The 140,587-nt window shown below is 35.9% G+C and overlaps 14 protein-coding genes across 21 annotated transcripts; 6 read left to right on the top strand and 8 right to left on the bottom strand.

The window, feature by feature from the left end:
• Positions 1 to 844: 844 nt before the first annotated feature.
• Positions 845 to 7,571, bottom strand: LOC135684958 (TLC domain-containing protein 5). 2 transcript variants are annotated; one of them, XM_065200675.2, is made up of 3 exons: positions 7,492 to 7,571; positions 6,266 to 6,344; positions 845 to 2,604 (listed from the first exon to the last, which is right to left on the bottom strand). In XM_065200675.2, the coding sequence occupies exon 3, from the start codon at positions 2,572 to 2,574 to the stop codon at positions 1,900 to 1,902; it is 675 nt and encodes a 224-aa protein (XP_065056747.2). In that variant the 5' UTR covers positions 2,575 to 2,604; positions 6,266 to 6,344; positions 7,492 to 7,571; the 3' UTR covers positions 845 to 1,899. The 2 variants fall into 2 exon arrangements, with proteins under 2 accessions (XP_065056747.2, XP_065056745.2); XM_065200673.2 differs by lacking the exon at positions 7,492 to 7,571 and adding an exon at positions 6,919 to 7,485.
• A 1,015-nt stretch (positions 7,572 to 8,586) lies between these two features.
• LOC148957281 (uncharacterized) lies at positions 8,587 to 17,475 on the bottom strand. Of its 2 annotated transcripts, none has more exons than XM_089115517.1 (6): positions 14,488 to 14,907; positions 13,304 to 13,927; positions 12,192 to 12,326; positions 11,570 to 11,701; positions 10,225 to 10,356; positions 8,587 to 9,453 (listed from the first exon to the last, which is right to left on the bottom strand). In XM_089115517.1, the coding sequence occupies exons 1-6, from the start codon at positions 14,537 to 14,539 to the stop codon at positions 9,224 to 9,226; spliced, it is 1,305 nt and encodes a 434-aa protein (XP_088971643.1). In that variant the 5' UTR covers positions 14,540 to 14,907; the 3' UTR covers positions 8,587 to 9,223. The 2 variants fall into 2 exon arrangements, with proteins under 2 accessions (XP_088971643.1, XP_088971642.1); XM_089115516.1 differs by lacking the exon at positions 14,488 to 14,907 and adding an exon at positions 17,168 to 17,475 and having other exon boundaries at positions 8,588 to 9,453.
• Positions 17,476 to 17,532: 57 nt separating this feature from the next.
• On the top strand, positions 17,533 to 19,831 carry LOC148957280 (platelet-activating factor acetylhydrolase IB subunit alpha2-like). Its single transcript, XM_089115518.1, has 5 exons — positions 17,533 to 17,692; positions 17,823 to 17,912; positions 18,384 to 18,500; positions 19,072 to 19,194; positions 19,505 to 19,831. Exons 1-5 carry the CDS (start codon positions 17,627 to 17,629, stop codon positions 19,754 to 19,756), a joined length of 648 nt encoding a protein of 215 aa, XP_088971644.1. The 5' UTR covers positions 17,533 to 17,626; the 3' UTR covers positions 19,757 to 19,831.
• LOC148957279 (DNA (cytosine-5)-methyltransferase 3B-like) lies at positions 19,505 to 42,461 on the bottom strand. Its single transcript, XM_089115515.1, has 23 exons — positions 42,320 to 42,461; positions 41,526 to 41,591; positions 35,837 to 35,869; positions 35,579 to 35,661; positions 34,407 to 34,749; positions 33,681 to 33,836; positions 33,280 to 33,381; positions 32,446 to 32,590; positions 31,592 to 31,756; positions 31,249 to 31,290; positions 30,432 to 30,511; positions 30,148 to 30,195; positions 29,780 to 29,844; positions 29,395 to 29,449; positions 28,825 to 28,950; positions 27,738 to 27,822; positions 27,131 to 27,207; positions 25,219 to 25,287; positions 23,632 to 23,722; positions 23,279 to 23,513; positions 22,187 to 22,262; positions 21,808 to 21,941; positions 19,505 to 21,217 (listed from the first exon to the last, which is right to left on the bottom strand). Exons 1-23 carry the CDS (start codon positions 42,335 to 42,337, stop codon positions 21,064 to 21,066), a joined length of 2,448 nt encoding a protein of 815 aa, XP_088971641.1. The 5' UTR covers positions 42,338 to 42,461; the 3' UTR covers positions 19,505 to 21,063.
• A 6,703-nt stretch (positions 42,462 to 49,164) lies between these two features.
• LOC148957278 (cytoplasmic protein NCK2-like) lies at positions 49,165 to 58,449 on the top strand. 3 transcript variants are annotated; one of them, XM_089115600.1, is made up of 4 exons: positions 49,165 to 49,372; positions 51,517 to 51,621; positions 54,535 to 55,471; positions 57,079 to 58,449. In XM_089115600.1, the coding sequence occupies exons 3-4, from the start codon at positions 54,551 to 54,553 to the stop codon at positions 57,307 to 57,309; spliced, it is 1,152 nt and encodes a 383-aa protein (XP_088971726.1). In that variant the 5' UTR covers positions 49,165 to 49,372; positions 51,517 to 51,621; positions 54,535 to 54,550; the 3' UTR covers positions 57,310 to 58,449. The 3 variants fall into 3 exon arrangements, with proteins under 3 accessions (XP_088971726.1, XP_088971727.1, XP_088971725.1); XM_089115601.1 differs by lacking the exon at positions 51,517 to 51,621; XM_089115599.1 differs by lacking the exons at positions 49,165 to 49,372; positions 51,517 to 51,621 and having other exon boundaries at positions 54,455 to 55,471.
• A 5,920-nt stretch (positions 58,450 to 64,369) lies between these two features.
• LOC148957277 (SH2/SH3 adapter protein Nck1-like) lies at positions 64,370 to 66,876 on the top strand. Its single transcript, XM_089115602.1, has 2 exons — positions 64,370 to 65,059; positions 65,934 to 66,876. Exons 1-2 carry the CDS (start codon positions 64,370 to 64,372, stop codon positions 66,138 to 66,140), a joined length of 897 nt encoding a protein of 298 aa, XP_088971728.1. The 3' UTR covers positions 66,141 to 66,876.
• Positions 66,877 to 69,074: 2,198 nt separating this feature from the next.
• Positions 69,075 to 81,217, bottom strand: LOC148957276 (sialin-like). Its single transcript, XM_089115592.1, has 11 exons — positions 79,550 to 81,217; positions 78,176 to 78,740; positions 77,560 to 77,596; positions 76,964 to 77,163; positions 76,173 to 76,260; positions 75,612 to 75,698; positions 73,093 to 73,226; positions 72,268 to 72,417; positions 70,920 to 71,052; positions 69,963 to 70,201; positions 69,075 to 69,279 (listed from the first exon to the last, which is right to left on the bottom strand). The coding sequence occupies exons 2-11, from the start codon at positions 78,719 to 78,721 to the stop codon at positions 69,121 to 69,123; spliced, it is 1,773 nt and encodes a 590-aa protein (XP_088971718.1). The 5' UTR covers positions 78,722 to 78,740; positions 79,550 to 81,217; the 3' UTR covers positions 69,075 to 69,120.
• Positions 81,218 to 81,362: 145 nt separating this feature from the next.
• LOC135684251 (ATP synthase F(0) complex subunit g, mitochondrial) lies at positions 81,363 to 85,224 on the bottom strand. Its single transcript, XM_065199722.2, has 2 exons — positions 85,071 to 85,224; positions 81,363 to 81,752 (listed from the first exon to the last, which is right to left on the bottom strand). Exons 1-2 carry the CDS (start codon positions 85,150 to 85,152, stop codon positions 81,493 to 81,495), a joined length of 342 nt encoding a protein of 113 aa, XP_065055794.1. The 5' UTR covers positions 85,153 to 85,224; the 3' UTR covers positions 81,363 to 81,492.
• A 4-nt stretch (positions 85,225 to 85,228) lies between these two features.
• Positions 85,229 to 89,696, top strand: LOC135684775 (rRNA 2'-O-methyltransferase fibrillarin). The gene is made up of 9 exons (XM_065200430.2): positions 85,229 to 85,373; positions 85,681 to 85,767; positions 86,149 to 86,238; positions 86,655 to 86,702; positions 87,050 to 87,318; positions 87,778 to 87,910; positions 88,363 to 88,475; positions 88,635 to 88,780; positions 89,128 to 89,696. Exons 1-9 carry the CDS (start codon positions 85,361 to 85,363, stop codon positions 89,150 to 89,152), a joined length of 924 nt encoding a protein of 307 aa, XP_065056502.2. The 5' UTR covers positions 85,229 to 85,360; the 3' UTR covers positions 89,153 to 89,696.
• A 1,506-nt stretch (positions 89,697 to 91,202) lies between these two features.
• LOC148957275 (importin-5-like) lies at positions 91,203 to 108,838 on the bottom strand. Its single transcript, XM_089115591.1, has 26 exons — positions 108,695 to 108,838; positions 107,130 to 107,207; positions 104,676 to 104,865; positions 104,127 to 104,229; positions 103,644 to 103,737; positions 103,070 to 103,171; positions 102,496 to 102,621; positions 102,183 to 102,258; positions 101,463 to 101,510; positions 101,206 to 101,293; positions 100,915 to 101,021; positions 100,323 to 100,447; positions 99,434 to 99,919; positions 98,657 to 99,049; positions 98,319 to 98,364; positions 97,880 to 97,939; positions 97,222 to 97,334; positions 96,500 to 96,611; positions 96,159 to 96,214; positions 95,890 to 96,012; positions 94,651 to 94,725; positions 94,468 to 94,545; positions 93,970 to 94,036; positions 92,944 to 93,172; positions 92,534 to 92,675; positions 91,203 to 92,101 (listed from the first exon to the last, which is right to left on the bottom strand). The coding sequence occupies exons 1-26, from the start codon at positions 108,833 to 108,835 to the stop codon at positions 92,012 to 92,014; spliced, it is 3,348 nt and encodes a 1,115-aa protein (XP_088971717.1). The 5' UTR covers positions 108,836 to 108,838; the 3' UTR covers positions 91,203 to 92,011.
• Positions 108,839 to 110,715: 1,877 nt separating this feature from the next.
• Positions 110,716 to 121,136, bottom strand: LOC148957274 (WD repeat and FYVE domain-containing protein 2-like). The gene is made up of 12 exons (XM_089115598.1): positions 120,952 to 121,136; positions 119,406 to 119,473; positions 117,336 to 117,409; positions 116,791 to 116,845; positions 116,369 to 116,519; positions 115,682 to 115,800; positions 115,049 to 115,175; positions 114,617 to 114,722; positions 113,785 to 113,886; positions 113,045 to 113,175; positions 112,481 to 112,589; positions 110,716 to 111,858 (listed from the first exon to the last, which is right to left on the bottom strand). Exons 1-12 carry the CDS (start codon positions 121,122 to 121,124, stop codon positions 111,820 to 111,822), a joined length of 1,254 nt encoding a protein of 417 aa, XP_088971724.1. The 5' UTR covers positions 121,125 to 121,136; the 3' UTR covers positions 110,716 to 111,819.
• A 130-nt stretch (positions 121,137 to 121,266) lies between these two features.
• On the bottom strand, positions 121,267 to 126,643 carry LOC148957273 (GDP-fucose protein O-fucosyltransferase 4-like). 4 transcript variants are annotated; one of them, XM_089115595.1, is made up of 6 exons: positions 126,504 to 126,643; positions 126,112 to 126,167; positions 124,896 to 124,973; positions 124,349 to 124,676; positions 123,437 to 123,559; positions 121,267 to 122,419 (listed from the first exon to the last, which is right to left on the bottom strand). In XM_089115595.1, the coding sequence occupies exons 2-6, from the start codon at positions 126,161 to 126,163 to the stop codon at positions 121,570 to 121,572; spliced, it is 1,431 nt and encodes a 476-aa protein (XP_088971721.1). In that variant the 5' UTR covers positions 126,164 to 126,167; positions 126,504 to 126,643; the 3' UTR covers positions 121,267 to 121,569. The 4 variants fall into 4 exon arrangements, with proteins under 4 accessions (XP_088971721.1, XP_088971720.1, XP_088971722.1 ...); XM_089115594.1 differs by lacking the exon at positions 126,504 to 126,643 and adding an exon at positions 126,414 to 126,456; XM_089115596.1 differs by lacking the exon at positions 126,504 to 126,643 and adding an exon at positions 126,354 to 126,417.
• A 49-nt stretch (positions 126,644 to 126,692) lies between these two features.
• LOC148957272 (adenosine deaminase 2-like) lies at positions 126,693 to 134,516 on the top strand. Its single transcript, XM_089115593.1, has 5 exons — positions 126,693 to 127,207; positions 129,930 to 130,263; positions 131,279 to 131,867; positions 132,551 to 132,753; positions 133,597 to 134,516. The coding sequence occupies exons 1-5, from the start codon at positions 126,832 to 126,834 to the stop codon at positions 133,703 to 133,705; spliced, it is 1,611 nt and encodes a 536-aa protein (XP_088971719.1). The 5' UTR covers positions 126,693 to 126,831; the 3' UTR covers positions 133,706 to 134,516.
• Positions 134,517 to 136,879: 2,363 nt separating this feature from the next.
• LOC135684769 (uncharacterized) lies at positions 136,880 to 139,297 on the top strand. The gene has a single exon (XM_065200422.2). The coding sequence runs from the start codon at positions 137,100 to 137,102 to the stop codon at positions 139,260 to 139,262; it is 2,163 nt and encodes a 720-aa protein (XP_065056494.2). The 5' UTR covers positions 136,880 to 137,099; the 3' UTR covers positions 139,263 to 139,297.
• Positions 139,298 to 140,587: the final 1,290 nt, after the last annotated feature.

Genomic DNA, 140,587 nt, shown 5'->3' with positions numbered 1-140,587 from the left:
AGGGATCGCTCATTAATTAAAGAGTGGCTGGTAGCGAAGAAAAATGAGTTGGGTAAAATAATTTTTCCGACAGAAAATGGATGGGTGGATGTTTTCCTACCACCTTTTGAGTTGAGTAAGAAGATTTACCGGACAAGAAATCATTTTCCTTGAAGTACCAACCTCTTTCTAAATAATGAACGGTCCCAAATATTGTTTCGCATAGTTTGGAGCGATGTTTGACAAGTCAGGCAGTTTCTTCGTTAGAGGTTGCAATGTACTTTCGAAGCCAAAACGTACATTGTCTTTACATGTATTTATTTCATTGCATGAACTTGGAAGGTCGATTGGCCTCCTTCAACACTCTCGGCAGACTTAATAAATGTATAACCCCTGAAAGCGACTCAAAGTGCAGTGTTCGTTAACAGCTGTACAGAAACATATCCTGCTGCAAGAAAGTAGCAACAGTTATCACTTCTCGTTCTTGATCAAAGGTGTATTAATTTAGAATTCAATTAATGTTGGACGACTAGCTCTGGATACTCGCAAATTTTTACCGTTTTCGTGTCTACTTAATGAATATTGGTGAATGGAGCAACATATTCATGTTTCGAAAAGGAATCATACAAAAAGAATCAAAGAAAAGGAAAATAAAAACTGCACATGTTTTTATAAACATTTACCTAATCCGTAATTCAGTTCAAACGGTATACACTTAATAACTGGAAATTTAATGAATGAATGAATGAATGAATTAATGAGTGATTGAATGAAAGAATGAATGAAAGTTGTTATTGACATTTTCATTGCAACAAATTAATTGCGCAAACAGGTTGCCAAAAAAACAGACGAGCAAGAAGATGAGGGAGAGTATTTTGTGAAGGAGAAACTTTCAATTTGGAGATCGACAGCTACACGGCCAATCTATGACGAGGAGGAAGAGGTGGAAATGGAGCAAAAGCCCAGCTCTTCGTCGCGAAATATGAAAAATTCCGTCTAGAAGTTGTCAACAGAGAGGGAACAAGAAGCTGTCATACAGAATGCAACATAAGTCATTTGTTACACTGTGCTTCTAAGAAATATGTCAAAACGTTTAAAGAATTTCAGATTTAAGCAAAAGTTCCTGGTAAAGGTTGCTGTTGGATTCATACTCTATAGATAAATAATTATGACTCAAACTTCTGGAAGTCAAATTTCCTTATAGTAATCGTCCATCACCTTGAAGATTAATTCGCTAAAAAACCAATCAGGCCCAGCTTGGTTCAAGCGTTAAATTAATAATTTTTTCAACATGAAACTGCATACATTATACAACAAGATAGCATCAAATTTACGTAGCAAAATTTCTGCTCTTCATGTAACTTAGATAGTGAGATGATTTAAAAAAAGATTTGAATTTTCCAAGGCATGGGGATTGCTTTAAAGCAACTAGAAAGAAAATAAAATCTCGAATTCCTCTGTGGTAGAAAGTTCTATGGTAGTTCAATAAGGTTGTCATTGTTACTTGCAAATTATTCGTTTGTCCTGTATAAAGATTATGCATGTCTCTTTAAAAGTCAAACTTTTCAGACGGAGAGCTGCTAGGAATGGTAAAAGACAAAGAAAAATTTAATTTCATTGTTGCATTTCGAAAATCAAACACTAACATAAACATTTCTGTGCAACTGAATTTTCTTTCTTGATTAAAAAATCATTTCTAATAATACCTAATACAGTGCATGCATAGTAAGGCTCGTTTTTTATTAAAACCGACTGCATCTCTAATATTACACTCTTGATATAGTTCTAATTACTATAAGTTTTTTGAAAATTGTATAAAGAATTGTAAATATATATGAGAAATGACGTACACGCTGTGATAATCTACTCTATCTCTATACGAAAAACATTTGTCTTTAATTTCAAAGACAAAAGCGGGCCTCAATATTTTGTTGTTGAGAAAAAGCGCTTCTTTGCAAAGCAAAGAATTTGCCACATCCAAATAAGCCCAATCAAATAGAAGGCGGTGCCCCCTATTTTGATCCACCAGACTGTCGTTGCTGACTGCAATACCAAGAAATCAACGTATGCACCAATTCCTACTCGTACAAATGCGAACAAAATGATGAAAATCGCATCATTAACTTTGCTAAGCTTCGTATCATATGCTTTGGCCTCCCTTAGAAACCATCGTATTTGTAAAAACGGATTGGTGAGTTCGGATCCCCATACAACCGCAACAACTTCAGACGCAGATTTGCCATGCAACAGCACCCCAATAAGCGAAACAGCACTAATCACGTGATGCGTCATCATGGTATATCCCTCAGTTTGCATCACAGTGCACCAGATAATATCAAAGATGAAATACCCGGCGCTAATTATGAGTGTTATATTTTGTAATGATGTATTTGGGTGGGCAAGAGTGGTGAAAGGCCAAGGCCCGGTGATGAGTGCCATGACTTCGACGAGTTTTGTAACTAGCAGCGAGTGTATCATTGCAATAATGCGACAGTTCCATTCAGAAGTGTGCATATGATTTACGTTACATAACGCTAAATACGCCAATGCCCATATTAAGGAGCTGCCACAAACAAACCACAAACAGGCAACCATACTCTCGTTCTTTCATCCAAGAAGGCGAATCTAAAAGCAAAATAACAAACATCTTTTTTAGAATAAATGTTGGGTTTTACTTAGCACAAGAAAGATTGAACCGAACTTTTGAAGAAAGAGACGAATTTCGCCAAGATTATTCGATGCTTATTAAACTTTCGATGCTGATGATCCATCCATCCATCTACCCATCCATCAATCCATCCATCCATCCATCCAAACACTCATTCATTCATTCATTCATTTATTCATTCATTCATTTATCAACTAATTCATTCATTCATCAACTGATTCACGCACTCATTCATTTATTCATTGACCTATTCGTCCACTTATTCATCAACTGACTGGTTCGTCCACACCTAAAGGGCAGATGACTGAATAAGGAGGATACAAATTTAAAATTAAACCAGTTTTGTTGCTACAACTGCACGACCTACATATAGTCAACAAAATTTAACTGAATCAGGTGTTAATGCATTAAACTTGCCTAGCTTCAGAATTGGAAAGAACAACTTACATTTAAAAGGCAAACGACTGTCTGGGGATACGGCAACCACGGTGGTTTCCTTCTTCTCCCATACATTTGAAATCAAACAGTGAAATTTCGAATAAAGAGGTACAAGGTGGTTTGAAAGGATAAAAGCGAAAATTTCAAAACTTTTTTGAAATTCATAACTTCTATTGGGTTCGGTACTGATATGATCTCTACCTTTTCCCTGAAAAAAGGCATTGAAAGTCTGGCCCCTTCCCTTGTATAAACAGCTGGTATCTGTCGGTCTTGAAAACTGGAACTTCCAGCTTTCAAGATAGACAAATACCGACTGCACCGGTTTTTCTATCTTCAAACAAGGGTCCACTGATGACAAGTCAAATTATAGAAAGATTGTTTCCAATTATGAAATGTATTCCTATTTTAACGAAAACAAACTGATATTATCAGGTCAGTCAGGTTCTCAAATACTCTGCTCATGTGCACGAATGATTGATACCTTAATACCGATAAGTGCATCTTTATGGCAGCAATTTCTATTGATCTCAAAAAGGCTTTGACAAAGTTGATTATAATATTATGTTGGGTAAACTCAAATACTATGATGTTAATGGCAAGGAATTTAGATTATTCTTACCTTGCCGAATAACTAGTTTCAAGACTATAAACTGCGGAGTTGCTCAGGGATCCTGCCTTGGCTCCTCTTATTGTTCTTCATTGTTAATATTTACCAACATGCTTAAAGCATTCCCATGTATCTATGTATACCAATGATACTACAGTAATCCCTGTGAAACTCGAACTTTCTGGTGAATTGTAAAAATGTTCGAATTACAAAATGATTAATTAAAAATCTAGAATTTTGCCACTACTATCGCTCAATCCAAGTTTTATAGCCTTTACACGTATGAAGTCGCTAGTACGCATTCTATTGATGGCACGACACGGGGAAGGCCCGAACTTAGTCTTCTTTTTTCCGGAACAAATTTGATAATGAACACATGACAGGCAAAAATTACAATAACCTCGATTTCAAGAGAGTTTATTGAACAAAAGTGTATATACATATAGCCAGCTTTTATCATAAGCTACACAAAGGGTTTGAACAAGAAATATCATTTTTTTCTCATGGGACTGACAAAATTGTTCGAATTATAGGGATTCGGATTACAGTGGTTTTGTAAGGGTTTACTAGCAGATTTTTCAAGGGACCTGAGAATTTTGTTCGAATTAGTAAAAGTTCGAATTGGACGAGTTCGAATAATACAGACTTGATTTCAGTATCTATTTTGCACCTAATTCTGTTTCTAAGATAAATGGCGCAATTAATGCTGATTAATATGAATTGAAATGGTGATTGCAAGGAAACAAACTATCATTAAATGTTGCAAAAACTGGGGAGTATGATTATCGGAAGTCAAGGTAACTTCAAAAAATTAGCTTCACCTGACTCAGTTAAACCACAGTTCAAAACTAAGAACATTTATATAAAAACGACTGTGAGTATTAGGTACCAAGAAGTTCAAGTAAATCAGCATTTAAATGGTATTCCTGATTGGCTTCATTGACAAGTAAGACTTCCAGAGGTATGGCATATTAAAGTACTCTTAAAGGTATATGCCTGCATCTACTGTTAGACAAATGCACAAGTCTCATGGAACTTAAATTGAGATATTGCTGCCCTGTTTGGGGTCATGCTGGTGAGAGATCTCTTAATAAACTTAGAAAGCTAAAAACCATGTTGATATAATAGTTACTGAAAATTTATATCATCAGTCAGCCATGCAGTTCATTTGTATTCTTGGATGGCCTGCATTGAGGGGTTTACTTTATCTTGACACGCTTAAAATGATTTTCAAATCCCTTAGCTGTTAAGTGCATCTTAAATGAGCGACATGTTTACTAGTGTTAGGAAACAACCTCTCGCATACTGCTAAATTCTAGCATAATCTTTTATTATGATTATATTGTGATGCAGGCAAATTCGGATACCTTTAACAACCTATGTCGAAATCACCTCAGTAAATTTTAAAATTTTAATGTTGTAGTTGACTGGGCAGACATTTGTTTGACCCAAAGGGTTGTTAAATGTAAATGTAATGATGATGAAAAGTCCATTGTTTTAATTCAGCTGGTCAAAGATGGTTTTAATTCAGAGGAGGAATAAAATAAAGAGAGCACCTACACCAACGCAATTCCAAGAAGGGCAAATATAATCCCCTTGCGAATAAATTCAGTAACTTTTACATAAACTCTAGTTTGATAGATGATACATCTCAGAATGATTTCTGATAAAGTAGATTCGGTAAAAAATAAGAAAAGCAGTTGGAAAGCAATGCCTTTGAACATCCATATAGCAAATTTAACACTTCATCCTTAAAGTTTTTAAATATAACATAAACAAAACTGGCTGCATACTTAAACAGAGAATTATTGATTCTGAAAAATGGAAAACAAGGTTTTATGATACAATAATGACAATTGACTGAAAAAATACAGCATGAACCAACTTCACATTAGACTCAATCATTGACAGTAGCAGATCTCTCTTTTGCCTTACTGAAATATTTATAGTTAATAAATTTAACTATCTGCCACATCCAAATAAGGCTGATGCCATAGAACAGAAAACCAAACATTTTAATAACAAGTATAGTCTTATCAGCAAAATAAAACAAGTAGGCAAGTCCAGAGCCAAGACAGACTCTTGAAAATCCAAAAATCCCAACAAATATAAAGTCATTTATCATTCCACATCTAGTATTGTATTGCTTCAATTCTTTCAAGAACCATCTGATTTGGAGAAACGGATTTGTAAGCTCTGAACCCCAAAGGGTAACCGCAATTTCTGCTCCAGAATGATTCAAGTATAGCCCACCAATCAGAGACAAGATACTAATCACATGGTGGATAAGCATCAAGATTCCTTCTGTTCTCATAACAATGCACCATATCAGATCAAAAACAAAATAGCCTGCACTAGAAATAAGAGCAGCATTTTGGAATCTTGTGTTCCTCTCTCCTAGGTGTTTGAATGGATTGTCATCTAGAATTATTGCTATATTGACAATCCCTACAGCTGTCAGTGAGTGTGCAAGTGCCACCAATCTGCAATTCCACATCAAAGACCTAGTTTTATTTGTCTTCAGTACAACAAAATAAAATACACTCCAAGCAGATACAGACAGGAGTACATACCAAAAGCTTGCTAAGTAACTATATGTGTCAACCATCTTTTGCTTCCTCTATGCCCACCAAATGAGCAATTTTGAGCTTCCTGTAAAAAGGTATCAATGAACAATTTTCAGGGATTCAAAATGAGAGACTTTGGCTTCATTATGGCCCATCCCAATATATCTACTACAGGACAGCACATTCAAATAAATATTCAAGGGGTGTTCTAAAAATTTCGGACTACTGTAGGAATCTGGACCATTTAAAAATTAGAAGATTAGTCTATATAATAAATCTTGGCTAAAATACAGTGTTTGATAGAAAGTTTATTAAAGTTTGTATGACTGTTTTTGTCTGCAGCCTCTAATCGGATAAATGAATTTATCATTGGCTAACCATTACAGTGGATGGATGTATATGGTAAAAGAGCAAAGATCAATGACCCATTGCCAAGAAACTTTAGTAATGCTCTTTACAATGTTTGAAAAGCACCTTTTCAAAGAAACATAGAACTAAATTATCTTCTTTGGGGTCATAACATTAAAGTAATTGTTGATGTGTTAAAATTCTGAGCTTTCGAGCCTGCAGCATTTTAGGAAACACTGCAATTTCCGTTTTGCAAAATTTGCTTTGCTAAAGAAGAGAATGGGACAAATTTTTATATTTCAAAGAAGTACCTTGTTGAAGTGAATTGGTCACCTAAAGCAATAGCCTGCACCAGAACCATCCAGTAGCCACAAGTTGAAACAAATTTGCCATCAAAATTTCATTTTAGCTTTCGTTTTGGATCTACTCCATAAAACATATTCCGTAGACCAAACTATCTTAAAATGACCTGGCTGAGTAGAAGGTGCAACACCCCTTTAACGCACACACAAATACCCTAGCATTTTGTCTGCCCCTACCTATCTTTATAGATCAGAGTGAAAAACGTTCAATATAAATGTATTCATGCCTACCCTGAACTAGTTAACACAATGTGAAAATTTGTTAAAAATCAGTACGCCCTTTTTTCATGACCAGCTTTCAAAAAATACATATCGTTTTTTATTTACTTTTATCACTCTCCGATTATTCGATTTGTGATTCGATTTATTTAAGAATTAGGCCGCATCCATCACATTACATTACATAGTGTACAGGCCAACTGTGTTGGCCACCTGCTGTAAGCTCACAACACATAAACAAACATAAAGTTATCAAAAAACGTCTAATGGAAGTTGAAAACTTTTTGCAAGCATCGTTCTTACTCTAAAGGTCACTTGGAGGCTCTGGAACAAACAAGTTTTGTCTTTTCCCCTTCACTTCCTCCACCAAATTTGGCGCGTTTCTTCTCGCTATCGGAATTTCATCGGACAACCTCATTTTGTTATACGAAAGCGAGGCTGCAAAGCTCAGAATATCAAGACCACATCAAGTTCAGATTATTCGTTTCGAAAAAGTAAAATGACATAAAACCCTGGTTGTGGTTGGTTGTTGAGACCATAAAAGAGGGGGTCAGTTCAATTGAAAGTAGAATAAAACAATAGAGCTTATTTGCAGTTTTTTGTTATGGGTCTTTAATTTGCCTTTGGGTCCCTAACTCTCAAGTTTGCGTTAGAGCCAGAGTTGTTGTGCAGGGGCTGAGCCCCCCTTTCTAATGCCAAAATCTAGCAAATTTCTACTTTTGCTATTTTTTTTTGCAACATTCTGTGCAAAAGCCCCCCTTGTTATTCATTAACACCACACCACTGGTGGGAGAATTTGGAATGGTTATCTTAGTGAAACAATACAATCAATTATATATGGTTTCTTTCAAATCGTCAGGGCGAAAATCATAGCAAATTTATATATATCATTAAGCAGGCGATATCAGCATGAAATGTGAAAATCTGGATGTGGTATGCGATTGACACGGTCTATTATTGGCATCTGCGTCATGCAAAACGTATGACGAGGTAGGGTCGCACGTTCTATCGCTACATTTTTTTCAAACAACAATGGTAAAGACATTTGCTGCTAGATGGAGCTGCCATCCCACATTTATAGATAAAATCTGAAAAACTTTACGGTAAATGCCGGGGAAAATACCAAGTTCGCCCCGGCATACTGGGTATTTTCATTATCAAATCACTTTTTAAGTCAGTTAATCACAAGATTTTCTTGGCTTGGTGGATGGCCTATTTTGCGTCTCTTTTGCACGCATTAAAGCGCTCCTGTTTTTATCGACTTTGACAAACAACTCTAGACAGAAAATACAGCAAAATCTTCACTCTTAAAAAGATGTCCAATTCATGTGCATTTCATTGCTTGACATATGACTAGTAAGTGATTTTGAATGGAGTAAGATAGAAAAACAAATTATTTTCTAACGTGTCATATTAACAATGAATTTACAACTTTAAAAATAATTATAACATCAAATTAATTCATGTTTCAAGCAAAAAACACGTACTAATCGTTTTGTAATTGAGGAGACTGAATATTTTAAAAGCCAAAGCGAGGTTGCGAAGTATACACACTTAATACAAACTCCAAAACAAGAAAACATTTTCCTTATAAAGTCATGTAATTTATCTCAAATACAGTAATAACAGTTCATTAAGTAACAGACCATCCTTGTTTTGACTAACTTTAAACATATTTACCAATGGGAGCTTTCAATTTATATTGCAGACTTACTTCATTATAAGAAAACACGTCTTGCCATAGCTGCAAGATTGAATCTAACATCTCCCTCTTTGAACTGGCAGCAATCTAAATTCCACAGGGAAACGGCTCCATTAGAAAAGAAAAAATTTTGCTTTCATTCTTTAACTGGGAGCATCCTAAAAGATTCGCAGCCTTACCGTGTTGCATTAGGTAAAAATAAAATGCTACTGCTTATTAGTACTTAATGTTGACCCCAAGTATGCTGTTGGACCTAAATTCACTTCAGACAGCAATGACAACATATCATATGGTTCTTTACAGGAGATATGTACATTAACATGCTACAATGTCCTATGCTTCAGCTTCACCATCTTCTTCTTGAATATTGTCATTTGTATCCTTGGTAACAGACTCGTCTTTTTCAGAGAGTTTTGGAAGTGAGTCTGATTTTAGACTCGCTCTTGTTTTGTAACCTCGGTAAGAGGCCTGAATTTTAACTGCAGCCTTTTCTTGATCAACATCGTCATTTTCCTCTATCTTTTCACCTGTCGCTTCTGAGTCATCTTTGGTAGGTTCATCATCTGCAACAAAAGCCACAATTTTGAGAAAAAATAAGCAAATATGATCGTATTTCTTAAATTCTAAAATTCTAAAATGTTAACCTTTGAAATAATATTACAATATAACTTCTACTGTATACTGTGATAACTTCTACTGTGATAAAGACCTTCCTGACGAGATGAATAAAAATATTCTTGAATTGACCCTAAATTTCATCCACAAAACTGGTCGGTTTAATTCAGCCCATTCTAAACTGCTGGAAAGATAGAAATATGGCCGAGCTCGCTCTGTCAAAAATCTGACACAAGTCATCATTATAGTTTTTGGCACAACTCTGGCTCCCTAGTAAATGCCGCAATATGGCAGAATCACACATTTTCATCTTTTTATCGTGAAGCATAAATAAACGCTTATATAAATCTTCTAACCCTTATATAACCCTTAACCCTCGAAGTTCTAACCCTTATATAAATCAGTCTTAGATAAAGGATCAGCTGATATTGTGAATTGTTGGTCATAATCAAAGGTCATGTCTTGTCAAAAACATGAACAGGTGAGTAAAATGCGAAATCGTGAATAAGAAAAGTCCAATTGTACTACGATTTAAGCACAAAATAAAGGTTTTCGCAGGCTTTTACTTCGTCGATTAAGCTTCGACGATTAAGCTATTGGGGCTGTTTGAAACTATTTAAAGACTTGCACTGTCTAAAGACAATCATTGTTTGAAACTTCCAAGTACAAAAGTTATAATGCCCAGAGTTTAAAATGCAGTTATAATAGCATAAATTGACCTGTCTTTTCAGCAGACGCTTCTTGACTTTTCGAGGCCTTGATCGCCTCGACTTCTTTTCTTGCAACGAATCCACGGTATCCTGCTTGAATCTTTACTGCTGCATCTTCACTCCTTTTGACTTCCATATCATCTACAAACAGACAAAGGAACGTGGTATTGGTATTTAAGCCGGAATTGGAAAATATCAATGCTGGGAACAACAAAACCATTTTGCTTCCAACACAGTGTGATATTGACCCCATCATTAGGGGGTGTTGTGCAATGAAAAGAACTGGGGTTTATCACTGAATACATCGCAAAAAATAGAAAGTTATTTTGGCATTGAGAAAGAAGCATGGACCCCACTAGTATTTAAGCATGACATCACACCTGTCCAGAAAATTATCAATTTCCAAAAAAAGGGATAGTACCCTCTTTTAATTTCAATCACCAAACGGAAGCCTACCAGATTTCCAAAACCTTACGATGTTTATCCTACAAGACTTAAGCGAATGTTATTCAACACGTGAAATTTTCATGATCAATATAACATCTCAAAGATGAAAAACGGGTTTCATTAATTCATTCTAGTGTCCAAAAACTTTTGGGAAAGGTCTTTATCTCTCGAAAAAAAATTTTTTCGATAAAGCTGAAAAGTTTTGCGTAATACTATCACGTGACAGGTTTTCAACTTGTTATCAAATTCTACCATAAAACAGTACTCGGAATAAGATACCCTGGGTAGCAGAGGCTCATGAATCCGGGGATAATGTATTGTAGGACCCCTGCGGTGGCAAACTCACTCAAAACAATATTTCTGTGACCAGTTTCGAACTATATTTCTGAGACTAAATAATGGAGACCCTGGCATCCAGGGTAGAACTGGAAGTACTCAGCTAAATTCAAATTAGTTAGGAAAACTGAACACAGAATCTTTCTAGTTGAACTGGACGATATTAGCCTTCACACTTTATTACACGGATCAAAGTTATATCGTGCATTCTCCCACGTTGCTGACAAAGTGGATGAGTAGGGTTATTAAACGCTTGAAAAGACATAACTAGCATTTTATTAAAGCTACTTAGAGGCTCATCTTCTATCGTTTACTCAATCTCCGCTCATTTAACGATTAAAGCACTTTTATGAGTTAAGTATCTTTGTAGTTGCTTAAGAATTATAGTTGAATTCACGACAATAGAAAAGCATTGCTCCAAAAGTTGATCCTATAAATTATTATATGCTGTTAAATGAGCACTTCTCTAAGTTATCAATAAAAATTGTATCGTACAAGACTTAAAACATGAAGAAAAAAAGTAAATAAAGAATCTACTGAACTCATTAGCAACTAAATATGGTTCACATACTTTCAATATCTTCGGAGTCTTCTTGGGTTTTGGGATCTTTCATTGCCTCAACTTCTTTCCTTGCGACATACCCACGATAGCCTGCTTGAATTTTCACCGCCGCCTCCTCGCTTTTCTTGGCTTCCATGTCCACTAAATGACAATTAAAAATATTGATTACATGGCGATTTCTTTTTCTGCAGCTTTGGATGTTGTGCAATTCAAATAAATGAAAAACATATTGTAAGATTAAAGTGTGATAGCTATGTTATAAAGCATAAATCTTAATCTGAACTTGATGCAAAACGGTATTAAATCTGTAAAGACAAAGTACTCGCGCTGAAAATTGCAACAGTTCTGTTAAAAATTGTCTATCAAAATAGAAGCAGAAAAAACATCTGCTAGCAATGAGCCAAATTTCAGGAACATTTAGCAAAGTGCTGTTGGAGCTTGATTAGCAATTTTGAAAAAGAGAGACAGCTGGTTTTCTGACCTAAAGCAACAATAAAGCATGGCCGATACCCTAGAAACATTTTCATTAAACCAAAAAACATTGCAATGGGAAAATAACAATAGCCATTCTCCATCTGAATCCCTGTTCTTCAAGATGTACATGAGTATTATGATATAAAATGCATGGTACCATCGTCTTGTATATGATCTTCAGAGGTCTTTGATGCTTTCAAGGCCTCAACTTGTTTCCTTGCTACGAATCCCCGATAGCCAGCCTGTATCTTGGTCGCTGCCTCTTCGCTTGCATTTACATCAAGATCATCATCTAATCATAAATCAATGGCAATTTACAACAGAATATCAAGGATCAGGCTCATCTACATTGATATCAAGATCATTGAATCATAGATTATTATCAATATGCTACAGAAGATTAAGGATCGGACTCATCTACTTCAAGGATCAGGTTTATCTTAATTGGTATCAAGAATATCGAATCATAAATCATTAGCAACATGCTACAGAAGATTAAGGATTGGACTCACCTACTTCAATACCGAGATTATCGAATCATAAATCATTAGCAATAGGGTACGTACAAAAGATGATGGATCAGGCTTATCTTCCTTGGTATCAAGATTATCGAATCATAAATCATTAGCAATATGCTACAGTAGATTAAGGATTGGACTCACCTACTTCAATACCGAGATTATCGAATCATAAATCATTAGCAATAGGGTACGTACAAAAGATGATGGATCAGGCTTATCTTCCTTGGTATCAAGATCATCGAATCATAAATCATTAGCAATAGGGTACGTACAAAAGATGATGGATCAGGCTTATCTTCCTTGGTATCAAGATTATCGAATCATAAATCATTAGCAATATGCTACAGAAGATCAATGATCAGGCTTATCTTCCTTGGTATCAAGATTATCGAATCATAAATCATTAGCAATATGCTACAGAAGATTTAGGATTGGACTCATCTACTTCAATACCGAGATCATCGAATCATAAATCATTAGCAATATGCTACAGAAGATTAAGGATTGGACTCATCTACTTCAATACCAAGATCATCGAATCATAAATCATTAGCAATAGGGTACGTACAAAAGATCAAGGATCAGGCTCATCTATATTGGAATCAAGATCATCTTATTGCAAATCAATACCCATATTCCATTGTGTTTAAAAAACAGCTAATTCTGTAATAAGCCTTAATCTCTGCAGATAGTAAAATAAGAAAAACCTTCAGAAGTGAAACATTGACTATGCAACTTTCTAAGTTACCTTGCAAACTATCGGCTTCTTTTGCTACACTTTCATCGCTTTGCGTTGCCTTCATCGTTTCAACTTCCTTCCTTGCTTTATGTCCTCTAAAACTTGCTTGAATCTTAACAGCTGCAGCCTCCTCCTCTTTCGCTGCTCCACTTTCCTCTCCATCAACTTGCTCCGCAGGCTCTTCTGTCAATTTGTCTTTGGACAATCTTCCCTTCAGTTCCTCTCTTGTTTTAAAGCCTCTGAAGCCTGCCTGTATTTTAGTGGCTGCCTCCCCGTACTTAGGATCCTCAAAATCCTTCGTTTCTTCAGCTGTTTCGTTTTCAGTAACTTTCTCTACAAATTCCTCTGAATCTTCGACCGTAGCCTGCTTCTCTTCTCCTTCCTCACCAGATTGGAGATCCTTCATGCTTTTCCTCACCTGGTGCCCCCTGAATCCCGCTTGTATTTTCACCGCTGCCTCGTCCTCTTTTTGCTTTTGCTTTTCCACTTGCCTTGATTTATGCCCTCTAAAAACAGCTTGAATCTTCAGTGCTGCATCCGCTGTCGAAGGGTCATCCAAATCAATATCAACTTCTTCTCCTTGTGCAAGCGTTTCCATGTCAGCTCCTTTCTTCGCATCGTCTCTTCCAGTTTCTGTTAAACATGAATTATGCTCAAAATGCATAGAAAATAACCTCAACATCAATAATGGATATGAAAACTGCGTTATTTGAAATCTCTTGAACTGCGGTGAGGCATTTGGGACGTTCCAGTGCAGCTCAGGTGTTTTACATGACGAAAATTTCAATTTGCGTGTTTAGTCTTAACAACGCCTGGATAAATGCGGTGGAAACAGCGATACAAAATCTAACAAAAAGGTATGAATAACATTTAACATTAAAGACAGCATCTAAGCTGTAAAACGATGATTTCATTCACGCAGTCAAACGAATGGGCAACTTCGAAGAGAGCTAAACCCAATTAGCATTGCTATTACCAATTATAATTAACAAATGTTGAAATTTAAGAGAAATTCTTCAAGTCAACGAATTGGTCTTAAAAGTATTAGTTTGGTAGGCAAGATGGAAAATCTCTATAAAGTTCAAGAATCAGAATACCTTATAGCAAGATAATCTAGTATCACCAAACTTTAAATAAAATTAAATTGGCTTGAATCTGTTTACAATTGCAAAATTTTAGCAGAGATGGTTTACCACTTTTCTCAATTGGTTCAGCCAATGCTTGATTTGATAACAGTCCTCCCATTTCAATAATTTTGCAGTGTAGCAGTTGTTCAGGTGCAAATTTCTTTAATTTACAAAGCAATTATGTAGTCATGATATCAAGCACAACAAACTATATGCTGAAAATCCCACAGAAAATAAATTAATCTGATTGTGGCAAGATTATTAGTTAATCTTTTGCATAACAAAATGACTTTTACTAATCCCTAGAGACCAAAGAATATTGCAAATCCAGATTTAGAGTACTTATTCCATACAATAAAAAACAAAAGACTTCTACGTATTAAATCAAAAATACAGTCTTTTCTTTTCTTGCCCCAGCGCTCAAGGAAATGGCCCTAGCATTTGAGGTAATTAATTGTAACTTTCTGTCAAAAGGCTGCTAAAATTCATATAGAGTGAAAGTTGTTGTGAAATTTTACATACAAAGTGGAACTGAATTGCCATTATCATTGTATCATTGTGATTACCAGAGTTTCAATACTTCAAAAAATTTTTAGGCACTAAATTGGTAAAAATAAATCTTGCCAGAACCATTTCCATAGCTGGAAGGGACCTGTAAGAAAGGGCACTATGCCACTGAAAAAAGCAACTTTTCTGAAAGTCTGAAAAGAAAAACTCTAGGAAAAGGGGCATTTTCCTAAAAGTAACAGATGCATTTGCCCCTGGTGCCCCCCATTGAATCTCCCTGGGTTATAAGCAATATGGGTTAGAAGATAATACAATATAAAAAATATAACATAAGATACCTTATTCTTTGTTGATTTTGGCAAAGTTTTTTGTCTGACTTTGTCAATTCCAGGGTTTTTAAATTTTATCTTTTAAGGGGGCAATGTCTTTTCAAGCTTCTATGAAATGTGTGCTTTAGATTAAATCTTATTTGTCTGTCCCCTCTTTCAGAAGAACACAGACTTCAATTCAAGGTGTAGCTCTACTAGATTTTTAAGTTGATATTAATTAGGGGTTCCAAAGAGGAATTCTAAGGAAAAGATTCACAAAGAGAAGACAAAATTTATCTACAATTTAAAGAAAAACCCTCTGAGCTGCCTGACTCTGGTAGTATTTGAACAAGCACACTCCATATTCTGTATGCAGTGGTCATACCACAGGACTAAAGAACAGACACTTCAATGATGAGTAACTTAGCTAGTTGCTTAGCAGGGGTGAAGCAGTGTCAATTTCCATTTCATTGGTTGCAACAAACAATTGCATAGGTCAACTCTTATTCCTATTGGTTGGTTGTACTGCTGCAGAGGTAAGCTCAGCCTCTGATTTGATAAATCAAATATCACCTATGCTGCGAGCACTGCAGAGGTGAAGTATACTCTGATTGGTTTACAAGACGTTTGCATAAGTCAAACAAGTGGTGATTGGCTCTCAAGAGACAAACAAGTTTTGGAATACAGAAAATATGGACCAGATAAATACCTAGAATCACCACTTGACTATTATGTACAGAGGCCTAGAGAAAGTCAGCAAAATAATGTCCTGTCCTCTGCATGTTGTTTGTATCAACAGGGGCAGACCTAGGAGGCATGTTGATAAAGAATTTGCCAAAGATACTATTGATTGAAAATTTTGATGGTTTCTATTTTATATTGTTGTTGTAAAAATCTGACTTATGCTTTTTCATAGGTTGCTGTAGTCTGGATCCGATTCTGTAAACAGGGAGGTTTTGATAAAAGGATCTAAATGTTCTCATTTTATGTATTTTATCAAAATACATTGCCAGTGGTGGTACATAACATGGGAAATTTCCTGATAGAATTCTTTCCAATGATATCATTATATGGAAAAGAAGGTAACCTAAAAGTATGTGAAGTTGTATGCTTAAAACAATATTTTATAAACATGCATGCAATGTACATCCTCTTAGTTTATGAGAAATATGAGTCTTGTGTAGAGCTTTAGCACAGAATTTCACTTCATAGACCAAGAAGCATAATAATTTTTAATAAAGCTTTATGCATGAAAATATTATGTATGGATCAGAATGTATACTTTTGCACTGAAAAAATCAAACTATTATATTTTCATTCTTGTGCTAAATTTATTTGCTAAATGTATTATCGTTATTCTGGATGAAGTACCACACGCAACATACATATATAACAAAACGAATATCTAAAGAAACTGTAAAGTAGTGCACGCTACATAGAGGGCCAAACCTTGGGATTTTTGGGTATTTCTCCTTTTTTTAAATTCATTCTTGCCCCTATTTAAAAATGTATGGCTTATGATGAACTTATTTATACATGCAGGTTAAAAACTTCTGGTGACACAGTCAATCTTAACAGCTTTATATCTTGTATCTTCAATCACATAATATGCTCCTCGGTTGGGCTATAAAATTTAAATGCAGTTAGAAGTATATCTCGTGCGCGCTCCCAGGAGACCCCCTACCCCCCTCCACACATACACACACACGCGCTAATGTAATGGCTAAAATTCACCTGCACCAAGTACACAGCAATTAATGAAAATCGAGCATGAGCTAATGCAACAAAAAAGTTTGCCGAACGGTTTATGCTGAAAATGCTTGTAAATTTTTATGAGATGATCGGAATAGTATCTTTATCTGATACCTCTATAATTATCAAAATCAAAAACTAAATGCGCTATTAGAAAGACCAAATCTGAAAATACATACCGCCTCGAATTGCAACTTGACTTCTGAAATAATTTGCAGCGAATTCTATTATGTTTTCAGGCTGTTCTCTTAGCACCTCTCTTGCCAATCCTTCAAGCAAATTTTGGAAGCCTGGAGGAACTTTCAACTTCGTCGGAGCGTATTGCACTGCCATTTTCTTTTAAAATCGCTAGTTCACAGCGTTACCTTGAATAAAACCTTTGCAATAGAATCATGCGACCGATTGATAAATGAATCTGTAAAAAAGAAGCGATTTCTGTAATTTGAAGTGAACTAAACAACTAGCAGAGACCTCTCTAGTTCATGAACGGTTTTCGAATGCAGCAACAGCAAAATTTACGTTGTCAATGGAAACACTGCTAGCCTTTTTCTGAGAAGTGGGAACGAGGCTTTTGTATTGATTTCTTTTTCGTTTCATTTTCGTATTTAAAAAATTTAATTTAACATTTAAAAGCAAAAATGATCTCTTCAATTGTTGGAAAGGCAGTGGAAGATGCTCAAGGAGATGGGCGCTGGATGAGCATGGTAAAGTGTTTGTTTTTAATTCCATTAGATCATACTTACTCCTGCCCTGCACTGCATAAGCCTATTAAAATTAGAATGACCTGATGACGTGTATCAAGACAAAATACTAACTTCCATTTATTGTTTCCAGCACAACAGGTTTATATCTGAAGGGAGAATGCTAAATCCAAAAGTTGTATTTCTTGGAGATTCCATTGTTTTTCAAATGCAGGATAATGAGGTAATGTACACACATACACATTCTTTTTCATTCATGTTACCAGTTAGTGATAATTATAATTATTAATATCAACAAAAAGCTAGATAATGATTTGACCCTATTTAAATTTAAAAACTAGTTCCAGTGCCTAAAAGTATACAAAGGTTTCAAGTTTTCATTATTTTGGAACCATGTAATAATGTGTCAAGTATATTTGGTCTTTTAAGGTGTTATTTAAGAATATCTAACACCTTTGTATACATTATCATGATTTATTCTCATTAAAAAATTTGTTTGGTAGATATCATGATGAACATGAAATCAAAGCGCCTGAAGACAAATTACTAATGAGTTGTAGAGCATGAAGTAAATAACAAACCTGCCGAAAAGAAGCACTGCAAAGAAAATATATGTTTATGTGTTAAAAAAATACACAAAGAGACTTTCTTATCAAAATCACTCTCACTAATCACTCTCTTATCAAATCTATAGGCATGGGATCAATACTTTAAACCAATGAATTCACTAAACTTTGGAATTGGAGGCGATACAGTTGAAAATGTACTTTGGAGATTAGAGCATGGTGAACTTGATTGTGTAAATCCTCAGGTAAGCATGAAACTGACAAGTAATTAGTAATTAAGCTACAAAGTCATAAGTAATCTGGATTTTTGTACAGAGGCACACATTCAAGTTGAGCTTTAACCAAGTGCATAAAAATTGTGGGTCAACTCAAGCCTCAAGAGTATTTAGACATAACAAAAATACTATCTATCTATTTATCACAAGGACCAATTGTATATCACATTGATATGGTTTTGATCACTTCAAGCAAAGAAGATTTAAAAAAGGGCTTAGCAAGAAGTTTTAAGGACTGCTTGAACAAGATATTGACAAAAACCTAGTCATCATCAAGACTGGAAAACAGTTTCTTAACAGCTAGACAGTTATCCTATCAAGAAAATGATAAACTATAGGCTTAACAAACATGGAGTTAGGGAAGATTTAAAAACTAAAAAATAAAGTTATTAAATTCTTACTGAAAAATTTACTATTTGCTATAAAAACAATTATGGCAAGAATGTACAAAACTCTATTTTCATTATCTTTCAGTTTAAAGAGTAACTGCTTACTTATTCCTTCAAACTTGACAAAATGTTTTTGCAATTCAACATTTTAGCTTTTTATCATACTTGTTGGTACAAACAATCACCATAGCACAGTCGAAGAGATTGTTGAGGGGCTTGAGTTAATTGCCTGGACAATCCAAGAAAAAAAACCAGAAAGTAAAATTCTTTTTCTTGTAAGTATATCAAATTTGATATTATTTTCCCTTTTAATAGAATTGATAGAGGGCTCAATCTGAGGTGGCCTACCTTTCTGTTTTCAAATTTGACACAATTTGTTCTTACTTCAGGGGGTTCAGTATTTCTTGGGATCAGGCAACTCTCCAGCATATAAAAGGAATCAGTATTTGATAAGTCAAGTTTACCACAACATCATTAGAAAACTTGATTGATTTTTAGTACTACCAAATTGGAATAATTGCTTGAGTTAGAGAAATCTGGAAAATATCATCCATTATTTTGCCAAGTATATTTTTTCAATTTCAGGGTCTTTTACCTCGAGGAGAAAAGCCAAACAAGCTTAGAGATAAAAACATGGAGGTTAATACTGCGCTTGAAAGAATGGTTCCAAATGTGCCAAATACTACCTTTCTGAATGCAGATCCAGGGTTTGTAACCTCAAGTGGCCAGATAAAACCAAGTGATATGCGTGACTATTTGCATCTTACAAGACATGCAAATGGTAAAGTTTGTAACATTATCCACAAACACATTACTAAAACCTTTGGCATTGTATAATGGGAATTCAAAATCACAAAATTGTAGCAAAAGCAAATACATAGTAGTTAGTTGATACCATAACCTTAAAAGAGACTTAAAGAGGTGGTTTCTTAACAGGTTAAATTGTCTCTTATAAGAGATATTGCAAGAAATATAAAAAGCAAAGGAAATTTTATATTGATTTGATTTTAAAATGAAAGCATAAACTGAATCAACACACCTCATCACATGACAAGGTAAATTAGCTAATGCAGTCAAACAGTCACCTTTTTGAAATAGTACTAAAATTCTACCACTTGTAGATATATTCCCATTATTATTTTCTCAAAGGAGAAAGTAGTTAAAGATGAAAGCCTAATAAATGTACCTATCAGGATCCAATGTTCTTATGACCAACTGCGAATGAACCCTTTCCATTTTGAATTCCCTCTATGATTGAATACTTTCACAAATATTACACTTTATATCGAAGGTTGCATATTGAAAAAATGTTCTCCAAATAATTTTGAACAAAGAGACTAGGGATTTTTAGGTTTATGTAGAAATTTATTGTATCAGTAGATTAATAATTTTATAAATATATTTTAGTCAATTAATGTATTTTTCTTTTTGTCTTTGAATGTACAACTTAAATTTACATTTTAAATGCAGTTGTATCGTGACAGCTCTATTCCTATCATTTGTAGATTTATTACAGATATGAATAGAAATAATAGATAAATTTATTCATATAGGGCTTTTGAATTTGCAAGAGAAAAACACACAAAAAGTCAGCTTTATAAATCTTTGTAAAATACTTTTCATAAAAAATATAAATATCGAAAATTATTTAAAAGGTTTCTAAAAACAATCTTAGAAAAAGTCTCTTTATTTGAACAGTTTGTTTAAAAAGTTTTACAATTTATTCTCAGTTTAAAAAACAATGACCTCAGTGATCAACATAATTAGCAAAAGCTGATAAAAATAGTTTATTTCAATCTTTTAAAATCAGAATAAAAACTAAAAAGAACCTAAAACTTTCTCTAAATTGCTTAGATGAAACCTGTTGTTGGATGAAACCTGCAAACCAACACCTACATCTATATGCCAATTGATGCTTTATAAATGGCACTTTGCTCAGATCTAAAACTGGATGTACTAAACTATAAATCTTTTAGAGAAATATGGTGTCTAAAAACAGTGATTATCAATTTTTCTTGTCTAGGAATTCTACCAAAAACCTTCAATTAATAGATAGTTTGAAATGGTCATACCTAAGATTGATTAAAACCAATAAAACACTGTAGTTAAAGTCTATTTGGTTTAAAAGATTCACCTATAATAATCTACTTCTGCATCCTGGAACATTTGAAATAATCTTTCAAGGGTGCAAAGATGTGACGGAGAACAGGAATGCTCCAAGCACTGCCCAGAAGTTTTTGCCTGTGGCATCTGCCCATATTTGCAACATCGGTGTAATGTTCTGGGAAACCAAACAGCCTTTAAAAGAAGCAGAAAATATGAATAGCCCCAGTTGGAAGTAACAATGTTACTACAGTCTAGTCTGATAATTAGACTGCTAAATTGAAACAAAATTATTTTCTACGGGTCATAACTATTTATTTATGGGCCAAATTTTGATGACTTTGAACAACTTTCACTTTCTCTTGAGGATTTGAATTGTTGAATGTTCAATGGGAATTGAATGCATATTTTTATTCATCATCTTCCACAAACCATCATCCAGACAAATTCATCTTGTCTAGTATCTACACCCTCCCAATAATGAAACAAAAACAACCATTGAGACCATCAAATAGTAATGACATAAGGGTAAACTTTTACACCTAAATTCCTTTTCTGTATGGAAAGTTGTGCAGAATTTACAATAAGTACCTCCTCACAATGAAGGTAAAATTGATGTCCGTTATGTGCAGAATCAATGGTGACAACAATTATTGAGAACATTAAAGGACAATGATCATGCACAATCATTCCTGTCAAACTTTTGCTAGGTTTAGGAATCACAAACAAGGTTAAGTAAAAGCTGTAACAATCCAATGATAGCTCTTTTCCATTATCTAAATCACCTTTCAACTTCAGTGCACCAGAGGACATCTTCCTTTGAGCTTCCATCATCCTTCATTTCCTCCACAGGCATAACTGCTTCTTTTGTTTGTTTAAGACTGTTTGACTTTGTAGTTATTGTGCGAACTTTGTTAAACTGTAAGAAAAATATAACACATCTTTGTTGTGCAAAAGCTGTGACATTGCTCAAGGCTGCAGAAAAGTTTGGTTTCAGGCAATCAAAGACAGTTATTGATGGATGCAAAACAAAAGGCAGGTCAGCACTAGGGAATGAGATTTTAAGTGTTGTGTAATCTGAATCATGGTAAAATCTGAAAGCTAATATAAGTCAAATATAGAGAGCACCATAACTGTAGGATTTCATGATAAAAATAAACCTACCCTTGCTTGGCGACCACTGTTTGGCTCCAAGCATTCTTGAAGTTCAAGCTTATCACCAGGAAGTGGGTATGCAGGCCTGAAATGTTTTAAAAATGGAAAAGATAGACAAAATAGTCTTGCTAAATCCAGGGCTGTAGGCATGAAAAAACAACTTGGGGTGCATGTATGAAACTCAGAGAAACCAGAAAGAGGACCAAAGTTTCAATTTCCTAAAAATTCCGTTGGCATTGCTCTTTTGTCAATACACACAAGTTTTATACAAAATTGTGACTGTAGTGCCATTTTCCTATTATTTTTAACAGCCGAAAATCCCAAAAACATTTAAAATATGTTCATACAGCAGGTCTAAATAAAAATAACAGTTACACAACAACTAGTAGAAGCTGGGAATCATTCATTAAAAATCTCTTTTCTTCAAGCCAACCCTCTTGTCATAAGGTCTTGCCAATGACAATGATGAAGCCTTTTGAACCCATTGTAGAAAAAACAGCATAGGCTAAAATCAGCCAGCATTGCAAACTTGTTTTAGCAAATTATGGGGGGGGGCAGCCAGCATTGCAAACTTGTTTTAGCAAATTATGGGGGGCTACAGCTCCCCTACCATCCCCCGCTGTCTATACTGACTTGGCTACATCATAGAATTGAAATCAATGGATGAAAAAACATAATTATCATCCATTAACAACTATGATCTTCAACACTAATCATCATCATAGAGTTCTTAAGCGATGATGTCATAAAAATATATTTTAAGAATTTTCAGATTTGGATCATCGAGCTTAAAGGGCATCATGAAACACCCGTAAATGTGCAAAATCAGCTAGATAAGATGCAAATCAGCAAAGATTGGTTAAATTAGCACCAAATCTCTTTTATTTGGTCTATGTTCTAGACTTTATGAAGCAAGCTAAAATAACAGTAATTCATCAGGAAAACTTCACATCTTTGAATGGCTATAACTTACGGAATTTTTTACATATTCAGATGATTTTTCACTTTCATAATTATCAAATGCTGTTTCTTCATAATGGGGTCAAATGTTGAAATTTCTGTGCATTAGAGAACATCTCAATATAGAACTCTATTGGATACCTTTTCATGCCAGGTATATTGCCCCAATAATACCTTGCCCTGTGTTGGGCAGACACATCCTTGGCATCAATCATGACTGGGTTGCACTGCAAAAATCTTGAAATGACCTTTCTGTCTTCATGACGCATGCCAACCACGTTTTCAAACAACCAGAAGAATGGCCTTTTAGAGCCTGCTGGGGGTCTACAGTACATGAGGATGCGAAAGAACTCAAAGAACAAGCGGCCAGTACCCTCTGAAAATGGAAAGGAAAATTTAACATATGCATGCCTGAAAGTTTAAAAGTCAAGAAAATATTACATCCAAACGAAATATTTAAAAAAAGCATAACTACCAGAGTCTATCACACATACCATAAATTCCTTTTCTTGCTGGATTGGCAATAGAAAGATCATTGCAAGGACTACCACCCAGAACAAGATCAAATGGGCCTATATCCTCTATCTGTTGATAAAAGATGATAAGGAACATGTGATAAAAGCTAAATAATTTACAATAATTTGGCCATAAACAACCGATAACTGTAGAAATGTGAATAAATTTCTGGCCTTTAAAAGATCTGATTTTTATTTCAAAAGTGCAAACTATTTTGATGCACTTGGCAGAATGACTTTGACTTTGCCACAATATTTTTAAGAGCATGCTAGTGTGTTCTGAACAATTCGGATGACATATTTCCCTGTGTTTTCAAACAAGTGTTTTTTATCAAGCAAGTGCTTTTTCAGTAGATAGATCACCTTACCAAAACATATTTCAGTGCTAGCTTGATTGCTTTGATTAAAGAAGAGTAGTGCAATATTGTCTCCACATTAAAGACTAACGATTACTTGTAATTTACCCACTTATCATTCATGTCAATTTGTAACCCTCTGGTAGCAAGTTTGATACAGGGATGCCAGAGCACCAGGCACATGCAGGCAGGTCACCCTTTACCCTCAAAATGTAAAATTTATTTACTTCACCCCATACCCTACAACTCTTTATGGCATCTCTGGTTTGGAAATCAGTCTAGGGACTCTTGGTCTACAGCTTATGAAACTACAAGAAACCATCCTTAGAAAAGGCAAGCTATTGCACATCTTAACCTTCCTAACTGGGGAGTTGAAGGGTCACAAAACGAAAAATATAATAATGCAGACATGAATAATATTTGACCTATGGCCAGTAGACTTTAACACCCAGTAAATGTATTTGGAAAATTGGAAAGCTGCATTGAAACATCTGGAAGAGAATTTACCTTCTTATCTTACATATGATATAGACATGAACACAAACTTTCATATCTTCCACCATTTTTACCGGTTAGACCAGTAAGGTAATGATGAAATGTATCCGATTTGTTTTCTTATTGAACACAGAGATTGTGTAGGTAAACCTCTTGGGAAATCGGCTGGGACAGATTTCTGTGGCAGATTTGTGCAAACGTAAGAGCTGTTTAAGACAAACTGCCTTGTATTCATAAGACAGGTTTGAATGGCGTTAGTTGTTCTTGCAGCCACAAAATCTGTGTTAAACTTTATCAAAGGCTTAATAACTCATTATATACCTCTCTTGTCATCAAATTAGCAAATATAATTGGTTATTAAAGGTTTCCGCATTTTCCATGTTTTCCGCGTTTTCGATATTCACCCTTGTTCAAAATCGAAAACGCGGAAAATGCGGAATTCGCATTCCTTTAAAAATAAGGTCTTATGACCTATATTGCTTTGTTTATCTATTCCATTCCAGAAGCTTAAAGCAAAATTTCACTTTTCCACATGTTCTGTGTTTTCGAAATGGCCGAAAGCAAACCTTGTTACTCTGCACTTGCTAAGCAAGGGCAGGTGGTATTGTCACATATTCCTCAATGGTACATATGTCCAGATAGAATTCAAGTGTTATAGAATTAATACAGCAAATAAGTCTTTAAACCTATGAAAGGAGAAAAAAACAGAACTTACTGTTTTCTCAGTTATAAGTTTAACATCTCCTAGCTGCTTTATGTCTCCGCAATGCTTTACTTTGGTTACCTAAAATGAAAAAAAATTCAAATAAGCTTTCAGTAAACACATACACAAGCTTAAACTCATTGTCAAAGCGGGCCTTGTCAGCAACAAATTAACAACACTTAAGTTTTATAGCTGTAGAGTACGCACAAGCTTACGTTTTTTAATTGAATGGATTCTAAAAATATTAACGCAGTGGTAACATTTAATAATCACTAAACTCAAATTCACATCAGCTTAAATTCATATAAGCTCAAATCAGGATGGAGCAAAGCAAGCGAGCAAAATTCAACTCAGCACACTTCTCCGCATGCACTTTAGCTATGAAACGTTTACCCTATTTACTTGAAAAACACCTCATAATCATATATTTCATAATCAAAAACTTTTAGCTGGCGAATTGTTCTTCATTACAAAGAACTAAGTTGAAAAGGTCTATTTAGGGTCTGTTGTTTATTTGAGTAAACACGGTACATCAATTTTTGAAAAATTGTTGGCATCTTGTTGTTGGACCCTGTAGAACCCAAACAGTAGTAGAAAACATTGCTGCTACAGTTGGAAGTTATCAAAACGATGATTCCTCGAAAAACCAAGGAATACACATTTAAAGCCTTAAGGCTATTAAAGAATGTAAGGCATCAAAATGGCTAAATTCCTAAAATGCTAGTTCTAAATTCCTATTAAGACAACGTCAATTTAATAAGCACCCCATTGACTATGATTATGAATTTGTCAGTTATAAATAGGGGTGTTCCAAGATTACCGAGTACTTAATAAAATGAGATTACCGAGTACTTAAATAAATGAAATTCTGTACTGTATTAAAAGTTGCATAGGGTCGCATCAAGAAGTTGCTTATAATGTTCCACAAGAATCGTGTCTAGTTCCAATTCTATTTATACCTTATTCAAACGATTTGAAAAATTCCCACAATAATCTAAAACTGCTTTTATGCTCATGACAAAAATGTAATGGAAATGGTAGACTTGCATTACTTGGAAAAGAGAAGCTGAATAGAGTCTCTGAGTGGATGTGGCGTAAGAAATCAAGTCGAAATACACAAAAACCGAAAATATGATAATTGACCATGCACATTAAATGAAGGGGAATTAACTATAGATGAACGTCTAAAATAACGAGATTATAGAAGGCTGAAAAGCATTCTTCATCGGTCTCAGCTGGTTACCGTTTTCAGAAAGTTGAAGGTTGAATCTAGGAACCCATTATAGAAACAGAGTCATATTCATCATTAGAACAGCTAAGCATAAAGATCGTTGGCCAAACAAAACCTTAAATACTAGTGTCGTTTGACTGGCGTTATCAGAAAACCTTTGGAATAAATTCAGTTTCAATCCTAATTTTCTGGCTATAGGACATAATTTTACAAAATATAAAGATTCCTTGGTAAATCTTAGAACACTCAAGGAAAAATCCACATATTTTGCTATCTTGTTGGAATAGAATCCCTGTGAATAACAAGAAACTTTCTACTATAAGCTAATTCAAAGAACTGAAAAAAACATTATGTTGAGATGAAAAGATAAAACATGATATCCTGGATAGAAGTTGACATAAATTTTCATTATCCTTAAAAATTCTTTCTTCAATTGATTTGTATTATTCAAACTATCTATACATGTTAAATTAATTCATCGTCTTTATTTAAAGCATATAAGTTAATAGTGTAAAAAAATGAATATGAAATATGGTCTGGCATTGACCTTCCCCGAAATCATATTCAGCAAGGACAGAGAATTTTCTGGCAAAATGGGTAACTACTGACCTCTCCAGTCCCAAAGCTCGTGCCCTTGCATCTTACAGGTATAGACGCGGGTATGTTAATTATAAAATTGCCATGGACTCCTACCGTATTGGCGTTGTAGTCGATTTCTGAAGCATAGTAGATTTCAATTTCCAGATCAAGATGGTTCATTGCTACCAATCCTTTGATGGAACAAACAATAAAACGCTTACAGAAAACACAACAGAAAAACAGGATAGAAAAATGCAATTACGTTTAAGAAAAGAAAAATTACTTTTCCATCAGCTTATTGATGCTTCGAGGCAAAGTTTAAAGGCAATCTGTCTCGTTGTGGATTGGTTAACGAGAACAATAGCTGGAACAGCGCTCCGACATATTTTTTACAATGCGATAAATTAAAGGGGGACTGGAAACAATAAAAATCCCTTTGTTCTTATAACTAATCAACGTCGTGACAGATTGCCTTTAACACATTTTAACGAGGTGGTGTTTGCTAGAGTTAGCCTACTAAAGGGTGAGACAAAGTTATAATGGACGATGGAAGATATCTCATCATTGTCCCTGAATCTCATTAGTCCTTGATATGCAGTTCTTGCTCTAACTAAAAGAAGAAATAAAATCATATTTCCATACAACCTCACAAAACTACCTAGCAAGTGTAGTTTTTGCCCCTGTTGATATCATTCAGTAATTTAAATTTTTAAACATTTACCTGATGCTAAACCGTCAAATAATGCCAAAACTCTTAGTGGTCGTCGTTCTTTCAATGGTATCACAGGTACACAACTAAGAGGTGGCTGAAAATGAAAAACTCTTATAATTTTAAATGTTTCAAGATGAACACGAAAGAAAACAAGTGAAGAACGTTCTTCTCGGGAAAAACTAATAATGGAATTTACCATATTATATTAAGCTAGATAAATTGGAAGAGTAGAAATATTTTTAGGCAGGTTCATGTCTAAATTAATTCCTGCTTAGCGCATTGCTGGCGCAAAAGAGTTGACAAGGTTGATAGTCTGTAGTGTTAATGCTAATGTAGTGTTAGTGAAAAGAAATTTGGCAGTGCAACGAAATATGTTAAAAGACTGTGATCAGTCGAACCTATGATAAAAATTTTTTTCGAGAAAATCCCATTCTTACTAGTAATATCAATAAAAGTCAATCAATGCTGAGGAACGTTTAACTGAAAAAGGCATACAGAAAAGCATAGCTTGCAGGTGTAAATTAATGAAAAATCTAAAGATCATTAGTAATTAGGAAAAATCTTTAGAGTTAATAAGATATAGTACATTTGAAAGTACTAAGCAAAGCTAGTTATGGGGACTGAAGACTCTTTTTTCATCTCTTAAGGCAGAGTTCAGAAAATGTTCATTGTTCCCTAGGCCCAATTTTCATACACTCGGGTCAGGTTATTTTTGCAATAGTTTGTGATATTGATCTAGCCCCCTTTTTATGGACGAAAATTTTGGACCAAGATTTCGAAATTCAAAATGTCCTTGCAATCATTTTTCAAAAAATACTTTCACTCACGAAAAGGTCAACCCCCCCCCCCTCATTAAAACCCCCTGTTTATCAAATCTTAGTCTTTGCAATAACACCCCCATTTTTCAACAGCCCCCTGATTTTCCCTGCTTCAGAGGAACTGCCCTTAAAAAAATAGCAACTAGGCGTGACTAGGGTCTAGTAACTGAAATGCCTTTGTTTAAAAAAGACTGTCCTTGATAGTAACATTTCAGGACTTTACTCTAAGATTGAAAAGAAAAGACAGAAGTAAAAGGAGTTGCAGATGACAATCATACATATTCATCCTCCTCGTCAGTAAGGAAAATCTCTCTGAGACGCTCTTGCCAGTTTTCTCTTCGCTTCAACAGACGGATCGTCTCCCCAGAGCACATGAAACACACCCAATTCTCTTGCGAAGAAATCTGAAAAAACAGCTTCAAATATAAAAAATGTACGATTTAAAGTGTTGCGAATATTATTATTTCAAGACATAAGACATAAGGCACAAGAATTTTCATTTCAACCAACAAGGAATTACAAGGAATTACAATCAATGATAAATATAACTAATGAAAACTAGTAAATAAAGTAAACTAAAACCTGTGAATGAAAGAACAACAAATTAGTTGAATTGGATTTGGATGCCTAAATCGAACGGAAACAAATCAAATTGATTATTTATAAATAAACCAAATGATTGGAAAGGGATTTAATAGCAGAGCTAATTAATGGACCCCCACATGTATAAAATTATTATAATACCATAAATCAGTCTAAAATATATTGTTTTACTGATTTCAACAGCATTTTCTTATTCAGCTCAAAATTACACAAACAGCTGTAAAGAAAATTCTGTTATACCTCACCTTCACAGTCGTGCCTACTCCACAAAGCATATCTATGCAGACCCCACAGTATGATCTATAACATGCAAAAGAAAGAAATAGAATCGGAACACATAACATTTAAAAAAAAATTCCTGCACGGAATTGCAGTCAGAAACAGAAGAAATATCATGTGCAAGTAGGATGACATAAAAATACAAAATAAGAAACTACGTTTAGTGGTTCGTTTCATCATCAAAGAGCGCTTGCGGTCGTTGACAATACTATATCGTTACCTAAGTTTTGATGTTATAGTTAGAAAGGGGGTCATCCACACGAAATAGGGGGTTGAGGGGTCATCCACGTTGGCTGCAAGCACGTCAATGTTATGGATTGAAAATTATCATTCACAAAAAGAATTTTATACCTGCAGCATCCTGGTGAGTCACACATCAAAACCTCCTTCCCATCGCTACAGATGCTGCAATACATCTGAAACAAGACACTACACTAGAGCAAGGTGACAAAAAGAATGAGAAAATACAAGTAACAAGATCCTAATCTGCGTAAACTGGTTGGAAATTCGGTACAACAAAAAATAGGAGACTTTTTCATTTGTTGTTGATTATCGATCATTTCAGATTTAAGTTAACGGAGACTTGCTGTAGTAAGACAATTATTGTATACGTCGAGTCTGCAACCAAGCAAAAGATATTACGTCACAATTAATAAGAAATACGCCAAGAAAAGAAAACCTAGATGATAAATGAAAAAATAAGTGAGACAAAAATTCACCTGAGATCCATCTTCGTCAAATAGATAAGAACCCTCTACAAAGGCTTCCTGCAAAGAAAACAAACGAAATTTACACTCGTACAGGTGGTTTCCTAAAATTAGAGATTCATCTTTGGACAATCCTATGTATGAATATGTTGAGACCTTCGTTACTAAGAGGTTATGTCGTCAACCGATAACCTTGTAGAAGTCAAAATGGACTTTGAAATCGAAAGCAGCATAGTACATATTAATATTCCGCTTATTACAGAATACAAATACATTAACAAACGTTTGAGACTTACCTGACACTCAGCACAAAGGCCCCCGTCAAACAGCGGATGCTGTATGGAAATCTTTGTGTCTCCACAAGCCAGGCAGAGACCTAGTTAAATCAATGAAACATCAACAACATACGTGCATAATGACCTTATAACAACTGTCGAAAGTTACTGTAAATCTAATGCCACGTGTTCAAAAAAGGGTTTGTTCTTCATCCGGAAAATACCCTTAAGCTTTGATACATCTTCCCTGTAGCACAGGCAAGGTGCTGTACTACTCGTTTGAAACATCAACATCTTCCCTGCAGTTTCTTGACCGTTCGACTTGATTGATTGAATACTTTGACTGAAAACCTTCACAAGTGACGGCTTCTCAGGAGTCTAATGCCTTGTCCACAATACTAGAACTCGCAAACTAGACCGGACTCGGACTAGGTTAACTGTATCCAAGGCCAGGCCTAGGCTAGTTTGGACACGAAACAAACCAGCTACAATGGCTTTTTAGGTGCTTAAATACCCGATAGGATGCCCAATAGGCTTTGCTCAATATGCTTTGTTCAATATGCTTTGTTCTTAAGTTGATTTTAACATATTTTGCACTGACATTTTTTACAAAAGATGTTATTCTTATAGATGACGTTCTTGCCAATAATTCCAGCCATGCTTATCATTCTACGGAGCTAAAAATTTCCAACCCAAAAGCTTTTACTACATGAAATTGAAGTGATTAGGTCATGTAAAAATTGCACTTCAATGTTCACGCAGCAATGAGCAGTGTCTAGCTTCCTACAATTAATATAGACAAAAAAAATACAAAAAGAAACTAATTTATATTCCTTACTTTCGATGCTCCGCTTGCCATCAAGGACCTCGTTAAAAAGAGCTGGAAAAAGCAAAAACATATCAGTAACGATATTAGATTACAGGCGATGTATGGGATGACTAGATGTAACTAAAAATCTCCACAACAAATCCTTGAGAGTTCTTCTCAAGAACAGTATAAAACACTAGAAAATTTGTCAACAAAATTGATGGCTTTTAAAAAAGAAGATTATAAAAAAAAATTGAACAGCTACTTATTGCAAAAATTGAACTTTCTTATATCACTGCTAGACAAAGTGAAAAACCACTGAAACATTATATATTTCACAAATTGAAATAAATTGAAACAATCAAAATGCTACCTTTGACGTCTTCGGCTAAAATAGGATTGGACATTGGTTTCCCAAATCTATCTTTGTTGTCATTTCTGTAAAATTTCACGGGGTGTTCTTTATGATGATCTAACTTTGGTTTCTCAGCTTTGTCACTCTCAACTTCGTCTTCGGATGAAGAAACATCGTCTTCTTCTGCAATAAAACATAACCCTTGCCTTTTATTCTTTGTTAAATTCTAAACGACCATGAAACCCATTGTACAGCTTTTGCTGCTGAATTTCAAAGTAACGACAACAAAATTTACGCATACACTAACACATTGGAAGGAATACGTCACATTAACAAAGGTGAATTAAAGATTTAAACCACCAAAACCCAGAGCCTTTAGCTGCCTGCAAAAGTCCCTTTAATGACTGAGTTATCCCCTTTTGAGTTTATTCCTCTACATAATCAGATTTTAGTTTTATTCTGCTCATTCTATCCTGTCTCCTCGTGCTTTCACTACTATCTTGTTAAAGAGTGCAGGGTCTTGTCATATTTGGAAATAACATATCTCCTGAAAATACTTTGAATAAATTAACATAACTTTTTGAGAGATTCAAATGCAAATCTTAACTATAGTGCAGACACAAAAGAAGATGTCGAACTTGTGCTATTTCAAATGAACGGCTACAAAACGCGCAGCAGAGAGAAGAGTGGTGGATCGTTGTAGTTTCAGAGCATTAAAAAGACCAAGAAGATTGATAAAGAAATAGAGGTAAAGCAAAAAATATTTCGGTGCATTCTATCAAGGGACGTGCCGTACTTCCTCTTTATTTCAAGTTTTTATGACTAACTGTTCGTTTACGATTGTATTGGAAGTTCGCTAAGGTAAATCATACCAACATATTTTGGTGTCAGGCCTTCGATTCCTAGAGGAGCAAATGATTCATTCGCCCACTGAATTAAAGTGTCTAGCCGCTCGTCTTCTGCTTCCTTTGTCCCTCCTACTGGCAAGCCAATTTTTGAAGATCTCTTTGCAGCAAGCTGAAACCAATTTTCTGTTGTTTTTAGGTGTTTAATGAATTCGGCTTATACAGGAAAAAACTCATCTTTACATCGGATAGATCCTCAAAGTAGGAGTTTATTGTTACAATAGCACTCAAATAAAGTTCTAAATAATGAGGTCAAAAAAATCTATTTCTAGAGTTTTTGAGTTTGGATCCCATAACCTGAAACAGCAGGCATATTGAGGGTTGTTCGGGTTAAATGTTCAGTTCGTTTCACCGGGGCTTACTTTTATAAACAGAACCAAAATAACAGTAATTTGTTTGCAAATGACGTCACACTTAAGAACTGTTTTGGGGACATGAAATTGGGGATGTGTATGGTTAAATCAAGCTTTATAACAGGTAAGTGCTTTTACCACAGATTATAAAATATATTTTCATTATAAGGTGGAAATAGCCATCCATCACGCATAGAATATCAACCAAAAAATGGGGATTGTGCACTACCAGATCAAAGTTCAGATAACTTAGGAAAATCCTCTATGTCATCATCATTAAGAGGAATGTTTGGGGGTAATTAAATCAGCTGGACACTGGCACTGCTTCACGTCAATCGTAGCCTAAGTATTCTAATTCAAATGAAAATTTTCAGTGACGATTGATTAATTAGACGAGTAGTGATGATATATTGAGAGAAATTAGATGAATTTTAGCACACTGTCAAACCTCAAGAGCCTCTCTTATCCCTTTCTTATAAATCCCTCTCATTCTGTTTGGAGTGAACCGGTCTTTAAAGTTGAAAAACTGAGTCAAATTCGAACTAAGGACCTAGAGGTGAGAAAAAACATCGTATTTATCCAAAACATAGAAGCAGACAAGAGGAAATTCTAGCAACAACGTATTTGCATAACATCGTTTCAAAAAATATAGGATATGGGCTTCTTGCAGCAAAAAACGTATTTTCTAGAGAGCAATACAAAACTTTAGTTGATAACTTATCATGAGAGTAGCTATAAACATGCCGTGGTTAAAGATGGCCTGATAATGGAGCAGATAGGCCACGCTTTCTGGATCAAGAGATAATTTGACTTAATACATAAAGACTAAAACAAGTTTGTGAAAATCACCTCAGATACTTTATGATCACCAAACCATCTGACCCAAAAACAGTTTTCCAATGGAGGTCTTTGCATGGCTTCACGATATGTTATTATAAGTCCAGGCCACCAGTCATAACCCTTCAGCTTTCCAAAGACCATGTCCTTCACGGTGAATTGGCTGGACTTTAGACAAGAACAAAAATCGTGAACAATTCAATCTAGTGTAAATGACCAGTTACCACCCAAGGATTCACATTTTTTAATAAAAAGCTGCGAATTAATAGCTTTAAATGTAAATTGTGTACCATTCAGACAATAAATAATAAGAAATACAAAACTTGCTTGGGGTTAACTAAAAGACCAGATCTGCAACAACCATCAAATGTACTTCATTGTTTGGCTTACGCAGTGGTGTAGTCATATCAAAATAAAACAGGGGGCTCTCGCACAAAATGTTGTGAAAAACAAGGCAAAAGCAGAAATTTGCCAATTTTTATGGTTAACAGCAACAACTCAGCCCCCTGAGCCCCCTAGCTCTAACGCCCCTGGGCTTACGTAGTACTATCATTACAGCGAAATATATAAAATATTAATGAGTATCTGGGTAGCCGGGGGTTGTATAATACTTTACTGGTATTTTCATGAAGGTGTTGTGCAACTAACTATTTAAAAGTCTACACTTTTGTCCCTTAAACTGTCGCTGACATTAGCTTTACATCATTATATCTTATGTTATCAAAGGGTTACTGCTACCTTGTCTTCTTCTTGTTCTGACTTCAGATTTTCCAGTACCCCTGGACCAGTTGAAGGCAAGATGCTCGTTGCTTGTTCCGGAGTTTGCTCCAACCCATCACCATTTTTGCTGCTGATTGGAGATGCGCTGTCACCGTCAGTTTCAGCTACAGTTTGTTCTCCTGTTTCTGAAATGTTCTCCAGTTTGTTCTCACTTTTAGCATCAACATCATCTGGGCTCTCATCTTTCGACTTCTTACTTGGCAGATCTTCTTCCGGCAAGTTTGTCTCGTTGTTGCCGAATTCTAATCTACGTTTGCATGGGGCTTCAACATCAGAACCCGTTCTCTGTTCCTTTTGAACTCTGAAAAGCATATATTAAAATCACCCTTCTGGTATCTTTTGACACTTTCAGCGCAATCATATTGCTAATATTCCAATAAATTCTGTATACTCTTAACTCCATTGCTTTTGCTCCCTTTTATTTGAGAAACACGGGCAATTTCATGTTAATCACAGGCAATAGAAAGCTATATAGCCAAAATACAATAATAATCTTATGTAGATGACTGTTAGATTCTACATCGATCGGAGAGCCTGTGACGTCGAAGCAAGTAAGTAATGAAAAAGACAAATAAAGTCCTTCTACAATAATCCTGTCCTGATACCTCAATATGTTTGGAAATCATAGATAGAAGAAATGTTACATAATCGGACCAAAACGTGGCGTTGAAAATTCATTTCAAGGCGTGGAAAAGACGGTAGGCTCTATTCTTTAAAACAGGAATTGTGATAAAATAACAAGCTTGGTAAAAATATTGAAATCCCAGTGACAGACAATGGGAAATTGAAGTTCTGTGTGGCCTAACATTGATAAAGGTTTGTCTTAAAAATCATTAAAATATTTGAGTTGATAAATCCAAACAAAATTTATAAAAATCAGTCTTAATACCTAAGTGGATATAAGTAAATGTATGAAAGCGAAAAGACATGAGAGAATTGTACCAATTTAAGGCCTGAACTGAGGGGAACTTCTTTCATAGGAAAAATATCGCATTAATCTTCACGAAAGACGATTAAGTTGGTTAACTGCACGCATAAAATTAAAATTAAACGATATAACTACGTCTTCTAACTGAGAATCCATATAAAACTACACAATTCGAAGAAAACGTGCGTGGGAGAATATTTACATGTTGTGCTTTTTCCCTTTTCTATAAAGTTCGGAAGAAATCGAGTCTTTCGGCTGAGTTGAGTGGTTGGCATCGGGCGTGTTCTGTCAAAGAACATTGAAATAAGAAACAGGCGAGAATCACAAATTTAAAGTAAAATTTTTGCACCAAGAAAAGCTCAGAACAGGTTAATTGAGGTTGAAAATCCATAAGATGGTAGAGGTGATTCTTTGGTAAAAAGACGTGATTTGAGAGCAAAAATTACAAATACTAACAAACCTTCTCCACGGTGCATTTTCGTCGGGGAACCCACTGAAAAGGGAGAAGCAAGAATTCTATCAAAGAGTTCAGAGGAATTTCAGTCGCTTTTTTAATATGAAGTGTTTGTGACAACCCTTCACTGTTGCTTACATAACAATTGAAGAAATATTTCAGAAATCTTCTATCCGCCCAACAGGACAAAATTTATTCGTACTTTGCCTCAAAATCCTGCAAATTCTACAGTTTTATTCTTTAGAACATAAATTTTTATCACATTTTTAGCCAAATAGGAGCAATTTTTTTCAACATAGCAATTCATGTAATATTAAAAAACTCAAACAGTCCGTCTACCCTTTTTAAACATCAGTTGGGCTCTTTTTGCAAATATTGGGGCAGTCATCTGTAGAAACTTGGACATAAGCTGAATTACAAGAGAGAAACGTCTACTGTGGTCATTTCTTACTATTAGATGTCTCAATCTTAAGACAATGAATGGTTTATACACATTCTATTTCTAACTAGAAGTAATTAGTGTTCAGAGTCGAGTTGATGGAGAGCCAAAGAAACCTTTGGGCAGCTCAGGCCTGTCTTCAATTAAATTTTGTAAACTATCACAGACGACATATCAAATTCAGCTGACAAAAATAGAAAGCTGGATTTTGTTGGACTGAATACAGACCAAACCAACATTTATGCCATATTTGGCCTTTTCAAATTATTGTCTTAGTTCAAAGTGACATAGAACAAACTTGCACTTATATGAGACCCTTTATAAAGCAGAGCACCATGGAAATTGCCTGCATCAATGAAAAATAACAAACAAAATTGATAACAGCAGGTTCTTGGTCTGAAGTTTCTGTTGCAATTGGTTTGAAGTTTTCAAGTTTGAGGTAGCTGTTGCCGGCTAATATAGCTGAGCAAAAAACAAAGGTGCATCCTTGAGCTTATGCAAAACCATACTCCCAGTGAATCAATTTTCTTATTTGTTTGCATAGACATTTGTATTGTTAAATGCCATTTGATTATGATAATGATGATGAGGCAGTTGAAATTCAACATGATTTAAGCTTATGTTTATAATTTGTTGCAATTCAAGAAACATCTTTTTACAAGCAAATATTTACATGTAATTAAATGCTGTGTATGCATGCATATTTCTTCAATAGAATGATAAAACATTCTAATTTCTAAAAACCAGCAATTATCAATCAATTAAAGCATCTCTGCAGTCCTAAAATCATATCACCCAGCATCACAAATAATTTAATATTTCTATGCTTCATTGATTTCCATTCTTTGTTATGTTAATATATTTAATAACAAAATAAATTTCCAGTGCATAGCTATGAAACCAGACATAAATTTTATGTAAAAATCAAAAAGATTTTCTAAAACCATGAGACTGTAGGACTTGAGCCAGTTCTATTTACCTACTTTTTCTAGGCAGCATCCCTTATATTCAACTTTTCTTTGCACCACTACTCATTTCACCAATCAACTTCACTCACACCTAACTCATCATCTGTTTCACCCATACAATTATTGTTACTCTAAGTAAACAGTAACAGTATGTATATAAGTATCCTATGTTGTATAGTAGCTAAGTGCAGTTCACTTCTACAGTCAAGATTGTGGCTGCATGACTCAGAAATTTCTTGCTCTGTGTTTTCTGTACATAAAATAGCACATATGATGACCAAGGCATTGCAAAGAAGTCAAGATAAGGTGTTGCTAAGGAAAACATTTGTTCATTAAAGGCTTCTAATATAGACAGATTATAGGAAATTCCAAAAAGGAAATGCATTTTCTAGAGAATTTTAAATCAATTAATTATCAAGGTTAGTTCTATCAAAAACTACTGATCCTTCTACATTGAGAGTATTTATCAGCATATATCTTGAAAATACAATATAAAGTTTTCTAAACCAAACAAACTGGCTCCTATGTCTATACATGGCATTTCTTGGCACTTTGATATCCTTCCAATCCAGCATGATTAACTTTAACTTTCTTCCTTCAGTATACTGTTTAACAAGACAATGTGTTACTGAAAGGACCAAGTCAAAAATAGATATATATTTTCTAAGCAAGTTGACAGACTCAAGAGATAAGAGCTTTATGTCTTTATGTAAGTTTATGCTGCTCCTTTTCATTCTGCAAAGTGATTTGTAAATTGATTGATGGTTTACATGTCCAGAAACACCATAATCATCAAATGTAACGATATATTTGATGTCGAACTTTTTAACAGAATTTAATACTTCTTCAATGACTCTGTCCATATTCCACTCACTGTTTCCATCTTGCAAATCCTTTGCTTTCACAATGTCCACATGATCGCGGATCATGCCGAATTCAGCGCAACTTTGGAGCAATTCCCTTTCTCTAATCGTGCCTTGTCCATAATAATCTCCATTGGTCAAGCATAGAAGGTACACGTTTTCTTTCCCGATTTGATTCAAAGCTTCAACCAAACTTGGACCGAAAAACATGCACTCATCATCAGGATGAGCTGTTACAAATAACAAAGGCCCTTTCAATTTCACTTTCAAGTTGTCTAGAAATTTTGGCAATGCATAGGTGATATGTAGTGTAAAAAACAACAGAGTTAATGTGCAATAACTCACTCCAAATATAATCAAACAGTCAATTGGCGAATAATGATACTCCATCTGCTTGAATATTGACCCTAAAAAAAGCTTTTCGTTGCATAGAATAATGAATAACTTCAGTCTACATAGCGCAATGGGAAGATGAATGGCTAGATGAACATAATATTTCCGTTGCCATAAGCTCAACCAGGATCTTATCCATCCGTCACCGTGTTTTTACCCATCAGTTTTTGATGTGTTAGGCTGTTAGGCCATTTCCAAAGGAGTCTGGTGACGAGGAATTTCACCCAGTTCCGGGAATTGAGAAAAAGGACGCGTGATTGAAAAGCGGCATCGCAAACGCAACTTGCCCCACACCCCCTTTTTACAAAACAATAGAGCTTTTTGCAAAATCTTTTGCTATGGGCTTTTGATGTGTCCTTGGTCCCCACTTTTCAATTTGCATCCGAAGCCTCTGGTCCAGGGGCGGATCCAGAGCAAACTTGAAGGAGGGGCAGTTGGTAGTAGGGGCGCTGAAAAATTTTCAAAAATTGGTGACGAGAGTACGCTGTATAAAAAAATTTCAGATCCGTTTTCGGAATAAAAAACATAACTTTGAGGTAATCCTTGAAGCAAATTAACCTACCGGTCTCAGAAACTTTTTCACCTGATTCTCATTATTCAAAAGGGGCACACAATTTCCAAAAAGGGGCGCCAGACTTGCTTTAACTCGTCGAGGGAAGGGCAACTGCCACTAGTTGCCCCCCCCCTTAAATCGGCACTGCTCTGGTCATAGAATTCGCATCGCGCAATCTACACTGTACAGACCGCTGTAAAAAATCCACTCCAGATTTGAAGTTGTCAGATGACAGCTTAATGTCTTTTAGACTGTAAGGTCGCGAGTTACATTACAATGCTTTGAATATTTACATATTTCTAAAGATTTGGCCAGAATTTGTTGCTACAGTTAAATGCACAGGAAAAGATAAATTCTGAAACGTCCAAAAACGACTTTTAGAACGATTTTGTGAAATTTTTAGAACAGGCTAATGTGAAATTTTTAGAACAGGCACAGCATAAATATTTCTATGATCTATTTTTGGCAAATAGGAAGATGAAAATTGATAACACTAACTATCAACTGAGATTATTTTGACTTATGACTCTTACTTTCTTTAAAAAAATTATGCAAGACCAATTTGAGGGCCAGGAGAGCAAGGGGCAAGGGGCAAGGGGCAGCAGCCCCCTAGATATTAGTTAACCCCCTCTCATCATTCAATCTGTATTGGTTGCCCAGATCATCAGCACTTTTAAACTCAAATTCATAGAAAATTTGACATCACAGAACAGAATAGGGTATCTCTCTAACTCATCAAGAAATTATTTTATTTGGAATCAGCCAGCTAAACAAACAATATTATCTTCTTGTCTCTGGTAATAAAAAATATTGATACATTCTTCACAATTTCTATTGTTGAAACTAAAACCCATACAACCAGACAGCTGGTTTGCAAAAAGGTCAGACCATAGATGTAGCCAAAGTATTCTGAGAGTGGAGGACACAAATAGGCAAAAAGTGGCACCTCTGTTAGCTGTAAATAGGAACTTTAGACACATGCAAACATGCTTCCTGTGCACCCCTGATTCCTATGTCTATTAGCCATACAAGAGTTGTGATCTGAATCATTGACAAAAATATCACTGGATGCTTAGTTACCTAACTCTGACCTAAGCTGCCTGCATGCAGAAGGACAGAGCAGTGAAGATATTATCTAGAGGTACAAACAGCACAGGCTATGGGATGTGACCCATGGGGCATGATCTGAGCTGAAGAACAGCTTTTAAAAGCACAATCAGGAATCAGTTGATTCTGCTACCAAACAGTTAAGTTTTGGATTGAATAGCAGGTGGTTTAAGGTCAACATTTTTGCTGTTGTGCAAAGACTAGACATAATTGTGTTATGCAGTACCAATAATCCAATCCAATAAACATCAAAAGCTTTACAATCAACACAAAAATGCAAATTTATTAAAAATTTCAAACTTTGAAAAACTGAATGCTTATAAAAGGAAACAAAAACAAAGAGAGCCAAATATTGGCTGAGGTCAAATCTCCTTAAAATGTTAAACCTCCTGTACCTTGATAAGCACTTTTAAGATAAGTAAATCATTGGCCTATGAAAGGGTACAAATCAATATTTCACTTTCTGCAACTGATTTTTTCTTTGTTTTCTCCAACTCTCAACCTTCAACCCCCTAACTCTAACCCCGTAACTATAACTCCCTAACTCTTACCCCCTAACTCTAACATTTTCCCACAGCATAGACTCAAAAAACAAAGGTGTGCGCAGGGATGCTACAACAGATTTGGAATGCAAGGGCTGACGGAAAGTGGAAAACAACCCAGAATCATTTCAATTTCTTTCAGCAACCAGGAGCCAAAGTTTAGGCAAACCATTAGAAATCTTCCAAAAAACCTGCTCAAAGAACCAGATCATTTTAAAACAAGCAAAATGTTGCCTTCCTTAGAAAATCATAATGCTTCATGCCTTTATTTCTTTCATGTCTGATTTTTATGTCTGATATGTCTGATGTTTAATTCTTAATTTGAATAAATTACATTTCAAATACTAAGTGGTTTTCTCTTTTCTGTTCAGAATGAGAGCTCCATTTTGTAGGGGACATCCTACTGATTAAATGCTAGAGGGGGCCAAAAAGGGGGCCAATTGGCTAACAAATTTTAGCAATAGGGATCCTAAAGCAGTAAGTCTATTGTTTTAGAAACTTTGCAACCAAATTTTTTGACATTGTCCTGGGTTGAACAAGTCCAGCACTACTCTTTTACAGCTTTCTACAAATGGTTCTCAAGCTCTTAAGCTGGAACAAGGGAAGAAAACAACAGTGGCAGTCAAGTTGATTGATGATGATTTGGAAATTGGTTACAAACCATCATATTCTGGCTTCTTCAAAGAATACAATTTATGTAGACTTTGAATTTTTGACTTGCTTTCATACGACAAATCATATTTCCTCTGACAGTCTAAAAAGTAAGCAATCAAGCATCTTGTAAATTATTTTTACCCTTAGAAAATAGAATTCCAATAAAGGGTGCCTACCATCCAGTTAGTTGGGTCTTTTGCACTGTCCTGTAGAGCTGTCCATTCTTCATAAGCAGAACGTTTCTGTTTTCAATAAAAATCATCAAAAAATGATTCAGTTCTAAAATTGTAACATTTATAGTAGCCAATATGCTATAAAAAGGGAAGAGAAAAGTGTTTGCTTGAGATTTTGCGTTCTTGATAGATTGCTTTCTTGAGAAAGAAACAAACTGTTACCACAATATATACGGGAAATAATGTATTTTGGGATAGATTCTAACAACAACACCAGGCACCGCGGAGCGTTGAGAAAAGGGGGGGGTCTAAAAAAGTGGGGGGTGGGGGCTAAACCCGTATAAAAAGAGGCTTTCCTGGTAGTTTATTACTTAATATTTGCGAAATGTATATGGCATCTTTTGGCATTTTTGCATTATATATATTGCATTTGCTTTGCTTTGGCATACTGCTTTTGCAACATGGCAATTTTTGTAAAAAGTGGGGGCCCCCCTCAGCCCCCCTGCTCTGCGGTGCCCGAACACAGCCCCGTGTCTCTAACGCAGCCGTTATGACTGTCTATTGCAAGTTTACTACTGTCAACTGTTATGTATTTTTCCCCAGATGCAATCCGAAGAATAACCTGGAGCCTTGCATTCTCTTGCCTAGATTTTGCAACAGACAGAAATAACATGCCGGTTGCTGTGCACTGAAGTGAGCCATTTATTTTGCAGCCCATCGGAGAGCGTTGTGCAGGAAGAAAACAAGCAGTTAGAAAGGGAAAATACGTTAGATTATATCACTATATCTGAACTCACCATTTCGATCTGGGACATTGTGGTAGATGTTTATTTCTTTTAGAAAATGGTTATCTCCAAATTGCAAGACAAGCCTCAACTTCTGCCCTAATCCCCATGCAGCAAGTAAAGACCCAAGCCACAGAGCACATGGACCAGTCTATTTTCTTCGCCACGCTCGGTTGCACTTCCCGTTCTCCGCAGCGTCCCTTTCAAGGAGTAACCGTAAATCCTAATGATCAGTAGTAAATCCTCGAATTGCCCCACCCCCCTTTCATATATCCCTGTTACACATTATGATTTTATTTTGTGTGAAATAAAACACTCAAACAAAAGTATAAAAACAACAAATAAATCATTAGCATGAAAGAAAAAATTCACTCGACAATATCAAACATTGCAGATACATCTTGTTTACATTATGATATCACATCAATATTTGCAAAGTACCAGCCTTTTCTTCGTAATAAAGTTGACTGAGTAGGACCATACTGTCCTCAAGTTCTTGTCTTGCTTTTCCTGACAGAGACTTCAGATGATATTTGCTTTTTACGTAATAGCAGCCGGGCACTCTGCATACTTAGGAGGGGGATGAAGGGGATGGGACACCCAAATTTTTCATGAGTTTGTCCGAAAATCTTTGTTGTTCCAAAAAGCCTTAGTTTGTCAGTAATATCATATCACCGAAATTTGTCTTTATTTATGTCGTCGTGAGTGAATTTTCCTACTGATGACCCTCCACCCCTTAGTCTGGAAGGTCAAGCGATGCCATGGCTGCTTGTGCCTTCTTGTGAGAAAAGATGCCTTCGACAGGGTACACAAGTGCTTCGGGATAAATTGATGTAGAACAATAAAAATGTGTATTCTTAAAAATTTACCATGAGTTGGTCTACATATCGGACTTAAAGTTACATGCGTTATTGAATAAATCAAAAGTATCAAAGAAAGGTCTGTCTGGAAGGGACATTTTCACTTTAGTCGAGTATCAAATTAAATAGCTGGACTCTTCGCTTACTTAGATGGCAGCTTGTGTTTTCTTTGGAGAGAAGATGAGTTTAACAGGGTGCACAAACACTACGGGTCGCATCCACATGGATATAAGAAGTTCTTCTATCATAAGAACTCAAACCTTTTTGCTTATAAGGAAATCAAACACAAGTACACCAAATCTAGTAATCCTTTCGATTGTCTGTAGGCACAAAAAGTGTACAAAAATCAGCTGCAAAATATCATAAGTTTCGTTGACCCGTCACAAAGTTCCAGACAGTTTACCAAAGCTCAGTAACATGGAATTGCGCTGTACAATGACAAACATTCGAGTTCCCTTGTTTATAGGATTGGAAAACGTATCGATCACATTGAAGGTGGCCTAACAGACTGGCAAGATTTGTGGTATTGAAAACATTGCAAGATTTTCATACGGACATTAGGGTCTTTGTTGTACTGCAAGATTTATTTGATAAGGTATAAGATAACATTTTTTCCTATCTTATAGCGTGTAGTGTCATCAACTCTTATTAAGCTGCTATTCTAATGGATTGAGATACCCAAAGAGTGACCGATTCAGGGAATCTTCAAAGTGCTTCAACATGCAAGTTATGCTTACAATAGCTGAATTCTTATCAAATAATGTCCAAGATAGGCTAAATGCTGAAAAGCTACAGTCTTTTTGGTATGCCGGTAAATGTTTGGATAAAAGATATCAGTGGACATTATTGCTAATAACGCACAGGGTGCTAATGGTGTAGCTGTAGCTTTATTATCATGGAAGCCTGATACAAGCTTTTTGAACTCACCATAAAAGTTTGTCAAAGCTAAAGCAAGTCAATTGCAAGAGCTACTCATTCCGTTTGATGGGGATTTTAGCGATGAATCACACTAATTGCAACTTTTCTAAAAAGCGACAAATAGCCATACAAAAGAGGCGAGTTTTGCGATAATAACGAGAGCCAGAATTAAATACTTTTGTTAGAAAATCTCAATAGAAGCATTTTATCAAAAACAAATGTATCTCTTACTTTCAGGTTGAGAGTGTGGCTTAACTGGCAATAGCTGGAACTCTCTACAACTGTAACACTAGTGACAAAGTGCCGCGCTACAACGAGTACTATGTCACGGACAAAAGTAGCCTCCCTATCATCGAAGTATGACTAGGAGATATAGGAGCTTCGCGCGAGAATACAACTTATATAATAGTTAATCTTGAATGTATGAATTAAATGACACAGGGCCTCCGACGAAGGGGGGCTGGGGGGCCCTGGCCCTCCACTTTTTTGCAAAACAATAAAGCTTTTTAAAAATTTCTATGTTTTGATTGTTAAAATCTCCCTTGCCCCCCCCCCCCCCACTTTCCAACTTGCATCGGAGCCCATGTGACACTTTCAGTAAAGATAACGCTGTAGAAATCTTTCAAGTAAAGGTGCAAACAATTCTTTGGAGGACGTCCGACGATAAGTGACAGCAGACAAAAGTTTACCATTCTTCAATTCTTCTATAAAACTATATTGGTAATATTGATGTGTTTATATTTCATTAATATCACCTTATTCACCTTGTATTTTATGGCAAATGCAACAAACGTCACTTCAGGTTTAAACAAATAGCAACAGAAAGGTAAACATAATCCGAAGCCGAAGTCATTCTAGTTAACTTTGGCGTATTAAGAATTTTGCATTGATATCTTTAGTATGACCATAGACAATAAACAAAATAAAGCGAATTTGTCTTTAAAAGCTGAGTGCATACGTGAGTGTAAAATTGCCCAGTTAGTCTTGGAATTTGCAATACTAAAACATGCATGGCTAACGGCGGGCAACAGCGACATGTCAGGCAAACAGAATGCAGAAGCCATTGAGAAAACTATAAAAATGAGTTTTGAATAGAAGATAAACTAAGAAGTATTGTAAAAAGAAGAATTTTAACACTCTAGAGAACCTTAAGTAGATCTTGGTGAAAGCAGAATAAGATTTGGAAGAATATACTGACAGCAAATGTGAGCAAGCGACACGACCAGAAAAAATCTATTTCCAAGTCACCTAAACTGGCAATTGACAAATCAGCAAAATATAGATATTATTGGGGAGCTTAGAATTAAAAGCCCGAATACACAAGCTAAAAGGGAGTATGCTGGTTCCGTCAGGTTACATAAACCTTGATTTCTATTTAATTCAATAGGCTATGCAAACCAGTGTTCTTCATCTAGTTAAATGACCTGCCATTCCATCTCTTCGTTTTTTGCTTCCTATGTCTGTGCTTTTAATGGGAAACTGCAATCGCCAATAGGTAGATACATGGAATTGTCTACAATCAAGTCCACACATTGCCATTTACAGAAGAGTTCAGTATCTAATGAGTTCAATCAAAAAAAATATTTCCTAAAGGCGTGAAAAATTCAATTCATTCTAGCGCCTCTGTTGAAAGGTTTACTCTTGATAAATTCAATGAAAGAAGACTCACTCTAGCCAAGTTCTGTGCGAAAAATTATATTAATTCTTCCTTCATTAAATGACATTAAAACCCCTCGACCTGGCTCTATCCTGGTGGAATTTTATAGAAACCAGATTGATTTTATAGTAACTCGTACAAAGGATATACAATGTATCCAAGACAGTACTTAACTCACAAGACATATCTGATCATCGCTTACTCGGGCAAAGTTCATCACAGAACACATCCTGAGGAAGAGCAAAATCTAAGCTAAGCTGGCCTTTATGGCATGGAATAATGAATATATCACTAACACATTCCACATTCAACATTGAAAATCGCTTTACTACTTGATCAACAAAGAATAATGTTGAAGAAATTTTCAATGCAATAACGACCAATATTACCTAGATATCGCAGGAAAGCCTACCAAGAATAAGAAAAATACAACAAAAGTGGATGACAGCAAGAGCCGAAGAAGCAATCAAGAAGAAATCACATATAAAAAAGACCCTTGATGCATAATAAGTACAATATCGAGTATGTAAGGCTGAGACAAACAAACTTGTTCCTCTAGATAAACTCGACCAGCTAAATGATAAATGCGATAAGCTTTCGAAGCTAAAAAGAAGCAGCTAAAAAGAAAACTCAGAACAATTGGAAGGGGCCTCAAAAGCTCGAAAAATCCCTAGTCATTAATAAAGACGAAATATTAGAAACAAATGCACTTTTGCGTTTTCAGGAATCCTAGTTACCACCAGGGCCAAAATCTTTAAACACATACGTGCTACCAGTCGTCTTATACGGACAAGATGGGCTTTCTAAGTCACACACATCACGAGATTTGTTAGTAGCCGCAAGGTGCAAGATAATATCAAAATATAAAGTCTACGACCATAAAAGAATAAGAAACTGAAACCAATATAAGCTGTAAACAATTACAGAAGGTTAAAACTTTTAGGCCATATAAAATTATCAACAATGAGATCATTTAAATTTATCCTAGAAGGCCGCGTTCAGAGCGCAAGGAATCGAGGAAGACCGAAAGATCAATGGATTGACAACATCACAATATGGATGAGTTACCATGGTTGGACTTTCTCAAAGTAATTGTAATGGCGAAGGAACAATGGTGAAATTTGTATCATAAATTTTCTGCTCATACTTTGAAGAAAAGTTCCTAGTATTTTTCTAAAAATATTGACAAAAATACTGGGCAATCAAACATTTTTAAAAATTGTTATTTTTGACAAAAATGTTGTCAATCAAGATGTTCAGGTTAACATTAAAAGAATCTATGACCCCAAACCTGCAAAAAATATTTTCGCTCTGAACAACCAAAAATGGCATAAACTACGCTCAAAACATCATATGAGGTGGCTTGGATGAATTTTTTGCTAATTATTTCACAAAAGATCCTAGTAGTTCTTCAATACTGTGCCCATGAACATTCAAAAATCTTTTAAAATTTTGATTCTCGAAACAACCTAGAATGCGTAAATTCATGTTAGGAACGCCATTTAAAGAGGTTTAGATGAATTCTAATTCATACTTTAGCAAAAAGATCATTTTTTTCAAAAGTTCTATAACCCTGGCCATTCAAGAAGCTTCAAAATTATTGAATTTCACAAAATAATTTTTTGTCTCAAACAATCAAAACAAACTGAGTCAAAAATTTCTCTCAAAAAAGGTCTTGATTAACGTTTGCAACACCATTTCTGATTTTCGTATATTTTCGGTTTTGGTATATTTCTGACTCACTTTTTGCTGATATTTGGATATATTTCAGTCCCATATTTCTCAAAAAGAACTTAGTAATTTTTCAAAAATATATATCACCCTGGATATGGAAAAGTATTAGAAAAGCTCTTAATATTGATAAAATGTTTTTTCGCTCGAAACAAGCTAAAATGCTAAAAAATACCTTTTTTGATTATTTGAAGGCTTTTCAGCAAGCTTTCAAGTTAGGTTCGGAAAAATTAAGTTTAGTTTAGTAGTAAAAATGTGGCAAAAAAGAATAAAAAAAGTTGTCAATTTTCTATGACTCTAAACTTGCAAATAAACTCCAAAAATAGTCAATTTTCACGAAAAACAATTATCGCTCGAATCAACTCAAAATGCCTGAGTTTAAGTTTGCAAAGCCATTCGAGGAGTTTTGGATAAATTTCAAGCCCATTTGTCCCGAAAAGGATTTTGATCATTTTTCAAATTATCTGCGACACTGGATATGCAAAAAATCGAAAAATTTGTTAACTTTTGCAAAAATGTTCTTAGCACAAGACAATCTGAAGAGTTTTGAATAAATTCCAGGCCCATATTTACCAAAAGCGAACTTGGTCATTTTTCAAAAATTTGTGACCCTGAATATGCAGAAAAATTCGAAAAATTGTTGCTTCTCACAAAAAATTGTTTGCTCTAAAAAATGCAAAATTTTTAACTTGGGTGGATCAAAGTGCTTAGACTGATAATTTTAGGCCGAAAATGGCAAAAAGCGGTTCGTGAATAAAAAATACTTAGCAATGCAAATTTGGGTGAAAACTCAATTCCTTTGTAGCCAATCTTCGCTCTATATATCGCCTTTTCATAGATATATTCCATTTTAGATCATACCATTCAAATAGAAAAGCAGCATGCAAAACATCAGAATCCCAAAATCACTTTCATCAACCCCCCCCCTCCACACCCCGCCAATTTTTCAACCCTTTCAGTGCATGCGGGGTGCAAACTAACCCGAATTCGCCCAGGTTTTTATATCCTCACACACTTTGTATAGCTGGGTAAGTGTTCTGTCATGTTACAAGAGGAAAATTAAATCGATTTTTCCGCATTGCAGTGTTGAATGAAAAATGCTCCAGAACGATTATGTTCTTGAAGTATGGATATAAACATGATCTAATTTTCCGCTTAGCGTTTTTGTCTTCTTCTATCAATGTTTAGCCTGCGTCACAGACCATCACGCTATCATTGTTTTGGTTTAAAAAGGAAACTGTTTCTTCAATTCTTTTTTGCAAAAGCAAACTCAAATTAGAATATTTTTCAGCAATAACAAGTTGATTGAAATATACTAAAATATAAAAAGTTGTTATTTCATTTTGATAGAATTATAAGAATTTATTTAATAATGATATAACATGAATAACGCTTTAGGCTGATGGATGCATGGAAGAAACGTAAAGCTCGAACGGACCCAGAAAGTCCTATATATGTGCATACCCTCGTTACGTAAACTTTCTAGCTTATAATCATTTTTTCATCTGTTTATCTTTGTTTTAGCTGTTTGCTGTTTTCTGAGATTTATTGTTAATTTGTAATTTCGGCCTACAAGCCTTATTGTAAAAATAAATAATGTTACCCACCCTCCCTTCAAACCCCATCAATGCATAATTTATGCAAATTATGCTTGTTGGGTTCAATGCATGACTTTCGCAAGATGTGGGTCTGTCTGTGATAGAATAAAGTGACCGACCATACATCACTGCAAAAAAAACGACTTCTCGTCGCTCATCGCACCCAATTTCAGCATTTAGAACTGAGAGTTTACCTCAAAGGTCAATCTACTAATCGTGTAGTCAAGAGATATTCAGAAAGACTACCGTTGCTTGACTGGTTTGGTGGAATTGGGCAGGGCCTAAATTGGCTTAGTGTTCGGTATGTCATGCTTTTGATTCATAGATTTGTATCATTTCTTATGTTTCTGCTTGTACATCGTGTATATCGGTAGGTAGATGTTGCCTTTCTGTGTCATTCACTAAACATGCTCAGAGCATATAGAAAGCAAAGTAGAAAGCAAAATGAATTCAGAACGTAGATTATTTGTAATGTTCCCTGGTCAAATGAATTTTCGTTAGGAAGATGGTGACAACAAATCGAAACTGTTCTCTGATTTTAATCTTTCAGCGTGTAACGATTGCATCGCCATGTTCTAAAGGAAAGACTTTATAAGTTTTTAAGTGAGGTCGTTAATTAGATAAAGTTGAAGCTCCAAAGTAAACGGGAAGCAAGCTCGGTTATTCCATCTTTTTCTGCATGAAATTCTCACCTTGGGTCTACTTCGGTTAACCTGATGTATAAAACTGATAGAGAGTGAATACAAACAAAAAATAAAATGACTGTCTTAAGTCTAAGTAGCTAAACTGAAAGTGAAACATTTGAACTTTTTTAAACGAGTCTTGTTTGATGTCTTACTCAGCCTTTTCGGTTAGCGTTTCGTATTCTTGTACCACAAACTAGTTGTAGCAAGCAGGATAACGAATTCAATAGTTACCGTAATTAATATATTATTAATGCTATTATGCAGGTTGGCTTTGTGCTCTATCCCAATAAGAATTACCAACGAAAGCTGTTTATTATCCAGTCTAATTAATCTTTCGATAAAAAGTATAAGCAGATTCAGGAACCCCTCATATAACAATCTTGACGTGACTTCCTATCCATGACTAAGCATTTCCTGCTATTACAGGAAGCATCTTTGGTATTCTTGGAAGCTGGTCTCTAAAGTCTGCTTTAAGCTTTTCTTGTGTTTTGTTGTAACAAACATCAAATCAACCAATAGAAATTTCACTCTTTTACTTGGTGTGAACACATTGTTGCTGTTGTGAATTTTGTTTTCTCCTGCATTCATCATAATTGATTTTATATAGTTGATAAAAGTATGTATAGCTTTGATCTCTGGCCTGAGTTATTTATTGATATCCTAAACCTTCAGTTTTTAGAAATATTAACAGGTTCTTATGATTTTCAAGAAAACTCCTTCTATAGACAGTCACCTTAAAGTAACACTGGTGGTTACAGGCACATGGAATCTAGGGCCCAAATACCACTTATTTTATCCACTTAGGTTTCAGAGAGCTAATACTAGCAGCCCTTGTAATTCTATTGATAGCAGCTATGTATTTTTAGCAGATTTAATTGTTGTCATGCTCCTTGAAAAATTCAGATATAGAACATATGTTGCTGACAAAGAAAAAAAACTATCTAATGACTAAAAATTAATGCAATTGAATAACAACTTTTCACAGGAAAGAAAAATAAGTACAGCATTTCATGCATCACTCTTCACCTAGTGAAAGATTCACAAGGCCTTTAACAATTCCTTTAGACAATATCCTTGCTTGAAATTGGTATTTTGAAAACAATAAGATGAACTAATAAAATGATGGCTAAATGAGTTAATTTTTTGTGATAAATGAGATATGAACAGGACATTAAGACGTGCTTCTTTGTCTTTCACAAAGGAAAGGTGATTTTAAGGAGCATGTTTTATTGTCTTCACTCAGCTTCTTAATAAAGCTGAGTTTTTTGAGACAATGTCTCTTAGAATTACCATTAATTTCATGCCTTCAATTATAGCTTCAATCTAAATTTTGAAATGAATCAGACTGATAGTAGGTTTGTGTGCTAGTTTATAATTAATCTCACAAGGAATCATCTCATATTTTTGATGTTGCAAATAAGCAGTTAATGATATTATAGTCTTTAGTTTGCTTTCATTAATTTCATTTTGTTTCTTGAAAATTTGAATAGACTCTTGTCATGCATATAGCCAGTTGAGGGTATCTGGCGGAAAATCACAATTTAACTAGAAGCAATATGGGTGTTGTGTCTGCAGAATTTATGCCACATTTACGAATAACCCTTCCTCAAACCCAAATCAGTTTTTTCTATAGTGTGTACACATTTCTTGTTTCTAACTTGTTCTGTCATTTTCATGCATTTTTAATACACATTTACAGAATTAACATAGAGGCAAATCTCATAACAGAGATCATAAGGGGTTTTGTTTGACTCTACAGGAGAGAGGAGTACGTGGTTGCCCATCTGTAAGGAGTACGTGTTTGCTCATCTGAAGTGTGTAAAGATTAGCAGTACACCTGTTTTGCCTTATCAGCCACATCCAGGTAAAGCATTCTGTGAAAATGTCAAATTTTGCAGAAAGCTTTTGCTCTTTTGTTTCCTTCATCTTTGTATCATCTTCATTCATTCATTTGTTGCTTCCTAGCTTTCACAAGTAGTTTTAAGATAAGCTATCCTTGTCAAGCAGTGTCCTGGTCCTTCCTCTCAACCAGTGGCGTACCCAAGGGGGGGAATGGGGGGTCCGGACCCCCCACTTTTCTAAAATATGGTCCTCGAGATTTGTCCAAAAACGATGTAAAACTCATTGGGGGGGGGGGTAGTATACTGTATGCTTGTGTCAATAACAATTGTAAAATGCTTTGCTATTTGCCATAGCTAACATGAATCAAATAATGGGGGAAAATTTTGCAAAAAGGGCGTTTCCCCGCATTTGCGAATGTTTGAAGGGCGTGGTCCAAAAAAATTCTGGGGGCTGTGCCCCAGACCCCTCCACTTCTGCAGCCCTGGGTACACCACTGCTCTCAACGTTATCAAACCTCATGATTCTTAAGCCTAGAATTATATAGACCTGGATACTTTCCTCACTCTTGAGCTGGATACTCTCAAGTCTGCGCATGTCAGAGATTCAAACCTTAGGCCCTTGGATCAGATTGTGTGACCCTTTGGGCTGAGTCATCCCCACATACAATCCTCAGATCATCTAACATCTCACATTACCAGTGACACATCCACGCACCCTTTTGTATGATGAAAATATCAAAATTATATCATATCCACATATCCACATTTCCAGACAATGGTCCTTTCCAAACAGTTTTAAAACACTTTCAACTGATAACATGTAAAGGTAGAATATCAGAGCAAAATTTTAGAAGGAATTTGAGAGCAAAAGTTGAATTTTTCATTCTTGAAGGGAAATACAAACTGTTCAGGAGCAGCTTTGCTTACGATAATGTCTGTGTCACCTTTCAGCAGTTTCCTTTATGTGCCTTGCGGAGAGAGAATAATTTTGTGGGTTATGCGCATCTTACTGCAAAAAAAGCTATTTTGAAGTGACTGCAGCATCAAATTTTCAAAAGATATCATCTTCGATAATTTAAAGATCCTAAAGTGCCTGTTGCATCGGACTCGAATTAGAGGGGTTAATGGTAGCCTTTAACGTGGTCGCTAAATCCACTCTCAGTGCTGGTAACATGACGCCTTGTAGATTTACTTTCTTGACTCAGTTTTATTTGTGATATTTAAGGCCAACGCAAGCTATGGTTTCAGTTCCTGGAAATGAATTGATGCTTAAGCCAGTAGAGGAAAGAGTCCACAATAACGTAACATGTGGGTTTGCTCAGTTAGCGGTTAGGTGATTATGAATTAAAGGAAATGGGGGAGTGGTTTTACCTTGGGCCAACGAGTTTTGCAAAAATTGGCAATTTTGTACAGTGGAACCCCGTTAATACGGCCACCAACGGGCCACAAAAAGTGGTCCTATTAGCGGGGTAGCCGTATTAACTAGGAAGGGTCAAATTTTGGAGTTTAAGGGGTAGAAATTAATTATAACATCCTAAGGAACTTTTCTCTTAAATAGACATCTAGAGATGTGGATAAAGTTATAAAAATTCTGTTAAATAACTAGTCCACAAACAAAACGAAACGGAAGTCCTGGGCTCTTGGGCCTTAATCACCAAATCATGTTCATGATTTTGCAAAAAAATCGGTGACTTTTGACTGGTTCGTTCTGCGTTCCTACCAATCAGTTTAACTGTAAGCAATCACACCTGAAAGCACGCGACTTTGACAATGAAAAGTTATTTTGTAAAAGGAATGAGATTATTGAGATTTTATTACAGTTTTGCTAAATACAAATGGCCGTATTAACGGGGTGGAATTATTAAGAATCCTGCTGTTTGGGATTGCAAAATGTGGCCGCTGGCCGTATTAACGGGAGGCCGCATTAACGGGGATTTTTTATGAGACTATGTATGACCGTTTTTCCGGGCCAAACAAATGTGGCCGTAATAACAAGGTGGCCGTATTAACGAAATGGCCGTAAGGCGAGGTTCCACTGTGTCTTTTAGTCCTCGAAAGTAAGGCTGCACAATAATTAAATTTGGGGTAAAACGTTAAATTATGTAATGTGTTCCGCTGTCATTTTCCCTTTTATGTTTTCACCTTAGTTCACTGGTGCACTTCATCTTGTATTATTTTTCCAAGTTTATCCCCAGTCCTACCAACGGGCCCAATCCCCATTTTTTAGCAGCCTGTCATAATTTATGTTTGCTTTTCGACTTCCTATGACTGTCTTTCAAGTCTACAAACGCCAGAAAATCTAAAAAATCGTCTTTTTGAAAGGCTGTTTTATGAAAGCAGGATTATTAAATAGCCCCTTCGTTGCCAATTGCAGTAATTCGGAAATTGACCAACAAAGCTCTTGCCACTCCCATCTAAGCAGTATTAACGTGCATCGTATTTCAAAACAGTCGCACAGTCATGTTGCAATGACGTAATCACCTAACGGAGGCGGATTTCGAAGTCCGCTTTGTTCCAGGTTGATTAAACCTTGTTCTGAATAGACATTTGACCTGCAATGCTTAATGCATGCCAGAAGCGCGTTGCTCTCAAACGCAAATTCTCGCTTCCATTAATGTCATTAAGTGCCCCCGTATTTACTCATTTGTCTATTCATCTTCCTGCTTGTGGGTTTGAAACTTCACAGGAAAATGAAAGAAAAGCTGCAACCGTACCCCCGGATTGCTCATTTATGTCTTTGAAATTCAGGTCGTAGTTGAAAAGTCGTGGTATATAGAGTAGCTACCCCCGGCACAAATGGTTATTTATAGATATACCTAAGTCTCGCAGGTGCTACATTAGCAATATTCTAGTGTTAATTTTACTCGCTTGATGATGATGGGAAGAAAACTGACGTTGAAAATGTCTAACAGTCTAAAAACGATTATTCCTTTTAGGTTTATAAAACACAAAATGTCAGAAGACGCGAATTTGGCAGTGGCCATTTACGACTACAAGGCACAAGATGGCACGGAACTGAGCATACAAAAGCACGAGAAACTGACAGTGTTGGATGACAGTCAGCCGTGGTGGCGCGTTAAAAATGACAAGAACTTGTCCGGATATGTACCTTCAAATTATCTGGAGCGAAAGGGAGGGAAGAAGACAATAATGGGGCAGATCAAGACGAAGATGGGCGGCAAAGCAGGAAGTAAGGCATCGACGAATGAACCTGCTCTTTCTTCTAGCAATAAAGTTCTTCCCAAGACAGGCAATAAGATTCTGTCCATTTGCACGGCAAAGTACAATTACGCATCGCAGAGAGACGACGAACTCGATATTAAAAAAGGTGACCAAATTTTAGTTACTGAAAAAGAAAACGATGGCTGGTGGAAGGGAGAATGCAATGGCAAATCCGGCTGGTTTCCAAATAATTATGTTGATGCTGCCGAACAGAAGGAACAGCCGAGCGCGCCTCCTTCTGAGTACGCTTTGCCTAGTGACGTAATGTTCAAAAATGGCGGGATGGAACAGATTATTTGCAAAGTTCAAACACTGTATGCTTTTAATTCTCAGGAAAGTGAGGAACTCTCATTTGAAAAGGGTATAATGCTTGAGATAATCGAAAAGCCAAAAAATGATCCTGATTGGTGGAAAGCGAGAACCCCCCAAGGAGATGTGGGGCTTGTTCCAAGAAATTATGTCCAAGAAGTGGATGTGATTATTCCTGAAGTAGCAGATACGCCAGTAACTTCGGTAAAAACAGATGTACAGAACCATCCATTTACAAACGAGGAATGGTATCATGGAAAACTCATGCGAGTGGAATGTGAAATGTTGCTGCACGATTACGGACAGGACGGCGAGTACCTACTGCGAGACAGTGAAAGCCGGGTAAGCACGTATAAGCAATCTTGCACTTTTACTTGTTGCGCTAATATTCCTTATCAGAAGTAGTCACACTTCAGTTAAATGATACACAACATTTCTTATAGTTAGGCAGACACTGCCTGACACGTGGAGAAGCACGATTGACCCTTCACAACTAAGACACGTTAGGTTCCTTTTTTATTTTTAATTGTATCTTTGTCCCAGTTGAAAATGACGTAGCTAGGAAAATTCTTTATTAATTTGACTGGACCCCCTGATCGCACAGGTTAATTGCCTCCTTGCCCCATTTTATTAGTGAGATTTGTCTCTGCCTCTGTTGTTACAGAGCATGCCTTAGGACGTGTAAAGTCGCGTGTCACACTTTTAAATTCATGCTGAGGCTCTACGCGCTTTATATCTGTTGATTCATGGCTGAGAAAAATATGAAGTGCGTAAAAGATGGGTCACCAGTTTTTTTAGCATAGAATAGTATGCGAATAGCAAGTAGCAGGTGCTCCATGGTGCTCCAAATATAATTGCTTATAAGAATATGAATAGTGCTAGCAATTTTGCTATAAAGTAAAAACCCCCGTAAAAACCTGTGATTCTCTGTAAAAGACTGAAATGGATCCTAACCTTTATAATACTGGTTCTCCTTTATAATAATGGTTCTTTTTGGCTAAGTAGCTTTTTTGGCTAATTCGGGAAGCGTCAGCCTTAATCTGCAGTTTTTATTTATGCAGATTTTAAGTTCTTAAAATATTCGTATTTTGCTATATTTTGTGAAACTTATTGACAAATGTAATAAACCAAAATTTGAGACATCTGGATCGCAAGGAGGTTTTTACCCTGAAGATGCGCAAGACAAGCTTAGATGTGATTTGATTGAGATTTGCAATAGGCCTTTTTTATGTACGTTCATTCTCTTCACCTTAAATCCTTCTCTTAACGAGAACAATATTGGCAAGGCGCCGTAACGTCCTTATCCAATGAGCTGTGCTTGATATTAACGTTTGGATCTACTCGATCGCGTCCAAAGTACAGATTTTAGTCCTTGTGCAGAAATCTGTATTTTCGCTCTAATCTGCACAACTGATTCATTGAATCTTATTATTTCGTTATGACCCTGGGCGGCTTAGACGCTTTTCACTAAGCATCCATAATTAAGCTCTCGACGGAATATAGTTTATTCGAAACGGGTTTAAGGCCTCTAGCATTTTTATATCATTGTGTCCATCGAAACGAAAACAAACAGTGATAATTAATTATTCCAGTTGATCAAGTTTTTATATTTTTCTGCTTCGCGTGCCCGTGCCCGAGTCTAGAAGTGTTTATTTTACCTCCGATAACAATACCTTTATGCTCTGAAAACCTTCTGCCGCAGAAAGCGAGGCGGGGTTTGGGTGTGGCATCTTAGTTTCTTTTTTTTCCATTCACTTTCCTCGCGATCGTTGAACGTGCAGCCACAATGTTTTCTGGGCGCAGCTTTGAACCAAAGGGATTGATTATGTTTGAACAGAGAAAGGGGATCTGTTGTAAATTACTTTCGTCAATTTTGAAATGATGTCTATATTTGTTCCTCCATTTCTTGCTATTGTATAGTTTTCTCAATACATTGTATTATTTTGCAGGCTGGTGATTTCTCATTGTCAATGAAAGCTCCGAACAGAATAAAGCATTTCAGAATCAAATCTGAAGACGAGAAGTACAAGATTGGACAGCGAACATTCGACTCTATAAATGAGCTCATTATACACTATAAGTCGTCACCGATTTTTACCACAGACACTGGGGATAAAATGTATCTCGTTTCACCGTTTAGCCGAGCAATTAGTAAAAGCCGAAATGTTTTTGGGCAGTAAGAAAACGCGCTGTTATGGGAGGGGGTAGCACCAACGCAGATAATTGTCTTTTGTATTTGTTGTCTGCTGTTCTTGGGTTGTGTTATTTCCATAATTTTTCGTATTTAATTAACAGCCAGATGTCGCTATAAGGATTTTTGGCTTGTTTATTTTTCATCCAAAAACCATGGATATAGGTTGTGAGTTCTAAAGCTTGTATTGTGATGTCATTTTTGGTGGAATTTAGGCAGTTGTCAAGAAAGAATGATTGGAGAAAAGATTAAGATTCTGTATGGGGCTCATGTGGCGCCCTACCTCGCTGGTTGCTACTTAAATGTAATTTCGTTGAAAAGATGTTTTATGACAGTTTATTAGCTTTCCAGTAAGACAACCAGATTCGTTGTTTTTGTGAAATTGCAAGTCTCATTGACCATATATTGAATCAAAAACGGTTATTCATCAGGGAAGCCATTATCTATTAAACCATAGCCATTACCAATTGTGAGTTCTTCTTATTTTTATCAAGTGAAGTTCAAGATTATAAATATTTTATAATAAAGTTTTCAAAAACTAAGCATTGTCAATTTTGTTATATCTACCAACTATTTCGTGCATAGAATTGTAGGATAGATTTCATAATCCCATGCATTAAAAGTATTTATTTGATTGGCCACAATTCAACTATAATTTCGGACTAGCAGATTCGTTAGGTGATACTACTTTCTCCCGCTTAACAAAAGGAAGAAACTTTTTGACTTTACAAAATACTTTTTGCTAATTTTTTGGAATGGACGGCGCCATCTTTTATAGAAATTTGACTACAAAATATTATAAATTATGTGGAAATAATTTGAAGACTGTTAATATTGATCTAAATTTGGAAAGAAATACGACGCATTATGACATTTTTGTGGTAATCCAACAAAAAGTACAAAATATTAAGATAATTCGTGTTAAATTAAGCAGAAACATTGAATAACCGTAATGTTTTCTTGTTTTATCCGTTACTAAGCTCACAAACGAGATTATTCCACCTTATAAAGAGGCTATAGGGCCACACATTAACAGCAGACACTGTAGTTTTAATTTGTTTAGTTATCGAGTAGTTTGTTGTTTCAGTTCCTGCTTTAATGAAATATTACTTCACAAACGCGAATGTGATGTTCGTTTGTCTCTGTCCTTGCGTTTCTGCATATTTGAACTCATTAGGAATCTATATTCTCAAAATTTTCCGGCCAGTCTGTGCCTTTTGCACAGGGTCGTTGAAATGAAGAAAATCTTCAACATTCGTCATAGATGCATTTCTTGCTTGAAATGCATCATGGTAGACATGCAATAAAAACAATGTCCGTATCTTATTCGAAGGATACCCCCGTGCCTTGCAGGGGATGACGTATTCTTTTTGACGATCTTTCACAACCGGGGGTATGAAGAAATGTCGTTTTCATGGTAAACCAGAATCCACAAAATCCGTCACGAGACACGAAATTTTTTACCAAGAAGAATCATAAAAGCAGAGAAGAGAAAAAGATTCCAAAATGCCAAAGATATGAAAATTAGAGAAATTAAAGACAAAGCAATTTAAAGACAAACCTATTTTATTTTATTTTTAAATTCTTTGTCTTACTGTATTTGAATACCTATAGGCAATAAGATTTCTTCAACTTCCTCAAGTTTCCAAATTTTGGACTCTGGTTGGAACCGAACACAAATGGAAATGTAAATGGACAAGGCGAGGTATTTTCGGTATTGTCCCAAGAATGCGATAAGTCAGTTTTGGACGATGCCGAGCTGTTGGCCTAAGCTGATTTTGATCTTGCTTATCTTTCAGAATATCGGGATCGTCTCATAAGTTTTTCCTGATCATTTCCAATTTTGGAAACGAACTGTTTTCATAGTGGAAATGCGCGAGTTCTAAAGCAAAATTGAACATAGTACCGACTACCGAGCATGGGATGGGTGCAAGACTACCAATATGCTTGCGACACTCTCTCTAGAATAGCTTGATGACTTTTGCATATCGTGGTTACTACAGATAGTCACTCTGTTTAAAGTCACTAAGTTCTAAGATTGCAACCTCTTTTGGCTTTATTTTGTAGTAGCAATGGAATGCAGATTCAGATATCATTTGATTTCCGTTACATCAGTCAATCTACATTGCGCATGCGCAGTTTATGCAAAATCTTTGTCCGAAAGTTTGTCCAGCTGAATATTTTCGCACTTAACATAACCCTTCATTATACGAATGATTTTCCGCGAATGAGCAATTTATATCAACCTTGGTCGGTGAATAGTTTGAATTATTTCGTTTATACAACAGAGAATCTGTAACACAAATGCAGGTGTACAGGGTGTAATCATGCGTTTAGTCTGTGTGTGTGTGGCTTCTAGAAGTGCCAATCCCTTGTGATCCACCTATTCTGGCAAGAGTTGTAGATGCGGAGGTGTATGCTAAAGGGGGGGGGGGCAATGAACTACACGGAGGGCAAGGGTGCTATGAGAAGAATCATGCTTTCTAACCATTCTGTGGCACGAGACAAAACAGAAATGAGGAAGGAAGGCCCTTTTTATAATATTGCTTTTACATCTAATTTTGTCATCATTTAGTTTATTACTTCACGTAGCTAGAACTACTTTGAGTAAAACCGAACCCTCTCCTTCTATTATATGGACATGACCCATGAATCAATCTAAATTCAACTTCTGGTAACTACAGTAACCGACAGTGCTAGATAAAAATCTGCAATCTATTAATACCTTATAATCTACATGCATACTGCAAGAATACTTTGCAATAGGCCTCCAGGTTCGTGGACTGCAAACTGTGTCAAAAAGTCACAAAGAATTTAAATGATTGTATTAAAAATGTCGTGGGTTTGCTCCTTTGTCGGTTGCCTTGTTTAAATTTCCAATGCATTATTGACTTAGCGGTAAAAATAAACAAAATCTGCAGACAAAAGGTTCTATGCACCGGACAAGTAAACATCGTCAGGGTTGCCCTTCACATGCAGCGTTGCCTCAATGAAAGTATTAGCAACCTTGCTTTGAACTTGGACCACTTTATATTTTCATTGTCTGTTATGTATAAACTCTGTTGGTTGTCAAGAATGCATTTTGCCGCCTCTCTTTGGGCACAAACTGCTGTCCTTTCAACTACGATTCGAAAGTAAAAACAAAACGCTCACAAATAAGAAGTGTTACGTTCAGAGTTTGTTGTAAACGGATTAGACTTTCACGAGTGCAGGCAGGAACTGGAGGACTTACGTTCGAGTACTGCGTCACAAATCCTCTTGGGATAACCGAGACGCAATCACATGTTACACAGACCGAGTGAACACTCGATTGAACGCGCTTTATATAAAAGAAGGCGATAAAGGAATTCAGGTGAATACTCTGCTGAGGGTTGCTAGCAGCTGTTGTCTCTTCACACAAACTACAACATGATTCCAGGTAAGTTATCTTCGATTTTGTTGCATTTTCAGCATGTTTCAACGTCTTTTTGTCTATCAGTTCATTCTAGCAAAATTAATCGCAAGTTTTAGAGCATGTTTCAGAAACTGTGCTGATTTCGACTGAGCTTTCATATCAAAATAGGGTATTGTTTTTATCAATAACGAAAATGAAAGAATCGAATTTGTTAAAATGGCGAAATGCTCATTAACAATAACAGAACAAATTCTGGCTGAATAATAATTCCATTTATAATCATGGCAGTGCGTTTGAGTGTTGCGTTGGGTTCGATAAACAGTTGTGGCTTAACAAAATCTTTCGCGCGGATTTGCAGATTTCTGCATTCCGTTGAGGGATATTGAGAAGATTGGAAGAAAAGACGTGAGGCGATTCCTAGATAGATAGATATCCTCGGTTTAAGATGTCAACGACTTGAATTTCGTGGTTAACCCAGCCATTTTGCATTTGAAATGCAGAAAAATATCCTAGCTGTCTATTGAGGTCGACAAGTAATTCGGATTTACATCTTTCTCTCGACAATCAGTTAACGAACGTTTATGAATTCTATTTGCTGCTAAATCATGCCAAATATTTGAATAATGCTGTATAAAATTTAGGACCATCTAATGTGAGTTAATGTGCTCCTGAGTCAATATTGGTCATCACATTTCTAGGTTAAATTTCTACAAAGATAATGTCTATAACGAAAGTATTACTTCAACTTTAAGCGCAGGGTGTATTATGAGTTAATGATAACAATAATTGTCTGAAGCTTTAGAGATTACATTTTAGTTTCAGCTGCAGAGGAAACTAAGGACAATACGATGTTGTTGGACACCCTGCCATTCCCACGATGGGCTGATAATGGGGATGAACATCTCTCTAATCCTAGCAACATTTCGTTTTAAACAATCATAGTCTCTTTGTTAACGTGGTTTGACGGCTAAGCTGCCTGTCGGGTTCAATACCGTTAAATGGTAAAATTTACATAACATTCGACTCAACCCTTTATTGTTGCATGACTGTAATAAAAAACCACAAATAATAAACTTTTTAAAAGCCCATTAACTGTATCATTCTAGACATAAAATGATTTAATCATTTTCTAATTACTGTTGTAGGCACATCAACAGTCAATGTAATTTGCGATTCCTGAGATAGCTAGTCCTTTTCTGCGACAGATGGAAACAGTATGAAAATCAAATTCTAGATTTATGAGAAAGAAAAAAGGGAATGTGGAAAGAGAATTACTAGGGAATGTCCTTTCAAAGAAAGGGGTGTGGACAGCGGCGGAGATTCATTTGAGAATCCTCTTAGAAAGAGAAGGGTGTGGGCAGGGCGATGAATCATTTACATCCGCGTTTCGATAAGCCAAGCCTGCTTAACAGATTTATTTTCCAAACACAGAACCATAAAACTCTATTATATTTCAAGGATTGTTGCAAACGCTGTGCATAATTTTGTCATAAGAAGCAGGAAACTAAACCGTCCTCAATTCTGTGGGCATCACCAGACTATTTATGGTGATCAATAATCAGCAATCCAATTTTTGGCTTTATTCTCCGGTCATAATAAATCGTAAATCATTGGCTGCTGAGGCAAGGTATTTCTATGAAACGTTAGAATACTAATTAGATTCTTTCGTTCACGTCTTTATTGATTGTTGTTTCTCGTAGCTTTCTTGACATCTTTAATCTGCCTCGTGGAAATTTAAAACTATTGAAAGCTCTTTTAACATCTGCCAACACGTGTTCAAACACAGGGTGAAACTTCTGCGTCGTGTGTTTTCTTCTTTATTTCTCTAATCCTTCTAAAGAGTCTTTATTTGATTAGCTTCAGATATTCACCCCCAACAGTTCCAGTTCTCACAAGCATCTGTAATTCTGCTCTAAGATGGATTGCCTCTCTCCGTTGCTGGTCGGACGGACCCGAGTCATGAGAACACAACAGAGGGTGCTTTGGTAACGACTGTCATATTCGTAAAGTTGTCATGGTATTCGGTGTTTATTGCTTATTAAAAAGCATTTAGAGCGACTGACAACATAGAGAAATTTCCCTCAAAACAGGAAAGCTTTTTGTTTTCATTTTCCTTGCGCAAAATAAAGACTGATATCAGAAAACTTTGGCCGGATTAGATTTACCAAGGGTGCCTTGAAATCAGTTCGATGTTAATAGTCAAGGACTTAAATGCTTAAGACTTATTAAGAGAGAGGAAAAAGGAAAGAGGTAAGAAGAGAATGCATAGCAAAACTAAGCTTTGATAGTCACGCACCATTGTTTTCTTTAGTCTTTCACATTGCTTATATTAAGTCTTGAGCCTGGATTAATTTTGATGGAGGTTCTTTTTTGAAGAACGCCTTGATTGAAAACCTGAGTATTGATAGCATTAATGCAATTTATTGATTGCAGCCATTCGTATTAAAACAAATTAATGAAAGGTTTAACTCACTGTGGTTTAACTGGGCAGGTTTACGTGGGGGCAGTGCCTGTTAGAGTGGACAATTGGGCAAGAGCTTGATGAGATAAGGTCTAAGGTGGACTGGAAGTGAGCGTCAAAATCGTTAGTTGCACCGCGCTCGAGCATGCAACTTCGGCACTTTCTACCTAAACCGATCGAGGGGGGAGGGGGGGTAAATCACTTGGAAATCTTGTACACCTTTGGTAGAAGTTTTATGTTTTATCGGCAAATTCCTACAAATTTGTTTGTTTTGGTGGAAATCTTGTACACAATTTACAAGAATGAGTTGCCTCTCTACCAGTACCACGGACAAATAGAACATGAAGTTTACGTGCAGTTCACGTAAAGGATATATTTGTGTCATGCATGACTGTGTCATGCAATGAAATCTCTACCAAGGTCATAGTTTGGGAAATTCAAAGTTCAGAATGATTTTAACCATGCGCTTAATCCAGCAAGAGAGTCATTGTGTGAGCACGAAGAAAAACGTGCAAGAAAGAAAATGCCAGAGGAGTTACTTCGGACCCTTAAACATGGGTTGCTTGTTATAAAAATGTCTAAATGGGCAGATGAGAGGCTGTCACATGTACTTTAAAATCTGATGAACCAATCTCTCTCAACCTGGACCTCTTCTCTTACAAATTGCATGTTATTCTACAAGCTAACCTTATGTTTTTGTCTAAACTGTATAAGATAGTGTTGGGGAGACGTTGAGTCTATTTTGTATCATAGTCAATCGACCCTTTTGTTGTTAAAAGCAAAAGTTATGAAGATGATGAGTTAGTCAGCCCCCGCTCTTACGGTCAAAGAGCATGCACTAAAATATTTGAGTTTAATGCGCATGCTTCATGTCCGTAAGAAGACTGATAAGGTTCCTCAATCATTGAAATCTTTAGCCTGTCTTCTGCTCCCAAACAAAAGTTATGTTGAATTTCTGACAGTCAAAATAAGTGATAAATTTACCTGTTTGTGTAATCATATCTGTTTCTTTTCAGTCACAATTAACGGGAACAGGAAGTAATCAGAAATCAAAGTGATTCAGTACCTAAAAGAAAGATGGTAAATATTTGATGAACCTCCACGGAGATCGAATTTAGCAGAATCATAGTCAATAGGGATCTGTACAAATTTCTCAGGATAAACTTCAGATTCAGCAGACGTCAAAATCAGAAGATGGGGGGTAAACAGACAAAATCACAGTTCAATAATAATATGATAATAGAACACCTCACAGCTCCGTGTACCCCCGTGAAATTCAAAAGAGAAGGAAGTGATGTGTTCTTTGCAAAGTACAATTACACGCCAACCAGAGGTGATGAGCTTGAGTTGCAGAAAGGTGATAAAGTTTATCTAATAGGAAAGGAGAGAGACGGTTGGTGGCAAGGGGAGAGCAACGGCAAAGTGGGCTGGTTCCCTTGTAATTATGTCGATTGCGAAGTTGAAGTAACTACCCCAGACTATGCATTCCCAGATGACCTATTACCATCATACCAAGACCTCTGCCGTGATGCCATTTGCAGAGTGAAGACGCTGTACACATTCCAATCACAGTCAAACGAAGAGCTTTCTTTCGATAAAGATATTGTTCTTGATATTATTGAGAAACCAAAGGACGATCCCGATTGGTGGAAAGCTAGAACAATGCGTGGTGAAATAGGACTGGTACCGAGAAATTACGTCAGAGAAATAAACAGTTACTTGAGTGGATCCTCATTAACATTGAACTCGAGGAACTTCAAAACAGAATGCACATTTGTAAATGCTGAATGGTTTCATGGATCAATTTCGAGGCACGATTGTGAGCACATGCTGCTGGATTATGGAATGGCTGGTGATTTTCTGCTACGAGAAAGTGAAAGCAAGGTAAAAATCTCGATATTTACTTGAAATTTCTGCACTCTTCTATTGCTAACTTTTCTCGAAAGATTCCAACTTGGATATCTTGCCAAATAACAACGATATCTGCCTGAAAGCATTGTTAAGTTGAAATACAGATGAGATGTTCTTTTCATAGAAACAAGATTCGCACGAATAGGGAGATATAGTAGAAACCCGCATAAAAGAACCTAGGTTTTTTTCTGGCAACCTGAATAGGCTCTTAATTAACAGGTTGCTATTCTAAATTCCAGTCTAAAAGGCTTTAACAAGGTTCTTATATACGTACAGGCCTTGCACATACTAACAATGTTTTCCACCGCAAGAATTCTAACGGACACACCTAAAACAGCTTTGTTTTTCATGTTAAACTTCAATCAATCAAACGAATTTGTGTTGTTAGATTGTCCAAATAGAATGCAACCCACCAAAATCTGAATTAACTCTAAGCTGATCAATTTGCCGGTGTGACTAGGGTGTAAAAATACCACTCTAAGAACCCTTTTTATTTATATATAGGACCTTCCAAATTTCACCCATTTGGGGGTTCTTAATTATGGGGTTTAAAAGATTAAATTTCAGCCTCAAGGTTCTAATAAAAACTGGTTCTTTTATGCGGGTTTCTACTGTATGATTAGTCAAAATGTCATGAATGGCGCTCGTTTCTATAAAGTCCATATGTGTTGCTTGGCTAAGATAACATAGATTTTCAGTAGACTTTTATCATCGAACGAGTGAACGAGCAATCATCGTTTACAATTCAATTACACCGCCACCACCAGCATTTGTAACAGAATCGTTAACTTGGAATTCAATTCTGTGAAACTTTCTGCAATTACAAAGTGTTTGTCTCAATTTGTAGGCTGGTGATTACTCGTTGTCAATAAGAGCACCAAGTAAAGTGAAACACTTCCGAATAAAGAAAGACGATGAACTGTTTTCTATTGGCCAGCGTACATTCAGATCAATGGAAGAACTTATTTTGCATTACAAGAAAGCGCCACTAATGACGGCTGAAAATGGAGAACGAATCTATCTTATGAAAGCCTTCTCAAAAACAGGGACTTGAAATATGAAAAAAGATTGTCCCAAGACGACTAGTGATTTTCAAGGAAAAGAGTTCTTCTTAGAATTAATCATCTTGGATCATGACTAGCATGTTCAGAGATGACGTGCAACCAAACTAGATTGGGTATTGCGAATTAATCAAGGTATATATTGTGTGATGAATATGTTCTCGATCTTAATGGGGTCAAATGGTTTTATTTGCTATCAAGGAGCCTTGGGGAATTCTCTTGCACCTTTAAGTAGCATAGTGTGTAGAAAGTAACAAAATAATTTATAAATGTTGCAAAGGTATGTTTAACTTATCTGTTAAGAGTTGAATAATGTAAAGTAAAGGTAAGATGTGCTGAACGGTACACTCTTGGTGAGTTTCAAAAATCGCCAGCTTTAACTCCATAGAGCCTTGTAGAATGTTATAGTTAACAATGAGAACAAGATCAAGACTTTTCTCCATACCTTTCACCAACGACGAGAGTTGGAACAGTAATACAGACCAGTAGCTGGTGGAAATTAAGTCCCAACCCAACAGAGATCTTAAGTGAGACATCATATAAAATCTATTTTAGAATTTTTAATTTTGAACACAGAACCTAAAAAACACTTTCAAAACTTCTAAATAGGCAAAATTAGCTCAATATGCCAAAAATCGGGAGGGAAAAATGTCCCATGAAAGATTTCCAGTTCTCTAATGGATTGCTGTTACTTTGGCTCTGTTTATAAAGTTATGATCAGGGACCAAATTACAGAGGTTTGATGGGGAAAGAGCGGGTGCTCATATGGCCATATCCCAGCAAATTCGTAAAATTTTTAACTGATTTTGCACATTTAGAAGGATTTCATGATGCTTTTTCGGGTCATGTGATCCAAATTAAAATATTTATTAAGCGATTTTTGTGACGTCATTACTTGAGAACTCGGTAAGTCCGTCACACAGAATTCGCATCGTCACACGAGTCTGAGGCTAGACCCATGCGCTCGTTAAACATTATGCCAAGTACCAACATGCCTCAGGCAAGTAGGAATCAACCCAGAAATACTAACTTTGAACTGTGTATCTATGAAAACTTTATGGTTTGTGGTAACCCTCTGAGAAGATAGGAAGAAGCTTAGAAACTTAGAACTCAAATTAAAATGGATTTCCTGAGAGCTCAACTTAACAGGTCAAATTCAAAATATATCTGAGTAGCGTACTGTAAACTAATAAAGAGGTGCTCTTTTCTGGACGCTTTACTGTCGTTGAGTCTAATGCTGAAAAAAAATTGAAATTGGTGGTGAAAGAGAAATAGTTATTTGTCTCCCTTCAAAATAGCCAAACGCCATGTTCTAAAACACGTGAATATAGGGGGTTCGTGACTAAGGGAAGTCTAGGGGCCCCCTTTTCCTGGGATTTGGGGGGATTTTCTCTTGTACGCTTTTGCCACGTATTTATGCTACTGTCTTCAAGTACAGAAAATTTGTTGAAAAATATGTCGCTCTGGCTCTCCTTACAATTTAACTGCTACGACGAGCGTGTGAACTGAAAGTTTCTGAGATTGTAAGGGTATATGTCTAATGACAAATGTTAAAAGTCAGGGGCATCGCCAAAGGGAGGGGTATGGGGGTTGTGCGGTACATTAAGGATTTTTGCCAGGCAAAAGAGGCTATTTTTGTTCTCACCCTGGAACCTTTTTCAACAATTGTAAGGTATTAATTTTTATGTCAGTATATAAGAGTATTCATCTTTTGACCACACCCTTCAAAAGTTAGACACGCTCTTTTTTGTTGACATAAAGCACTTCTTTACCCCTCTAAAAAATTATTTTGGCTTCGCCCCTGTTAAAAGTCTACTGATAATTGAAAGTATTTACAATAATCTAGCTGAAATTCGTCTTCGCTAAATATGCCAATCAGTTTATATTCAGAAGCAAATAGGACCGATGTTTTGTCTGGGGAAAGTGTCTAAAACCATTTATGATGCCAGTTGGAACGAAATGCAGTTATATGATAATGCGTGAGAAAAAATTGGACGAAAATAGTTATGTTGGGTTAACTTTAGAACATATAAGCAGTTAAGTACTTCATATTTAAGCTAAAGTTAGCGACAGGAATATAGCTCGTCATTTGAACCAATCAAACAAAACCGCCTCCATTTTCTTCTGCGTAATCTGAATATATTCATGCCACGCGAAGCCTCAAAATCTTGTGAACTGATGGCCACTCCCCAATCGGTGGACAGTTTTAACCAAGGGGATTGTTCTAACGGGAGTAAACGTGGTATATCATACCATTCAATAGACCTGACGAGTCTAGCAACAGTTTGAGCTTTCCAAAGAGTAATGCCAACTAGCCAACTAAATTCTTTGCTCAAACGGACTGAGGGCATCTAATATCCTCTACTTGGCATGGAGATCTACTACTGCTTCAAAAGACATGCTCAACTCATTTCGGGAGTCCTGCACAAAGACAAGCGAGCAACTTTAAAGAAATGCAAGCTTGAATATCATGTTCATATGACAAATACTCTGATATATTTTTAGAACGTCAAAACAAGTACGACACACCTGTCTCGTTTGACTAAACCTTGCCAGCATCGAATACCGCTAGAACATAGCTGATTACTTGAAAATACGACTGACGGCAGACCAGATTATCCTCGACTGCTTGGTTTAATTGTTTTGGAAAAATTTTGTAGCATGCGCAAAGCTTTGTTCCAAAAGTCACAAGAGTATTTCAACTGCGCCTTGATTCAGCTGTCCTTTATACCAAAGGTGAAAAACGTTGTGGCTTGTTTTCCAACCACGAAGTGTAGAGAACTGCTTCGAGGTAGATACGATCCAAATGGATCAGCTACCAGAAGGGATTTTAAAGCGCGAAAGTCATTTAATTAAACAAGGCATTATTATCGAATTGCATCTATAGAAGTATCAAATATACGAGATGAGTACAAAAAAACAGCCACTAAGTGTAAAACTAGAGAAATAACATTATGATACAGAAAAAGCAGTTTATTCTCTTTCTTCGTCACTTATTATTTTGTAGTCAGCATCGCCATCGTAGTCGGCCCATTCCTGTTTCTCGGCTGATGCAAATAGGCCATAAACAGTCGCGCCAACAGCAAAAGTGGCCGCGCCAATGTAGAAAACCAAGTGCCACTCGGCCTTTGTCTGATTGGACGAAAACACGTGAATATTATGTCTTTATTTATGAGAATATCGAAGATACATTAACGTGGCATCAATATACGAGCGTATTTTAAAGAACACAAAATTGCATTTATCCTTATGGATTGTTAAACTTATATCGGTAATTTGAAATCTAGATACCCTCTATCATAGACGTAAGAGTCTCAAAAATGAGGAAAATAATAATTCTTAAGTGAGAGTTTTGAGTTTGATGACTAGCTCGATGTAAAGTACTAGAACCCTAGAAAGGTACCTTTTTGTTGCAAACATCCTTGAGGACTCTTTTTGCTTCCATCTTACTTCCAGGAATGTTCTTATTTGGTTCTACTCAAACTTATGAACAAATTCTATATTTAGCCAGATTCACTTTGGACTTACAAGGCGGGTTGTCTAATTTATCAAAATATTTCCAAAAGCAAGGTTAGTTTTCTTAGAAACCTGTCACAATGAATCAAAGTATGTACATTCTTTAAAATGCATACAGAAAAAGGACGACACGATAAAGGGTAAGCTTTTAGTACAAGCAAAAAAGTAGAAATTCATTTAAATGGGGGAATTTGAATTTCTGATTTTTGAAATCCTCTCGATGATAAAAATAAACAACACTACGAAAATTGAGGAAGAGTGATTGTTTAGAGGACAGAAAAACAATCTATTATAGTCACCTTATCTTGAGTTATATAACCAACTACCAAGGGACTTAGAATTCCAGGAATCGTAGCAGAGGTATTTGTGATACCAAAAAGAATGCTTGCATATCGAGGTGCAATATCGAGGTGATTGACAGCAAACCCAGCCCAGGCAAGCCCCTCGATGCCCCCGCCAACCACGAGAACAATCACGCTGGCGTGAATATTAGCAAAATTTACAGAAGCCGAGAATGCCAGCGCTTGCAGTAAGAACCCTGAATGGAGATAAAAATTTAACATATGTAAAAGACAGGCTCACCGCTAAGGCCTTTTCATTTAGGCCAAACTATTTGAAAGGAAAATAGTTGAACTGCTCGGGGTATTCTTCCAACGCATTCAAGTTTTGAAAGAATAGATTTGTGGTAAAAGCCAAACATTTAAACCATTTAGGTGTGTCATCCAAGTGACATTTCTATGACTATTAAATGATATTAAACACCAGAAGAATGAACATATATGATATCTTGCGAAATGGAATTGTTCAGAACATAACTGAGTTCACAGAGAGATAGATGTGGTAATATGGTCTAATAATGCTATCACTGATATTAGGGGTGTTTATCATTTGCTTTTTATTCAAATTATTGTATTATATTCCTTTAAGCTTTTATAAGTTGTAAATACTTTTAGTGTGGCGAATTATACATATGCACAATGGGATTTTTCATTATCATCGAATGTCGTCTTCGGTCCGAAGGTTGAGAACCAGGTTCATCCACTAGGAATTTGTAGGAACACATTAAGTTCAAGAAATATAGGGAGATCTATGTCTGCGTTTGATAGGGTAAATTGAAAATTTTGCATTAAATAAACTTAACCACGGCTGCCGGCCTTCCTTAGAGAGTTCAAATTGTGCACATGTGTGCTGTCTAAAGAAAGGCGAGACTAACAATCAGGTGGAATCTAATCTAAACATGGAAAGAATTAACTGACCTAAACATGTGAACAATTTTCTTATATTGGTAGTGCTTATTGTTCCATGCAAGCGAGCAAAATCTGCAAGCTGACCTCCACATAACACAACGACGCCCATCATAAAATAGAGAATGGCGGAGTATACACCTGCCTGTAACGAAAAGAGCAATGGTGATGATTCAGATCATCCACAGAAGATTTGAGCAACAATAGAAAGATTACTTGATCGGTTTGTTATATTGATTGAAGTCGTATAGGTAGAGACAAGTTAATGATCGCATAAAGCGTAAAACATGGCGTTGCAACTTAGGACCGTCCTGTTCTACACTTCAAAGCGTAGATAATAGAATTACATATCTAACAACCACGATTGTAGCTTATATTTCTGAGAGAAACAGTGCTTTAGGCTTACAGTGCTTATGGAAATTGAGCTTTAGGAGTTAAGGAGTAAGTGTAGAGAATTGTCCAAATTTCTTGTTTATAGAAACATTTTCTCCTCTATTGCTCTATTCCTCCTCCTTTGAGGTAAATTTTTCGAGTCAGAATAAATTTGTGGCTCGCATTTCTCAAAACTTTGCTCCTGGAAATTCTCAAAATACTGGAAAAACTGACTGCTGAGACGACAATCTAGATTATAAACACAAAGTGTTGGAGAAATCGCAGTATTTGCAAACATCTTTCATTTGTAAACTCATTTTGTCACAAGAACTTTTTGTAAACTTTTCTAACATCAGTCAAAGGATTGTCGTTTTGAAAAGAAACCACGAACCTCTTTCGGCATATTGAGTTTATACAAACCGTGAAAGTAAAACAAAGAAAATTGAATAAAGTTTTTGGTGTCAGTAAGTGAAAGTGCAGAAGCCGCTGTGCTTACAACTAATTTTTACTTAAATTCGGTAAATAGTCAATCCAGTCAATAGAAAGTACTTATTGCGTAGCGCTGATAAGGTATGTGAGGTTGAGCATGGATCGGCGGGTTTCTTAGAAACATCACCCACAAAAAAATTCCATTCAGACTCTAACCCAAGATACGGAAGATTATTGCAAAATCTTGGCACAGCTCGTGAATTTTTTAATTTTGACAGCGCAAAATAAATTCAAATTACATGTCTTCATTAATCTATGTTGTTATGAAAAGGGCTGCCTTGTCATCTCATACTTTGCTTGAACCAAGGCAAAAGATACAACGAGTTTTCACGTAAAACCAAAATAAAAACAGGATAGAAAATCAACTTTTTCAGACTGTGGTTTACCATTAAGAGACTACCCTGATAAGCATATCTTTACAGCAAATGGAATGATTTAAAAAGAGAAGCTTGTAAAGAAATAGGCAATCAAATCAAAATCACTGCAATAATCCACTTACAACAACGATTCTCATTCCAAGGGCCTCCGTCAGGTATTTAGGCAGGCAGGTTTGCATTGTGCTGAAACCCCAGCCTTCGCAAGTGTGTGCTATCAGAATTGCAAGAAAAGGCACTGACGTCATGAACTTCATCCATGGAGGCTTTAAAACCTGAAATAAAGAATTAATAAAGAAAGAAAGTGGTAAATCTTCAGTCAATAGCGTAAAGCAGTTCTGGGCTGTTGGGCAATCGGGATCAAGCCCTGGGAGGTAAAAAGCAAACGTTTCTTCGTCGTCTGTTTGATCGACTTGCTTGCAGAAACCTTGCGCTGAAGCAGGGCAGTAAGAATTTTCAGATTTAAGACGAACATAAACATTCTTGCTTGCTATTCTTCTTTGTAAACGCTTGACGTAAAGAAACTATATCCTGGAAGTACAATCTTACTAGAACTTTCAAATTAGAACATAGTGGATTATCCCAGTAATTCCGTTAGGCCAATCTTTTAAGCATTACTCAGTCATGACACAGCACTAATAACGCTAACTAAGCAATAAGAACTTTTTAGATCAACCAGCTCTAAGCATATACATATACGAATATTGCTTGTTTATGTTCAGTTGTATTAATAAGTTGGTTCGAAGTCAATGTTGCAGTTTACTTCAACGTGAGGAAGTTCAACAATAACTTCGAGTCAACAACTATACACAGTCAAATAAAAGTCGTTTTTTACTAAAGAGTCGCCTTTTCTCTAGTTTTTAGCTGTTAATAGCATGGCTAGCAAGAGAAAAAAAGAAAATAATTGCCCATTGTACTTGCTGAATAGTGAAAGTAAACGTTCAAGGTACCTTTTGTGAAACTCTGTCATCTTTTAACGAGTCTTCTATATATGTTCGCTCTTCGTCAGATATGGTCGGGTCCAAACTTGGCGCATCGACAACAACCAAAAACCAAATAAACGACCATATGATGCCAAGTGCACCTAGAAAGACATTAAGATAGAAAATTCAAGCAAATGCAATCAGAAATAGAAGTAGGAATAACTGAATATTGGAGTTGCTTCATTTTTGGTCATAAGCCCGACAAAATAAACCAGCATCATAAACGCTATTTACTCAGGCCAGTAAAAGCTGAATGGATTGCGGCTGATGATGGGAATGGGGACGAGGTTTAGCCTCACCAGGAATTTGCATTAATAATACGAGCGCAAAAAATTATTCTGGATTCAATCATTGCATAACCACCCTTCTTCCCGTCCCTCTCGCCATCCTTTTTACCAAATTACTGGCCAATCACGAAAGTTTTTGGAGGCAGCACCTCCACGTTGGGCGCCAATGCAATTAATTGGCCAGTTGACATAGAACAATGCCACCATATCCATCATACGCAAAACAGCATATCTTGTAGAAAAAGTAAAATTCCTTAATTTCTTTAGCAATAGATGTCCATTTGACCTACGCTGTACATTATGCGTAGAAAGTGGTTAGAGGTTCCATAACGTTTTAAATTGTCTGATCTCTGTGGTCAGAAATATCAACCACTTGATCAACTGCTTTTTACCAATTCATATTAAAGATGTTTATTATTTCTCAATCTACTAAGTATCAGTTAATGAATTTCTTCAATTCTGATTTTTTCTTTAAACCTTAGTACCCTATTTGTATAAAGAAATGGCGCAGAATCGAACAAAACCCGAAATTAGCATATTTTAAAAGGCCAGCAAAACCAATAATGAGAGAAGGTCAAGCATTTCACAATTCATCCCGTAGAATTTGTCACAAAAACAGATGGAACAAAATTCACAACGCGACCGAATAACCCATAGACAATGCTCCTTTCAATACACGAACTTTCTCAACAGTGTCACTTTATAAATATAGTGAAACCAAGTTCTTTCCTACCAGGAAGAAGCATAATCCGCAAAGCAATTTACTTAAACGATGTTATTCATGAGGAAATCCACACAGCTGATCCACCTTGCTTTATATGAATGCCTATTGTTACAGGATTGTGACATTTTCTTTGCTAAATTGCATTGCGTACAAAAACTCTAAACTAAGAAGAAGATCAACTGCCACGGTTCGCAATTATGGTTCTCCAACGCTCAGCTTTCATTAAAGAAATGAAACAACTGCCTACAACCAAAGCAAGAAATAGAATGTAACGAGCAGCAGAATATTTTGAAGAAAAATCAATTTACCCCACTCTCCCACTCAGTGCTCCCCGGGAGAGGATAACTTAATAGCTTTGAAATACGGGGGCGTGCCATTAATTAGGGGTACCATTTTTCTGAAAAGTGCGGCATTATCGGTATCAGTTTTTAAAACATGCGGGGAGTTATCGGTAGATTTGGTACCACTTGAAAACATATGCATAATTATGGGTACTATTTTAGAACAATATTGCGAAGTTATTAGAAGGGAAATTCAGTATTAACAAAATTAATGTCCAGTTGAAAGTATCAAATGTGTATTTATGAAATTATGAAATATGTGTAAATATGTATATCCAAAATGAAAGTATGAAATATGTGTATTTATGAGAGTATGAAAAATGTGTAAATATGTATATACAAAATGAAAGTATGAAATATGTGTATTTATGAGACTTGGAGCAAGGGACTTTGCTTCTGTTTTACTTTTCTTCGAAAATACCCGCATGTATAGTCTAGTGGAGTTTGTAAAAAGGCCAGTGACAAAGCTGGATACTATAGTAATCTACGAATAATTTCGAGCGACTGAGTATAAATAGTCTTCTGGACATGAACCAAACCGTTATAAGAATGGTGGAGCGACTAACGGCGACCAGGAAAAGGTGATCAGCTTAAGAAAACCGCTTTCAAAAAAAGAACACCATCATTGGTTTTTGGTAACTGTGGTGACTAGGCATTTTGGCCAAAAGATATTTTGATAAATCTTTGGCTGGTAAAAGCTGCATTTAAAAAATGTACGAAAACCCAAGGGATAGGAATCGCTACGAAACCAGACAATGTACAGCCAAGGCAAATGATTTGAAATAACTGCGTTGTGAATGAGGAATTGTCTGCCGAGAAGAAGAGAAGACCTCTCAATGTTGCAGTATTTTATCACTAAATTGGTTAAGAGCTTTCAAATGGTGGAAAAGGGCCTGCGATGTGCCTCGAATAGCGAACTGGACAGGGACATTAATTTAGAAAGGGGGCTGGATCAACTTAGGGCGGCAAAAAGCAGGGCAAGAGTACGATGAAAGGGTTAAGTTTACAAACTACAAACTACAGTACGCCTACAAGGTTACAAACGGGAACGTTCACTACCCTCGTTCTAGTCAGAGAAGCTGTGGAATACGTGAAATAAGAAAGGGCCGCTTTCATGCTATATGGAAATCTTACCAAATATGTAGAAAACAATAGACCATCCAGCCAGTTCGCATAAAATTCCGGAAACCAGAGTGCCTGCTACTGATCCGGCATATGACCCTGGAAGTATCAACATAATCATAATCGCATAATTCCAAGCGTCGTAATAGCAGTAACCACTATTATTATTCTATGCTGTTGAATGTAGGGATTAGGTTAAAATTTACAAAAAGCAGCGATTGTTTTGCTTAAATGATAATAATGAAACATAACAATTTCACTAAGACAATTTTGTTACGGAATCATTGGGGATTATTTGAAATTTGTAAATTAGTTTAAAAAACAATTCTGAAAAGAAACACACAAACGTAGAGATTTAACACGTAAATAAATAATTAGCAACTACAATTCAAGATAATGCGTTTTTCATTTGGTGATGTCGAAATTCTGTGACTGACCTAAATCTGCTTTGAAAAATAAGATATGCAGAAGAATAATCCATTGTGGATTGTTACATTCAAGATTGAGTGCTTGAGGTAAAGAAAAGACTTAAGACGCTGGCACGAACCATGATACCAATAAAAACTAACGAACCTGCGTGAGGGACCGTTGACAATTTACTTCGTTCCATTGGAGGAGCCCATTTGCTCCATATCGCATACATACACGGGTAAATGCAGCCCTAAAATAGAACGCATTGAATAATTAATAGGATAATGGCGGAGTTTTTAGTACGGACTTCGTTCAAGCTTTTACTAACCGATTAACCGACAAAATTAAATCAACAAGGAATGGTTTGAAAAACCGAGTGGCAAAGTAGAGGTCCGTCAATTGCAAAGTGATAGAATGAAAAGACAAGACGAACCACAAAAGATGAAAATAAACTAAAGTACGGACAATGCTAAAACTTCGTTACTTCGAAAAGAAGGCAATTCAACATATGGAATGTAGTTATAATCGAAATTTTTGGAGGGATTTTTGGAGACAAAAGGAATTTTTGGAGGGGTAAAGAAGCCCTTTTGCAGACAAAGAGGGCGTGTCTCATTCTTTAAGGGTGTGGTCAAAAGATAAATACCCTTATATGCTGCTTTTATGCGTTTCTGTTTCAAAGTTCATACTTTAGTGTCATATGCTTAGAGTTCAGCTACTACAGAAATGTAAATACGCTACAATTGTTGCAAAAAGATTACAGGGTGTACTAAAACTGCCTCTTTTGCCCGGCAAAAGTCCTTACTGTGCCGACGGACAAAGTATTGGGGGGAGGTACAACATCCCCCGCAAGGCACCCCCTTTTGGTGACACCCCTTTTAGCCATGATGGGCACATAAAATAATGGATTAAGCCTGCAAATGATTGTGAAGGAAGTGATTTGAAAACCATCGAACCTCGCAGATGCCTTCTAGAAATCTAAGTGTAATCAAGAGCGCTACATGTTGCCTTGAGGCCCACGGCGTCAGTAATGTCAAGAATGACGTCATAATTATTGCTAGGCCAAACAGATTCTTTCCACCAAATCTTGCAGCAATGTATCCGCCAGGAATTTGTGTTATGAGATAACCGTAGAAAAAGGCACCGAGGATATTGCCTACGACAGAAAAGCACTGATAAGTGATTTAATAAGTGAATAAGAGATCGAAAATAAGTGAAAGGAATTGGCAGAAATTATCCAGAAGCAGTTTCGGGAATTAAAAAGAAGCAAATTTTATCAATCAAACGCAGATTGTAGCAAGCAAAACCAATAAAAAATTGAGATTGAGAAATTGAGAATATTTAAATTACTAAAGTGAGCTGTAAGACCGATGCCAAATTTAGTAAAAATTCACTAATATTCGGATATGCACTTGCGCATTTAAACTATGAGGACAAGTTATCATATGAAATCATTAACTTTTTTAGAGCGTACGTTAGGGTGCTTTTATAGAACATAGAATGGAAATATTACGGTGTTCTGCAATGGAAAAAGAGCAGAATAAATGATCACCTTGCAGCTTATTGTCCCAATCGAATTCTGGTTCCGCCTAAATTAACAGTAAAAAATTATCAATATCTATTAAAAAAGCCAGTGAATAAATTTGGCTTGAAAATGAATCAGCTCAAAATGTGAATTTGGCTTAATTTTAATTGATTCCCTCTAGAAAAGCTAGTAAGTTTTTACATGTTCAAGCTAACGTATCATAGTTGGCCATTGGTGTTTTCTTTCAAATATGTTCCAGTTAAATAGCATTGTTTTATAAGAAATTTGTGGATTCGCTGTTTCGATGGAACATCTGCTTAATAATCGCAGAAAAGGTCAAATGCTTCTAATAGTATGTGTTCATAATGTTCTAATAGTATATATTATCTGGTAAACTCCATTTTCCACTCAAACGTAACCTTGAAGAAGGCAAACTTTTTTCATCCTGGAACTAAGGTTTCATTGAGATCGGTTGCCTGGGTGAACTTATTACAAACATCAACAAAGAAAAATCAAATTTAAGAAATCTTTTTTGGCAATACAACCTCAAGAATTGTATCTATTTCCTTGGATAGGAGATCTAGGCCAAATGAGAGAGGATACTACAATTAAAAACCAGCAAATTACTATATGCTCAACCAACCGTCCATTCATCCCCCATCAATGTAACCCTCGTGTGCTGATTGGTCATTGCTACAAGCGTAATACTGAGATCCACTCTTAAGCAGTAGACGATAAAGAACCCAAAGAAACTAAGCAACGCAATTAAGTTTCGTTTATGCATACACGTAGAGCACTTCTTCTTAAAAGGCATTTCTGTACTATGTTCATCGGTCGCTTTTAATTGCATTTCATGCACATGCGAAACAGGATCGAAAAGAATCACTTTATCTTCCGAATGTGAAGTTGACTCTTGATCGTCCTCCATTTTATTACTCTCAACTTTGGCCACTGGCCCTGAGATCGTTCGTTCTGATTCTATCTTTTTCTCATCCTTGTCCATTACAACATGTTCTACGACATCTTTATTTTGCTCGGTTCCATCTTCTTTGTTCGGCAAATGTGCTTCCTCAAGAGTTTTTGGAGATGACGAGGGTGACTTTTCTCGATCGATACCTTCTCCGCCAACAGTTTCGTGACTTTCCACAACATCTGCAGCAACTGACGCTTGATCATGCCTCAAATCCATGATTTCAAACTGAAATCTCCTGCAAAACACAGCTTATTAGCAAAAACAGACAACATAAATACATGTTTGTAACTTTGATAATTTAATATAGTAAACAGGCCCAACAGGAAAAATACAAAAATACTTAAATTTCTATCTAACTTTGCCATTTCTGTGTCTACAACAATTAATCACATAAACTTGGATTGTCATTCTATATTAAACGCTTCAGAGATCAAGAAGACGACACTGAATTACACACTTCTGATACTTATGGCAACTATGATAAACAAAAATAATGTTTAACCAAGGGTAGTGAAGCATTGCAACGTCATAGCGAATAATTTTCGCTAAATGAACATAAGGTAAGTACCAACAATGTACACAAGCAAAGTTGAAGTCTTTTGGTTAACGAATGGTTACAATTAAACAGAATATCGATGTTACTATAAACTTTATAGTTGCAATTGCTGATAATGTGAAAGCCCTTATATCCACGAGTAAGGGTAAAGGGTAAAGCAAATGAACAGTTATTGCAGGGGTAACCTCCCAAAGTGTCATATTGCGGGAGAGGATGGTAATCCAGCATTTTCTATGTTTGTAGATTTGTCCTTTCCTAGTTATATTGAAAGCAAACAGTCTGCCCGCGTTATAGCAGAGGTGACGAGATCTTTATCCATGGAACCCTAATTTTGCATACATGCGTTGCTCAAATTATTTTCTTAAACAAAATCTATTTGCAACTAAGCTCCCAATTTTTCCAAGCCAGTACTGAACGTAAAAAGCAATTAGACAACGGCAGGTTTTTGTACTTCCCAAGCATAATTAAATAATAAAGAGTAGACTCACAAAACAATGATTTCTTTCCATGTGTTTCCTTGGTGAATCGGACAACTTTACCTTTTGTTGATAGCCTAGCTTAGGCCACGGCAGTTCCCGCGATCCTATGACCTTTGCTCAGTTGTCTTAACTTCGGTATGATCCAATCTACAGGTGTTCATTTCTGATCTATTCATAGCCAATCAGCTGTATATATCGGTGGCACCACGTGACCTTTTAGTAGACCAATACCTGCAGCACAATCTTATCGCTGATGACTTACAGAATTGTTTACAAAAAATGTACACAAGAGCTCAATTGCTCTTCAAAACCTTAATTCAAAAGTGTGCAAAGGTTTTAAGCACAATCTCATTGTAGTTTCTACCTGTTCTGATAAAGGTCCTAAGTGATAAACTAGACTTTGCTTCCTGAGAGATCCTAAAAACTGTAATATCATTGCCAATATCATTATTTCAATGCTTGTTCTTGAAAAGTACGAACTCTTGTTTTGAGAGCTAAGGAAGCATCAAGGAATGGCAAAATTCGAGCGAAATGTCGGTTTGGTAAGGACAGGGGGGCTATTATAAACATATGCGCTACAAAGACATGTGTTAAATAAATTCTCATTTCTTTAAGAAAAAAAGGCTAGTTAGGTTTTTTTGAAAGCGTTGCGTGTTTAGCACATTTAAGAAATCTTCAACATAGCAGTGGCTATGTGGTTGTGATGCATTTTCAGGCTCAAAAAAAGGGATTGATGACGTAAAGTGAGTGGCTATCCAAAAAATGTGGCAGGCACAAACTTTCCTGACCTGTGAAAATGATCTAGTTTAACAGGAGCTTGTGTCGTAGCTTGCTTTCTACTTAACTTCATGGAAGGATCACATTATAGTAGTCCTTCGCTTAACTTCAATCTTAAGCAGCTTCTATAAATTTATACTAAATTAACTACAAGCATTTTATTATGAAAAATATCTATCAGTGTATTATATTAACAAAAATAAATTAAATGCACGACGAGGAATTTTAAACTGAGAATGTGCGAAAATTTACTGAAAAGTTTACGGTTTGCAGAATCAAAGGCCCTTTGTATCGTGTTCCTGAGAAAGGTTTACTGGTTGGCTTATCCACTTATTTGAAAAAAAAAACCTTCATAATAAAACTTTTCAACTATAGAAACTGATGTTGTTTTGTTTTGTACCAAAACGTTTGTAAATAAAATGTTAGCCTGTTACGTGACGACAATTGTGCTGTAAAGATGCTAAATTTAGAAAATATAACAAACTTTTATGTGCAAGCATGTCTTCAATATATGCCAAAATTACCAATTTGGCATATAATTGTATCAATGTGGCATCCCTGGCATTTAAAAGGTCTATCTCAAGTATTGAGAAAAAATGAGTATGCTGTCTACATGAACTATGCTATAAATTAAACCAAGCTGAAAGTGCAAAGTATATTAGAAGTAGTAGAATGACATTAACAATATCAAATACCACGTGATGTTCATTTTCTGAAAGACTCTTGTCATGAATTTCTAAAACACCCTTCAAATCTAACATCTTTTGACCAAAGTTTGTTTTGGATTTGCAGCAAAAGTTTCCTAGCATCTGAAGATGCTGCCCTTTTAATATCATATCTTATACCATACACAGGAATTGCATATAAACATCCATCAAGTCAAAGTTTGCCTTTGTGTTGTAAGATAAAAAAGAGTATTAATGTAAGATTGGCAACAAATTAAATTCTTGCCAAACCATTTATTTTCAGACAGTTTTATGTTATTAGTATTTCTAAGGTTGATAGGAACTTTATCAAGATAACCAACACAAAAAAATATTTCCAATCACGTAAAACTGATGGGCATATCATGAAGTTTGCAATCATTACAGCGAAAACACCATTCACAATGAAATTGTTGTAAACAAGGAAGTATTTTTTCATACGTTACATAGTACTATTCTTCTATAGTCAATTCAAACATTATATCCAATCAAGCTCTTTCTTCCAATTATTTCACCAACAAAGAACCAAAATGCTACTTCTGCAGCCACCAGGCCCTTCGCAGCAGCATCCTTCACAGAATTTTCCAAAAATTTACCACTCAATAAACTGTCCTTAATCTCAATCATTCCCTTTCTGATGGCTGGAAATTCACTTGGTCCTGGAGGAGCCATTTCTACTTTGGCATTTGCCCAAAATTTAGCAAGATGTGGTTGTGCTTTAGACATTGCATCTAAGAAAAATAAAAAACAAAATCAAAAGACTGCACTTATAAGATGTCCTATAGGCAGTCAATATAATGCCAAAAAGCTCAGGCAGATTAAGTGCCACCATACCATAAATACCCCCAGGAAATGTGGCGACACATTTCTAATATATTGGAATCAAACATCCCTCAATGAAATCAAATGTAATAGATATGCCCATCCTATATCCCTGCACTTCCTATTCAAATTTGAATAAATCTCAAGGAACACCAGTGCTTCCACTTTTTGCTCAACCAAAATCCCGAAAAAACCCTTATTCTTGCTCAAAATTCCCTCCAAAATGTGGGAAAAACCTTCCCATTTCTTTCTGCCCTGTTACTTGATTTGTAATGATTAATGACCTATGTTCTTTCTAGGAGTGGCAGGTATTGACCCCGCACTTGTGTACCTTTAATACTCGCATTATGCCCCAAGGGGTATCAATCAAGGCAATCTTTAGCTGATTAAAGCTGTTTGTGTACCTTTAATACTCGCATTACCTCCAAGAGTGTATTAATCAAGACGATTTTCAGATTGGGGCCTATTCAAGGGGCTTGAGCTAGAAGGTGCTTGTAGAAGCAATCGCCAAGTTTCCATACAAATAGCTAGTTTTGTACTTTTTCATATGTTCAAGCTTATTCAATTTTCAATTTCACTGGATATATCTTTCTATCATATCACAGTTTATAGTTTTTGGTCAAAGCTAGCAGAAACCTTCAAGCAATTTTTCTAAGGCTGCTGTTAATTTCAAAATACATTAATTCTAAGCATAGGAATCTAACGATTGATTGATGCAGCATTGCAGATATCATATCATAACACCGCATTAAAATAAAATAATAACAATATAACAATATTTTCAACAACAAGAGGAACCCATGTCTCAAAGCAACAAATGTGTGATGATAAATTCAATCAGTGCTACTGAAAAGCTTACAAAGATATTATTTCAAAGTTTCTGCTTCAGAATCAGTGACATTCGTCTACAGCGGACATGAACAATCCGGAGAGCTACCATGTTTTGCTTGTTGTCATATTTCTAGGAGAGCGTTCCCTGACCCTAGGCGACCTGTGATTCGTTGATGCAGTCAAAAAACTCCCTGTCGTGTATGACACGAGGTTAATTGGATTATCCGAACCGGATCCTTCACCTTCGCCTTTGTCTACATCCTTTCAAGCAAGTCTAGCATGCTTTTGGTTGGCGTGAAGTCTGAAGAAGAGGATCCATTCATCTTGAGCAAGAATCTGCTTTGCATGAGCGAAACCAGTGATGCTTTCTTGAGGGAGCCTCTTCTGTCACTTTTAATAAGCCTTAGAGCACTGAAAACTCTTTCAACCGGCGCATTCGAAAAGGGGAAAGTTGCTATCAAGTCAACAAACTATATGAGAGTGGGCAATTTCATTGATCCGTCTGCCTTCTTTGCACCTTTTTCTTCAACCTATAGTCAGACCATGTCATGTTCCCCGAAATATCTGTCTCAAGTGCATGTTCAAGGTCATTTGTGTCCAAAATCTCTTTCATATACGATAAGATTTTTGAAACCAGGCACAAAGATGGTGGCTGAAGGGATGCTGCATTTTTGGCTGAAGACATTCTATAACGTCATGGATTTCTGATGAGGCATCAAACCTGGCTTTCGTGTGTTTTAGCGACTCAATCATAAAATTACGACAGTCATTTTTGAAAGTTTCGATACCTTGGCTTCTGGGACCAATCATCTTTTGCAGGGTTGAAGATGCAGCCACACCAAAGTAGACTTTCTCAAGAGTATTCAATGTTGGGTTTTCGATACCATTTTTAATCTAATAACCCTCTAATAACCACCAGGCCATCAAGCATATTCTTCGGCAGATTTATTTGATTTTCGAGCAAGCGTTAATCTTCTGTTGAAGTATTATTTTCTGTTTTTTCTTAATAACTAAAACCACCTGTGGAAATCAGTGATAACATTTCCACCCAAATTATTGCATTGCTTTTCAGTTTTTATTTGCTTTCAAGAGGAGCTTGGTCCCCTTGTTTACCAGATTGAAAATTGGATTCACTGCTCATCGGCAGAGGGTGCTAATTTACTTTATCCTTACAAGCAAGTGAAAGAGAAAACCTTGTCAAGTCTAACAATCACATAAACTTTTTGTCAATTTTCTAGATCTCTATTTGAATGCCCGCAAATTCCTTCAAATTTCTTAAAAAATCCTCACAAACTCCATCTAATTTTTAAATCATTCTTCTATCCTTCCAATCAGCCAAAATTTCCAAAAAAAGGATAAATCTTTTCAAGTGGAAGCACCGAGGAACACCTCAGTCCCCCTTGCATACATGTCCCTAAATGGAACAACAACAGGATATCATCAATTACCTCACTGGTGAAACTACATTTCCTTTCATTCCATTTTCATCATCAATGTGAACAGCTGATAGTTTTTCACAGCCGTTACACTCTTTTGTTTTGGCAGAACTAAGTCAGAAAATTTTGATGCATTTAAGGTCGCTAGAAGCTGGATTTCAAAAATTTAAATGATTTATCACCTCTAGATAATTTTGTGATGAAAACATAAAATTGTCTCTAAAAGCTTGTACCATGGTCAGTTCATTGCCAAACCATGGTTAACAATGGTTGAAAAACTTGTCGGACCATGGTACAATCATTGTTGACCATGGTTCTGCCATGGTCTTTTCACAGGGGCAACAAACGGCACATTATCAGCTCAGCTGCGACCTGCGAGCGAAAACATTTGAGCTGCAAGCAATGATGCCCATATATACATTACTATAGTATGGTATATGAATAGCTTGATATTTTGGTGCCAGGTGGGAGCACAAGAAGTCTAGCGTCGCTGCGAACATATGCAAGTTTTCCAGCCTGGCTTGCATTGATTTGATGATTCAATCGTGTACATTTTCTTACTTCGCTCATATAATCCCTTCTTGGGATCTAACACATTATTGTGCAGAATTACACACAACTCGCTGTCCGAGATCTCGTTGAAAACAGCCATATTCAGCAGTCCGGGATGGTTGCGGTTGGATGAAACATTTGCCATTGAGTTTGAATACAATGGCTGTAAATTGTATGATAGTATGGAGAAGATAGTTTCATGGAGCTTCGTTTATAACAGCTTAATTGCAAAATCTCTTTTTCTTTCTGTTTCTTCTGTGTTTGTCTGTCAAACAGCATAGATAAAAAGGCTGACTAAAATAGTGTTTTACGCTCAGTCCTAAAATGAAATGAAATTATACGTCTGTAGAACAAATGAATTTTAAATGAACCTAATTAATTCTGGAAGTAACATGATTCATAACTTACCACCCCCTTTGCTTGCAATTCGAATAAATAAGCCAGGTGTAGCGACAGCAACTCGCTGACCAAATTTCACAAGTTTCGCCATTTTGGAAACTGAAGCGAGGAGGGATTATCCCAAAATGCAATGCAAGGAAATTAGAGTTAGAAGACTGGGAACCAACACATGTGCGCTCCTTTGGGCCTAAGGTTTCGTGAAAGATAGAGAAGACAGCCAAGAACAGCTCGTTGATCGTGAATTTACGTTGATTCACGAGTCCAAATCAATCCGAAAAAAGGCAAATAAGAAAAAGAAAATGGTAAGACCAGGTAGGTTGATTAAAATATATGTTACAATCATTATTTGGTAAGATCGGAGTGTTAATTATGTCAGTCTGTCGAGCTTCATTCAAACAAAGGTTAACAACGAGAAATTTATATATTGTTAATATTATAAATAGCTGTAATGGTTTTACTTTGGGTCCATGCCTCAGCTAGTGAGCATCGATAAATCCGGATCTGGTAACAGTTTTGCCATTCCTTTTGTCTGTTTTTGTCGCATGGTGAGAGTGACTATGTTGGTAATGTCAACTATTTATTATGTTGATTTCATAAATTTTCGAAATTGTTCTTCTAGGTTTTTCAAGAGGAGGTGGTGGTAGAGGTGGAGGTGGTGGTAGAGGAGGTGGAGGTTTTGGAAGAGGCGGGAGAGGAGGCGGAAGAGGTATTCATGTTTTTCATTGACCGTAGATTTCAGATTGAACAGGAAAATAAGGAAGACTAGCTTTAATTTAGTAGTAGATTTATCAATGATGTATCAATTGTTTCCAGGCGTTTTTCTATCGATCATTTTGCTTTAACTTTGAATTTTGATATTTGTCGTAACTTTTTTTTTATTTTCTTTGCTACATTTTTATGCCATTTTACTGTGCAATCTAAATCCCAAATAGATCTTTCTACACATTTGGAGATCACCCCTTCACTTACATTTTTTTAGATTTTAATTAAGATTTTTCATTTAGATTATTCATTTAGATTAGATTTTTGAATCATTATACTTAATAGTCTGTTCTTCTTAAAGTATGCTATGATATTTTTTGAATAGGAGGAGGAGATAGGGGTGGAAGAGGTTTTGGTGGAAGAGGTTTTGGTGGAAGAGGCCGAGGAGGTGCAGGAGGAAGAGGTGGCAGAGGAGGTGAAAACAAGGCTTTTTCTTAAGTTGGTTTGCCAAAATTTCTGAATATATAACTATAATTTCTTTACCAACCTCAGCAATAGCTATTGTCTTATATTTGGTACATCAAAGCTACCACGGTCAAATCTGATTGCCACTGTGGTTTGACTTGTAGTAAAAAACTGGCCTATTGTAATGAAAGAAGCATTAATACCTCAGATGATGAATAAATATGCAGGTCATTAAATGAAGTTCCAAAGGTGAAAAATAATGTTGAGATAAATGGAGTTCTAAATCTATATAAATATTTTTGAAAAAATGTGACACCTTTTAGAAGACAAGTGCTTCACCAAGGATGTATGGTAGCTTAGTTGGCATCAGCCTTTGTAAAAATTTTCTGTTGAAAGCAAATTATTTTGAACTTCTTTTTCTTTCAGGGTTTAGAGGAGGTGCAAAAGTTGTCATAGAGGCACATAGGCACGAGGGTTAGTCAACAATTTCAATTCTATGCTACTTGTTCAATGAATTAGCCAAAAGATTAGGTCTCTACTATGCAGAATGCTTTGCAGGAATGTTGGTAAAAGAGGTAGTAGGGGCAAACTGGTTACTTTTCTGCAGGCTGTTTGCTCAGATCAATTTACTTCTCTTAGAATCACTTACCTCTCATACAAATAGCTTTAAGGACGCTCATTCACATGTCTTGATCATTTTTAAGGTTTTTTCTGGACCTTTCTTGAACCCCAGGTATTTTTTCTTCACTTAAGGCTTATATTGTTACTCTCTCTTATCCTTTAAAATCTAACTTCTCACTTTAAATATTTTTGTCTTAAAGGTGTCTTTATTGCAAGAGGAAAGGAAGATGCTTTGGTGACCAAGAGTATGGTGGCTGGGGAATCTGTTTATGGAGAAAAGAAAATAAGTGTTGATGCTGAAGGAGGAGAAAAGATTGAATACAGAGTTTGGAATCCCTTTAGATCAAAACTGGCAGCTGCCATATTGGGTGGTGTCGATCAAATTCACATGAAGCCAGGAAGTAAAGTTTTGTACCTTGGTGCTGCATCTGGGACCACGGTGTCACACGTGTCTGATATAGTTGGACCAGTAAGTACATTTTTGTACTAAACCTTTACTAAATAATTGATTCTTGCATGTAAGTTAGTTATTTTAGATTAATGTGCTTTGATTCATTATCTCATATAAAGTTCTTATAATTTTGTAGATTTTCCTCCTGTCAGCCTTTGCCTTATGATTATATATAAATGGTTAAAATGACTCTGACAAAGGCTTAAAGCCGAAACAGAAATAACAACTGCCTTGGCTACAGTGAAATTTCCAGTGTTTGCTTTGGAGATTCTTTGCTCATTTCTCTGGGCCATTTGGCTCAATGGAATGAGCCCGAGTTTTTAAAGCAGCAAACTGGAGTTTGATTCCAACCAAGAGTGGTTTGATATAATTGGGCAGCACTCTTAGGGAAACAATTTTCCCTCTGTCAGGCTTTGCCTTATGATTACCGATATGTATAAATTTGACAATTTTCTAAAATAAAAACTCTGTTTTCAGGAAGGTTTGGTGTATGCAGTTGAATTTTCACACAGGTCAGGACGTGATCTGATAAATGTTGCTAAAAAAAGAACCAACATCATTCCTATAATAGAAGATGCTAGACATCCTCACAAGTACAGAATGCTAGTTGGTAAGTTATTTATAAGGTTTTTTCCTGTGCTGAAAAAAGTTAAGAGGATGAATCAACCCTCATGGTGATTTACCTATTTTGTCCACCTGTTAGGTCCTATTAAGGCAGCAAGTGTATTAGCTAGTAACGAGGCTGTCAACCAACCTCAAGTATTCCTCTTGTATTCCTGCTGCTGGTTTATTGTTTAAGCACGCTTATGGTTTGAATGTGGGATTATTAGAGGGGGGATCATCAGAGAGGCAGGAATTAATTTTTCAACATGTGTTTTCCTGACACAAGAAAGAATACAAAATGTCTTTATACAAGCACAAAGGATTCTTAGTAATTTTATATATGATGTTCCATGTCATAGAAATGAAAAGTATTATTTTACAAATGTCTTTTTACCTGCTTTTTCATATATTCCAAAAATATGCAAATATGCAGTTTTTCTTTACTTGTCTCTTTGCCAGGTATGGTAGACACAATATTTGCTGATGTTGCCCAACCTGACCAAGCACGTATTGTAGCAATTAATGCTCACTACTTTTTAAAAAATCAAGGAAATTTTGTCATATCAATTAAGGTGAGTTAGGTTTAAAAGTGCTTTAATTTTTATAATTGCAATATCTTCACTATAACCTTTTGTAGGTTTTTCTATAAGCTAACTGTTTCTCTCTGGTTATTCTCATATTTGAAGGAGTGTGTTAAGATAATGTCCCTGATATAAATTGCTGATTTTTAGGCCAACTGTATCGATTCAACTGCCCAACCAGCTGCAGTTTTTGCTGATGAAGTAAAAAAGATGCAGGGTGAAAAAATGAAGCCTCAAGAACAGTTAACACTGGAACCATATGAAAGAGATCATGCAGTAGTTGTTGGTGTTTATAGGTGAGCAGTAGGTCATACTTATGAATCTTTTGATGTTTGGTATGTAATTCCCACTCTCATATGTCCATCATATATGTGTATAATGATAAGTTATCAAGCCAATCACATACCTTTCCAATGGGTATTTCTTGAAATTTCAAAGTAGGTTTGGGTTATTTAAACATATTTTAAATTCCTCTGCACCTTTGTGTCACTTTTTCATTTTATTCTATTATTATACTTTTAGACTATTTACACTTATATTTACACTTTTAATATTTTTCCTCACTTTTCCTGTACAGTTCGTGTCACACTCCCCATTATGTGTCACATCATGATTTGAAACAATTTTTTGGTTTAATTTTCAGGCCACCACCAAAGAAGAAGGCATAAAGGACAACAAGCCTTGCAAACCATACTCATCATAGAAAGCCTTTTGTTGCAGATTGATGCAGCTAGGCATCAAATGATGCAGTGTTCTGGAACAAAGTTTGAAGACCTATGAAAAACTTTGCAACATGTAAAATAGTGGTCCTTATAATTTCTCTTAAATAACCCTTAATTTGACTATCTTACATTCTAAGCTATTGGGTATATGTTTTGGTCTGATAAACACTCTCCATGATATTAGATACTTTTAACAAAGAGTAAACTGTTACTTCTTCTTTCAATTTAAAATTTACTATTGAGACTAGAAATCAGTGATTTCTGAAATCCAAAACATATTCTGAGATATTTTGCTTTTATTGTATTAATTGTTTTTATTACAATATCATGTATTGGAACATCTTATTAAGATTAGCAGGATTCTTATACTTGGCATTACAAAAAAGCCTTTTTGATACACTAAATGGTGAAAGGCTGTTTTTTCTTAAAAGAGAATTGATGTAAAGACAGTTGGTATTGTGTATCATATTATAAACTACATCAATATACAGATCGTTGTATTCCTTGATATATTTAAAATCTCTCATAAATATCGCGTTTTCCAGCATAGATGTTTTCGATAATTTAATTATGGAAACAGGTGTCAAGTTTCTTTCATATAATGCAAAGGCCTTGGCAATTTGGCTTATTCTGATACAAACACAAACATATTTGTGCCTTTGTGTGTAAACTGGGATGATGCAACTCTTTTAAGTTTCTTAAATCAAGTTCTTCTTAAATTGATGATAGTCAGGTTTGGTCCAATTTTTACAACAGCCTTGAAAATCTAGCATTTGCAAGGAAAGGGTGCTGACCACCCATATTAGAACTGACAGTCCTCGTTACTTCAGCTTGTGATGTCATGTTAAGGTTTTTGAGTACAAAAAAGATTATGGATATTGCCAGGGACGGATTTAGCGGGGGGTGTAGGGGGTGCGAAACTCGAGGGCATCATCGCAAACATTTTCTGCTTGCAGGAGGGCCTCCTTATTTCGTAATTTCCCCTCGTTTTGGGGTTTATATAGAAAAGTCTTTCACGTTCTTGTGTTATTCCTGATAAAATAAAACTAAAGTGCTAAAGCAGTCCAATCTTTAAAAAATGGATTCTGAAATGCGTTTCCATCATTTACCAATGACCTGGAGGGTGTGGCACCAAAATTAGTGTCTAACACCCCCCAATTATTGTTGCTTAAATCCTCCCCTGTATTGCTATTTGCGTGGGATGTTAAAAAGGGGTTTTAACATTCTCTTCCCCTCATAGCCACCCAAAAAAGTCGTAAAATTTGGCCAATACTTTTTCTTTTATCACGGCATCACGATACCTTCTAGTAACATAAACTCCTTACAGTGATGAGACCGGTTGAGCTGCCTTCTCATGAAGCAGCATTTTGCAAGGAAAAAGTTTCTTTAGGGTCCTTGGGAAGCGTATTTTCTTGAATCAAGGATTCAAGATCTTTGTCAAATGACTTAGAACACTTATTCTTAGGGACAGTTTCAACAAAGAGGGCAACGGGCGAAGGGTCAAAGAAAAGGGGCAAACCAATTGCTAAATTTTTTTGCAAGGTTTGACATCCCAATTTTTTTGCAAGGTTGATCTAGTTTGCAAGGTTTCACATCCCATGCAGGTGTCCTTGCTTGCTCAAAGAAACATAGTGATCCAATAGTTATTGTATTTTCGCTTTTTACTCGGATTAAACTTGCACAACCAACCAAACTAGGTCTTAATAGGTAATGTAGAAGAAGTTAATGATGTAAAAAAGAAAAGGCTGTTTGATTTTGTTTCAGTTTAGAAAAATGCATTTGAACAATAGTGGAAATTTAGTACAGTCCTGTCGCCTGTACACAAGACTCCTTTTTCAAAAGTCATGAATACATGATGTAAGTTTTGACTAGGCAATAAATAAAATTGAAGGAATGATGCGACATTCAACCAACTACTTTTAGGAGGAAGACTGTAAAGGGCTTTGGAATATTTACACGAAAACCAAAGAGTAGACAGTAAATGACGAAGACACAGTTTTACAAAACATCTGGCTTTTTATATTCAAGACAATTCATTTCGCATAAATATTAGCTTTGGCAAATCACGACAAACTGCGTGCTAGTACAGGGAACACAATAGCGTGTATGGATCTGAATACCATGATAATACTGGTGTACAAGGGAATGACAAATTGAGAGAATATGACTGGGTTTACAAAAAACATCTCCAGTTACTTCCAACCATTAAACAAATATTGATAACCCACACCCACAGCAACAATTTGAAGATTTTGTTGCATTGAACGAAAAAACAAAGAAATTGTCCTTTATGCGAGATAAGTCATGTTTGAGAAAATTCACTAGGATTTTAGCCGTTTTGAAAGACTGATCAAATCTGCAGAATTTTTGTAACTTACCAGGGTTCAAATGAAAGAACTTAGAACTGCAACCAGTTTCAGCATTTAGATTTAACAGAAGACTGCGTTCAAGCTTACAGGCATTAATGGTCTTAATGACACAAAATTAAACACAGTAATCCAGTAAATGAAAAACCTGTTCGTTCGCTTACTGGATGCATAGTCAAGTTTTGGTTATCAATACCTTGGTGATTGACAAACAAACCTCATCGATCATCTATAGTAATGCATTTATTTGTCGCATTACCTGCCCGTTTACTTGAAATTTAGATTTCTGCAAGACCGAGTAAATCTGTTCACAAAATTTAACAATCAACGCTGCAAGATGGGTTGAGAAATGTATGAGTTAACATTTGGCATTTCATGTTGAGAAACAATGTCTGTTTTAGTTTTGATGTTGTTTATGCTTCACGAATGCTGCCCTAATTTAAACACCATTTGTCATCAATCCTTGAAGTGCAGTTTTTTGATGGTCTTGTAGTTGATGCAGACAGGCATTCCACATTTCAGGATTCGTCTGGAAAGAAGCAAAGGAAACATTACAAACGATGCAACTCTAAATAGAAGAAGATAACTAAAGCTTGTTGCTAGATATTAGACTAGAAGTTTAAATATTTTCAACACCTCTAGATCTGGGGCGGACACTTGGTCAGATATTTAGGGCAAGCCTTTTGTTTTGATAAGAAGGCGCCACATTTACCCTGTTTTAGAACAAAAGACCATTGTCTTCCAAAACATTGATGGGGCGACCGCCCCCAGGTGTCCGCCACTGCTCTAGGTTGTGTTAATGTGCTTTCTAATGATTCCCAAACATTGAACAGGATTTCTTTAAGGGAGGTATATTTTTGCCACCAGGTGACATTAGATTCAGTTCTATATTCATTTCATAAAAACTAGGGACGCCGATAGTTCTATATTTATTTCATAAAAACTAAATGTATTCACATACCTGAACATGTCTAACTAAACTCGTGAGTCGTAGTTTTGTTTCACTTTCCTCCGTAAAAACCTCTTCTGCAAATGCCTCCGCAATAACAGCAATTATTCTTGGTATATTTGAATTGTTTACACCAAGGATGGTCGAATTGTTTCTAAAAATGCAAAAGAGAATGATTTCAAAGTGGTGAAATTTCAGTCTGTAATTCTCAAAATTATAAATTTATCCATTCATTGAAGGAAAACTGATTTTTGGTATTTGCACTTCTCCATTTAATAATCATAATTGGCGCTCAATTCATTCTATACATCAGGATGATAACATCAATTCATCATGTTTAACTTGCTGGCCGTATTCATAAAAGAAAAGGGAAATTATACAAATAAAAACCAATTATGGAAATTTCAAACAATGCTACTTACTGTTCTACTAAATCGCACAAATATCCATAAACATGGGGTGCTTCTTCGATATCTTTTGTTATCGGCAACCAAGTTAGCCAAGTTGGTAAAATCTCATCCACATTGACAATATCAGAGTGAAATTTGCATATTTTTGTTAAAGCCGAGATGCAGTTTTCGGTTGGATTTGCATTCTCTTTTATCCGACTTTCTCCGTGACTTATAACTTGAACTAATAACGGGATCGCCTCTACGGTAAGGAAAAAACCAAAGAGATAATTTCACAATCCTCTTTGATACACAAGCAGCAAGAAACTAGGCGTACTAAGACAGGCACCTTTTTGAAAAAATACCCTTTTTAAATTGGGGCTATCTTAAAGTTAGTCACGTTGACAGTTCCAAAAGGGACTTGAATAAACACGTGACCATTTCAAGCAAAGCAAAACAATACAGTTAATCGACAAGTTAGCGGTCCCTTCAAAAGAGCGCCACACCTTCGAGTGAAACTCCATCGCTCTAATAAGTACCCACAGATTCATTGAAAGGGTTGGCCATGAAGAGAAAAATCTGTGTAGTCTAACACTGAACTCTTACAATAAATTCCAAACTTTGGCAGTGCATGTATTTTCAAAGGAGAATTCGAGATGCATTTTAATTTTCTCTTTCGGGCTTTATCGTTAAACGTTTTCTAACAATCTAATTTTCTGCATGCTGCATGTGATCTGCAGAAATAGTAAAAAACTAACGAGCGCCCCTTAAAACGGGACATTAAAAAGAAGCCCTCCTTGTACGCGCACATTCTTAAAAGCTTAGCACATTTAACAGTTTTCCACAGGCCTATTCGGTCATATGTCGACCAGTGTGCCAGGAACTTCTATACATTACTAAAAATGTTAAAATTTTGGAATAGGGATAGTCGGGTAAAACTTTGATCATGCCTTTGATAAGTTCATTTTTAAGAGCACACTACTGCCAAATGCTAGATTTCGGCCTTCTGGATTCAAAGGCTGTCAAAATTTCATATTCTTCAAAGAAAAAGTTACTTACGTTGCAGAACATCAACAAATTCTTTTCCACCATGCATTGCCATAACTCCAATGCCATATGCAGCCGCCTTGAAGCAAAAAGAAACAAAATCATTTGAAGGACCTCTCTGAAATCCAGATTCTGCTATTAGCAAAGATTTAATATTCGTACAATAATAATTTCACTGTGTGTTGAAAAATACTTTCGAGCAGGGTTTGCTTTCACCACATATTTCAAAGAACGGCAACCTTTTTTCCATTAACTGGATTTCAAAAAAATAACACTAATATAACAGTATAAATATCTTCTAAATAATGCACTAATACTATAAAAATAAAAATTACGGACCCCTAAAAAGTATTCCAAGTTATTTCAAGTTTGTACGCTTGACAAAGGCAGACTTTGTGGCTTTACCTCGAATGTCAAACTCGTTAAATGTCCAGGCCAATTTCAAACTTTGCGCCACCAAAACGTTATTTTGAAAATAATATTTCATCACTACATCAGGGCCTAGCTCACCTGCCTAACTTCGGCGTTTTTGTCAACAATATAATTCAGCATCAGGTTCGTAAAGTGCTCTCGGAATTCTTTTGAGTTCTGGAAAAGACAGATTGCAGTCAGGCAACAGAAAAATACAAAAAACGATAATGAGAAGATTTTTATTAATTATTTGCGTTTAAAGCAGGCTAAGTATAAACTTACCGGTCCAGCATATTCCAAAAGATCATCAAAGATACATAGAGACCATTGTCGATCGGAGGCTGGCCTATTTGGATGCTGCAAAAAGAAAGAAAAAAATCTGTCGAATTCGCAGCAATTATAAAGTAGAAACATAAAAAACATAACTAACAGGCACAACAGATTGTAGTTACAGTTAGAGACAATTTGAAGTTAAGGGATAATGGCATTTCAAAACAAATCTTTATGAGTAATCTATCCTACTTCAGACATAAAAACTATAATTGTTGATCAACTTCTACAGCTAGACGGAATTGTTGTGTTTCAACGGTGTGTTTCACATGTTCAATGGTGTGTTTCAACCTACATAGACCTAAACAAAACCAGTCTTTTAGTTTGAAACCGTTCATATAAAAAATAGCCTTGCTACTAGAAAAAGAATATCAAAGACATATCTAACAACCAACGTAAAACCTTGGCTTGATACTTTATTTTCCCATGAGCTTTGCTTTATGTACACTTCACTACAACTATGATATACACTACACGCCATCCAGTGAATCTTATCAAAAGATCTACAGTTGCTATTTCGGGCTTGCGTTAACTGAACATCTGAAGTTAAGGGGGTAAGAATTCTCCCTGTCCTCTTCCGATACCACTTCAAATCTTTCCCCAATCTAATGTTTATTTTCAATTACATTTCCTCGAGAAATGTTTTCATTATGTGTAGCTTGTCCAAATCTAGCAGTGACCTCGATGTCTTATCAGTGATTTTTTCCGTACCGTATCGAAAGCAATTGACATGTCGTATGGTTGTGTGCCAGGGTAGGCATCCACTAGCACATACACTGAAGACTGTGTTTTCTCTTCCATAGCATTTTATAAAACATTACTACAGCAAATCACCGCACTAATTCTTTACGAAGAGACACCCCCTATTGCAATTACTGCGCAAGCTTTGTGTGGTATCTTGTTACTTTTTACGTGTACTAATGTGGTGTAGTTTACGTGTTTCAGATTTGGTGTTACTTCTTAACGCTAATTGTTATTCAGGAAAAAAGAAGACGAATAGAATAATTGGGGTGTGGTTAATAATAGGCATAAAAGACTTCAAAGTATCCCGGCTAAAATGGAATCTAACGGGTGCGTTCCTTTGACTCAAGTGTAAATTGGGTGTTGGCTAATAATGTGCGAGTTAAACTGCTTCATGTGGAATTAACATGGAAGTTCAAAGTATGAAATGGAAAAAGGAAAACCTCTTACCAGTAGGGTGACAAAATCAGAAAGCAACATTCGGAAAAAAGGGATTGTAGCATCTCGATGTGTCATAAATAGGGAATGCATTATGTCTGAAACTTTGCTGAGAATGTATTCATCTGTGTTGTGCTGAAATAGCAACAGAAGCTTAATTAGAAGAAGATAGAAGACGATTTTGGTCTAAATGTATACCCCAAGGACAGAAAACACTTGATTACACCCAGCTAATTGCAAGGCTCTAGAAACAGTTAGCAAAAGAAACTATGCCTACATACTTCTTCTTGTAAATCTTCTTCTACTTCTTCGTCGTAATCTTCATCTTTTCGTTTTTCTAAGAAGATGAAATTTAACAAATAAAAAGACAGACATTTCAAGCAGAGAAAACCATTTTTAAGAAAACTAGGTTGCTAACAATCCAGGAATTGTGCATTCAAGCTTTGAGCTGATTTGATTAAAATAATTGGCACAACTGTTCCTGGCATCCCTGATCTCACCTAATTTCTACCACTCCTGCTCTGATTCGAGCCTGGTAACCGAAACTAGTTGGCAGACGTCGACAACAAAAGCATTAAAAACCATCATAACATAACCACGATATGCATAATGAAAGGCCTACCGTGTCTTTCCGCATATCTTTCCAAATGTTTTTGTAATTTATCGTGAATTATTTTTCCCAGTTCAGCAAGAAGATCAGCACTGATATAACCAACTCCAAGCAGCTCTACACACTTGACGGAAAAAGAAAAAGCTTATTGAGACAGTATTTTCTAAGAACAGACTTACATTTCTTCGCACTCGATTAAATACTGTCTAAAACAATTACGGATTGCACTGAGGATAAAGTACATAACTGTACATCCACGAAGAAACCATGAGAAAAGAAGAGGACTACTAATCAACGATAAAACTATGTACCTCTGCACAAATGCATACTTGCTCAAATTTAGTAAAACGATGGCCTGTGCCAAGTTTGGGACCAGTCACTAATAAATCAAAGCCACTTGAATAATGACGAAGCCATATAACAATTTGGTGCAAGAAAGCATTGCAATTGCATTAGAAACAAAGGAAACAAATGATTGTATTTTCGTCTTTTCCTCAACTTGACCTTCTTAAGATTCAAAAGCAAGGCCTTTTTGAAACATTTCGTGCGACTAAGCGTTCTATTTCAAAATCAATAGTGGGCACATCGTATGAGTTTGTGCCCTGCTTATATTCTTCTTAATGAGACAAAGACCAAAGTCGATGGCAACCATTTCGATGGTAACCAACCAATTCAACAAGTAGTTACGCATTAGAGCATTTCAGAGTGATAAATCAAGTCACTGATTGTTTCACCTTTGAAAAACTGTCCATCATTTCTGGTACGACGTCTTCCTCTGGTTCACCCTCAACTGCCTTGAGCAATTCAGGAGAAATAAAAGCCCACATTTGTTGTAAATATGCATCGCCTGAAAACAATTAATTCTTGCTATAAAAATCTACAAATTTAAATATTTGCCATTGTGCAACAAATGCATTAAGTATAGCACTATTAGGCTTGATCGTATGAGAGCTCGCACAAATTGCTTCACGTTAACAAAATGTAATATCTTAGACAAGAATTGATTAGCTTAATGGCTGACCACTGAAGACACTGAGACCAGGAAAAACTGCAGCCCGCGTCACAAAGGAAATGGTCCAAAATTAGCTTATATGGACAAATAAACAAGTCTGTGCTAAATCACGTGTCTACTTCCAGGAATAGAGCTATTTATCTGATTGGTCAAAATAACGTCGATCAATAAAAATGACCAATAGGATGACGTATTATGGTCTACATCTACATCAGCCAGAAGGTGACTTAACTTCTAGGAGAAGTCTGGTATCAAGCAAGTTGGATCTCCAAAACACCTTAAGACAAAGAATTTGAATTTACAGGGGACTTTTACTTTTGTTCGAAATCTGTAACTCTGGTGGCAAAGGGTATGAAATGTAGGGATACGATTATACATACCTCTGATCTTGGCACACTCAAGCAAATGTGGCAATGACTCTGCAGCTGCTATTCGAACCTGTATTATTATATTAAGGCATTGTAGCGGGACACATTGAGGCAAAGCTGCGAGGACTAAGGTGCATATAACAGCACAGTTCTACGTTGCAAATCAGAGTTCATACTTAATACAATTACCAAGTAACTACAAAATTATATAAAATGTAAATGAAATCAATTGCCTGTACAATAAGGGTGTACCGGATATTTGGTAGCCCGGATAATCAAGTGCCAGATCGCCGAATTAATGGAAATTAGGTTCCGGCCGGATATTTTTTCCGAGATCCGGCCAGCTATTGGATTTTTGAATATTATGTCTAGAACGGAGAAAATGTACAAAGAATGGCAAAAAGGATTCATCTATAATCAATACTTAAGCTTCAAACTGGTGAAAGGATATCATCGTGGAAGTAAAACTTCAGAAGTGGAACCATTATTTTGACAACCTGCAAAAACAATATGATAACATATTTGTTGAAAGGCAAAATGTAAAACTTAGTAAAAAAAGGGGTTGTAATTAGATTTTTAGGGTAACTTAGGTTATAATTAGTCATGAAATATAAAAGTTTTTGACTGTAACTGATGTAATTCATTTCTTTTCACTAGTTAGCAACTTTTATATTTAATTAAATGGAGGGCCCCCTGTTAAATCAGTACTGCCGAATGGCTGTTCTCTATAAATTCTTGAAAAAATGGAGTTGATGTAAGCCGTTGGCGAGTACAGAAGAAAAGCCGCACCTGTTCAGCGTAATCAACGAACCCTTCCTTGAGCTCTCTTGCATAATGAACCAACATCTTACAAGCAGTACTCTTATCTTCCAGCCCGGCTGTTTTTATACCGAATTTCTGCTGGTCCCCGAGATTGACAAACTCCCAGCCTTCTTTGTCCTGGTCCTCACTTGTGGGGTCATCTGTATCTAAAACTGTCACTTCCGGTTTGATTTGCGCAGCTTTCAGGACGTTAGGCATCACAACTGGCAGATACTGAACGAAGTCCTTTCCTATTATTTTGCACATCCGAGCCCAGGCGGAAATCAAATAAGAAATTATCGGATCGTCGTCTTCAAGCTCTTGAATTCCACTTTGTGTGTTGAGGAGGAGCTGCATCACAGCGGATGCATCAGGCAAAAACTGTATGGAGAAATTATTTTGGTTACTGTCGCCTGGGGGAACATCATGAACAAGGAACAAATACTAAAACGTTGTTTTCAAAACAAAGAAAAAGAAAAGTACTTAACCCTTAATGAATAAAGGTTGCTTAAATCTACTCACAGAGCCAATATTTTCTTTGCATTAGTTAAGTGAGGCCTCTCCATCATGAACTTGATAAAATTACTAAAAGCACGATTTTAACCAATTGGGAACAAATAACCTTTCGGATAAATCTTTAAAATCCAATTTTATAATAAATGGATATTTAGAAAGGCTTATGAAAAAGAAATACTTTTTGGATTTCCTTAATTAATAGCGAGAGATTTCGTAAAGATCAATTAGAACATTAGCAGGAGCGCTTACCTTCTCTTTCCCCACAGCCAATCCAATCAAACTGATGCATTCGATGCACTTTCCACGCATCAGACGGTATTCTTTGCTGACTGCATTCTCAAAAATTACCTTCAAACTTGGCATGAACCGATCATAATACGTTATAAACTTAGCCTCCGCAGTATCCGCTACAGTTGCTATAGTCGTTAATATTTGTTCCAAAACGAGGCGACTGCCTACATTCGTCAGCCGCTGCATCTTTTCCGACAAGACAAACTCCAACTTTTGCATCACAGCGTCCAAGTAAGGTTCAAGAACATTCACTGGACAGTCTTCAAAAAAGTTAACAAGGGCAGCAGCTGCGTGGGCTTGCACCCTTGGGAAGGAGGAGTCACTGACCATAACCTGCAGCAACCCTGGCAAAACTTTTTGATGGAAGGATTTTTGAAAGAGGATGCTGAAGTCTGTGGCGAGCTGGCCTAACGCATTGCAAGCCGCGTAACGAACTCTTGGGTGCTGCAAATAGATGATCCCTTTATAAACTATCATAATGGCAAAAAGAAAAAGAATTGTTCATTAACATTGGAAAAACTTAATACAAAATAAAGACCTGACTTAATAAATGGCGCGACGCAAAAACTGCAAACAAACGACTGAATTACATCCTGAAATCTTTTTTCTGGATTTATGAAACAATCTCAAAAACGAAAGCCAGAAAGCTTTGAAAATATTTGATTCATTTTAAAAACGAATGACAAACGGGACAATAAAATAGCCTTCTTTAGAGGCTGTTTATCTGCTGGTGGATGACAAATCGAGATCTCAAATGGCGAAGTCCCAAGAAGTTACTCCTAGTGCTAAAAACCAGTCAATTCTGACCAGCAAGGAGAAGAAAAACACGTGATAAGAAAAACTGAACCTGGTCTGTTAAGTGGAGGAGGATTTCTTCAACGATGCTCTTGAGTAGTGGTTCCATTTGCTTCTTACATCCTTCAGCTACAGCAGAGATTGCCATCAAGCCAGCGTGCCGGTATCGCCAATCATCTGCCAAAAAGCAACAAAACTGTGCAATTGGCACTGATGCATTTATAAACAGACTACTCCATAAACTTTTATGTTTTGGATGTTTGTTTTTGTCCCATGCAGTGAAGAAACTCTCAGATACAGTCATGTTTGCTTATCACACTCATAAATCACAAAGACACATCTATAAATGAGACGGACACATCCAATGTATGAGACGGATGCACCCTCATTTTATGATCAAGCGATAAACATGGTTAATTCAAGTTAGTTTGGGTTTTGTAATCCTTGTGGTAACATCCGGTGTCCCTTTCTCATAGCGAGATGACTCATAGCGTAATAAGTGTTTGTGCATGCAAATGATTCTTGCAAATGAAAATAATTAAACAAGGAAATGAGTATCGGACAAACAAACAACTGGAACTGTATAAAGACACTACCTTCGCAAAAAGATAATGTGCAGGAAAAAATTAAGATCGGATACACACCATTCTTTAACATAATAGGAATGGTCCTGTGCACGAGAGGAAAGACAATTTTCCCGCCAACACCGCAAGCAAATCGATCCAGTCCACTTTCTCCTGCCACTGGATTACTGAAAAACAACACTTACTCTTACCATCACGCGTACAAAATCATGGCTTCATTAAAGTAGTACATGCGTGGCGACGTTCTGGAAGAATGCTATCTTTTTTCGGTGTTAGGTTGATGGCTTTTGATTAACGAAATGGCAGCTGAAAGTAACGTAGGTGTGGTTCAAAGGTGGCTAAAGAACATACCTGTCAGTCTCAGTGTCTTCCGAGTCATCTGAAATACACCAGTCTGCATCATCCTCCAAATCCACCATCAGTGCAAGCATTTCTGGGACTGAAAAGAAGAACTTTGAAACTGAAAAACTCGGAGAAACACTGACTAAAATTACTGAAAATTCGAAATACTTTAAAAAGCAAGATCAGTAGAATAAGGCAAAAGTAAGGAAGACTACATGGGGAAAGAATAAGTTACATTCACGCATCGTTGCCTAGTGGTGCAATACCTATTTTTGGGACGAGTTCTCCTCCATGCTTTCGTATCATCGCAGGAGCTAAAAGGAAATTGCAACTGTCATTGAAAGAGTATCACAAAATGTTGTTTCATTTGTTCAAGTCCTGTGATTAGACTGAAGTCAATTGTAAATAGCCAATTCATCGATTAATGACATGAATGCTGACTGATCATTCAATCAGATGGAATACGATTACCTATTAGTCGTAATCTCATTAAGCGATTAGAGCAGCAAAATTGTGCTTAAAAATTTCATGTTTTAATGACCATGCATGCTTAATTACTGTGACTGGACACAGGGATTGGTCTTAATTAACCACTGGAGAGTCGATCAAAGAATGTGGTTGATTGCTCATATGTCTGTGACTGTATTGTTGGTTAATCAATTAGTAGCAATTGGCAGTGACTGGACCAACTAATGCCAAAAGCACTTTGAAATTGGGAGGGAGGGGCCCTATGCAAATATGGGAACCTGTGTGGAAAAGGGCCTTGGAGAGAGATATTTAAGAAGAAAAATTGATATTTGACTAAAATCTAGGGAACTGACTTGACTGGATAAGGTACTAAGATGCATTCATTTGAATTGTCACTACCTTTGTAAGGAAGCTGAATGTAGTTATTATAAATATGCACAAAACAGTTTCTTTAGCAAAGAGATGATCTTGCTATTGCTAACACGCCAAGAAATTCAAACATTTCCTAAAGACGTTACCTGACTCAGCAAAGGTCACTATTGCTTCCAAAGCAAGTTGTCTCCAGGAATTATCTAACTCTGGATTTGATACGATCTAAGAATTAAGTAACAACAGTTTCTGTACAATGCACAAAATAATAGAAGCAAAAACATTAAGCAAAAAATCATTAAAATACACTGGCCTGTCCACCACTCAAAAAGCTGAATATATGTGGCCCATGTTACCAACTCTCAATGACCAGGTCCTCCATGTCAATGAAAAAAGTCTTATACAAGAAATCTTATTCAATCCAGGAAATTTACAAAATATGACAATAACCATTGAACTTACGTGAAGCATTAGGGTAACTGCGTTTTGTATGTTTGGTTTCACTGCTTGTGGAGCTGTCTCAGCTAGTTCTACAAAACCTTTTAAAACTGCATCATCTTCTTCACTTTTAACACTTGCCTCAATGGCCTGTAAAATTGATCAATAAAATATTTTCAGAAACATGCATAAAAATAAAGGGCTTGAAGTAATAACATATAGCATATATATAACATTTACACTGACTTTAACATAGAAAAGTCAAATTATAATTAGTTGCTTATTACCCTATTAGCCTGATCCTTCTTGCAATTTAACTCTTTCATTCTAATTAGAATAAAGAGGAAAAAACTAATTTTATTTGTATTTCACAAAATAGAATATTTAAAAAAAATGATACAACAAGGGTAGTTTTGCTAACCTCGTAATGGCAAACATCGCAACAACTTGCCTTAAGACTTTTGTATTATGAATATATTATTGTGATTTAATGAGCAACAAAACCACAAATACCCATACAAAGCTTTTAACCCTTTTGTTAGCTAATGTGAGGTATCTATAGAATCTATGTTTCAGTGATAAATAGATATATATATACCTGCAGAATTCCTGGTACTAAGTCTGAAAACAATTTGTGTTTTGCTTGATCAAGTGACTCTACGACAAATGTGCAAGTTGCCTTTGCAGCGAGGTAATGGATCTACAAAATAAATAAGAAACAATTATGCAAGAAATAGGAAGTAAATTGCAGATTCAGAAATAGATAAACAATAAAATTGTTCCGTCTCCCATATTGCCTTTCATAAAGAAGCCACAAAGTAGACATGATTGAAGGACACAAACAACATTCGCAACAATACCAATTAAAAAAAAGAAAAAGGCTAATGTAATAACCACAGAAAGCTCAAGGGTATAAACTGCAGTGACAAAATTTATGCTTGAATTTAACTGTTGATTAGAATAAAGGGTTGAAAAAGCTTCCAAATATGGCAACAAAAGATTCTTTTTCACTGAAGAAACTCATAAGAGATGCCATCATTGGGAATTGTACTGATAAACAATTGAACAGCAATAGGGCAAAAAAAGTGATGAAATGTAAGATGCTCAACTGAGCCAACAAATTCGCTCAGTTTATGATCTTCAAGATAAAATAGTTAAAACATCAACTGTACCTTGGTCTGTGGTACTTGTAAATTGTGCAGCAACATTTCCTTAATAACTTGTAAATAGGTATCTTGTTGTGTTCCAAATATCCCAGGAAAAGCACTGAAAATAATTGGTTATTATAGCTGAGAATCTACTTTGGCTCATTTGCAATCAAACAGCAAATAAAATTAACAATGACAATATAAGCTTGGTCAAAAAATTTACACATATATTGTTTAAACAATAAAGTACAATTTTCACAAAATAAATTACTTTACGAAGCAACTAACCCTTATGCCAGTTTGTCTGACTTCAGATTTGTGATAAACTGAAATATGTTTGAAATGAAAGCCTGACGAGACAGGAATCAAGTCACTGAACACCATTTATCCCATAAACATCTTCACAAGCATATATCTATTGAATGTATTAAGTATTTCATGAAAGCTACTGCATACAGCAACTCAATACATACAAGAAAAATTACTTTTCCTGTTTAATGAACTTACTGTAGAATATGAAGTGGGACTTCTCTAACTTCATCTGATGGTGAGTTGCAGCATTCAAAAAGGAACTTCAAAATATCAGGCCACTGGTTTGCTCCTTCATCAGCTAGAAAATTAGGAAGAAACTAGTTACGATACCCCTCTCTAAAATTCATATTGACTTCTTGTTCGATTTGATTGAGATAAAAATATCCCAAACTATCATATTTATAACATAAATTACAAATATACTAAATTGATACTAGAGATACCTGATAATCGCATTAAGCATGAAACTCAAGTTGCAACTTAGTCCTGTTTTATTCACCAAAGCATGAGCAGCTTTGCCTATAGCGTATTTAGCACTATATGACAGATTGGTAAACAGTGGACCAAAATTTCCATTTTGTAGTAATTTTGCATGGTAAACAGTAATTTTATCTTATGTTATTTCATTTTATAGCTGGTATGCAAGTAACCAAAATGTAAGGGTGCCTTTTGTGACAGAAACTATTGCTAATTAACAGGCAATAAACTTAGGTAGATAAGTTCAAAACGTTTATAAACACTTACTTATGTAGCACTTTGCCAGCTCTGAAATGGTATCGCAGAACTTTTTTCTCATATTTGCATTATGTTCAACTTGGACACCTTGCAGTAACTGTACCTTACATTGTTCTTGTATTTCTGCTGGCACAATAGTGATGAAGTCTTCAAGGTTGCTCAGCAAACGACGCAACAAAACAGCAGCCATGACACGAAACTGAAATGGTAATCAAGGATTTATACTTATAAAAGTCTTCACAATGAAAGCTTGGGTCAAAGAAAAACAGCCAAGCCTTAGGAATAAAAGTAAACACAGAAGACTTGAAGTTTTTGCTTTCTGGGAAATTTTGCTTGATCGTACCACAATCAATTACAAAATTATATTAATATCATACATGAAAATTAGACAGGCTTCACCAGTCCTGGTAATAAGAAAATTGTTGGCGTGCTAGTAATCGCACGCCTTGAAAAGTTTAGGTGTGCGATCCATAAAATGGAGACCTTCCATTTTTTTGAAGACCTTACACTTCTAAATGCCATGCATGCATTTGAAGGGGTGTATCACTGTTTGAAAAAGCATTCAAGGTTTTCATACAACCAAATAATTTTTACAGAATTTAGAAAAAGTTTCTTGAAAACGAAACAATTTAACAAAAAGCATACAAGTTCTTAGGCCCAGTTGCAGACTTTTTCGTGTGACCCGAGCAATCACTCGCGATCACATCAGCACTTGCGCAAACCAAACCATGTGCATGTTTGATTGCTTGTGCAAAACGGTAAATTGTGAGGAATAAATGTCTCATCAATTAACACAATTTTAGTCATCTTTTGTGAACCAAGCATCAAAACACAGGTAATATCAGTAAGTTGACTTAACCACACCTCAATGAAAAAATGCATTTGAAAATCAATTCCACCACAAATGTTTATGATACTTTAGGTACTCAGTTTTTAAACTACAATAGCACTTTCTGGGCATTCTCTGGGCAGTGAAAGCATTTATTAAAGGTATGGAACAACATTTTGCGGTCTTCCAGCAATAACATCTCTATGGCCCTCGTGATGTATATAAAGTTTATAAACAAAGATAAAGAGGATTTAGTCTTTCTTGGAGTGCATTACAAATCATTGTAACCATTCATTTTCATTTAATATTACCTTAAACAAAGGTTCCTTATAATAGGAACAATTTTTTCACTATCAGAGCTCGCGCAAGAGAAATCACACGAGCGATGGGCCACTCGGGTGGGCTATTTCTTACGAAAAGGCCTGCAGTTGCCATTACTCCAATATTTGATTTTGAGTTCCATTAAAACGCTCAAAAAAAGAGTCATGTGATACCAAACTGGAGTCATTCAAAAACACAGTGGAGTCATTCCAAAACGGAATCATTTCAAACTGCATCATTTTCTTACTAACAGGGAAGACAGAGACATTCAAAAACGCAGTCAATCAATCTCAGGAGAAAGAGCTCAAACAAAAGATATGAGTACAGATAAAAATGGAGTCATGGAAACACCCACATTATCATTTTGACCAAAATGGACTGGCATGGGGTAAGTACGAAAACATGAAAATAAGAAGAAATGAATAAAAATAAAAAAAAAAGAATCTTAAATGAAAACATGGAACTGTGCGTGTGATAAAAAGCATGCCTTAGCAGTGTAAGGCATGTGTAATAGAGCTAAAATAATGCCAGCCTAAGTGTACCTAGCTATTTCATTTATTATGTAGATTGTTAGGAAATCCCCCTTGTGTCTCGAATGTTCTGTCTTTGCGACACAGCACCACGCAGTATTACAGTGCATTCAATTATATTGTTGTAGGATTACCCCTCATTAGGATTACATCATATTGCGCATTCGTCTGTTTCTAGAATTATCTCGTAGTCTATCATTAGCAACATTTTTTGCTTAGTTATGCTTTTCTGTTATTTCCTTGTACATATAAATATACATAGTAAGAGAGATCCGGAGAGATTCGAAGAGAGCTTCAGAAGGTATTAGACATGTAAGGCTAAACACCAGGAGGTAGCTAACCGTTTCACCCAAGAGGCTTGCAAAAGCTCTTGTGGCCCAGTTTGGATTTAGGACAGGCAGTGCTTGAGAAAGACTGCACTGTGCCTCGTTTCATACTTCATTGGATTGTTTAAGTATTAGAGTTTGGGAGAGCCGTCGTCGTTCATATTAGCAGTTTGATTAGCCTTGGATTATTACATGATGGAAATGGAAAGAAAAGTATAGCCACTCGCAGAAATCATCATTCTTCAAAGTATCTCTCTCGATTTAAACATCCATTTTACACATGTGTGGAGGAGTGTGGGTGCGATTGCATGCCTAATATTACCAGGACTGTGCTACACTTGAGATGATGCATTATCTAACCTTTCTTTTGTAATTGAATATTTAGTCTCTTTGTAAACTATGTTGCTTTTCCATCCTAAAAATCATTATAATATAAAGATTTCATATGGTGACTCACCTCCATATTTTGACTCATTAGCATTGTGTTTAGCAGGAATTGTATCTTTGTAATGTCTGGAATGCTATTGTATTTGGCCTGTAATAAAATTGCAAAAAAATCAATAAAAAGGGAAGAGGCAAAGAGCAACAACCTCTCATGGACTGACCACAAGTCTAGTGAAATAACCTGACCAAGTAGCCATTTCATAAGAAACAGCAAATGCAACAAAGATACTACAAAGGTGACTATACCAACACTGTATAGCACAATCTTGGCAAAACAAAATAAATTGGTAAAAAATCACAAAAATCATCAAGAAATGACTCAATATCTATCATAAATATAGGCAACTATTGTTCAAGAACTATTTATTGATTGATAAACCTTCTGGTACACTGTTGTTGAAACAGCTAGCTAGCTCAAGGCGGAACCTTTATAGAATCAGTCAGTTATATAAGTTAATGAGAATAAAAAAATGCGAGAAATGACATAGGCAGTTGGAACTAAAGTCAACAGCATGAGGTGAAGGCCATTCTTAAAGCTGGTATCTTTACAACAGAATTCCATACCATGTAAGACAACAAATTAAGTTAAAAATCTTGTTTCGGGGCCTAATAAATAGAGAATGATGACAAATCTGATTTTTTTCTATCAATTAAAACTACAGCTATATCTACAATACAATTCTGGTCACAACCACAGCAGGAAAAGACACACTGTCACCTGGTTCCCACTGTAGATGTGACTTATAAATCTAAACACGCAGTTTACATAGAGAAAAATAACAGCAAAAAAAGAACAGTCAGAAAAAAAACAGTAATGATGTTTAAAAAGAGTAGGAGGTTGTTGTTAACCCAAAGAGAAGAGAACTGCTTGGAAAATCTCTTTGTGCAGTGGGAAATGATGGATATTGGTGCCTCAATATTCTTGATTATATTCAAATCAAAATCTCCACACAATAGTCTCCATACAAAAACTGACTTTGACAGCTCATGAGTCATGATTTGTACATACTGCCATTCATTGACAGATTTGACCAGATTTGAAAAGCCAAGTTTACTCAGAAGACTTAAGTAAGGCTTTACAGCAATGAAAAAATGCCAAACGAGGATTCTATATGGTGCCAAATGATGGTCTAAAAATTGAGAATCAATAAAAAAATATCAAGGAGTACGCATTACTTTACGCCACAATATCGAGAATAAGATAAATTCGTGATCATTATTAAAGTTATTTGTCTATTCTAGACAAAGCACCCTTTTCGAAAGCATTTGGCATAAATTTTATCACGACAGGTTAATAATTTTCAGGTTGCGAAACATCTATAAAGTTACAATGTCAACTTAATGGATTGGAGTGAAATAAATTCGCAAAATTTTGAAAACCATCACAGTTCATTGTATAGTATTTTAGAAGTTATTTGATTCACGGATGAATGGTCGCCGTGACAAATTGGATAAAGGTGTGGATGGATCGGTATTAAACCAAGTGGGCCTAAGCATTGATAAGGGTGCCTGGTTCATTTTTGAGAGGAATCACCCAAAATATAAAGCTTCTGGAGTAGTAATCGTTAAAAAATCTACCTCAGCTTGATTTCTAACGTCATTTTGTGGACTCAACAACTCCCCGACCAGGGCTTCAAATTGCTGCAGTTCACTCGCCATATCGGCAACTTTGGCAACTTGGCAAAAGGAAGATCGAGGCGCGCATGCGTTTTTCACCATGCGCACGTGAGTCAGCCATGGCGGTAATGCGACGAAGCATTAAACAAACTCGATAGTCCCTGCGATGCAGCACTATTCTTGTTGATTCGAGTGGAGATTACTGGCGAAGCCAAAAAATTTTCGGAGCAGTAAAAGTTGATTTTTGCCGATAAAAGAGTGCCCGTCTCACTCTTTAAGGGTGTGGTCAAAATATAAATAATATCTTATCCTGCTTTATGTGTTTTTCTATTTCTAAACTCATACTTTAGCAGGGCCGGCGAAACCGAGGGGGCCGAGGGGCCATGCCCCCCCCCCACTTTTCTGTAGAGCTAAGGAAAAATTTTAGGCAAAAGTGGAAATAAATGTTGTATGACTCTGTAAGTAACTTTGCCTAGTATTCTCTTAAATGTGTCCTTAGCTTGTCTTTACCATAGAAGACATACATAAAATTGAATGTGGGAACTAGATCCAAGAAATCGGTCATTGTCTAAGTTTTACAACGAGTAAGAGCTTGGCTTAGCAAATAGATCGAGAAACCTAGTTCAGAATAACTTGGTGCCAGCACAAGTTGACGGAGTTTCGTTTTTTCCACTGCCTAAACTTGGCACACAAGGTCTATTTTTTAACGAAAACTTTCTCAGAAACATTACAAAAAAAGAGAAATCAGCTGTTGAAGGAAAAAAAACAGCTGGAAAGAACTTTTTTGAGGCTATGAGAAATAAAGTAAGGGCAGATTTGTTCTTAAAAAGTATCATCAAGAAAACTTCAGAGTCTGATCGTTTGGATGATCCATTCCCACTAAGAAAGAGAAAATATCGTTATAAATTCTATTTAAAATCATTTTGACTAGCCCAGTTTGAAGGTTTTTCAAATTTTTTTTAAAGCACTTCATTTCCGAAAAAGTTAAGATCAGATGTTACAAAGTTATATCTTAACTGTACAAAATTGCTTAACTTTTTATTTTTAGTTGATAGTTCTTCTGTTGACATTTCAACGTTAATGTTTTTTATTAATCCGTGTTTCATTTATTTTTCTCCCTCGTCTTATTTCGGGTACTTTAAAAATCTAAAGAAGGTCTCAATACGAGCTATTTGAAAGTGGTTATTCTAAAACTTTTCCATTTCAAGTCAACATCACAATAGACTATGTGACATCTTCAGTCAAATTTCTCTAAGGCCATCTCTAAGACACCATAATTCTAAAATTTTGCTTGCCGCCAACCATGGTGGCGGCCTTCCCTAAGCCCTTTCAAGGCTTTGATATCTTGGCCCCTGATATTTTGGCCCCTCCACTTTTAATACGTTTCGCCGGCCCTGTTTAGTGCCATACTTAGAAAGTTCAATTACTACACAAATGTCAATACTTTAAAATTGTTGCAAAAAGGCTACAGGGTGTGAGAAAGATTTGTTCTTTTGCGCCCCAAACATCCTTCATGTGCTGACGGACAAAGTTTTGGAGGTTACCGCCCTCGTACCCTCTTTGGCAACACCCGGTATGTCACGATAAAAAAGTACCCGGAAATTAAGTTAAGGCCACAATGAAAAGTGATTGAAAAGTGAGTTGAATCAATGTCGTTACAGTACTGTGTTATTCCATGTACACGTTACGTTACAGTACTGTACATCTCAAATGGATAACCTATGCCAAAATTGAAGTTTTGTTTTTACTTTTATTTTCACGAATGGTTAAGGTCATCAACCGAATGCCAAATGTATTTGGTTCTCAAGAGTGTCGTCAAAAGGTAGATATTTTCAATCGAGTAATAAAAATTGCTTCACAGCTGTCGTAGTTGAGAGCTTCACTGCCGTCGAGTTGATCCCTTTCACGATCTTTCTGCTAATTCTTGTTTAGAAATGTGTAACAACTGAGCGGGGAAGGAAAATGAAGGCCAAACTAAGAGATCAGTTATTAAGAATTGTTATTTAACTCAAGTTCATTATGCCGATTCTTTGTTTTAAAAATGACAAAAAAAAGATTTTAACTTGCTACTGCTACTGCTTCAAAGCTAATTCTTGCTAATGCCAGAGCTTTATTACAATCATCAAAAACTATGATACCTCTTGAAGGGAATGTTTACATGGAGAGTAGCTTGCATGGCTAACTGGAATGGTTCTGATATCTCATAATTACCAACAAATTATCTTATATCCAATGCATTAACACTCGAAGAAAGCCCGAAGAGATTTGATTTGATTGGATCTTACTTAAAGCAGGTTGAGAACTTTATACTCAAGAAGCTAGCTGGCTGGCATAGCGGGAGCACTTCGCTTGAGCGTGTATATGATATAATGTGTGTCACAAACATGCTTAAAGCATGCTTGACTGGCTACATTCCTTAATGCATCATGGGATAAATTAATTAGGGTAGTTTATCAACAAACAAACTCTTGGCTATTAATGATCTAATTAGGGTACCGTACCTTGTATGATAATACTTATATATATATATACGTATTTAACTAGTTCCAGTACACCACGTCATCTTACGAAGTTTTCGTTTTAGAATTTGATTTAGCTGGACAAATAATGCTTTTTATTAAAAAATGAAACTAAAGATATTTTATCACAACACTCAATAGAACCAAATAAAAAACAAAAATAAGGATACTAAGCTACATTGGCTCTTTCCTTTCTAAATATAATGCTGAGGATGAAATTATATTTTTAAAGGAAGTTTTTTATCTAAAATCTATCTACATCAATATGTATGGATTTGGAAATCAATTTTCTACCTGTACTACACTACAGAGAAAAGCATACACAATAGTTACGTGAAGTAAGAAAAATGTTGACATTTGGTTCATATAAGGAAGATCAAATAACAAATTGTTCTGCAAATTCTTTACTTTTTACAAGTTATGATACAAGATATTGTGATTAATTGGGAGGTGGTAAGTGAACACCAGTCATACAAAGCCTTCTTGGAATCATGAACTGTGATTTGCGTGGTAAGCTTATAATTATAGGACATTTATGGTTTCTTGCTATAACAATATCTACATTGGCTATCGAACATCTTGGAGCATTGGTCTGATGTCCCAAATCTAAAAGAAATTCAGAGTTGCGTTTGTTACGTCGTTACTATTGAATATCAACGAGCAAGGAAATCTAGACAACAATAAAAGATGTGAAAACTGTCTGCTGAGAACCGTTCTCGGCAGACAATGAATTAATTGCGGTGATAACTTTCAGTTTGGTTGAAATACTCCAATGAACAAGGAATAAAACGTTAGTTAAGATAACTGGTTTTCTATTGACAAAGGGTTTATTTAGAAATGACAGAATTTAAAAGCCTCTTTTCAAATTCTTCAGAGCCCAGAAAAATTTACATCCTTCTTCTGGACATTTTCGTCAAGCTCTGTAATCTTTCTTCTGAAAAAATTGGGCGTTGACTGGCTACATTTACTTCTTTTGCTTTCGTTTGCTTTCCTGACTTTATTTAAAGACCATAGAATGGCCATGTTTTCCGGCCTCTGATACTCATTTTTCTTCACTAGAATCATGTAACGTGATTTCTACTCTACGTCTTATTGGAGACGGGGAAGGCTATCAAGATTTTTCAGTATGCTGAACTTTTTTCCTGATTAATATCTAATAAATTCAAATAGGGTAGTCCTTGAAAAGTGCATCTACAAATCTCCTTGGGAAATCTGTAATTGTCCTCACCTTAACGACTTTATCAGCACCACACGTGAGCAGCCTGCCTTTGCTGAGATCAAGCGACATGTCAGTGATCATGTGTTTTGTATCGTGGAAAACTGCCAATGATGTAGTTCTGCAAAATAGAGTTGGATAAATGACATCGTGGGAAATCGAACACTCGTAGGCATGTGTGCATAATTAAATAGTCTATTCCATGCGAAAAACAGCATTCATATCCTCACAAGCGATTGAATAATTGAAATTGCAACTTTCAAATATGAGCTTTGGCAAAATTTTAGAACAGATATAGTGCATAAAGGTTACCGCATCAAAGCTCATTTTCTGTGGCTGAAGGTCACGTGAATCAAGAATGACTTAACCAGGGCATACAGAAAGGTTGATGAAAATGATTTGTAGTCAAAAGAAAAACAAATTGAAGTTGAAAGCGGAATGAAACCTTAACAATAGAAGACTAATCATAACTTTAGAAGGTTATTCTATTTCTTCATGTGTAACATTTGGTTTAAGCAACAAACTGCTTCATGTGTTATCTTTAACAGTAAGGAGAAAATTAGCAAAGAAACTCACTCTTTTTCAGTTAACTGATTATGACATTCTTCACAGAGCCTTACGTCGAATTCAAATCCAAGGAGAGGTAAAGGTGACGCCTTTTCGCTGCATTTATTGCAAACTGCACGTCCGCATCGTCGACAATGGTGCTATGGTTCAAAATTCATACTCTATTAGGCATTATTTGTTTTTAAACAATCTGATAAAGTCGCCCAAAGATTACTGTACCAGACTTTCATTTTTCAACAAGAAACAATTAAAGCTTTTGCTACAACATTCAATCGGCCTTTTCAAAATTGCTAACATCATACCTATATATGCAAAGTCTTAGAAAAACTTTGTTTACTTGTAGTCATGTAACGGTCTAGCGGGTGCTAGTGCTAGCTAGCATCAACAGGCAGGCACTTAGTTTGCTTAGCTGAAAGAAACCCACATGTATTTTTACGCAGTATTTTGCTTGTGTAGGTAAATCTCATATCCTGTGAATCTCGATTCCTTTAAAAGGCTGAAACTTGCTTGATTCCTTTAAAAAGTTTTGGTTCTGGTGAGTATTTTATGCTGTTAAAAGAGGGCATTAAAAGTTTGTTTTATGATGAAAACAGATCCAGATAAATCCAAGACAATCAAAATAGCCGTGAATCAAAATATGCAACTCGAAAGAATAAACAAATGAAATACTTTATACCTGTAGCATAATGGCACGAAACATAAGTAGCGATGTTTTTTATGCTAATTAGAACTGAAATGCGATGACTTACTTGTCTTACACCTATAACTTTTTTCTCCATCATGTGTTTGAAATTCCAGAAAAAGGGTTGTGAACATTTTTCGCAAATATCGCTTTGCGACCAATTTGGTGTCTACAAAGGAAAAACGGCTGATCATAAAAGTTGAAGGCTAATCATGACACTCGATAGCATAGGCTCTTCAATACACACGTTGATCTATATAGTCTTGGTGCTACATTTTAGTGAAGAAGCAAATATTTTGCCTGGAACCAAGGTTTTAGATTTCTGATGCCGCAAAGACCATTTTAGGCCACCCTGAGGTAAGAGGGCTAGTGGGCAACGGAACCTTGGAACAGAACAATGAATGGCCATTTTAGGAGCTCATCAGAATTCTGACTACTGTTCAAACTAGTTATAATTTCATGATTTGTCGAAATAGTAGATCTGAGAGTTCTTAGGCCTTTCTGCGAACACCTCACGCCCCTTATTTCTCGCGACTGGCCTTTTCCTATATCCGCTTGCTTCCCTTACCGAGAGAAGATCTTTCCAATTAGAAAGATTTTTGCTAATATTTACTAAACAAAAAGAACTAAGGAAACAAAAAATGTATCATGGCTGCTCGTCTCCTCAAAATCCTTGAAAATTGACTTGTAAATTCACCAGACATTTTTTTCTTGACCAAACTAATTCTAAGCTTAAAGAATTAAATATCATCAAAAAATGTCTGCAAAAACAAGTAATATGCATGTTGGCATTAAGGCAATATATAAGGTTCCATAACAGCATCATAAAGCAAAAAATATAGGAAGATTCTTTCTAAATGTGTCCGTTATTCCAAGAAATCACAAAACTTAAAACATACTTCATCTCTTTTTGTCTTCATATCCCAGATAACGAGGATCTGATCTTCGCTTCCAGAAAATAACTTTTTACATTGAGGCACGTAGGCCAAACCCCTAACTTTGTTTCTAAAACAAGCAAAACATAACAAGGATGAATAAATTAAACCCACGAGATTCAGTTCAACTTTGTAGATTTCCAAGTTTCAATTTTTAAATAAACATATTTTTGTGCATTGCAAAATACCTTAAGATTGACAAAAACAACGAATAAAAATAAAATCTCAACAAAAGAGTGAAAGAAGAAAAAGAATAAACCGTACATCCAAGATCCTACAATATAGATAATAGATTTGGGAAATTTGGCAAAGCGAAGTAAACGATGAAAAGATTCAAGCCAAACTGACGAGTTTTCAAATTAGGTAACACGAAACAAGCAATTCCAAATTTCTTACACATGTCCCTGGAGCTCTAATGCAGTTCCTTGTTTCCCTCCAATATCCCAAATTATTACGGACTGGTCGAAGCTCCCAGAAAACAGCCACTTATTATCGGAATCCCATGTCAAACACTGGATGCTTCCTAGGCACAATTAGAAAAAACGGAAACAGGCATTAAATAGCTACTAGTGGTCGACTTTAACTTAATAAAACAGCCCAGAACTGTATAGCATCAAACGTTGAAGCTACTTAAACTTCTTAGGGATACACAAACCACCACTACAGGGGTGGGGTGGACAAATTTTGTCATTCGGCGGTTACCCTGTGTGACGATAGGCGGTCTCCCTCAGATAAAAACCGTTCATCCCGGGCGCGCCGAGACTGAAATGTCCGCCCCTGCACTCCCTACCCTAACGAATTAAAATCTTCCCTCATTTTACTCTTTAACAACAGCCTTGAAATCTTCCTTTTACTGATTATAACCTAAACTTGCCAAAAGCCAAATAATTTGTTTGTGCCCATCCAATCAACAAAGTGTCAAACTATACCAAAGACAATCTTATCAAGATATTACAAGCAAATATCAAGCAGAAGGCATACTCGCAAGTAATGTGAGCATTGCAAAAATGAACGTTTTTAAAAACAAACCTGAATGTCCTTTCAATGTGGTGACATGAGTCAAGCTTTTTTCCTCATCGCTTAACCTTAAAACGCTTATTTGTCCACTAAAATCTCCAACAAATACATATTTTGCATCAGCATCAAACCTGGTTTATCTGTTAAGGTTTACCACAGAAAAAAACTTCCATGCAATCTAACCACAAACAATGCATACATATGAATAACTAAACTGGACTTGACATTGACGAAGAATGAACAACCCTGTAATAAAGAAAATCATAACAAACAAAATGTACATTGCCTTGTACTCTTTAATAGTTTGACTCTACAGTATAAAAAAATATTTAAATAACTAGGAAGATCTTAATTACCAAAACTTTGGAGCATGGGTCTTAAATCAAAGACTGGCTCTAAAAGCTCTTAGAGCACATCACAGATTAAAAATTTAAGAGAATTCTTTGTCAAGACAGGGAAATTTGATATTCATAAATCTCTGCATAAAATTATTTGCTCATTTGAACTTGCAGAGGATAGAATATATAAAGATAAAATTTAAAACTCTGAACTTCCTGTCAAAACAGAAAGGTTAATTTTATACCTTCAAAAGGAAGTTTTTGAATTTATCCATATTTTCACTCAAGAATTCAAATTAGAGATTCAAAAATGAACTGATAACAATGAAAATATTAAATGAAATTTGCAATGAAAAGATACTGCATACAAGTACACCAGGCTGTTGTGTTGTACCCACCAAACCTTCTTCCTTCAACAGTGCTATGCCATTGAAAATATTTATCATTGCCACAACTCAGAAGCCAGCGGTACTCATCTGAGTATATAATCGATTTTACTGTCTTTGTATGAGCTGAAAGTAAAATACAATTAATCCATTTGACGGAAGAAATTCTCTTTAGGGAAACAACATTTTGACTGAAATTTTTTTTGAAATTCTAAGTTATTGTAGACACAAAGGGCCATAAAGGAAACATGTTGTGCTATATTTTTGCAGGAGCTTCTCTTGCAAATCTAAAGCACATTCTAGAAATAAAAGGTATAAAGTAATTTCAGACAGACTTTCTTAATTAGAAAACAAAGTCATAAATCCAGCAAAACTTTAGATAAATTTCTGAACTTACCTAGATAATTTCTTTCATGGCTTAATCTATTTAGATCTTCTGAAAGTTTCATTTCCTACCAAAGAAATGAATGATCCAGTCAGGTAAGTGGAATTCAGATGCTTGTTACAACTACAAACAACATGCAATACAGCCTTGTCCAAGTTGTTTATTTTATTATTTCGAATAGGCACAACATATCCTTATGAGTTCTAATAATTTTAATGAAACATCATTTGGCAATTTCTTTTCATGCTATTCTTTTAATAAGGACAATTCAAAAGTGGATGTTTGTGAGGTTAGAATTCAAAATATGTGTTTCACATACCTGTACTGACAAAAATTCATTGGAGATAGGAAAAGTTAGAAGAGCCGAGCATCAAGGGTTTTGCACACCTTTCGATGAACACGAGGAAGTAACAAGCTACCCTCTCTATCCCAAGTATAAAATATGGCAAAGAGGATATACTTAAAAGTATATAAAATGTAGCAATAGTGAGAAAAATATATGTTGAAACAGCTTATGGACCAGGAAAATATGAAAACAACTTTTAAATCATACATACTGCAATAGTTCCATTTGTAAGTCCAACAAATAACTTGCTGCTTTCACCATGGTAAAACAGGCATGTGCAAGGAACTAGAAATTTATGATACTTTTTGATTAAAAAGTTGATAGTGAAATTGAATAAACAAAAAAAAGAAACTTATTGATTTCAACTGAATATTAGCCTGCCCCCCCCCCCCCCCCCCTCCAAAGTATTCAAACAGAAGCCAATGTTACATCAATTACACAAATTGTAAAATTTTTACCAGCGATTCATTTTATTTCTAAAGTAACAAATTTGGAGAGACATCCATGAGACAAATTGACAGCACAGAACCAGTTAGGAATCAATCTAGCAAAATTTCAATGAAATGGTAATGAATATTTGCCTAAATGTCAAGGATTTTGACATTGAGAAGGCCCTGAAAGAGTTTAGAATTCAGTTGACAGTTGAAAATGCACATAGTTGTGTGACATGGGGAATACTCTTGTTGAAAAGTTGAAGGTTGATTTACATATCCATTAATATTATTAGATGGTACTTTCTGGTAAGGATTTTTGAGGATGGCAACATTATATGCAACATTGACAGAACAACTTCGAAAAAACAAGATAATGACCCCATTAGGCCTAATTAAATCCCAGACCATTACTGAAGTTCCTCCCTTTTTTGGGTTTGGTGGACAGGACATTTGGTTATCTAATTCTTTAGTTGTTTTCCAGATTCAGAAGACTCCAGAATCATTTTTTAAAACAAAATCATTTGAGAAGACATTATTGGCCCAGTCAGTGCCAAGTCATTCTTTTGTGACCTTACTCTGTTTTGCAAGTGAGTGCAGTTACAAGCTGAAGAATCAGGCTTTCTTCTTAGGATACAAATTATAATTTCATATTTTGAAAGAGTATGCCTGACTAGGTTTTTGAATTGGATTTTGGTCACAAAACTTCATGGTTACTCACTACTTTAACTCTTTTAAAACCAACAAATGTGGCTTCTTCGCAACCACTGCTACAATTATTTTGTCTGTCTGAGAAGATTTTTTTCACTTGCCTGTTCTCAATTTTTCTTGCGTAAACTATTCTATTTGAATAACTTGCAAATACTATGGGCAGTAGACTTTTTGTAGCCCATTTTCCATGCCATCCTATGAAAGAACTGCATGGCAAAGAATTTTATGACCATTCACTTTCATTGTCCATGTTTTAAGTCTTTCTATTTTGCAAAGAAAAACTTTTTTTCCACTTCTGAAAATAATTTTTCCAGCAAATATTTTTAGAACAAAACTTTAATATGTTTGGTGATTTATTCTGCTTATTTCCCGAGCTTGATGATTTATATTCAAACATAAACTTAATAATACTCAGGCCTTTTTGCAAAGAAATTTTCACAAGGGAACAAACTGTCCATGTGGATCAGCTTAGGAGGGCACGATTGCTCTTCCAACAGTACTTGTTAAAAGAAGTCCTTCAGGACATGAGAGGGAATCAAGGTATCATCTACCCACAACTGCCTAACCTTTGGCTTTCTTAATGTGCAATTACTGCCAGTTTGTAACCAAAACATTTGATGTAATGATTTATAATGTCAACAGTGAGGAAATGATGCTTTGTTTTCATTAACAACTTGACCCTTCATTCAGGAATACCCTAACTTTTAGGGATGGACGAAAAGGAAATAAGTTAAGTTTCACCAGCTAAGTAAAAACATAAGATATAGCTTGAAACCAATTAAAACTGCTATCTAGAAGTTCAAAATTTCAAAGGTCTTCTTCAGTGTATGAAACACATCAGATTCCAACTCCTATAAAAAACGTTCAGCTAGAAAGCCTCAAGAAAAAAACCTTGATGACACTGCGGGAAAATGTGAATTGAATAATGGTGGCAACAATAGTGATATTTCCTGCTAACTTTTTTCCAAGTGAAACGAAAAGGCCTGATTATTCTTTTTCACTTAAATGGCTTTAGTCAGAGTTAGGCCAATAATTTTGCTTGACCATCTGAATACCTCTGGGAGGGGGGGGGGGGTGTGAAGTGGGAAGGAAGGAATTCAACAAATAAGCCAGAATCAAGGCAAAAACTAAAAGAATACCTGGCATGAAATGACAAATACTAGGCCAATATTGCCCACTGTCTCTTTTTATCCAGACTCTGAGGCTTCTAAAATAAAGTTTGAAATGAAATTTGATTACTGGCATGCTTTTGTTAGTTATAGAGAAAACTACTTGTACTATAAATGGAAGTCAATTTGCCCACAACTTCATTCAGGTGAAAAACACAGTTGGCATTTGCTACTTGTAGCATGTAATCAGCTATGCATCTCGTTTAGGCACCTGTTGTTATCATCAACCCTGCTGACTAACCATTTTTTTAGTCAATGAAAGCTACCAGCCACTCCCAGACAAGCAGTAACCTGTATTAAGATTTTAAAGGGCACAGGAAAAGCCAGTGTTATCAATCCATACCCTCTCTTCACATTGTTGGTCATTCAACAAACTGTCATTGAAGGCTATACTGAGATTTGCTCATTTAATATGGTCCACATGCAAAATCCATCAAAACAAGAATAAATGCATCAAACTAAGACCTGTAATAGCCTGTCAACTCTAATACCAGCCCTAATTATTTCTTAATGGGGGCAATCCCTTCTTCACAATACAGCTAAATTACAATTCCTGGCTATTTGAATCATTTTATCCCAGTTTGTTTTTGTGTAGGAAAAATGAGTACACTATGTGGTGGGTGGAGGGGAACGCATATGCATATATATATATATACTCTAGGGGTTAAACCTTTTAAGCATATCATGACTGCAAACAGTTAAGTACTTTATAACGGTTTCAACTTCAAAACAGCAACTCAAGTATACATAAAGAACAAAAAGCTACAACAGCATCATAAGTGTACAAGTATTCTTTGTACACAGCCACAGGATACCTACCTTTTCTTTTCAACCAGTAGAAGAATCATTGAACTCACTTTTTTATAAGAAACAAAGGTCAATGTTGAGTTTCTTAACGCTTTGTAAAATTTCAATATTTAGTTTTTATTAAGGGTTTCTTAATAAATACATTATACATATACTTAATTTTAATGCTAAGGGATCTTCCAACCGAATTTTATTGCAGCTGCAGCTCTTCAATTTTAGACATTTGTGAAACTTCTGTAAAGAGACATTTGTGAAACTTTTGTTGACTCTCCTAAAACTGCAATACTTAGGCGAAAAAAGTATATATTTTTATTCTGTGTCGAAGTTTTACGCAAACCGGCCAATCATATATTGTGAAATTGTTGAGTTCTTTGTTATTCAAAAGGCAATTGTTTCTTAATTTTTTTTACATGATCGTCCATTACTTGTTTTTATAGCAAGTTTCTAATTAAAAATGCTACAATAGTTAAACCAGCAGAAGAACAGCGATGACTTTTGATAAAAATTCCCAAAACAACCAGATCGTTGTCAAAACATTGACCGCAAAAGCAGCCAGCTAGTGTGTCATTCAAGCATTTAACACTAGATTTCAGAACAGTGCAATAATAATCACATGACCAGTTCTGCAAGGAAAAGACAACCAACCAGTCAAGCCCAAAGGGGGCCTACGGCAAACAAAGATGTTTTTTTCGTGTTCAATTATACATACTTGTCTGAAGACACTGTGATAACTGCATCTTCGTGAGGTACAAAGCAAGCCATGTTAATAGCATCTTTGAAACCTTCAAGCTTGTTTAAAAGATGCGGTCTGGCCCCTTTCTTTTTTCCGCCTTGGCTTTCGCTCTTGATATTCTGTGAAGCCATCTTCGTCAAAATCAGCATACTGTGCGATTGCGAAAGCCGGAAGTGCGAAGGAGAAAATACGTCATAAGTTAACTTACTACCTGGATTTTATCCTTCGTATTGTTAGCAAAAACGCTTTAAAATGACCCATTGGACAGATTTCCTTCACAAAAACTATCGATAAACTGAGGAAAAACTATTTACTAACATTTTGGTAGTATAAGGTGTCATTTAATATCAATTACCTTACTATATATATTTCTAACGAAGTAATTGAACATCCTATTGATAATTCAACATACACACCTAAACACCTTACTGACAATTTGATTTAAACACATCTTAATCAATCCTTTAAATTACTTTTCTGCAAAAATACTTAAACATATGTTGGTTATTTATTCTACAAAAATGATATTGATATGATAAACTTTGCTATATGTAATTGGCGTTAATTTCGATTTGTAATAAGATACTCTAATTCTTAAGGGTATTTATCAGTTCTTCTCTTTAAATACTTCTTCACATAGTTCCCAGAGTCCGACTCGTTAGCAAGAAGCATTGCTTTAAGGGCTTTGGCTTCATGAAAGCCTTCCCAATAGCAAACACTTTTGTTTACAACCCGATGCGATTTGATAGATTCGATTGGCTCCGGGCATCCCATCTGACTTTGTTTTCCACTAAAAATTGGTGCTTGCCTCTTCGACTTGCCATCTTTGTACTCTGTTTGCACTTTTTTCCTTTTTACTATAATATTGCACAGATCACATTCTAGGCCTGCAAACATTCTGTGAATAAAATTAACTTTGTCGGCAGGACTATGGATCCTCCATTTCCGAGTATTCAAATATTTCCTTAGTCGTTCATTTTCTATTCCCTTCTCGCGATGCCTCAAATATTCATTATACATGCTATCATCCTTGTCTAGCTCTAACAAGTACATCGCTAATTGTTTGGGACTCTCAAAATCAGAAACAAAGATTGCCGAATGGTCGTTGGGCATGAATTCTCTTGCATGGCTTGACCCCATATACACAGGCACAGCACCCACTTCTAGGGGTCTGAATAGCTTTTCTGTCATGTAGTCTTTGCAGATTGCGTTCTCAAATGCCAGGTGAAATTTGTATCGTGAAAGAAATTGATAATATTCTTCGTCATCAAGTTTGTGGAATCCATCGATGTCTGAAGGCATCTTTCTGTTGTTCAGACAAGGTCCATACGAATCAATATCAATAAATCTCATGAGCTCCTTTACGTAACGGTCTCTGTCTGAAGGTGGATTGCAATCCCTTTGTAAATAAACCACTGGAGCCAACTTTGAGTTTACCCTCAACCTGGAAGAAACAAATGATCAAGCAGCAGTGTAAGAAGCACGATTGACAGCGTAACCTTGACAAACCTTTGAACCCGAGCGCTGGCAAATCGAGGGAACATGACAGGAAAGTGGGGATGGTGGGGTGGTCATCGTCACAAACTATTACAATATGGTATGAGCCCGTCAATAGTTAATTGATACATTCTTTTTTATAAGAACCAGTAAATTTAAGTTCAGGCTGACTGTTCTTAATTTTTACTGAAAATCTGAGGCTGGATTTTTCTTAAATTGTTCTTAAATTAAGGGGGTGATGGTGTAAGCAGTGCTATTGCTAGCTTTTTCGCTTTAAGGAGGTGTTCAGGCCTCATTTGCCAACAAAGTGAGTGAGATAGCCTTAATTTGCTGACAAATTTGAATATTCACCGAAAAGAACCCACACATCGCTAAAAACCCTCAATTTTGAGAAAAAACGTTGTTCAAAATTACATTTTGCAGAAGCCCAGCCTCAGCTTGTTCTTAATTTGTTCTTAACTTTTGACCAGTTTTGAGGCTCGTGTTCTTATAAAATTGTTCTTATAAAATTGTTCTTATAAAAAAGTAAGTGGAAAAAGATTACCAATTTAAATCTCTCTTTATCCATTTCATTGTCACTTTGTACGTGTGACACCGTATAGTTAAATACATTTTTTGGACGTTACACCTTATATCATCTTTAAATTAACACAAAATTCGACGACTAGAAAGCCCACAGAAGCCTACATTTATGTTCCAAAGACATAGTGAGGAACATTTTACGTAGCAAATGATTCTCAACTATGATGAGTTATTTATCCAAAAAAACAATCAAATTAAAAATATCTATCAAAATTGAAAATTGTTTAATGATTTAGTATTTTGACGTTAGAGAAGCCTACCATAAAATAATTAGACATAATATTCGGCAACCAATTAATTTATAAAATGCCGTTGTCAAAATGTGACCTGCAACCGGCACTATAAAGCAACTAATGAATCGCAACAAGCAACTTGAGCATACCTGTTCTTCTCTTCAGTTGATACAAAATATTTCGAAGTTACCCAGTCATTTGCGTCAACAATAAATTGTGTTGTTAAAGGATAATTTGATTCTCTCCCAAAAGTAGCCGTGTAATTGAAAATTCTGTAAGAAATGAAATAATAACATAAGTAAAGTTTCAAATGTGACAAAAATGTCTAATTTGACGACCAGGTTCATGACATACACCCTTTTTATAAGAACAATTTTATAAAAACACAAGCCTCGAAATTGGTCAATCGGACTTACGATTTATGAAACGCAAATGAAACTTCAGCAGCTTCTACACTGACATGCTCGAATTTAACAATCGTTCTTGATTATTAAAACAATCGTTCTTGGTAAAACGTTTATAAGATAAAAAAGAAATCATTTTAAGGGAGTTTCAAGCATTGCCACCCGAAGCCTCTGATGCAATTTTATTCAACACTATCGTTTACTTAACCCTTTACCCTCATATGCACCACTAATGCCATTCACATTTCTTAAGTATCTGTTCCACAGCTTATTTTTCTCAAGCAAAAACATTTAATGATAAAGCACCCCTTTATTGTTTCTATACCAGAATGCTGCATTTTGTCCTTTCCAAAATCCATGTGCATGATGTGACAAAACAAAGATCATTTTTACAGCAAATGAATAGTTTTAATTTTCATATATAACTAATTCTTTCAAGTTCGAAAAATCATATGAAAATTCATGAAAATGCCAAAAACTAAAACAAAGTATAACAAGCCTTTTAGGAATAACCCAGATAAGAGACTTCAATACTAGATAAAACTTAAATAAGACTATACCATTTCCTATTCTAAACCTTTAAATGCATTTTCTCAATATTCTTATCAGTTCAAAATCTAAAAAAATGTATTTTTGAAAAATCTAGCGTATATTTACTCAATGCCATCTTTATGTGAAAATATCCAGTTATTTTTTGGTGACTCTTCGTGTATCAAAGCCCACATGTGACCAGGGTTCCTTGGCAAGGGTAAATCATTTGCCAAAAATGATGTCCCATAGAAAACAAATGCACTGACTTTTGGGTCATCTCTTAAAATCCTCTTATTTGTTGAAAAGCATTTGCCAGCTGAGCAGTGCAGTTCGTGTTTCTCTTGACTATCATCATGTGGGTATGGCTCTTGATACCACCAAAGTATGATCGGAATTTCATTCTCTGTTTGCTCAACATTTGATTTATGTTGCAGCGACAAGGGGACTGCACCCTCTAACAGAGATAAAAAAGATAGAACTATAAAGGAAAATCAATTAAAACTGAATTCTTAAGAAAAAATCCCAATGATTCATAAAAACCTCTTCATAAAGTAAAAAAGGCATCATATCGTCACTTGACTCCTTCTCGCCCAATTTCTGATTATTATAGCCCCCTGATTCAGAACTCTACAGTATCTCAAATTCAGAGCAAAATAACTTTAACTTTGTTTACCTGATATGCATCCTTTGTTATCTTTACTTTTCTTATGGCAAAAATCAGTCTCTCCAAACACATAAGAAGTCAAAATAACTGGAAAAAAGAGAATATGATAAAATAAGTGTTGTAATGAAAATAACATAATACATATTTATCATAATGAATGCTATGCATGTAGTTTATAAACCACTGAATATCCATAATTAAGGAAATCGCTACCTTGAAGTGAAATTCTTATCAATTTGGCTTCAAATGAACAAATTGATATAATCAAACACTCCCTTTACAAAAGTATTGCACCACCACAAAAAGGGGAATGGTGCATGAATTATCAAAAACTATTGTTATGCAAAATATGTTTGTTTTTAAGGGGCAAATGGGTCAGAACAAAAATAACCACCAATCAAAACGTCAATCTATTCAGAGCACTTGTTTAAAAAACAGTAACAAAACGTCTTTAATCAGCTTCAAATTTCAATAATTTGACAGGCACCGCAATAAGCCTCCTTGGAATGGATGTAAATATTTGGGCAATGTATTCTTGTGGAATTTTGCTCAGGCCTGGAGAATTCTTTCAATCAATGATTCTCTGGATTTTGGACAACCTTCTGGATCATGGTTTGAAACTTTTTCAAATGAAGCCAAGCAATTTTAATGATGGTAAAACTGGACTTGATTCTGATTGCGGCAAAGTTTGGAAATAAATCTTTGTAAAAAGGGTTTCCTCTTACTCCATTCATTTTTCATGTTGTATTTGTGTGAGACATTTGTTATACTTTGTCTTGGAGGATTTTGAGCTGAAAAACCTTGCTTCTGCTTTGAGTTTTATATCTTTTAGTGTCCTCAAATTTAAACACCTTAAAATGAAACAGACAAGTTGTCTCTCCTCTAACATTAATTTTTTTACACAAGCACTTTTTTGTTTTTATGTTAGTAAAGCATTCTCTTTCTAAATTAATCTTTTCCATAAATATTGAATAGCTACTTGCCTCTCATTTGATATCAATTTTTCTCCTTGAAGCAGGGTCTTTATTTCTACAAACAATTTGTACGGCAGCAGAAAGATTTTCAAGAATCTATTGCCCAAATATGCTACAAATTACGCCTGTTCCACCATGATCATGCATTAAAATGTTTGGTAGGGTTCAAAGATTGACAAAATGTGCAGCAATTATTATGAAGGAGGTATTGCGGTATTTTGTGAGGGGAGTGTACAATAAGCAATTATTACCTGTGCATGCAACTACTGCTTTGAAAAATGCATCATATGAACTGGACCTCATAGCTCTGTGAAGAAGAAACGTGAAATAAATTTATTTTTAAGTATAATCGATCAGACAATGGCAAAAATGGTTAAGTATACGTATACAAATCAAGGTGCTTAAAATCACATATATCTTTATCACAAAGCTTCCATTTCTAAAATAACTTAGTACTTCTAAAAAACTAAACAATGGAATTTGCCGCACTTACCGGCAAAGTGTAAATATTTAAACGGAAAATGTAAAAAGATCAGTGATAAACTATACGCACGTTAAACTGAGATCTGAAAATTGCATGCAAACCAAGATAACTGTGAAAGACTTATTCTTTCAAAAAAAATAAAAACAAGTAAATACAAACCAGGTCAAGTCATTGCAGTTGGCATTCTTTTGTAAGCAGTAGGTAGCCATGGCATCTTGCATGACGCTGCTGGTACCTCAGAAATTATTATGGAAAATTATTGTCAAGCCTCATTCTGGAACACCAGAAAGAGGGCATTCAACTCAATTTTCTTTAAAATCGAAAGCATCCTGTGGTGTTGACAGTTAAACCAGGGGGAATTCCTGGGAAAGCTCTCGCCGGATATACGCCAGCCAATGAACAATAGAGAAACGATGGGATATCTCCGGCGCAAGCTACATGGACTTCACACTGGTAGTTAAAGCTGGTTAAGAAACTGTAAGAAACTATGGTAAGAAACTGCTTTCCACCCGGCAATAAAATGGAGAAAATATCGGCAGTTTCTTTCTTGCTGTTGCTTGGTATTACATTAGCTTCGATGGTACCTTTGAACTGCAATACCAACAGGCCCATTTCAAAAGTTGGTGATTACCTTGCAGAAAGACAAAAACTGATTGCAGAGGACGCAGCGCAAAGGACCGGCCAACAGATCATATTAACAGACAAGGAGAAAAAAGCTAACGATATATTAATGGCATGGAAACGCAAAGAGCTTGATGCTGCATTTACGAGTGGAAAATTTATCGGAGCAGAAAGTTTCATTACAACGAAGACCAAAATAGTTCAGAGTAAGGTGTTCCAGATTATCAAAAAAATGCCGAAAGGTATGTCTGACCAAAACCCTACCACAGGGCCACTTTGTGGAGTTGTAAATTAAAATTGTGGAACTGTAATTATAGAAAGTGTGGATTTGTAAATAATGCATGTTCTTAAAAGTGCAGCATAGAATACCAAATCGAAACGCCTAAGAAAGAAATGGGAACATTTTTTCAATTGGAAGTGAATGCACAATCCCAGCATTATGTATTGCATTCATTTTTTATAAGAAAATTGCGACAAGCAATAGGCAATGGACAATGAAAAAGAATTAAGAAACTTCAGAACTCAAGGCTTCAGTACATGCGGAGAAAAATCAATTGCGCTTTATGATATTGTCGTGTGCTATTTTGAAGTAAGATGGACTCTGTATACAGCTTTGATTTCAAGACATCATCTCAATTTAGTTTGCTTTTATGATTTGCTTCAAAAAAGACATTGAGCCTAAAGACCAAGACCGACATTATGATCTCCTGCCCGTAATGTATTTTGGGGTTTATGTGATATCTTTCAGTAGATTTAAGAAAAAGCTATAAAGCAATTCAACTAATGTGTTCTAAATTGGAGAAGCATTGGAAAGACTCCTCCCAAGGCTACAGCAGCTGAACGATGATGGGCCTCTCGGTGGTAGCTTCAGGATATTGTCAGTTGTTTTGAATGGTTGGCAGCCACATATTTTGTGGTTGGCAGCCAAATGCAGCCAGCTAAACGAAGTATACAAAAGAGCTAAATTTTTGCTAATTATTGGGAGTGATATCGTAATCAAAATTTGCTTTGTGGGTTACAAAAGTTTTCACTTGCTTTTATCAAAAACTGTCTGTTATCTTTTACTTTGTTTCATCCTTCATCATTTGCAATTTTGAAATTATTTTAAAAAGTTTTGAATATTATCTGTGCAAAAATTTTTTGTTTCCTTTGCATTTTTGTTGTTTTTTGAAACATGCAGCCAGGATTCAGCCAAATTTTGCTTCTTCAGCCAAATCAATTTGTGGTAGCCAAGGGGTATTGAGAAACTGCCAAAATGGAGAAATTTGGCCATCAAACCATGAATCTAAATTGCCTTTTTGTTTATGAAGAATGAGTACACTGGGTTGTCAAAAAGGCCAAATTGCAACTCTGGCCACTTTTGATATTCAGAGCATGCATTAGCCTCTTTCTCGAGCAGGGTTCCCTTTATTTTATTCAATCATGCATTAAATTTTGAGAAATAAATGACTAAGATCGCAGAGATCTGAGACTTGATCTCAGAGGAATTCTACCAGACGAGACAATGACTCGGATTCTTGCAGCAAACCCTAATCCTGTCGATGCAGAGAGGCAGATTCCCACCTACAACAAGATAGAGGCAGGTGGGGAAAGCAGCATAGCTCCACAAAAACTTAACAAATAGATAAATATTGCAATGAATATGCTTGATCTCGCAAATTTTGAGTTCCGAGAAAAGCTGCAAAGATATGGCTCCCAAAAACCAAAAAACACCGAAGTCTAACAAGCAAGGCTAATTGAAGGGAGTTTTTGAAGGTGAAAGGAAATAAAACAGAGATCCAAACAAACCATGTAAAAGAGTTTCCTTTCAATAACATTTTGCTCACATATTAAGACATTGCTATATGTAGCTAATTTTCTTATTAACCCAATCCATATATTGTAAAGAATCAGCTTTTGCTACTTATACTTCATTCATTTAAAGAATTGGCCCAATTAGGACATGTTATTTGCAGTATGATGGCAGTTTCTATATTTGCCACCCCCATGATGCCAATCCCAGCAAAGTACCACGCCAAATTTTTATAAAAAGTGTGGATCTGTAAAAATTTCTTATTTTAGGCCCTGCCCTACCAGCATGTATGGTTTCATATGAGTGATTCTCCACAAGGAGGTGCTGTTATTAGGCATGATGCCTCTTCATTGAAAGCATGGCACTTGCTCACCTGAAAAAGTTCAAGGTTTTAAAGATGATTTTACAACTTAGGCCTGAAGATCTTCGGCGTACGGCCAGGTTTTTTTGGGCGTTCGGCGTGCAAACCAATAAAAAATTTTTCGCGTACTTAAAATTTTCGTTAGTTGACATTCTAAACATGAAGCCATGTACATAATTAACGTAAAATAAAGACTCATACACCACATTTTTCTCTAATAATCAGTTTTCTTTGTCTGGCCCAATAATGTTTACAGTTTTACTAACTCAACTGCTTTTTATATTTTTGGCATACCTAAACAAATGCCCTGGTGGACCTTCGGCGTACAGTTAACATGGAATGCAACCTGGATTCTCTGTTCAGCCAATTTTTTATCTTCACATTATATTTGTCAAAAATTAGTCATAGAATCACCGTTTTTAAAACGAGGAACGCCCCCCCCCCCACCTGATAGGGCTATTGTTATGGTTGTTCTACAATCAAAACATGACAAAATAAAACATTTGTCTGTTTTATAATTCTGAAGTAGTTCTTCAAGTTTACTTGTCTTTTATTCATAAGGCTTGCTGCTAAGCATTTTTATGTAAAAAAAAATTGCCATTATCAGTGTGTAGTTTTTGACATTATTTTCCAATAGGGCCATAACCCAAGGTTGCTGTACAAAGAGCCATAACTCAGCAAAATATCTATGTCTAGCAGTCTATAATAGAACTATTTATTCTCCAACATCCCATTCTCAACATCCTATTCTCCACTATTATCGGACCTTTTTTACTAATTTTGAGTTCTCATATGCAGATTCTGTTTCTAGGGGCAGATCTGCATCTACATGACATGACGGTGGCTGACTTCAAATGGTTGATTTCAAACATTACTACTTTAGATAGTTGTTATATGTGTTACAACATGGCAACAAAGTTAACTCAATTCAAGGTATCATTTAAGCAGCCAAACTCCACTGCAACTTGCGAATGGATATCAACCCCAATGGCAAGAAAGAAGTCTGGAGATCCAAAGAAATTTGATGAAGAATTGTTTACAAACCTCACAATGACAAATGGTGACCCATCAAAGTTATACCCAACACAAAATGCACGTTGGGTTAAATTTCAGAGTGTATTTTATATTCTTTCTGGTCTTCTGGAGTATGTATTTTCTTTCATCTGTTATGCTTAGAATGCTTATTTTAGGGTAATGGATAAGCTACATCCTGAACTTAGTTTGTGTTTGAATTGTAATAGGCTATACAATTCTGTTTGTTGAGTCATTTTTATGTTTTTTTTATAGCAGGGTATCTGGGAGTAAGCCTTGTTGGCTGTCAACCCCAGCCAATTTGCCAGTTAGATGCTCACTTTGTAAACAATTTTACTTTCAAAAATATTGTTATTGCTCCCATGTCCTTTCTGCTCCCATGTCCAGGGGGTCGACCACCAATTGACTGCAAACTGTTGCCTTTAACCAAAACCATGGCCCAGCATGAAGCAAAATGCTTCACAACCAATTTTTGAAAAAAAGGACAGGGTGGAGGTTAAACTTCAGCATATTCAGAATTATGAACTGATGATTTGATTACTGAAATGTTTCAAGTATTGGGAGAATTTGAATTGGGAGATTTCATGCAGCTATCCATATCCTGATTTGGCCTAAAACCTAAATCCAGATTCTTCAAATTTATCAACTTGGGTCATCAAACCATTCCTTGAAGATAGGCAATGTCCACCCTAAAATTCTCCATTTATGAGACAGAAAATAAATAAAAAATTTATACCAATTGAGATCACTATTAAGAGGACAATTATGATGTGTCTACTTGTCAATTGTTGTCAAAATGCTATAAATTGATATGAACCTTCTTTTTATACCAATAGTTTCATTTAGAATGCATTAAGAATTAGCAAAAATTCAACTTATGCATATGTGCGAGTTGATAGACACAATATGGACATCAGTTGTGTTTCAGATGCCAGTGAAAATCTTTTCAAACAGTAATGGGAATTCAATGTTTTTGAATATTATTTGAGTGGTTAAAATTCGACTTTTGGTATGAGATTATACTCATTAGTTGAACTGGGATCTGAATTTTTATGTCTATTCCAGGGATAAAGCTCAACATGTATGCTTTGACAATGTATTTTCATTCCAAACATTTTTGTCATAAAGGTTCAAAAATGCATTTTCTTGGTACTACGAAAAAGGCCTAGAAGAACTTGTGGAAGATAACATTCAGTATGCAGAGCTTCGAGCATTGCTATTTCCACTTCACGATGGGAATGGCAAAATATACAGTGATCCTGAGTATGTGCTGAATCTTTATAAAAACGTGACAGACGCTTTTGTTGCTAAAAACCCCAATGACTTTTTTGGGACCAAAATCATTTACACACAAACAAGATTCTTGGAAAGGAAAGTCATAGGCCAAGCTGTGCAGAAAGCTATGTATATGCACAAGAAATATCCAGACCTAATGGCAGGATTTGATCTGGTTGGACAAGAGGACAGAGGGAACCCTTTACTATACTATCTAAATGAACTGTTAATACCAGCTGCTGCTGGTGAATCTCTTCCATACTATTTTCATGCAGGTGAAACAAGCTGGGAAGGACAAAGTGTTGATTATAACATTGTTGACGCATTGTTGTTAAACACTAGAAGAATTGGACATGGCTTTGCATTATCAAAACATAAGGTTCTTATGGACCAAGCAAAGTCAAAGTCTGTTGCAGTTGAAGTTTGCCCCATATCAAATCAGGTGTGTTTTGTTTGGTTGAGATTCAACAAGGCATGACCATTTGGTTGAACGTTTTGATTGGGTCTGGTTTAGAGGCATACCAGATCTGCAATACATAGAAATATAAGAAGGTAAATTCTGGAAAGCGTACAAAGCTTGCACTCAGTTGTCTGTATAACAGTGGTGGACACCTAGGGGCCCCCCAAATACTAACAATGGGTGAAATGTGACATCATCTTATCAAAACAATAGGCTCCCCCCCCCCAATATTTGACCCCAAGAAGTATCTGCCCCTGCTGTATAAAATATGAAATTAATCACCAATGTCGTAATCACAGTTAATTAGCTTTTTGCATGGCTTTTTGTTCTATCTTCTAGTTCTCAGAGAATTAGTACTATGTCTGTTTGAATTATTATTCTTTTTAAAGTAAACAATTTTTAGTTTCGAGAGAATCGAAAAACTTAAATAAGCTAAAACTATACCTGAAAAGATTCTTGGCATACTGAAAAGCGATTTTTCTTATCTCTGTAGCATAATATATGACCCAGCAATTCTCCAATTCTGGGTGCTTAGCCTGACCCCCACCCCATCACCAGCCCACTTCTGGCCTTAGGCCTGTTCAACTAGCAGTAATTAGGATACTGATTTTAAATTTTCCATATTTTTGACAATCAAACCAGTTTAAATTATCTCCTTCTTCTAGGTGCTTGGCCTTGTTACTGATATGCGCAGTCACCCAGCAACTGTTTTCCTCGACCAGAATTTCCCAATGACAGTTAATTCAGATGACCCCCCAATCTGGGGGGCAACTGGCTTATCATATGACTACTACCACGTTTTCATGGCTATGACTCGCTACGACACTGATATCAGGGTACTTAAGCAGTTAGCACTCAACTCAATTATGTAAGTAAAATCTATTTCTTTATCTTGAGAAACAAGAGAGACACATTGCTATAGGTTTACCATGTTTTTCAAGACTGTTAGAAATTGCCTTTAGATCAAAGGTTATTTTATTATAAGATGCTGTTTGTGAATAGACATTTCTTTCACCTTTTTTGTTCATATTATGATAACAGCGCAGGGCCTACGCCACAAGTTTGAAAGTGGGGGGGGGGGCAAAGCTTTTTCCCCTCTTACTGCAGCTTTAAAACTGCTTGCTTTGCAAAAAAGTGGGGGGGGGGTATGGCAGTTTTTCCAATGTATAAGAGACAATATATTGTTGTTTTGTCTAATACAACGAGTATAACATGGAGCTAGAACTTTATCCTCTCCTATTTGAGACGTTATTCAAGGACCTGAGTTTATCAGTCTGTATGTTATCTAAAGCATCTTTTGGTCCATAACTTTCAAAAACCTGGCCTGCAGTTTCTTATAAGTGCATTTTTACCATACTTTACATCATTGCTAAGCCTTCTTGTTTTGATATATCGTGATTTTTTTGCTGATATTTTCAATTTTTTTCCAATATGGGTATTGAGTTTAATTTTGAATTTCCTTGTATGTTAATCTGTAAAAACGGTTTTGCCCAATTCCATGTATATGCATGTGAGCGGAATTTTTTGTCCAGGTTTTCTTCTTTTGAAAATCCAATTCAGTCAAGTAGCAAGATCACATTGCTGGTCAAGTGATTGCTCGTTATCCCAAGCGCTCAAACATTTCGTCAAATGTATCAAAGTTCTGCTATCTTTTGCTAATTCAAGACATCCTTTATGAACCTGCCTGTAACACTTAAACAATTTTTCTCAGGTACTGTTCATTAGAAAAAAGCAGAAAAGCAAAACTGCGTGCCATGTGGACCAGAAAGTGGGACGAGTTCATTAGCACTGTTATCAGCGACTTCTCGTTTCCTACTTAAAGGCGTGGAATCATGGAATCACTCGATAGAATCAATCCATAGAATCACACAATCAGTTGTTGAAACAGAGTCATTTTGAAACCAATCTCTATTCCGCAAATTGAATTTATTTTGGTGATTTTCATTGACATGGTGGAAGATTTATATTTCATCAAACCTTGTTTTAATTAACGATAATGATTTTTTTGCTAATGATAAGCGATGATAATGATAATGATAAGTATGAAAATGTTGACTACATGTTGGTAATTTTCATGATTTTTATACCTTTTAACTATTTACAAGATAACCTGTAATTATTATTTAAGTAGTAAATGACAGCAATATTGAAAATTTACATTGATTCGTTTCTTTAGCTTAAAAAAATCAACATTTTTGTTCAACATATGTACTGTGGAGAACACCAACGTCTTTAGGCAAGTTCTAACGAAAAATTGGCAGGCCAAACCTCTTTCCATAAATAAAAATGTTTATCAAAGTTTCCAAGTAAAAAATCCAGTACAAGAAAAATTCCAGTTGTCGTTATTTTTATAACTATAAAGACTTTTCTTTGTCAAATAACATCAGATATATTTAGGTATAGTTACAAAACAAAGCTTTATTTTGTTGAACAAATATGTTGCGAGAGAGATTAAAATATGAGAGATTTATTAATTTTGTCAAAGTTTTTATTGTATAATTTATAGAATAGTGTGATTTTTAGTAGTTCAATTTTAGATTTGTGATTATGTTAGTAATTGTGCTGTGATAATCTAAAAGATACATTTTTTACATGTGTAATTATCTGAGTCTGTTATTATGCATTTATGAATATTTGAAAGCGTTTTGTGCATTTTTGTTGAGTTTCTTGAACAACGATACCTTAGGTCTTAAATTTAACACGATAATGTCATTCATAGAAATATAGGAAGATCTGCCAGTAATGTTAATGATTTAAAGGCACTATGTTCCGGCAGTCTACCGTGCTCTGATTCAATACGACTCAAGTGAAGACGGGTCGTGAAGGTTGGGTTGAGGCGCATTTAATTTACGAATGACGAAGACGACTCAAAATTGGAGCCAAAATTGACATTATATGTAGAAAATTGAAGAGGAAATCTTAGTTCTCGTGCACTATGACGGCAAGATCGATGAAGACGAGTTCTTTGATTTTCAAGAGGCAAATAGACAAGGAAATCTTCATGTTGAACTTCCATATTATAAATACTTTAGATATAAATACTTTAATCTGGATGGCATGCGAGAGGGTGAGTGAGAGTCACTTTGGCTCAAATCTGCGTCAAGCACGCAGCGTAAAGGTCGGAAATTTGAGTTGTCCTAAGCACCAAGACGACTCAAGCAGAGCGTCTTCTCTTCCCGCGTCCTGAATTGGAAACTCACTAATAGGCTCTGCGGCGGGTTTATGACCGAGAAAACGTCGAGAATTGGCTCTAGGTTGCCGACTGGTACTAACTTTTCAATTTCCATGTTTTCCTTACACTCTGTCGAATTTCGAACATTTTTAAAGATTGTTAATTTAGTTGCAACTGTTTGGAGTGTCAGCATAAAATTTATGAATTTCATCTATGCTTAAACCCAGTGTTTGAGATATTAAAATAAATAGATAAATTTACTAAAATATTGGTAGATTGCGGAAGATTTGAAAAGAAGCCACTTGATTTTCTTGCTTCCCAGTATTTAAATCGCTGAAAAAATCAAAGTAAGTTGTTCTTGATCGTTAGCTGTTTTTGGTCGCTACCAGATAACTGTTTGCTTGAGTTTTTCTTGACTTGCCTAATGGAAATATTCATGCCTACCATATCTGAAGGCCTATTATATCAAGCTAATCAACAGCAGAAATCTCTTTTTGAGTTGCGGATTTTCATTCGAGGTTTCATCGTGACGTCAAATTAATACATTTCGTATATATGTCTCCACATCAGTGCTTGCGGACAACTTTTCTTAAGTTCGCTTGAAGGATTGCTTCGCAAATTCGACAAGTGTTGGAAAGTGATCGTTATCGTAACGAACGGTTAACCAGGTGAAATAGTTTCATTTGAAAATATTCGTAAGTTGTTTTGCAACAATTTGCGGCATGCTGGTGTCAGTGCTTTCGTTTTACTTGCTTGTTGCAGGTAGCATCATGAGTTTGATGCAGTTTGGAATTCACGTTCCAGCAAAGGTAAATTTAACATTCGTGTAATTTTCATATCCTTCTAATTACCACCTCCAAGACAAAAGAAGAGATAAATAGAAAGTACTTTAGGGATCTGGATTTCAGTTTATAAGTGACAAGAAGCGTGCGACGAACGATAGCGACGAACGAGTATCTTTTTGTCTATTTCATTTGCTTTCAAGTATGAAAACATTGTTACGTTTTTCTGGCATCTAGTTAGCTAACTTCTACTAACATTGGAGCTTTTTAGAATTGGACCTAAATTTTAATGTTTGTGAGAATCAAATCAGTAATTTGTTATCATCAGATTTTTAGGCTAGTGTCTTTATTCAAAGTTAATAACATTTCCACATTTTGTTGGTGAATGAAGTTAATTATTGTTAATAACATTTCTTTTATCTTAAGGACCTGAGACGTGCTTTGTTGGGACAAAATAAAGCTGAAAGTGGACAAATTCACACTATCAAAGGTATCATAACATAATTTTCTTCTAGATGATCTACATCTGCTTTGCTTTCTTCTAGATGATTTACATCGACTTGCTTTGTAATTCGATTATGGTATAACTTCTACTTGATTCACGTAGGAACAATTTTCTTACGCTGCTTTTTCTATTCTGGCATTGAAGGGCTGAACAATGAGAAAGCTTGGAGGGACTCCTCTGAAATGAGAGACATGGTTACAACGGGTGACAATATTCTTCAGAAGATTGAAGCACTGAAGGTACCAAAGCCAAGTGAGCAACTTGAAAAAGATGACATAGAACAGCAGAGAATCCATAGCTTACTCAAAAATGGTAAAAAGGCTCTTATCTTCAGAAAGAAAATGATATCACCAATGCAGCTTTTGAAGTTGAAATGTCAGCAGCTTAAACTGCAAAACGCAATTAAAGAAAATAAACAGAAGGACAACAGTTACTCGATTTTTGACTTTGTTTTTGGAACTTCAAGTAAAGCCCGTGATCAGGAGAACGATGCCAAGGGAAAACTTGATGCCAACAACAAAACAGAAAATGAAACTTTGTCTTCAGGTATGTCCAGCTTTTCTACTGCATATAGTTGCTTTTTGGGAAATTTTATGAGGCCCACTCTTGTTCTTTTCACAGCACTATACTTTTGATAAACTTTCCCCGGAAAAATAAACTTCTTATTTTCTAAGCTTTTGCGTATACCAAAACCAAATCTATATATTGGTATAAAATTTTGCAACATTGTAGATGCAGAGAAGAATGGAGATCAAATGGAAGAAAAAAGCGAATATACCAACTCTCGCAAATTCATTGAAGAAAGTAAAGACCATGAGAAAAATACGTCTGAAGTAAGAATGAAACGCTGGGCTTCTGGAGAGAAGAGAAAACATAGCAAAAGTAAAGTGAGAAAGAAGGCCAGGAATAATTCAAAAAACCGGAGGGAACATGACTTCATAAAAGACCTTGATCAGGACACCTACACCAAATCTGATGATGGATTCAACATGAAATATAACAACGAAAAAGAGGATGATGAGGAAATGTATGAATCCAATGGCAGACAAGATTGGAATAAGAATGGAAAGAAAAATAGAGATATAGGTGCTGACAATGATTTTAAGGATGGTAGGATGAAAAACTGGGATGGTGGTGATGGTGAAAATCTTGACGAAGATAGCGAAGAAAGTGAAGATGATCCTGGATTCAACATGAAATACGACAACGAAGAAGAGGATGACGAAGGATTGTATGAACCCAATGACAGAAAAGATTGGAATAAGAATGGAAAGAAAAACAGGGATATAGACAATGGCAATGATTTCAAAGATGGTAAAATGGAAAACCGGGATGATGGTGATGGTGAAGATCTTGATGAAGATAGCGAAGAAAGTGAAGATGATGCTGGATTCAACATGAAATACGACAACGAAGAAGAGGATGACGAAGGATTGTATGAATCCAATGACAGAAAAGATTGGAATAAGAATGGAAAGAAAAATAGAGATATAGATGCTGACAATGATTTCAAAGTTGGTGAAATGGAAAACCGGGATGATGGTGATGGTGAAGATCTTGATGAAGATAGCGAAGAAAGTGAAGATGATGCTGGATTCAACATGAAATACGACAACGAAGAAGAGGATGACGAAGGATTGTATGAACCCAATGACAGAAAAGATTGGAATAAGAATGGAAAGAAAAACAGGAATATAGACGATGGCAATGATTTCAAAGTTGGTGAAATGGAAAACCGGGATGATGGTGATGGTGAAGATCTTGATGAAGATAGCGAAGAAAGTGAAGATGATGTTGGATTCAACATGAAATACGACAACGAAGAAGAGGATGACGAAGGATTCTATGAATCCAATGACAGAAAAGATTGGAATAAGAATGGAAAGAAAAACAGGAATATAGACGATGGCAATGATTTCAAGGATGGTGGAATGAAAAACTGGGATGGTGGTGATGGTGAAGAACTTTATGAAGATAGCAAAGAAGATGAAGATGATGACAAAGATCCCTATGATGACAATAGAGATTTCGATAATTCAGACCAATATGGAGGAAGAGGTACCTTAAATGCAGCCTATCGTCACAAGAAGGATAACAGAAAAGGTGGTAAGAAGAGCAAACACTTCTATCCAAATAATGCAAAAGGAAAAGATAAAGAGTACGAAGAGGATGAAATGGGCGATGATGAAGATCAAAGTGAAGATGATGATGGTCATGCTGGTAGTAATCATGATCATGATGGTAACGAAACAGGAGATGGCGATCGACATCATAACAAACATGATCATGGTAAGAACTACAAAGACAATGAAGATGCTAATGATCACAAAAAGGAAAGTCGTTTTCAGGAAAATGATTTCTACAAAAATGATGGTGAAGATTATGATTATGATAAAGCCAACAGTGAAGACATTGAGCAAACTAACAAAAAAATACGGTATGACCAAGATGAAGAGGTTGAAGATGATAAAAAGGAAATGGATGATGCAGAGCAGGCTTTGGAAGACCTCGACAGAGAGAGAAAATCCTCAGACCCGTATAAACAAGATGGAGAAGGAGAGGATGAAAATAATAGAGACGAGACAGAAACATCTAGAGAAGAGGATAGCTACTTGGATTATGACCCTATGATTGATGATTCAGATGATACAGGAGATCTTAGGCCTGAGTATGACGAAAACTTTGACAAAAGCAAAATACCAAAACCAGCTTGGGATCAAGATGATGATGAATATGAAGGAGATGAATCTGTTGATGGCATGAATGAATTTGCTCCTGATGACGACTTTGACGATGTTTCAAGTAATGGACAGAAGAGGGAGGTGCAAGACTACGAAGAAGAATTTGAAAAAATGGTGGCAGATGGCAAGAAGAAAGGTAAGCTCAATTTTATGCTTCTAGATAGAAGGAAAGGCTGAGAATTCATTCAACGTTTTGAAATGTTAAAAAAATATTTTTGCTTAGCAAATGGTATATACATGCTACAATGTTGTAGCCGCAATAGCCGCAGTAAATAAATACACTGGATGTGTCGCTCCACTCAGTTTTTTAACCTCAAAATTTCATTTCTTAAAAACAATTTTTATGATTTTTCGATTAAAGGAAAGTAAAAAGTGAACTAGGATAAATCTCGATAAAAACAGGGATGAAAACAATTATCATTAACACAATTTCTCAAGAAAGGGGCATTCTCAATATTCTCACAACTGAACATTACTGATGCCTAACCATAACTAGCCTAAATTCTCTCTTATCGTAAGATATTGATGTCATTCTATTATAAAGATATAATTATAATCGATACAATTAAGACCGTCTCATGTAAACACTGGGCACGAGAGACAAGGGCTTTTAACGGCCTTTAACTCATAACAATCCTTATGTCGCCGTTATGCTAAGAATGATGTATATATTAACTTTATCCCTTTCAGCCGAGAGAAGAGAAAGAAGAAGAAGGGATCTTTCAGAAAATTCCATCAATAGTACCCCCAAGACGATAGACCCAATATGGCTACGTGAGAGCACCGAAATAATATTTCATTTGGAGGCTGCTAAAGATCAAATCTACGCCATGAGGGAAATAACACTGGCTGACTTGGCCAGCGCTGCTGCTAAGGTACAACGTGCGATCGACCGTCTTCAGCACGTAGTCAAAGAGCACATCAATGAAAAACAAGTAACAACCAGGCAACTCCGGGCCGCCTCCAAGGAAATTAGTTTAGTCCGATTTGTGTTCGACTTCAGGGCATTTGAAGTTCCAGGTGAAGAAGAAGAGGATAGAATCAAGTTGGGTGCAGGCGGTTACGAGACAACTCTCGATTTTGACGCAGGATCCATGGGTTACATTGGAGCAAAAGGCATAGGCAAACAGTCAGAAGGAAAAACTAAAGAGGAAAAATCAAATGTTGCTTCTATGTCATCTCACTCTTTGAAATCCACTGGCGCCAGCGAAAGTACGAAGATGAATATGTTGCCTGAAACTAAAAAACATGGTCATAAAGTGCAGACCTCAGGTACCTATGAGGTTGATGTTTAATGTCACTGTATGCTTTGGGGAATTGCTTGAATTTCAATTCATAAAAAGAGAGCAAATTATTTTGATTCTTTTTTATCTTAAAAACTATTTTCTTTATTTAAAGATGCTTTGCTGAGTGAAGAAACCAAGCCGACTGGACAAGTTCGACAGGAAATTGGCCCAAATGTAGATGAAATAAAGAATAAGGTCTTAATAAACAAAGCCGAA

The sequence above is a fragment of the Rhopilema esculentum genome, unplaced genomic scaffold (genome assembly GCF_057945365.1).
Source record: "Rhopilema esculentum isolate cy_ngs unplaced genomic scaffold, ASM5794536v1 HiC_scaffold_34, whole genome shotgun sequence".
NCBI classification, from domain to species: Eukaryota; Metazoa; Cnidaria; class Scyphozoa; order Rhizostomeae; family Rhizostomatidae; genus Rhopilema; species Rhopilema esculentum.
The sequence above is the reverse complement of the archived record's forward strand: the minus strand, read 5'-3'. Positions and strand labels throughout refer to the sequence as shown.

Coding starts and splice junctions, on each gene's coding strand:
- LOC148957279 (XM_089115515.1), bottom strand. Junction 31,757..32,445: donor CCTGACACCAAAATATGTTG/GTATGATTTACC, acceptor GTTTTATTGCAG/AAGAAGACGATGTTTCTTCA. Junction 23,514..23,631: donor AGCAAGAAAAGGAATTTATG/GTATGTGTGATA, acceptor TTCCATTTTCAG/AGGGTACTGGCCGCTTGTTC.
- LOC148957280 (XM_089115518.1), top strand. CDS start 17,627: ATGATCTCTTCAATTGTTGGAAAGGCAGTGGAAGATGCTCAAGGAGAT. Junction 17,693..17,822: donor ATGGGCGCTGGATGAGCATG/GTAAAGTGTTTG, acceptor TATTGTTTCCAG/CACAACAGGTTTATATCTGA. Junction 19,195..19,504: donor AAAGTAAAATTCTTTTTCTT/GTAAGTATATCA, acceptor TTTCAATTTCAG/GGTCTTTTACCTCGAGGAGA.
- LOC135684251 (XM_065199722.2), bottom strand. CDS start 85,152: ATGGCGAAACTTGTGAAATTTGGTCAGCGAGTTGCTGTCGCTACACCT. Junction 81,753..85,070: donor AATTGCAAGCAAAGGGGGTG/GTAAGTTATGAA, acceptor TATTTTTCTTAG/ATGCAATGTCTAAAGCACAA.
- LOC148957275 (XM_089115591.1), bottom strand. CDS start 108,835: ATGGTGAAAAACGCATGCGCGCCTCGATCTTCCTTTTGCCAAGTTGCC. Junction 101,022..101,205: donor GAAGACACTGAGACTGACAG/GTATGTTCTTTA, acceptor GTTGTTTTTCAG/TAATCCAGTGGCAGGAGAAA. Junction 99,920..100,322: donor TCCTCCACTTAACAGACCAG/GTTCAGTTTTTC, acceptor ATCTATTTGCAG/CACCCAAGAGTTCGTTACGC.
- LOC148957276 (XM_089115592.1), bottom strand. CDS start 78,721: ATGGATTTGAGGCATGATCAAGCGTCAGTTGCTGCAGATGTTGTGGAA. Junction 77,597..78,175: donor TGATGGGGGATGAATGGACG/GTTGGTTGAGCA, acceptor CTGTTAATTTAG/GCGGAACCAGAATTCGATTG. Junction 71,053..72,267: donor TTGGAATGAGAATCGTTGTT/GTAAGTGGATTA, acceptor TTTTCGTTACAG/GCAGGTGTATACTCCGCCAT.
- LOC148957277 (XM_089115602.1), top strand. CDS start 64,370: ATGGGGGGTAAACAGACAAAATCACAGTTCAATAATAATATGATAATA. Junction 65,060..65,933: donor TACGAGAAAGTGAAAGCAAG/GTAAAAATCTCG, acceptor CTCAATTTGTAG/GCTGGTGATTACTCGTTGTC.
- LOC148957281 (XM_089115516.1), bottom strand. CDS start 17,321: ATGGCAGTGCAATACGCTCCGACGAAGTTGAAAGTTCCTCCAGGCTTC. Junction 13,928..17,167: donor TCAAGTTGCAATTCGAGGCG/GTATGTATTTTC, acceptor CATGTTTAACAG/AAACTGGAAGAGACGATGCG. Junction 9,454..10,224: donor AGCGTCTGCTGAAAAGACAG/GTCAATTTATGC, acceptor CTTTTGTTGCAG/ATGATGAACCTACCAAAGAT.
- LOC148957273 (XM_089115594.1), bottom strand. CDS start 126,439: ATGCAATTTTCAGATCTCAGTTTAAC. Junction 124,974..126,111: donor AGCAGTAGTTGCATGCACAG/GTAATAATTGCT, acceptor TCTTTTTTCCAG/TTATTTTGACTTCTTATGTG. Junction 122,420..123,436: donor TCAACTGAAGAGAAGAACAG/GTATGCTCAAGT, acceptor TGTTTCTTCCAG/GTTGAGGGTAAACTCAAAGT.
- LOC148957272 (XM_089115593.1), top strand. CDS start 126,832: ATGGTAAGAAACTGCTTTCCACCCGGCAATAAAATGGAGAAAATATCG. Junction 127,208..129,929: donor TATCAAAAAAATGCCGAAAG/GTATGTCTGACC, acceptor TTCTGTTTCTAG/GGGCAGATCTGCATCTACAT. Junction 132,754..133,596: donor TTAGCACTCAACTCAATTAT/GTAAGTAAAATC, acceptor AATTTTTCTCAG/GTACTGTTCATTAGAAAAAA.
- LOC135684775 (XM_065200430.2), top strand. Junction 86,703..87,049: donor AGAGGCACATAGGCACGAGG/GTTAGTCAACAA, acceptor TTTGTCTTAAAG/GTGTCTTTATTGCAAGAGGA. Junction 88,476..88,634: donor ATTTTGTCATATCAATTAAG/GTGAGTTAGGTT, acceptor GCTGATTTTTAG/GCCAACTGTATCGATTCAAC.
- LOC135684769 (XM_065200422.2), top strand. CDS start 137,100: ATGGAAGAAAAAAGCGAATATACCAACTCTCGCAAATTCATTGAAGAA.
- LOC148957274 (XM_089115598.1), bottom strand. CDS start 121,124: ATGCTGATTTTGACGAAGATGGCTTCACAGAATATCAAGAGCGAAAGC. Junction 113,176..113,784: donor AAGTTATAGGTGTAAGACAA/GTAAGTCATCGC, acceptor TTTGAACCATAG/CACCATTGTCGACGATGCGG. Junction 111,859..112,480: donor GTGCTGATAAAGTCGTTAAG/GTGAGGACAATT, acceptor AATTTCTTTTAG/ATTTGGGACATCAGACCAAT.
- LOC148957278 (XM_089115599.1), top strand. CDS start 54,470: ATGATGATGGGAAGAAAACTGACGTTGAAAATGTCTAACAGTCTAAAA. Junction 55,472..57,078: donor TGCGAGACAGTGAAAGCCGG/GTAAGCACGTAT, acceptor ATTATTTTGCAG/GCTGGTGATTTCTCATTGTC.
- LOC135684958 (XM_065200675.2), bottom strand. CDS start 2,574: ATGGTTGCCTGTTTGTGGTTTGTTTGTGGCAGCTCCTTAATATGGGCA.